Genomic DNA, 118,800 nt, shown 5'->3' with positions numbered 1-118,800 from the left:
TGACATTACTTGAGACTTGACTTGAGACTTGAGGATAAAGACTTGAGACTTACTTGAGACTTGCAAAACAATGACTTGGTCCCACCTCTGGGCTGTAATACTCAAAGAAATGTCTGTGAAACAGGCTCACTAAACATAGACCACATGCTGCACTGAAGCCAGTGCACATGTGCCCTAAATCTGTATTTTTTCTGACTGCCAGCAGGGGGCGACTCCTGTTCCTTAAAAAAATATGCATTGTATAGAAATCTATGAGGAAATGACCTTCTCGCTCCCTTAATTTATGACCTTATTAAACGCTTTCCTGTTGAATCGATGATCTCAATCTTTAGCTTTTTACAAGTCTGCATTGGGATTTCCTCAGTTTCATAGATCCACCGCTAAAAACAAAAAATCCAAGATGCTCCAGCATAAAGCTTCAAATCTGACTGGAGACATCACGGTGGCTACGTTCATCTTTTTCTGTAGCCTACAATTTAAGTTGCTAGAGTAAGTGTTTGAAAAGAAAATCAATACCACTCTCGCTGATTTAAGTAAATATGAAGCAGCAGAAAAGCTGAAAGCAAGGGAAACAGCCAAACTCGCGATATCATGTTACAGGCTGTGGTTTTACCCTTATAACACTTATAACAAAAGGATACAAACAAAAGGATAAATGTACTTAAAAGGAGAGCGCTGTGCTTTACTAAGACAAGCCAGACATTTCCATTAGAAATGCAAAGATTTGGCCAATCGTTGTGTGGGACATGAGCAAATACATGAATTTCCAAAAAGTATTATGTATAATTTTAATTTTAAAAACCAATCAAAGCACGCACAGTGGAAAAATGGGTGTTTTATTGGCGCACTGAGAGCAAGATTTACACATTAAGTGTTTTACATCCTCAGTGCTCTACGAGACAGCTGCTGCTGTAAACTCCAGGGGAGAAGTTCAGCACCACGGAGAGCAGCCAGTCTTCTCTTGAGTGATGACACCAGGTGGACAATCGCATTTAGAGCCATTGTTTAAAACCTAACTTTGTAAATAATTCAGGAAGCAGGCAGTTATGTTTTTAACAGAGATTTTCACACGGCCCTAATGCATCTTTAGATGAATGGATGATAATCAATAGATAACGGATATGGCCCATTAGGTCTGCCAGAGTCCATCTTTCATGCTCGTAGATGATACAGCTGCTGTCTACACTTTCATCAAGATAATGGCAACCTCATATATGGAGTCTATGAGGAATGGCCTTGGTTTCATTTCTCTTATAGAGTCATTATCAATATAATCTTCAGGGAGCCAGTGAGTTAGAGAGGATGAGCCTTTTTTGTTGTCTACTTGTGTAATGTATTGACTACTAAGCTAAATGCCTGTCAGTGAGATCCTTTATACGCTGGCTGCTCTCGCTGCCGTGTGCGTACCTCCTCCACTTCTTTGTATCTGTGAGGTGCGTGAGTGCGTGTGCGTCTACATGAATGTACCTCAATTTGCTCCTCTTTACCCCCATAGTGCAGCTGTGCCTCAGAGAACTCTTGTAGAGTAATTGAATGAGCTGGGGCAGGGGTGGGGAGGGGACCTGTGGCAGTGAATGTGGTGCCCGCTGGCCTTATTATCTGTAATACGGCAGTCGCTCTGCCTGGGCTTTCTCATCCACTCATGAATACTGAAATGAATGTGATGGACGTCAGAGGTGAATGCAGAGGGGAGAAACGGGCTAGAGCCTGTTTTAATCAGCTCCCAGATAGAACAATCACTTTATCCACCTCCACCGCTCAGAGGTGAATTAGTGTTTAACATTCCAGGGCATGCTTTCTGACAGGGGACTCCACCCCAAACAACCAATGGACTGCAGAGATTATTGAGAGACACTCTGATGTTTTTGATGAGTAAATTAGAGCTAAACATGCCCCTGGGACTCCAGCAACTGATGCCTGATATGCAGAAAGACCTCCTTTTAATAACAGCCTCTTTACAAGGGGGGAAAAATCTGGTGTTGTCCCTTTGAAGCCTTTGTTCACATGTCTGATCATACGATGTTTGATATAAACACTAAAAGCATTCGTGGCGTTCTCGTTTATTCGCCTTGGATGTCATCATAATCCCCCTCTAAAGATGCACTGCGGCTATATTCCAAAAAGACTGTTTTGCCAACTAGATCCACAGAACCTTTTTAGAAATGTCATTAAAGCCAGAAAACATCTGTCTGTGCTGTCATAAAGTCATCAGCATCACCGTCAAACGTACAGATGGCATCAGGGACATTCCCAGTCAGGTCCACCAGGTCCATTAGTCTTAAGCTCGGAGCTATACCACTTTATGGGCTTTTCACAGTAACCTGGTCTCATGGGCATCCATCCAAAGTACACTTTAAAGTCTAGACAGTGACCTCCGTGCTGCACTCCTTGCTAAGCAGCCAATTTCCCCATTGATCCTCTGGCTCTACTGTCTGACTTCTTTTCCACAAACCTTTTACTATTGTTGCTCTTTACAGGAGCAGTTTGACTCCTGCCTCGCAGGGACTTGTTGAATTCCCGCACATCGCCTACAGATGGTTTTCCAGGTCACACGGGACGCAAATTGTGAAAACAGCCACAATGATCTCTGGTCAGAGAGCAGGAAACTAAGGTGTTAGCTCGCATTAGAGATGTGACCTTCAAACAAAGTACTTCAAGCACTAAAATCCTTCAGTTTACAGTCAGTATCTGGAAACTGGAATACAAAAGGTGTTTTAGAACTGCAGTTATTTTTAAAAATACATTTATTTTCCCCACAGTGAGGGAAAACGCACGGACTAACTTAGAGCTGGAGACAACAAAAGCAATAACACGTTTCATCCGTTGGCTTGTTTCAAACACTCGAGGTCATCTTACACAACGCTAAACAACAAGAACACTATTAAAAGATAAAAATAACTGAGAAAGTAACACATAACAGGATGATTACAGCTGATATGCAAATGAAAACAGGCAGGTTTTGAGCTGAGATTTGAACTGTGACAAAGAGTCGAGCTGGCGAAGGTGTAGAGGTGATGAGTTGCAACACAGCTGAAAGCTCGGGCACCCGTGGTGTTAGGTTTGAAGTGAGGAGCAGTCAGAACAGCAGCTGAAACTGGGAAGAGGCGTAAGGGTGAAGGTCTGAAAAATATGAGAATGCCAAGTCGCTGAGAGCTTTGAAGGTATTGAATAAGTCGAGGAATATGGAGCCGGTGAAGCCAGATGACTGGACAAGAGGGAAGTAAAACACTGTTTCCCTTGATAAAAATTGTGTCTGTGTGTTTTGAACAAGGATATTAAAAAAAACAAAAAAAAACCCAATGGCTTCATTAGGCTCTTTTGTTCTGCTGCATCTCTGTTCTATTGCTGGTCTCTGCCTGCTCTCAGCGTTGGGGACAAAGGCTGTAGCCGAGGCTGTGCTGTGTCCACAGCCAGTCTGATTAAATCTGGATCCCTCGCTGGCTCTCTCCATGGTGCTGAAAAAGCCCTCTATCAGATTACAACCAGCCAGAATAGGAGCTCAGCTAATCCATTACAATAATTGATTGACAGTGCATTGAATGTGGCCCTGTAGTGAGCACCAATTACAGTCACGTCCTATTGCACTTTCAAATTGGCTTTGATTGGCACAGCACATGGAGGCAATCATTCATCAGGGATGTACAGGAGGTGTCTGTACAGCTACAGCGAGAATAAGTGTAATCCAATCTGTGTGACATGACCAAACGGCTCCAAAGCTCCGTCTGTAATCACGAGTAATGCTGAACACAAACTATGTGTTGATGCCTTTTAAAAGACCATAAGGTTCTGATGACTGGAGGTAAACTCTGCCTTTGTCACCGAGTTTAACCCTTCATCCTGTAGGTGGTGCAATGAAGTAAGAGCTGAGCTCTGAAGCCAGAATCTCAGAAATGGACCAGTATTCAAATCAGGCTTCTGGTGATGCAGTTAAGCCATAAACTAACAGGCCTACAAAGGTTTAGCAGTCATTGTAAGAGCTTATTTGCAAAAGGATGGACAAAAAACAAAACAAAGCGTGCCTTTAGCAAAGAAATGTGATTTAACCTCAATGAAAAAAAACATCTAAAATGTACTTATTGATATTTTACACGTTTACCGATATTATATTTCAACATAAACATCATAACCTGTAAGAAAGAGGCAAACTCGAGCAATATTTGGACTCCTATAGCATGCCATAAGGTTAAAAGGATGGTGTTGGGCCTGCGTTAAAGCAGCTGCAGCTGTATGCTAATTAGGCGCCTATGCTTCCCGTCCGCGCAGGGCAGCACGCGCCACTGAGCAAACACGCGCATGCGTCGGTACGGCCAAGGCCAACACACCGGCCCACGCGCCCCACAGAAATTATCTCGGGGGAAAGAGGAACTCGTTAAAATGCCATCAAAGCTTGTAGTCCCAACAAACCACGACTAATAGACGCGCAGACTGAAAGAACAACAGTTCAACAACAGAGCGGCGGAGGAGAGCGTGATGCAGCAGGGACAGAAATCAGGTTTTAGAGAGGTTTCTCATTTAGAGAAAATCTGTAATTACCTCTGGGCCAGTCGATGAAACCCGTGAAAATAAAACAACATACAAAAAACCCAACAAAAAACCCCAGCTACGATTAGATGAACGACACGTTTAAACGTGATTCTCAGAGAAACTTCAAAATCGTGGTCAAACTTTGTCACTTACTGAAATAATTTAAAGGTTTCCCGCAGTTTTAAGTCTGCCTCGTGGGCATTTCAGACTTTATTACATTATTATTCAGCTAATCTATCATTTAACCATTTCCAACAAACATAACGGTGTGTTTTCAGGCAGGTGAGGAGGCACCGGGGCACAGAGGCCTATTGAAAGCAAGGCACAGGCCTGCGGCTCGGCTCCGATTGTGCAATTATTTGACTTGGTCATACTGCAGCTTTATGCAAATGAGGGGAACAATGTCCGATGATGGAGATTAATTCCTCCCTGGTCTGCTGACTGAAAGGGAAAAAGAATGCACATTCTGCCAAGTGGCGCACTGCCGCATACATTTAGCCATTATGGCGAAAAAAAAGAAGACTTGCACACAAAATATGAGAGACTCACAGAGCGCTGACGGGGAAGAGAAATAGACAACAGTGCGGTCTGTCTTTGTTAGATGGAGACGTGCTGCGAAATGAGTCAGTTTAACGCAAGCTGAGTTTTGCTTTGAGACATTTGAAAGTAAATCAAACCGTTCAGTTTGTTCAAAACGTGGATTCGACACAATCCAAACTTAGATTAGCTTCTTCCAGCAGAATTGTACTCAACTTCTAACATCCCGAAAACACTTTTGGGCTATCCAGCAGCTACATCAGCCACATTTTAGCTCTGAATATCTGGGCAGCATTTCTCCCCAACACGAAATTCGGTTTCGGCCTTCTTTGTCTGGAGCACTGATTCCGCCCAGCACGCGTCTAGCTGTGGGCCAGATTGGCCGTGAGTCCCGTTTCACAGTTAAGAGGTCAATTTGCCTTTCAAACCGAAAAAAGAGAGACAGGATATCCAAGCACGGGCAGACGTAGCCATTGTGCACAAAGACCAGAGGGCCTTCTTATTACTTATGTATGCAGCGAGATGACTGATTTATATGTCGAGTTAAACTACCGAGACAGACACGTGCCCTAAAATAAAGAAACACTCCCTCTGTAGTGTTTATTCAAGACCAAAATAAAGGTCTTTAAAAAGTGTCTTTAGTTCACTGATGTGCCCGCGGAACGCGCGTAAAGGTCACGCGTAAACGAGTCAAGTGCGTGGATAGAAAAAATGTTTAGTCTTAAAACAAACTGGATGACTGTGCACTGCAAACACAGTTTTACAGCCGTGTGTGAGGCGAGCCGCCTCTCTGACCAACACCACAGCGGACACGTGAAGAAACACACCTTTGGGTTTCTGTTTAACCAAGCTTGTCTCACCCAGTTTTAATTCGAAATTGTGATAATTGTGGCGGTGACGGACATTTCCTTTTGGCAACTCCGGGACCCCCGGAGGAGAACCACAAAGCAGTGGCACGTGTGCATTTGTGTAGGGGCCCATCAGACCGTAAAAAGAGGAGGGTCCCGGCGTGTGCCTCTGTCGGGGAGGGGCAGAGCGCACACATTAATGTAATAAACCGCCAGTACATCTGCTAAGCTATCTGCACATCCTCCAACGAAATCCAGCAAACCCAGGATCTGAGCCCTCCCACAATAAAACCCACTGGGATCTTGGTTTCATCCGATTGGTCGGGGATGCTGCAACGGGGGGGCGAGAACAATAGCATCATTCCGGCATAAAAAGAGTGGAGCTATGCCTTGGAGACGAAAACATTTCAGCAACAGAGGGATCGATATACTGGGGAAATCAAGTCCCATAAGCCTCTAGTGTTGCCATATTTTTCAAACCTGGATACTCCAGATTTTACCCACCTCCCCGAAGTGCCTTTTCGCCGTTCCTCGCCAAGATGCCCAAAGGATTCCTGGTAAAAAGAAACAAGAAATCTGCACATGTTTCCTACAGGACTCGGTCAGACGATGATGACCTCCAGGAGCCACCCACCCCAGCTGCCTTGCCGAGTCACACGGACCCATCCCCGCCGATTTCAGTGGCGTCCAGTCCGGACCGCGCCTCCGTATCGCCGGATTTCACCGCAGCTGACGCGTCGGTGCCAAGAATGGAGAAGCCGGCACAGTTCGGCAACCCAGAAGCCGTGTGCCAAGCCCTCTACAGCCCCACCCGGCCCATCAGCAAGGAGCACGACAGGGGATATTTCGAGCGAAGTTTCAATCTGGGCTCGCCTATTTCTGCCGAGTCATTCCCAACACCCGCCTCCCTCTCCGGTCTGGATCACCTCCTGTACGCCCCGGTCGACCTGAAAATCGGCACCAGCAACAGCAGCCGCAGCGGCACCAGCACCACCAGCAGCAGCAGCCTCCCGGGACCAAGCAACCGGGTCGGCACCAAAAGACCCGCAACTGATGGAACGGAGCGCAAATCTAAAGCCGCATCCAAAAAACCCAAAGCCATTAGAAAACTCAACTTTGAAGATGAGGTGACGACTTCTCCGGTGCTTGGTCTCAAAATCAAAGAGGGTCCGGTGGAGATGAAGCCGCGGGCTCAGTCCTCCGCAGGAAACAAACCTCTGGGGGAGTTCGTGTGCCAGCTGTGCAAGGAGGCGTACGCGGATCCGTTCTCCCTGGCTCAGCACAAGTGCTCCCGCATAGTCAGGGTCGAGTACCGGTGTCCTGAGTGCGATAAGATGTTCAGCTGCCCGGCAAACCTCGCCTCTCACCGCCGCTGGCACAAACCTCGGACCACCGGCGCGCCCGCCATGCCACCCGCGCAGGGCATCAAACCTGAAATGGCCAAAATGCCACCACTAGGTGTCAAGTCAGTCTCCGACGAAGCCAAAGACATGAGTGACAGAGACACCCCGAGTCCAGGTCTGTCCGAATCGGGTTCTGAAGATGGCTGCTATGACTGCCAGTTCTGCGGGAAGAGGTTTAAGCGGCAGGCGTGCCTAAGGAAACACATCATGGGACACCAGGCCCTGCAAAAGAAAGTGCTGGAGGAGCGCGGGTTTCAAACCAGCGACCGCCCGGCAGAGCAGGCTCCGGAGTCAAACACCTCATCAGCGTCATCATCCTCATCCTCAGCGGAAGCCTCAAACCAAAGCCCCCTCAATCTGAGCCCGGTGGACTGCCTGCTGTGCCCGGTGTGCCGGGAGAGCTTCACCAGCAGGGCCGGCCAGGAGAGACACCTGCGCCTCATGCACTCCTCCCAGATTTACCCGTGCAAATACTGCCCCGCCACCCTCTACAGCTCGCCGGGGCTCACCAGGCACATAAACAAGTGCCACCCCTCGGAGAACAGGCAGGTGATCCTGCTCCAAATGCCGGTGCGCCCCGCCTGCTAAAGACAACACAGAACTCGTGCCTTTGATGGGGGGAAATTAAAAATAATAATTAAGAAGCGGATAGAAAAGTGGCTTAGGGGGTTAAAAAAGAAAAACGAAAACACAAAGGGTTTGTGCTCACTGCCATAACTTTAGGCCAATGAAAGGCAGGGCGGTTTAATGTTTAAGTGGTGTCTTTTCCATGCCAATCAGTGATTGTTGAATGCTTCTCTCTATATTTGAATTACATATAGGCCTATTTTGAGATGTTCTTTCTCAAATTAGTTTATCAAGATAAAAAAAAAAAAACAAACGAATACAAAGCGTTAGTTTGACTGTTAAAGGGTATTTTTCTAGGACAGCACATGTTCAACGATAGCTTCTAGACCTAAGAAATGTCTTAAATTTCTCACAAATCCTTTTCCCCATCAAAGCCTGTTGACTTCACCGGCCGTGATTGCTCTATCACTGTAGCTTTACGATAGTTTGTGAATGACAGAACTTACTTTGTGTTGATGGAGAAAAAAAAAGAAAAAAGGAGTGACTGAGGAATTCCCTGTTTAGTAGAACCACAAATGCCTTTAGTATACAAATAAGCCTAGTCCGAAATAGCCTACGTACACATCCAAATCCCGCTGTATAACTGCCTTAAAAAAGTCAACATAGATTGTTTTAATTTGAATGCTGGCACATATTTTATTATTATTCTTGAAAATTGTTGCAATATTTGTCATCATATGTTTATTTATTTATTTATTCTAATTATTTTATGTAACTTATTGTTGTGTTTGTCGTGATTTTTTCCTGTGAATCGTTCTGGCAGTTTACATGTCGTATAGCCAAATCTTTTGTGTTTTTTTGTTTTGTTTCTTTTTGTCAAATTTATGAGTTGTGATAAATGTCGTGGGTCGGGTTTTAATCTTCAATCTCCACAGCTCTTGTAAAAAAAATAAAAAATAAAAAAATAAAAAAAGAGGAAAAAACGTAAAGCTCTTACCTTAGATGCAATCTTTTTTAAGGACAAGTTATTTTTCTTAAATGTTGGCTTTTATAGCGCTTTGATTGTATGTGTATATCGTTGTTGTCTATCGAAATAAAATATTTTCCAAAGGACACGTGGTCTCAAGACGCTTTTCACACAGACAGGAAGCCGCACACGACACCATGAACTTTATGTCCAAACAAAACTCCTCGTGCTACAATAATTATTACTAAATCACAATGAGCTCGTGGCTCGTTCTGGTTTTGCTCCTTTTGGAAAAGCCGAGAAGAAATGCCAAATTGCCCACGTGCATCAATCGTTTTCTTAATTTCAACCCGCAAACTGCGCAGTGCGCACAGGAACACGCACCAAAATAAATCCCGCTCCGTTCCTCCACACATATTTTAAACTCTATTCGACTAAAATGTTCTACAGGAGGCATCGTGGGCACTTTTTGTCCCATTTTTTATGCCTGATCAGCTGATTTGAAGTTGATTCTGACAGCAGCCTTCTGAAGTACAGGAGCGAGATGACAAATTGTTAAACTTTGACAGAGTGAAATTAAACCAAGTCACCTTTCAAAACCTGTAAAGGTTCCTCTTCAACACCTCTCCCACACATGGTGACACTCCAAAACGATACCAATCTATTTAGTCGTCTTTAACAGGGAGAAAGTCCAACTCCCTTGGCTAAACCCCCCTGTGCCTTCGACATCAGACTTATTCTGCGTAAATCATCGCTGCGGTGGCTCCATAGACGCCGTTTCGCTGCCTCAGTGAAGCACTTAAGGCCTAATCATAAATTCACCCTCTTAATACCACGTCAGGACATGACAGCAGGACAAAGAGGTGGTGGATCAGAGCTCACCTCTGCAGTAGTAAAACATTTGTCTGCTTTGGAAAACTCACACAACTCGATTTCTTTTCCTGCTTCGGTTGTTTTCAAATGATTTAGGACACATCAGGGCACAACCGGCTTCAAAGCTGACCTCCAGAATCCATAAAGCATTAAGTTGGTGGTAATTTAGCAAAAGACACATATAGCTGACCTCACAGGCCGATCAGTGATGACAAAAAAGGTGGTCAACTGAAAGACTAATGTAGTGTAAAAAAAAAAAAAAAAAAAAAAATATACACCCACACACACATTTAAAAACATCACCTCTTCACTAACTTGAACTCCTCACAGTCTCTTCCTGCTTCTGCAGAGTTCTTGTGCTTATTAAAACTCCTGCAGCGGTGCAAGGCCAAAGAGAAGGCCAACTTTTCAGTGTTACCCCCTCGAGCTCCTCCAGGCAACACTGACAATACATTAAGAAAGAGTGAGATCTGAAGTGTGAAAATTGACTGCAGCTGACAGCGTAACACATGAAATAACACAATTTGGTAGTATTCACGGGGATATCAGCCTGTTCTGTCGTAACGTATCTCAGAGTCGGTGACAAACAAGCAAACAGTGCCGAGCCGGGTGAAAATGGGGCAACATTAGGTTTCTTTCTCACGGATGCACAATTTAAGGGCTCCAATTACAGTCAAGTACTTTTCTTGCGTCTTTATGTGGCCCAGGAGAGGCAGGGCACCTGTAGATGCTGCAACCAATTGCACCTGTACCTCCTGGTGGGGCTCCATTATGCTCCTCTAAGCAGGGTAGAGCAGCAGGGGAGACAGATGGGAGGAGGGTCAGATTACTCCTGCTGCTGCCAGCATGGCCAGGCCAGGGTCAGAAAGCCCATGGCAACAGCACCATCATAACCACACACACAAACCTTACAAATCCAGATAATCAGAAATACAGCAAACGACAGGTAGAATTTCAAATTGATTTAATGAAATGTTTCAGTTTTCACATTTCTAATAAAGATAGCAGGACTTCGGTCATTAAAAACAGTTTGATATGTTGACAAGTAATGATGAAAGTTTCAAGCTTTTCCCCCCTCTTATACAAAGATTATATTACAGGCATTAATATATTTATATCCTGAGGGCAATGAAGCCCTCAAATTTGACACAATGTACAAGGATTTCTAAAACGAGAAGGAGAAAATAACTAAAACTACGACTATCTCAATTTCTTCACGCGTATAAGACACACAATCTTGGTCCGAACTAACACCTCCAGTGACTAATCCTCCGAAAGGAAGGCGCGAGCCCTCCTTTAACAGACATATTCTATAAGCTACAATCTTTGGATCAACATCATGGTCAGTTCCTTCAAGTGGCTTTGGGGAAAATTAAAACCATAGATGTGATCCAGGCCTATATATCTATACATTCCTCAAAAATGACAACACATAAAATAAAGAGAGCACAGATCTGTCAGTCCTCCTCCTGCTGCGGGGATTCCTCACATCCTGCTCGGGGAACGGACCAACAGGAGGTGAGATGTGGAGAAACCGACAGAGGAACGCAGGGAAAGTAAGGCATAGTAGTGCAACAGATGGGGGATAGTGTTGCAGCTTAGGTGGAGCCCTCAGAGGGTGAGAGTCTATAGTGTGTTTATGTGAGTGAGTATGTTTGCGAGTGAGTGGGTGAGTGGGAGGGAGGGGAGGCGGGGGACACCTGGCTACCATGACAACTCGAGCTGGCAGGTTGGAGGAGTGCGAGAGGCGGGCTGGCTGTTGCTAGGAGGGCTGTTAAGAGTTCAGCTCTGGCATGCCACCTAAACCCAGCCCCCTCCTCCTCCCCACCGCCATCCCCTCCCGTGGCCTCAGGAGGCCATGACATGGGAAGAGGATCATGGGAAAGAGGACGAATGGATGCCACTGACACAAAGAAGGTGGCAGCACACCACCAATAAATAAAGAGCAAAAATCCATCTGTTGCTGTTTTCATGAGACGTGAACTTGAGAGACGCAGAGGGAGGAAGAGACTTTTTTTTTTTTTTGTTTTTTTACTCCTGAGGAGGAGACGGGACGCTGAGATTTGATTGTGGGGCGTGGAAATAATGTGGGACATCATCTTAGAAGACAGACATTACACAGGCACTGTGAGAAGCTCCCTCAGAAACACAATCTCTCTCTCTCTCTCTCTCACACTCACACACACACACACACACACACACACACACACACACACACACACACACACACACACACACCAGTGCATGGAGTTACCTGAGGCTCTGGCGGCATTTTTCCTTTAAACACCACACAAACACACAACACCGCAAAAGATAATTCAAACAGTCCATCCAACAGACTGACATCAACAAATAATATTTAAAGCAATTTACATCCAAGAACAAAGAAGCATTTGATGTTAACTGACAAGAGTGAGTGCAAAGACCGTGGTCTGCGTGTGTTGGGAATGTTGGAATGTCGATGTCTCGGCTTTACAGGACAGGGAAACTGATAGCAGAGGAAAGAGACAGGAGGAACTTATTTAATTACCGGACAGGAGCCTATGTTAACGACATCAGAAAACAATTACAAACGCAGTGTTTTCTCATTCCAGCGCAGTTGCATAAATCAAATAATGACGCGATCCATTGGAATTCATTTAAAAAGGAAAATTAGAGTAGTAAAAAAAACGAAACCCAAATGTCATTTCAGCTCAAGTTAGAAAGACGTCATCGATTGTCCACTCCGAGTTCAAAACAATTAAACAGCCTCTGGCTGCACATGCTGCAGGGACTCCCGTGTACTAGTGCAGCGAATGCGAAACATTCAGGGGAGGCTTTCCTCATCCATTGGTGCTTTTCCCTGCAGGAACATCATTCCCCAACGTGGATGGGACGGCATCACACTGCCGCTAACTGAAATGGTATCTTTGACACAGAGAGGCTGTGGCGGATGCAAACAGAGGTATAAAAGGCAGACTTATTTATAAATGGATACCAAACTCTTGTGCAGTTTTAGCGTGGTGTCATTTACAGCTGCGTCATCAGTGCTTTGTTACATGAAGTGCTGGGACAGAGGAACTACAGAAACAGGGTAAAACAGTCTCCCATTACCTTACTACAGTAAGAACTTTAAGTGTTTTTCTAGCGCACGCGAGCGCTCTAGAAAATGAGGATAAAATCATTGCAGGTGCCTCCTATGCTGAAACCAACGAACATAAATAGCTTACTTTCACGTACACACCTGTCTCAGTTAACACCACAACAAAGTGAAATGTACTGACAAAGAAATCAATGATCGCCACTTAAATTAAAAATTGCCGTATGCTCCAGTTAATGTTTATATGTCACAAAAACGGGAAAAAAAAACGAAACATCAAAGTAATTTCTTGCAGTCTCGGCTGAGTTTGTGAGGTTTTTCGAGAAAAGACTGAAGGCGGCACTCGGGTAGGGGGAAGAGGGGGATGGGTTGAAGAGCTCAGTTGGAGGATTTGCTTATAGCGCTGGCTGATCGGCGGAGTTTCCCGGAAACTCTGTTCTTTGTGGCACGGGGCATGGTGGGAGACACCTGGTCGACTGAATCTGTTGTCGTGGTGGTGATGCTTCCGGCTTCGGTGCTTCCGCTGCCGGTGAAAGACCCTGGGAGAGAGAAATGGAGGAAAAGTTTGTAGACAGAAACACGACAACGAGAGAGAGAGACAGGGAGAGGAGGATTTGATTGTTTTATATCCCAGCACGCTCCATCATGCACGCGGCTGCTCCCAAAACCAGGATCACCCAATTCCCTGGATTTCCACCAACATTCACACAAATACCAAGTTTAGAATAAAAGAGTGTCGGGATTCGAGTTTGCTGCAGAGCAGAATTCATTCGAATCAAGATGCCGCATCTCAGAAATCACATGCTTTTTTCACATGCTGCAGAGAAGCAAAGCTTGTTGAAAGAGAAGCCGCCTTTATCCCCAACAGTTTCCCTTTTATGATGTGAAAAATGAGGCAACCTTTGTAAAAAAAAAAAGTATTCAGTTCACAGTGTGACAGCAGAATGCTTTGAATGAAAATGAAATTACACATTACGCTCTTGTTGTGGACATGTGGAGCCTTCCTATTGTCAAACATTTTCCTTTTCCACAAAAACTTCACTTCAATGATTATGACAAACGGTAATAAGCCGGGAGGTGGGCATGAAATGCTGGCGAGGACAATCAATTATTGTGAACGCCGACTTCCTCGCTGTGCCCCTGACCAAACCCCAACTACGGGCGCGCCCCCACCCCGCCCCCACCCGCTTTGGCCCCGTGCCTCGAGTTTAAACAACTTTTCTGCTTTGTTGAGGTGGCATCTGGTTGCCTATTTTCTTTCCTATCCTTTTATTTCCTGCCATTTTTTCAGAGGCATCTCAAGTTGCAGCGGCTAAAAGGAATGGCAGATGGCTGGAGTAACAGACACTCAGCCGCACAGTGGACACCAGCAGCATCCAGAGCCACGGCTCACAGAGAGGAGGCTGGGCCGTGGATGAAACGCTGGGTGTGGGTATTGTGAAGGGCTAGAGGGGAGGTGAGGCGGGGGGGGGGTCTGAACATGCATTCTCAAATCTGCATATGAATATAAAAAAAAGAAAAGAAAAAGGAAAAAAAAAAAAAGAAAAAGGATCGGGCTTGGGTAAAAATGAGCAGGACGATTTCTGCATTCCCGTATTGTACTCATTCCTACAGTAAACTCTTGCAAAATGCATCTGCTGGAAAAACATACGACTATTAAAGGCAATCCAGTCAACACACCATTAAAGACGCGCTGCACTAAACAGTCATCACTACCACTGTGGCACTTAATGACTGCGGTTGCATCAGTTTCTAAATGATCTTCTTCACTGTATGGCCTTTTGTAAGAATTAATTTTCCAAGTAAGCTACTAAGTGGGGAAAAATAACACAGAGCCAGAAGAGGCTAATGTGTCATCATTATCGTGATTACAACCCAACACGTCCGCCCTATACTCGGTCAAAACGGCCGTACGCAGAGCTTCATTTCTGACGGAAAGAAGAGAGGAGAAGCAAAGGGAGAAAGAAAACAAAGAGACTCTTTAAATGGCCCCGCTATCCCATTGGTCCCCACTGCAGCAGTTCAAACAAGGCTTTAGATGACAAAGACGTCTTCCAGTGCGGCAGGTGTTAGTCTCAGAGTCTGCCCCAGGCAAACAGGCACACTCCAACAGGAGGAAATGACAGGGGTGGGGGCGGTGGGGGGGATTGAGGGAGGAAAAAAAAAAGGAAAGAAAGAAAAAAAGTGTTTGCTGGGGGAAGAGATAAAGGCGCGCCACATGCAGAAGCGAGGGCCAGAAGTGTAGCCGTATTGTTCATGCTGCTACTTAGTCAGGTGCTAATTGTCCCCACCGTGCATCACTCTCAATTACCAGCCTGGCCTAAACAGTAGGACATACCCCAAATAAACAGCCTGGTTTTTCTGTCCCTTTCCCTTTGTTAAAGCGCTCAGTAAATAAAGCTCGGTTAGTACTGAATGAAAAAGGAGAGGTTCGGGGAGGGGGAACAGCCAGGATGAGTGAACGAGGGAAGAGCAGGTAGGTAGGCAGGCTGCCGGAACCAAAACAAGCTTCCGGCCTCATTTGGGGGGCTTACCTTCACCACACACAGTATTTGGATCTTTAAGATATTTTTAATCTGAAAGGAGGGAAAAAAAAAAAAAAAAAAGTAAAGCATCATGAGAGAAAGGACACAACCTTAATCACACTGCAGGAGGACACAACAACGCTGCTGAAAAGAAAACTCTCAGGCACAGAGGGAGGGACCTTCAGCCAGCGCGTGCGGTGTCGTGGTTAGCCGTTGCTGAAAGGCTTAAAGGTCAGAAAAGGTTAACTGATTTGTGTGATGAGTTAATCAACAAATGCCATTTTTTTCCCTCTACCTGACAAACTGGTTACTTGGAGTTTTTAAAAACTGAGACCATTTTGAAAAAAAAATCCCAAGCACGAATGGTGTTCAGTTCACATGGAAACAAGAGGCTGGAAAACATTTACCACCGATGTTACGAGCTGAGAGGGTTAGCATGAGAGAGGGAAAAGATGCCGGGGCACCTCGGAGGGTCAGGGGAGCTTTTATGTACTTTTACCCAGAGAGAAAAATGGGTTTTCTTGTGTGCAGTTAATCATTTTAAAAAGTAAAGCGAATGATCACAAAATGACAAAAACACTCAAAATGCAGCAAAACGGTGCAAGTTGTAACACACGGAGGGCGGAGTGGTGAGGATGGAGTCTTCATCCGGGTGTGACAGACGGGCTAGCTCATGCAGGAAGCCGCGATGCTCGACTGAAGTTGTGGGGTGAGACGGGGGTTACATTCAGGAGCTGTGAGAATGAAGTTATGAAAGACAGACAAACCACCAAGGTGGAGGGCTCGGGTTGCATGCCTTACAGCAAACTGGCAAAACTGCAGGAGCGCTTCATTTAGCAATTAGTGTGCAGGGCTTAAAGTCAAACCCTGCTGCTAAATCAAGCGCAACCCTTAGTTATCTGACGATGGTGGGGTTCAGGGTGACCTAAACGAAGTGATAGATGTTAGCAAGCCGATGCCGGGCGTCATGCCTAGTATGGAGGAAGCAGGCAGAGTCTTACAGTCCAGTTTGGCCCAGGGGTACTCCATGTCCCAAACCATCCCCGGCCAACGCCTGCACGCTGTCATGGAGCATGAGTGACATGTTAGTGGCAGCAATGAGAGGCAGAGCAGGATGGGTGAACAGACAGATGGATAGACAAACTTGTGTATAAACAGACACACACACACACACACACACACACAATCCTGCACAAAGGAAAAGCATAGGAGAGTGAGAGTGGTAGCACGTTTGAAAAGAATGAGGAGCAACATCAGCCAGCCATCACAGACACATTCAAGCTCTAAGCCTGGTGAGATGCATTAGACCTGAAGCGTCACACGTATCGTACTTTTTGAAATACAGCAAATGCAGTTGACAAATGAAACACATGAAATTGTGAGAGTTGTTGCTAATGACAAAAAGAGTGTGTACTGGTTGTAGCATCTACAATGTCATTAATTCCTGGATTTCACTGACAGTGACCGAAGAAATAATCTAACTTTAGAAAGCCTATTTAAAATGGATTTTATTTTAATCTCAACTTTAGTTTTGATAGGCTGGTTTATTCCTAGTGGAAGCCTGTAAATGACTCTTATTCTGAGTGTATTCCACGTGCAATATCCAAAACCTCATACAGTGCTACGCAAAAGTCTTCATTTACCTCTCATTGCTTAATGTTTCGCCAGACGTAGCAAATACAATACGAACTATAAGTCACATAGTGACCTACGAATCACTGTGTAAACACAGTGTTGTGTTTACACATAACAAGAAACTTAGTAATAACCAACTTTAAATCATGCCTTTAGAATTTTAAATTGGTTGCCTGTCACAAAACAATCTGGTAAAATAACAGTTTTACGGTGCAGTAAAAGCATACCCGGAGAGAAAAATCAAACAAAAACCACACCATCAGTCATGGACTGGCCTCCCCAGAGCCGCACCTCAGCATTACTGAGGCAGTGTGGGATCATCATGACAGAGAACAAAAAAAAAAAATGCAGAAACATCCAAAGAAGAGCTTTGAATGTCCATCAGGAGGCCTGGAGAACATTTTCTGTGGACTACTTAAAGAAATTACAAGAAAGTGCCCAACAGAGTTCAGGCTGTGTTCAATAATAAAAGCAGTCATACCAATTATTAGAATTATTTTAGCTTAGGCATACAAAATCTAAAGACTTCTGCACAGTTCTGTAAGAAATTATTGTAGTATTTTTTTAGTATTTGTAGTATTATTGTAGTATTGTAGTATTTTTATGCAAGTTTAAACAACACCTTTGTGCATATCCTTGTATTATTCTGTTGGCCTGTTTGCACAGTTTCTGGAGAAATGGGATATCGCTGCTCAGTGGGAGGCTGACACAATGACCTTGCAGACTTCATTATACTTCTGAGCTTCATGCATTGGCTGCAGCACACGTCTCATGCTGTGAAACATTATTCTCAGTTCTAGCTAACCTTTCTCAGACCGGCTCCAAAGCAATCTGGGAACCCTTTAACTCTGTTCGCTGGGTCAACAGTCATTTGGGGCTCTTCCAAAATAATCTGCAACAATAATCTTCCTCCACCGTTTATGATTTCCCATAGCTAAATTCTAATACATAGTTAAATCATGATCCTAAGATTGGAAGCAGACTCGACACGGAAACAGAGTTTCGGGTACCGAACGTTTTTCACCTGAAGGTGGTCAAAACAACCCGCGACTGAAATACTCGTCAGCATCAGCTGCTTTGAGCAATTAAAAATAATTCTCTCTGATTTTCACTCCTGTTTTTCTATATGCCCCTGCACGCTTGTTCAGCACCGAGGATGGAGGAGGTAAATTTTACACCCCTACACAGCAGTATGGTAATGTGTCTCACCACCTCCCGCCTGCCTGAATATCACACCTGAACATCTGAAGTCCGACACAGACATAAGACAGGCCAATTCCAACAAAAAAAAGAAGAAAGAAAAAGTAGACAGTTAATTTTCACATGCCCACATATGGCACAAAAATACAGCTTACACGGTAAACCTCGTTCAAAACATAAGCTCTGACAGATTCGATAATGACACGACGTCTGCGGAGTGGTGCTGTGGAGTGCTTTTCTTGTCAAAACAGAACGTGTGTCGAGATCCAATAGAGTGTAAAAGTGCAATCCTGTATTGATTTCAGTGCTGGCGCAGATCGATCGGTGCTGGTACAAGTAGGAAGAACAAGATAAGACACGTTTTCCATTCTATTCATCACAGGCTGATAAGAGTGCTGTGCTGACATCCGAGAGCTGCTGTTTGTTGGTCGGATCTCTTAAGTGTTGGTGAATGAGCTCATGAAGACATACACAAAGACACACACCCTGCAACTGCCATTTAAAAGGCTGCTTATATTCATAGGAAAGTAACTGCATGGAAGGATGCGGTTTGAAAAAAAAAAGAAAAAGAGGAGATGCGTGAGTGGGGCAGGAGGAAGTGGAAAAGTGTTTGAAGAAGAGCCTGGGCCCGTCGTTTGATATTCATCGGTGAGCGTGGGCTTGGAGTGGAGAGAGAGGGGGGGTGGGAGAGGAAAAAGGTTTGGACAGGTGTGTTTTGAAGGAAGAAGAGAGACTGAAACGCGGGGGGAAGAGATGATGAGGAAAAAGGGAAGAAGGCATGGGAGGAAAATACCCAAAGGTAATGAAGCAGGAGTGAGATGGAGAGACAGAAAGAGGTGGAGTGGAAAGAATGAGGAAGAGGACAGAATTGCAGTGTGGTTCATTTCTCACCTGTCCCACTCATTGGATATCCAGGGGAGGGGGAGAAAACCTGTGAGGCAAAGTCTTCAAAGGTCATGACCTCTCTATGGTTCTGAACAATGGCCTCCAAGTAGAGTGCCCGCTCCTCATAGCTGGTAAGGTCTTGTTAAGGGAAAGCACATAATGATAAACAGGAGAAAAAGCCTTTGATTCTCATAAGAGTTACATTAAAATATAAATTAATTTCTTGCAGATTTCAACAAACAAAAAATAAAGACAAATAACAGCCACATTTTTCTGGATGCGCCGCACACAAACAGTGCTGTGGGAGTGAGTGGCAGCTTTAGCGGGCAGGGCAGCTCCACCATCAGCAAAACCCAGCCAGAAGCAAAGATGGAACAATCAGCCATGCCACACCAACCCCAAAATGAGAATGCAGTCTCCACAATAATCATAAAGAAAGAAAGAAAGAATACATCACTACTGGCGTGATGCTCGAAAACTCTCCTCTCCTGTCCTCTCCCGCCTCTCATCCCTCTCTTCGCTCTAATAGAACCCCTGCTGCAGGCAGCATGTCTAGGACCACCCTCCCTGATGTGCTGCCTGCCACTTCTCCGTGCCATCAGGGGGAAAATTGGAGCCATTTGAAATTCAGAGTGACAAGCAGTGACTGGGGCCTGGGCAGCCAGCATGCAGGATGGATGGCTGGGTTTGAAATGAGAAAGCTCCAATAAATAAATAAATATATAAACAAATAAGCCCGCAAAAAGGCTGCTGGGTAGGGTGGAAAACATTCTGATGGCCATTATCATATCATTATCACAGATATATCATGTTGTGGAATGGCGGCAAGTGCTGGATGAAATATGGTGTAGTGAACTATTGGAGTAAAAAGGTCTATCTGGAGCCATAATGATCCTAAGTGCTGTGAGATACGTGTGTGTGTGTGTGTGTGTGTGTGTGTGTGTGTAGTCTGATTATTCTCAGCTGTCTGTTGTAGTCATGTTTCCTTCACAGACGACACCTGACAAATTGCTTGACAAATGCATACGCTCTCGCACTGAAACACACACGCGGAGCTCTCGCTGCTGAACGCCGACACCCTCCTCCCCCTCGTCTCATTATGATTGCCAGGGTGGAGTGACACCGGGCCGCTGCTGACGCCAAAGCTGTACCAGGCTGAGCTGAGATAGGCTGGACTGGGCTGAGAGGCTCTAGTCTGGGTTAGATAGATAGGACGAGACAGCTAGTGGGCAGGAGGCCTGCTGTGGGCACATGCCGCCACAGCAGGGGCCAACGCAGCCATGACCAATGGCTTTGAAGGGAACCGTAGCAAAGCGGGGATGACGGGCACCTGAGCCGGGACACACCAGAGGGTACGATGGCCAAGCTGCTGCGAGTCAGAAACGGACAGAGGGCAGAATAAGAGACAAGATAACAGGAAGTAAGTTCACTGACAAGCCACGACTTAATGTTTTTTCCCCCCAACATGCAGGAGATCATTAATAAATAAAATATACATGTTGCTCAAACACAAGAGAAGTTTACTTTGCTAAAAAAAATGAAGCAGAAGCTTTACATAACCTCATTTGGACACTTGTCAGGACACAACACTAAGACATCCATTAAATTAAAAGCTCACAAAAATAAAGAAACGGGAAGATTAAAAATAAATATATTAAGTGTACGACCTGCCGACTATATGCTGCACCTAATTGCTTATTCTTTGCCAACACCTCCATTTAGGAAATGCAGAGCAGCATGACTTCAAGCACGTAAAAGCACTTCGCCGTGAGCTTTGCATCTGTCTTCCTGTCATAGCCAGACATGCAACGTCACTGTTTTCTGTCACTTGTTTGAAACCGTGCTGGACAAAGAGTGGGTATCCCAGGCTCTGCTGCCATGGTAACTTGGGTCACAGCTCTGTGTGGTGGGTCATATCCAGGGTTTAGTGGATGACCGAGAGAAAGGATGTTTGTTAAAAAAAAAAAAAAAAAAAAGAGCAAAATGTGTCCACATTTGAGGTGGCAAGTGGAGGGCAAAATATAGGAAAAAGACTGATTGAATGAGAAGAAACGAGAGAACTTAAAAGGACGCCGAGAAATGAAAAACAAGGAAGGATGGGGAGAGAGAACCTCAGCACAGCGTGGGTCAACAGAGCCATATGGCTGTCCATTATCAGAGATGCAGATGACTGCAGGCCTGTTATTGAGATTCCTAAAGCAAATATTGACTCCAGCTGGAGCAGACGCTCTCTCTGACTCTGACACACGCCTCTCCTCCACTACTTCCTTCCGCTGCCCTCTATCCAAGTTAGACAAATGGATTATACTGGGTGAGAGACAGAGAGAGAGAAAAAAAACAAAACTTCACAGAATAAAATGAAGGTAGATAGTACAGAATTATCAAGAGACGAGAGAAAATATGACAGAAGGAGGGGGAGAAAAACAGGTGGTGAGGGAGGGAGACTAATAAAAGGTATTCTGGGGATGAGTAAAAGCGAGAGCCATAATCAGCTCACTTAAGTAAATGTGAGATGCTATCTGCGGGTAAAAACAAAAAATTGTTGCACAGAAATCAGACCTGATGAACAGTGAGGGGCAATCTTGCCTTCACTCTCAGTTTTATGCTGGTCTCTAATTACTTAGGCATGGGCACAGCTTGTTCCCCTGCATATGCACAGACGCTGTTACCTCTATGCAGTATAGTAATCAGGGGACACATCCAGAACAATGATGCAAACGCCGTGTCCATGTTATGGACACCAAACCCGCAGACACTGACCTACTTTTAGTGGAAAAATAAGCTCCAGCTACAGTTGGTGAGTTCTTGGTAAATATTCATGTTTGTGAGACCGGGAAAGAGGACGGCAGCTTAGAAACCTTCATACTTCCTGAAAATGTTACCCGTTATGAAAGCCTTCCTGATGAACTGTATCACAGAAGGCTAAACCCCATATCCTGTGCCATAAAAAAAAAAATCTCATAAAGCGAGGGATGAAATATAAAAAGGAAAATGCAGACAGGTCTACATTTCCACAGATGGAACGCAACTCAAGTCACCCGTGACATAACTGTCATTTACAGCTGAACAGGGAGGTCAAGAAAGACGAGCACGGGTGGGAGGAGAGTTTGCAGAACCACTTTGGGAATTTCCAAGGAACCCCTACGTTCCAAGCGGCTGCATTCTTATTAGGGAGAAGAAAGGAAAACCAATGTAATGTTTATGGAGCGTGGCAAACACTGGGATAGTAATGAGGAAAAAAAACCTCCCAGGTTGGAGTTAATGTAAAACAACTTTAGTTAGGAGATGATATCTGGAGACATGGATGTGGTCGTTTTGGAGTTATGAGGGTGGGGTGGAAGTGGATGCTATAGAGAGAAAAGCCTATTAACTCCAACACTTTACACATTTGAGAAATGCTCCTTTTTCATCCTGTCCCCTGGCTGCCCTCTGCTTCTCTGTCATTACAGGTGACGAAGACCTGAACTTATAGCTAGCATGCAGCGAATCAGCGCAGGTGTGAAGCCAGAAACCTGCTACTCATACCTGTGTGAACATATGTGCATGCATATATGGAGCAACATACGTGTGTATGCATATGCATCTATGGGTGTGTGCACATATGTATACATATGCATGCATGCTGTCCAGATGGTGGGGGTAGCTCTGGGGAAATGGTAGGGGTCAAGCATCTTTGTGGATCAAAGCCAAGGTCAGGGCAGCTGCAGCGCCCCATGTTCAAGGTGAATGGAGGCCTCAGATGGCTCTTCATTAGCAGGCTGCTCCATCCCCGCTGGACCCCATCGGCCAACCGTCACCAGCCCTCATCATCATCATCTCTCCTCTTTTCTCTCTCCATCCATAGGGACCGGTCCTGAACACGCCTGTCCACTGGGATCCATTTTATACTGTGCGTAACCCCACCCAGCACATTCAGCCACATACACACGCTCACACACAGAGGTGTTTGTGCATAAGCAGGCACAACGCTCACGGTAGCACCCACCACCCATGCACTTTGTTCCCCAGAAGAGCTTGAGCTCTAAGCTGACCTCTGAACCTGTGCGTCTCTAGAGAGGAGCATCCTGACCATCCCAATCCGAATCTTTGTGTTCCTATGGCAAAAGTGGTCACACCACACCACCGGCCTCCAACACACACTAAGCATCTTTCAAATACACAAAACCTTTGAACACTCAAGCACACGGCCTTCAAGGATCATTATGCATCATGGCTTCAGGAAGTAGTCCTTTAGTAAAAAGGTATCACTGAGGCAAAATAAACAAGCAAATGTTCTGGATTCTAAACGCGTCTTTCACCTGCATCATTAACAGTAATCAGACAGTAAGGGTCAGAAGACCACAGAGAACCTGTTTGACCACTGGAGGCTGCTAATGTTAGGTCTGCAATTCTGAGAGCATTACAGTACAAGACAAAAAGATAAACTCTGCTTTTGCCTGATGAAGACCAAATAACGGTAGACACCTTGGGGTTAGATGACATAAAAGATAGGAGCAGCTTAAGGATTTGAAAATGTGAGGCCAATGCTTATGTATTAAATCTGGATTCCTTTTAAAGGCCAGCAGGGTTGCAAAAAGAAGTCTAGAAGAAGACTTTGAGCACTTGGACTACATACGCTCCCGATCTTATCAAATGACACCGATTCTGAACATGTTGGTCTCTGAATACTGTTAAACAGACAATATTGCCACTGTGTCAGTGAGCTATAACCTCAGTTTCTCCTCCTCGTCCGGTTTCCAAACAAAAAACAAGAATGAAACTTCCAAAGTGCTCAGCTTGAGGTTTCAAACAGCACTACATACACTGACGTAAGTCATCATGGCTATGTCCATCTTTTATATACAGTCCAAATAATCATTAGCTGTACTAACCATGTATGGGGATTTCAGCAGCATGACCGGTTCAGACCTGGTGTGACTGAATGCTCCTGCTGAAAGCTTATTTTATTTCTATTAAACCATAAACATCTTTGTAAAAAGGAAACAACATCTGTGTTGTAAATACACTAATCAATAACAGGGACATCTTTAAGGATCTCCTTCAGTGTAGTTAGCTCTGGGGGGTATGGTTGATATCCAGTGTAAACACGTTCGTCAATTTCTGATTTCTCCCATGTGATCCTGCTCTTAATTTGTGTCACGACATTAAATATCCCTCATTTTTCATTACAGGATTTTGTTACAATGCTTCATTATATTTCATAGAGTTCAGACACAATACTGAACTCTGCAGTACACATTTAGCTTGTGTTTCTTCACCATCCCTTTTTTAACGAGTTGATGACCAGCTTTGCATTTGTAGAGAGCTACACGGGTTCTTCTCTGTGTCCAGATGACAATTGGTTGTTTTATTCTTTTTTTTGTCTTCTATTTCCTATTTGAACATTTTATTGTTCTGCTCTCTTTTAAACTGAACTGATTGAGACAGGCACACACAGCTAATCTGCTGATAAGGCAGGGTAGGGGGTCGAGGCCCAGATTAGGCAAAGCAGCATTATAAGGGTCTTAAGACACCCCATACTGACATTTCACTGCTTAAGCTCCATTTCTATCCACTTCTAAGTGACGGAAGTTGGATGATATGAGCAGGGCGGGCGACTTCCTCCTCTCCTTTTGTCAAAGGTGCATTAATCGGGTTTCAAACAGCGCTCCTCCGGAAGCTTGAATTGTCGTCATCTAATAAGGAAGTTTTCGCAACAGAAAGAGAGACAAAAAAAGACGAGTGCGCCAAGAAATAGTGGATAAACTTAAATTATTCCAGACATCAGAACTTTGAGATTTAGTCTCTCTGTGCTAATGAAAAACAACAACTCTCCAACCATGACATGATCCTGACATATGACACTTCACTGATTTTATGAATCCAGGGTTTCACCTAAAAAACACAAAAACAAAAAGGGGAAATAATCAAATACCTATTCAAAAATATTTTTGCCATGCGTGCGGACAAACCTACTGCTTAAGTCTCCACAGCAGCAGCCAAGGTTAATCCTGTTTGTAAAAGCACTGGTGGCAAAAAGGGGCTCTTGTAGTGAAGAGGGACAGTTTAGAGATGAGGTGAAGGGTGCCTCTAGGTGCTTGACCCCCCTCCTCTCTTAGCCCCACATCTGCCCATTAACCTGGACCAATCAGCTTGACCTTGGTGAGGAGAGGAGCTGAGGAGTAGCTCACAGTGCCATTGACTCCCAGCAGTCACATAATTGGGCTGTTAAGAGGAAAAGGATGTTTGGGGGGGGGGGGGGGGGGGGGTCTGGGTACAAACAGTATAAAAAAAGCAGATGTGGCCGCCATGCTTTTCATTCAAAGACACAGTAAACCACCTCCTCGTATCAAATGCACATTCACAGCAACATCACTGGATAGCACGCGGATAGGGTCCAATCCTGTGGATTAATTAGAAGGTTTAGTCCCTGCTTTGGTGGCGAGCTAAGAGGAAATGATGACTGCTATCAAAAGCGGACAATAAGACTCACTTTGATACAAGCTGTTGACACCAAATGCAGTAATGAATACAAGCCGGAGCAACATGAACAGGTTCAAATCATGAAGGAATTACAGTGCCATCTCCAGGAGGCATTGATATAGACAAACTGATTACTGCATATGGACAACCTGTCACTTGATACAGAAGAGGACACAAGAGGCAGAAAGGCAGGGGCACAGGGCAAACTACTGGTTGAACATCACAAATAAGGGCTATGACTATGGAGAAAGAAGAAGGTGGCAAGGAGGGAAAAAGGGAGGAGGAAAGATGGTAAAGAGGAAGGCAAGAAAGAGAGATAAAGGCGAGCAGGTGTTGATTGGAGAGAGGCCCGGCGTTGAGTGCCAGCGGTACCTGTTGTCACAGCGAGGGCTGAGGTGTGAAGCTCGTCTCAGCAGAGGCCCTCAGAGGTGTGAGGTGATTATGGGAAAACGGGGAGGAAGACAGACATTTAGATGGAAAGACACAGGGAGAAAAGGGGACAGAGAGAGTGAATGTGCCACTAAGGCTGGCTGCAGGAATAATGGCAGCATGGGAAGGAACAACAGATTAAGGTGGATAAAGTGAAAATGTGTATGGTATAGCGTATATGTGTGTCCATCTCCCACTTTATATATCAGCTACTCAGACCCTGGTGTCTCATTAAACAGCTGTGGCTGCAGAAAACGTCTGAATGTGTCACAGATGCGTTATTATGCTGTTTGTGGGTCCACTTTCTGGGTGAGTGTGGACTTGCAAAACATAAGAAGCTCAAGAGGAATAGCTGGTTTCAGAGAGTTTTAACAAGTAGCCCAATTAGTGGGTCCAAGAAATTGGAACTCTGAGGCCCCAGAGGAGTCAGGTCAAACAGTAAGCCAAGGTTAATGACACCTCCTGAGGGGCACGTTTCCCACAGCGAGAGCTTTCTAAGCTCCAACCTCCACACCTCTCTACCGTCCATCTGGCATTCGGACAGCAGGGTGGGGAGTTATGGCTGTGACATCACTCCTAACCTGTGACATCATCACTGCCCGTCAGTGATTTCACACGGGTTCGCCAAAGCTGCAGACAAAATCAGATGTCTGCTAGCTGGCATGACTGGGTTATTTACAAGCTGACTGGAGGAAGCAGACACCCATTTTCTCAAGTCTCCGGCAACCCACCGTTCCTCTGGGGGCCACTAAAAATCGATTTCCGCTGCAAAACAAATCATAAGAGCAGCACCTACACTAAGGTCAATGTTGACCCCTAAACTATGTTCGAACTGACTGATTGCCAGGGTTTCACAGAATATAAATGGCAGTGCAACAAGTCATCCTCACACACCAGAGACGTGGGTTAGCTCCAAGATACCTGGTGACATCATAATTTGTTGGCACATGGTTTGTTTAACATGACTGCCATCAAAGCCTGCTAGCCTTGTGTATTCAGATGAGCCGAGTCTGTAACCAATCTCTTTTTCAAAGGACTCTGGCCTGCATTGATGAGTCCTAACACAGCAGCCTTAGATGTGAAGCACAAAGGATCGACATGATTAATCAAACACAGACCCATTATAGCCAGACAGTCACACAGGCCTCCACTGTGTATTAACAGAAAGTCATAATAAGATGAGCTACAAAAGGCTGATAGGGATGAAGATTAACAGATACAGCTCTGAGTGGCTGGGTGAGAGTTTTCTTGGAAGGTCTCCTTTGTTAGCAACGATGGCCAGAGTGTCACGAATGTCTGCACCCTCTGGAAATGTTATTAGGTCAGGACAAAGGTGGGCATCCTGTGAGCTATCTGAGGTAAATATCTGTCATATTTTCCCCTCAGTTCCTGAAATTGTTCAAGAGAGAGGAAGCAAAAAGCATCTATCTGATCTCAATTTGAACTTTTAATAAAAAGTCAAAGATTAAACAGGGAAGGGCATGCTGAAATCCATATGAGGGCTTTAGCCTCTTCTCTCTTCCAACTTTCATGATGAAATTTGTAGCACGATGATTATCACGCTCACACGGTTTCTGCCCACCTGTACACACACCTCAAAGCACAGCAGTAATCAAAGTACCCTGATGTTCTATAATCTATTTGACACATCTGCAAAACCAACCTGACACTTAAATTGTCAGAGAAATGTGCCAACGCCGGGTCATGCCAAATGACTCTGATTTTCACCCTGCGATCACACAGCTCAGACAAGCACTGATGAAATATTAAATAAAATGAACAGAGGCTTCTGCAATTTTAATGATGCTTGCGGTATGTGCGTCAGAAGACGCGTGATGCGTTAATGCCAAGCATCCCTTTCTGCCTCCCGGCCGAGGCATCCTACACATAAAGTCTCTTGCTCCTCCATTGCCCCCTCTGTGAAAGGTTCATTGGACCAATTAGGCTGCCTGGCCTCATGCAAAATGCCTGGCATTTAGGGAGAATGCTAATGATTAGCACTAGGTTACATATGATCACATCTGCGGTAAAAGCACTGGCAGAACAGGTTCATTACTGTGACTGGGGGCATAGTTTAATCAATGCCACCGCTGCTAGAATGAGTTATGAGATCTGGACTGTCGGGCCAATTATTAAAGAAAGAAAATACTAAACTGTCAAGTACATGATGCACATACTTTTTGATGCATGATAACTAAAGTCTGTCAAGTTTGTGCCAGTTAATCTCATGGACATGAAACATTTTTCTATCCCATCACAATCTGAAAAGCAACTTTGTAGTTGTGCACATTTACAGTAAATATCCAGATTCTGTAATGTGCAAGGACAAAACCTGGAATGGTGGATAACCTCAGGAGGAGGACAGCGAAGGAAGAATTATAGATGTACGCACTTAAAAAGAAAGTCGCACACAAAACCTTAGGAAAAAAGAAAATAGACTTCTACGATGGCAACAGCTTTTTCCTAATCCTCGCCCCTGGGCTATATTGTGCAGTCAAGCAGGCTATTACATGGCAACAATTAGGGGGGCTGGAGCCCAACACCTGGTCGTCTCCTATTCTGGTCCTTCAGTGGCAGCTGACTGTACAGTCTCACAGCCAGGTGGCTCTCCTTCAATGACATTAGCTAGTCACTCCAGGGTTAATCAGGAGCCTGCCATCATCCAGTGGGCATGCACAGAGCTCCATTCACAGTGGAAGCTTTTATAGGGAAAAGGGACGATGGAGACAATGTTGGTATAAAAACTTGTTCAACTGAAGATCTCTGGCAGAGACCGCACATAATCAAAACGAACTCGGGGGTGGCGTTCGTGCCCCTTGGATTCACGGCGCGAGTTCAGAGCTGCGTCTTGATTGGCTGAAGTGGAGTTTGCAGTACGTCCACTGTGCATCCTGCAGATTATAATGGACCTTTTCATGGGTGGACAAAAACAGATGGAGGAGCGGGAAGTGCTATACATCCACACAGACGGGTGATGATGTGGGGGGATGGAAACTGGATTTTGTCAGAGTCGGCAGATACAAAAACAAGTGGGTGTAGCTAGAGCAGTGCGGGCTATATCTGCCTGCACAAAGCCCCCTGGCTTGGAGATCTGAGGGTAAATAACACTCATTAGAATATGAAAAGCTATAGATTTGTACCCAAATCAGCTAGAGTCTCATCAATAGTAATTAGAAGATATACATAACTAATGAAGATGTGTACGCTACATTAAACAAAAAGGTACCAAGCGCTGCTGTGTATTTAAACACAGAATTAGGTAAGTGGATGTTTGAACACAAAACAAGAGCAAACAGGAAAATGATGAAAAAAAGCAATGCTAACCATGCACAGTAGGAATGGTGCTTTAAAGTTATACGGTATTTTTAAAGGAGATCCCACCACCCAAAATGTGTTCCGCGTGCTTTTACAACCAACAAAACCTTCTTTCTGTTCGACATCAAACTCTATTACAGCCTGTTGCAGTGGAGACGCAAAGGAAGATTTGACCAATATTTCTCACCGCTTCCCTTTCAGCCACAGCCACCACTTGACAATGAAATACAGACTATCAGTATTAACACATCAAAGGCTGCTCCTCTAAGAAGAAGCAGACGATGCACAGTGATGCACAGTTAAATGTTTTGTTTTTGTTATTGCTTTGTTTCCCTTGCCTGTCTGTCAATGCAGAACATTCCATTTAGTGCAAAAATGCAAATGCTGCAAGGCACAAGGACATCCTCTGAAAGAGAATAATGGCCACAGGCCAGCGGAAGAGCACACACTGCCTTTGAACCATTTAAAGAGGCATTAATGTGCAACTTATAAATAATCAAGCAATTCCTTCCTAAAACAGCCAATTAAGTCTGCAACATTAAAAGCAATGCAGCCTTATGGAAAAAAAAAAAAAAAAGAGCAATACTGGTGTCTGAACAAAAAAAGGGAACTGAAAAATTAATGGCCATTTAGGGACAAAGGCCGCCAATAATGTCACAAGGTATCTTCACAAGAGTCTCCAAAACCCCCGTGCCAGATCAGAGAACGAGAGATTCCAGTGGAGAATGATGAGTGACATTTTGCTGACATTTCCCAGCAGCGCTCGATGCGTGGCTGTCTCAAGACGGTGTCAGAAATATCTATGGCTATGCTCAATGTGACACAGACGTTAAGGGATGCAGGTTCTTTCAGGGGACGGCCTCAGCTCTGGGGCCGGTGATGAGGAGCCTGGACCCAGGGAGATTGAATGGTAATCACTGGAGCACAGATAATAGATGATTGAAGGCTCTTTCTACGCCGCTGTTGGATTTCAATATCAGAGAGGCCCTAGAATTGGGATTCTTATCAGGGGCGGTGTGTCAAACAAAGGAGAGCTGAGCGTGAAAGATGGGGTCCAACTCAGGCACACGACCATGCCGATTAGCACAAGGATAAAAAAGGCCGCACAAACAAAAGAGGGCAGCTTTAGCTGGACAAAAGGCTGTTCACGAGACATGGAAGGAAGAAGGGACGTAAATGAAAAAAGAGAGGACTACTTGGTGGTAAAAGGAGGACAGGACAAGAGTTTTGCTGAGATGGTTGGAAGATGAATAGTGACAGAGCCAACTGTTAAAGAGTGTTCCAGATTCCCGGCTTCTGAAGACGAATGATGGACCAGCAGGGATGAAATGCAACGCACCCCGCCGCAACCCATTCATACACACCCAAACAAACACACACTCACACAGACTGACACGGTGGCACGAGGCTTCACATCTCTGCCAAGTCCATCACAAAAAACAAAACAAAAAACAACAAAATTATTCCCATTTATCCCCAGATTCCAAGCACTAAAGCTTGCCAGGAAAGCTCATTAACCCTCCCTTCAAGAACCCTGAAACAAAAGAGGGGGGGGGGGGAACAAAACATAACTAATCAATGAGAACGCACCCATTGAGAGTGGGTGGGTGGGTTGAGTGGGGGTGGGTTGAGGGGAGGGGGAGCAAGAACACGCATCCATTTGGATAACCTGAGAGGACTAACAGCTTTTGCTTTAGTGTTGCACTGCCTGGCTGTGGGGTGGAAAAAGAAAGTTCATTAATTAAACAGGGCTAGGGGTAACAGATGGAGTGGCTAGCTGGATGCTAATCACATAAAGCAGACACAGGTTTTTACACCCAAGCTAGCAGCGGCACACATCAATCACAATGAACATGTCTCAGTGTAGCTCGTAATAGGTCCAATCATGCGACCGGGGTCACAGCATCCTGACTACGCATCCTGTGCGTTATTAGTGAGACGGTGATTGCATCAATGTTTCTATGCGTGATATTTTGTGAGAATATTTGCGCTTCTTTTTGGCTCGGAGGGCCATTCCCTTACATATAGTAGCCTATTTGAGATGAGGACTTTAGTCCTACATGATCAAGCATATGCAAACTATAATAAGAGGGAGGAGGACCATGTTGTCCTCTTTGATGGTTCAATCTGTGGGAATTTCTGCTATTAAGCACATTAGGAGAACTGGGAGGCTTTTCTCTAGAAGCACACAGTAGTAGAAAGATATTTTAAAATGACAAAGACAAAGAAATAGACTTCAAATCATTTTCCAGTTATCTAATAGTCAAATCATTTCAAATACAGAGTTTTTCTTCCATTTTTACCATCTGACATTCAGAATGTGGCACTTTTTATACACCACACAAGGAAAAATCCCTTGTACTGGAATTCAAATATATTGACCAGAAAATAATACTAATTTAGTCCAAAGAGCTGCCAAAAAGTACACAGAATCCTTCACACAACTGTAATGGTCTTTTTGGCATTCCTAACCCATTCCACAACGCCGAGATGGAGAAGAGACAGGGAAGGTGATCCCGCATAAAACCGGCTCTCACTTTGCCGCTAACAAACAGACAGATGTCAGACACGAACGCATAACAGACGGACGGGGGAGGAGGGCATGAGGGTGGGGGTTCAAGTTTAAAAATACACAGAGCGTGACATTCTTTGGGTTACACTAGGCTACGCAGTTTTCCACCACTGATACCTGAAAACACCACGGCTTTTTATTTGATAAACACTGCGCAAAAAAGTAAATAAATGAAAGCAACTGAAAAAATCCTGATAAGAAATAGACTTTTATACATGGTAATTAAATATCAATCAAAATGTGGAAAAATATCAGTGAGACCAGCAAGACGTCACAAAGGTTGCAGGGAGAGACAAAGATGAACAAATGCAGGACACCAAGCGTGATGATTTTAAAGCCCCGAAGCACAAGAGTGCAAAGCTAGCTGTATATACAAACACAAACTGATATACACCAACAGGCAGTTCTGACACCAGCAGTGTGTGTACGCTCTGACAGGCGGGGCTCTGGGGCCCTGCTGTTGGCTGTCTGGTTCCATGCCTGCTCTACCTGTGTTTAAAAGGGGGCGGCCCCCATGAAGCTCAGACCCCAGAGTGTAGGCTGTGCTAGGCCCCCAGGGCTTTCAGGGTGTGGGTGCCGCACAGTGTACGCCTTTTGTTACAGGCTGGGTGGCAAGAGGAGGAGGAACTAATGTGTGTTGGGGGGGCAGGAAAAAAATGAGTAATGCTATGAGTCATTCTGCATTAGCAGCAGGGAGAGGGAGATGGGGAGGGGGAGTAGATGAGAGGGGGTGAAGAGAGAGAATACTTTTGCATGTTGTATGAAGCTAGACGCCATATGCCATCCGAGCTGGGCTGCCTCCTGAGTCAGGGCTCTCTGTTTGACAGGCCTGTGCTTGCCCCCTCCAAACCCCCAAAGCTACACCCCTTCTTCCCCAACCAACACCCTCCTCCTCTAGGCCTTCTCGGCTCCAGCAATGGGCTTGGCAATTGCTTTGGTCGTGCATGGACTGCGCTCTGTTCATGTGTGTGTGTTTATTAGGAGGGGGGTACTCAGTGATCTGAACACATCGGACATTGTCGTGAGTCCCGGCAGGAACAGCTGGTCAGCTGGAGAGAGGAGTGGGAGGGAGCAGGGATAAGAAGGGGGAAGAGATGGGAGGCAGTGCGCTACACTGATAATGGGATTAGGTTAAAACATTCAGTTGGGGAGAGCCCCCTCCTCTCTTTGCAGCCCCCTGAAATAATGTGTAAACTCTCAACCACCCTATCAAAGCCAATGCCAGCCTCCGCCCAAACTTAGCCCTGCCAACTCCAAGCAGGGACACTTTAAGTCCAAACTAGCCCCTCACCCAACTCCAGCTACCTACTCATCCAACAGCAGCCAACCGCCTCCGACTAAACGGTTCGCATCCAGTAATAACAATATGCTGACAATCACTTGTCATAAATCATGCAACAAGTCAAGCTGTCCAACTCCCGCTGCAAAAGTTACTGCAGATTACAAATTACTTTTAGTTGGTCAGCCCCGCTTCCAGTGAACAGGAAGTTGGCTATACTCACATCAGCTCAGACCATTACATGAATCCAGCTTATAATGACTAGCTTGGCGTCTCACTGTGCCCAGTCAAGCACTGTGCTCCATAGTGATATAGACTGCTGAGTATTATCCATGAGTCTGCCAACAGTTATGGCACAACAGCTGGCAAATTAGACCTATCAACGATGCTAAATAATTCATGAGAGACAACACTAACATGGCAGATCCTATTCATGACACCCTATCATGCATACAGGCGCACTTTCATCTCCGCTAGGTGAAGAATCTTACAGTATACAAAAGAACATGCTGTCGTGAGACAAAGACGCGATGAGACCGGGACAATAACTTGCTCAGAAGGGGTGTGAGAATGTGTCACGGTCAATGCGGCGACTGTACTAATTATGACGGCGTGTGGGGATGCAGAAACGGCACACAAAAGCAGTGCATGCAGAATATCATATCCATTGTGTTTTCAGCATACAGCCGTTGCAAAGATGTACATCTTGTTTCCAGCAGTGGAGCTGGGGGACTGCAGATATGCTCACATGAGCCTGTGAGGGAACATGACAGAGTTAAGCAGCTTTTTGGGTTCCACTGAAAGGATCAAGCCTTCCTCTCCTCTTCCTGCTGCTGCGCACACACACACACACGCACGCACACACACGCTACCTAAAAGCCTGGCTCGCATGACTGGCGATGGGCAGAAACAGATTATGGTTATTGATCGCTGCCTGGAGATGGATCTGTGTGTGTGTTTACTTGTGTGTCAGAGCAAAGGATGGGGACTAAGGGCAGTGTGCAAAAGCTATTGATTCTGTCCAATAGGAAGGCTATGCCTCTGAATCAAGGTCAGTTTTGCATTGTCTCACCTATTAGTAACTTGCCATCACCCCACACACAGACACACACACACTTCACCTTTAACAATACCCCATCACAAAGAGTGATGGATGGCACATCAAACTCAAGTGCTTGTTGAAGAGTGAAATGAATCCCACCTTCTGGATGACGACATTATTCTATACTGACAGTATGAAGGATCTTTCTCATACAGTAAATGGCAGCAGGCAGTGCAGTGGCAGGTTTGGTCCACGTGTCACTAACAAACTAATTGCTGTTTTTGGTTTTAAGCTTCTTACATTTGCAAGGGAGGGCCCGATTAACATCCATGTTTCACAGAAGTCTGTAAAAACAAATGTGGTTACATTTAATTCAAAGTTGTTTTTGATTGAACATTTTGTGGTCTCAAGTATTCAAAATGCAGCCGCGAATGGCCAACAATACACTTAGAACACAAAGCCAGAGCAGCTGCATTTCCTATCAGCCATATAAATAATAAATGATACATTATGAGTTGTCTGTGAGAGTCTTGTGATATGTTGCCTATGAGGCCAAGGTTGTGTCCTGGCAGAGGAAAATGACACAAATCGCAAATGACACCGATGGCTGTACGTGACACGACAAGGCATATGCAACTGCACAGATTTGACAAAATCATGTGGGCAGAAAAAGGACGAGAGAGCAAAGCCATATGAGAAAGACAGAAAGCTGCCAAGAGGTAGTATCCTTTTGAAAAACACTCCTGTAGCCCATCTGTGTGTATTTTCAGAAAATGTTGCTGGTGGTCATTTTTCAATATCAAATCCTATTAGCTCGAGAGATTCTGTGAGCGTTGCAGCAGACTGCTGGAGTCCTCTAGATCCCTGTGACGGCGCGAGAGAGGGGGCTGCAGAGCCATACTGGCCTTTTATCTGGACACACAGGGGTTATATAGCTTCTCTTTGAAGAAATATTCAACTAATTACCTTGGAGAGTGGCCTCACAGGCAGAGAGCAGGCTGTGAATTGTAAAGGCATTGTGAAGGGGTAAACTAAGGATGAGGATTTTCATCAAAAAAAAAAAAAAAAAAAAAAAAAAGAGTTTCAGGTCATTGTTCCAACCTGTGAAAGATAAAGGGCTGCAATATCCTGAGAAGATGGAAGAACTGAAACGACCGGAGAGGGAAAAATGCAAAAGGCTGGAGTGGCGTAACAGTAAAAGCAATGTTGAAATCAAAGCATCTGAAAGAGCAACTCCACCTGGCTACCAACGCACTGTTTCTTTTACGATCAAAACCACTGCGGGACGTTGCACCAGTGCGCTCTGACGTTCTCTTAAAATATCAAATCTCAAGTTGTCACTTTTCATACAGCACCAAACATTCATTAGCTTAAAGTTTTGCCTCTGTGCTCACGAGCTCTCTGGCTAGGCAGACATGCAGATACTCATTTTGGCCGTGTGCTCCGCCTGGCACTTTCATTCATCTCCTCTGGTGGAGTGTGCGAGGCCTGGCAGCCGATCGGTGCCAGAACTCCAGAGGCAGCGCTTATCTCCTCTCATAGATCATGCCTTTGTGCTGAACTGATTCTGTGCTAAGGAATGCCAGGTGAGGCTTTAGTGTCCCAGTACGGCCCTCTTACTGCAGCAGCACCACCCCCCTTTTAAAAAAAACACAAAAAACAAAAATCCCTTCGGCTTCCCCAGTCCCTCAGGCTTCCAGAGCCAGGCAGGCCTGTGGACGGCCCCCCTCTGGCACTGAGAATCACACTGGGCTAATTCACTTGGCGTCGGGTAACAGACATCTGTCACTCAGGATACCCCCGGGGACTTTCAGACAAGGCCCGATATTGGGGTGGGGGGGCCAAGCTATGTGATGCACTGTGAAATGCATACAGACACACACATACTTGCACACACCCTACACTGTGAGCGGTGCAGCACGATGACAGACCAAAAGCCCTTTGTGAGTAATAGTCATCCACACAGAGTCTGAAAACAAGTTTAGAAATTATGCATACATCCTCAATCCAAATAAAACCTCCTTGGGAGAGGTTTCTATAGCAACTGCCAGAGGGGCAGTGTGGTTCTGGTGAGGCGGTGGCGCACACGCTGTCCGAGTAGGAGCGGGACGTTAAGGGAGATCAGGTTTCCCCCTCCAGGGGCCATCCCAACTCTGCCCCCCCAATCTCACCCTCCCACCCCTCCCTCGACTCTGTGCTGCTGGTATTCACATGCTAATTCATCTCCACTGGTAATTACACTCTCTTTAAACCAACTGACAACTACAGCTGGAGTCAGGCTCTTAACGGCACACAGTTGGATGGATGGGTGTAGGGATGAGAGCAGTGTGTGAGTGTATGCACTTGTATACATTTGTTGATGGGGCTTTTATTTTGGTTCTTCTCGTCCGCCATAAAACGGTAGTGATAGATGATGACACATTATCTGTTCTCTTACCCAAAACAGCCCCGCAACCTCCCGTGTTGCTCCAGGCTGTGAAACAGCCTAGGCCTAATAGTTGTATGTAAATCAGGTAGCTCATAAAGATCAGTGTCTGCACTCAGCTGTGTACTTTGGCTAACATGGAAAGCACACCACATGTTCCAGTGAATCCACTCCAATGTGGTGGCTTGTCATGTTGGAAATTTAATCTCAGTGATGTTTTATTTACATCTAATTGAAATATTTCAAAATCGTTGCTAATAAACTTAGCAGTCTGAGCTCTCTGAGTAACCACTGCCTCATCTTTTAAAAGTGTCACACTCATCTGAGGAGCTGTACCTGTGTGAGAGAGGAAGTAAAGCAGAAGCCTTGAGGAAAAAAGGATACAAGCTCTGGTAGAGAGTCAGCCGGGACTTGACAGCTCTGCTGGCATTGATACAGGTAGCCCGTACTAAACTTGGCAGCAGCATTCCAGTGACGATAGCGCCATTAAACAGAGGGCCAAAGAAGGGAACCTGAGGAAGTCAAGAAAGAAACAAAGAAATTAGACAAGTCGATAATAAAACTCAAATTTTAGTGCGGATCCTGTTTTTGCATGTGCAAGTACTTAAGAGACACATTTTTTGTTTAAAAACAAAACAAAAAACCCTCCATCTGTTTAGGGGAAGGGTTCAAGTTGAAATTGGATTTTGCCTAACTCTGCATGACAACCACACATATCTTATGCGAATCAATGTTAGGTAAATGAAATTAAAATGACAATCAATACTATACAATGCCCTCATATTGAGCTATTTAATACAAAGGGGCAGAATGAATTTCAAGAATAGCATGTGTGTGTGTGTACGCGTCTGTTCATGCATATTGGAAGGGGGCCCTTAATCACTGAAGCTCAATAGTCACTGACCTGGAAGTTGACGTGAACGTCAAAGTCTTTCCAAAGGCCCTGCTGTCCTCAACTTGGCACTCGACCAGCCAAATTAAACAACAAAATAATGTATAACACCAGTGATACAGAATAATTAGCTAAATCGTGTGATGGAAACCTGAAGTTATACTATAAATACTCCAGTATCAGACATCTGAGTAGATGGTTTTACATGTTTTTTAATTTAGAGGAACTCTCCGATAAAAATGTTTATTTTTTCACGATTGGCCTCGGCACTGCAGCGGCAGCTCTTCTTCTGACCTTCACCCAATGAAAAAGGCTTCCTGTGGCAGAAACTCTTTTTTTAAATTATGATCTTTAACAACTGTAGTTTTTCAGCTTCATTCCAATTCCTCTTTGTGCAGCTCCCCGACAGAAAAACTGAAATAAAAGCTTCCTGCACAAAGGGTTAGTGTTTTCAGAGGTTATCTGGAATAGGCCCTCCATGAACATGAGTGGGCCTGGAGTAGCACTGAGGAAAACATATGGATGGAAGTCGACTAGTGTATGACTCATGAATGATAAAAGCAGTTTTGTGGGTTTTCTTAACAGCAATTGAGAGTTCCAGGAAAACGATTTAAATTTCTTTTTGATAACTAATGTGCTCTCAGCAGTGAATAAAGTTTTGCATCTAGTGAACTGCTGTGTTGAATTTTGACATTTAACAAAGTCAAAACGTGGAGCTTTCAGTGACGAGGATGGCCTCGCTAGTTTTCTGTTTACACAGACAAAACCAGAACTCCATTAGAGCAATGACTATGATGCAAACAGAGACTGCAATAAATTGGCACTATGATCATTCACACTAAAAAACAATGAAAGAAACAAATACAGTCTGAATGAATTTCCCCTCCTCCTATGACTGTTATAAAAAACAATGGAAGAATAAGAACATAACGTGTTTCTTCAAGTTAGGCTTAAACTACAACATCATTTTACATGATCCATTTCCCGATTATCTCTCTCAAGATAACTTACTGGAAAGAAAAGAAAAATACTGCTTTACAAATTTTGCACTATGCACTTTTATAATGTGTGGATATATCTGAACATCTGAATCCAGTCATCCTGGACAAAGTAATTTCACGGTCCTCCAGGAGGCCACACATCGAGTGCAGCACTATGGAGTAACCAAGATGAAAGCAAGCCAACAAAGGCCAGTAACCATCTCTGAAAGCACATACCCACAGTGTGGGTAATAATGCATCGCTGGAGGAAAGACCTGAGAGCCTTCAGACAGAAACCACAACAAGGGAAAGAAGGTATGAAATTCAGAGCAAAGTCTGAACACAACAGAAGGACGAGGGTCTGCATTATCTAATGAACACAGACAGGAAATTAATGCAGTGCCATGCTGTATGCTGACTTGTTACAGCAGGTAACAGGTAGAATTAACCTGCTACCACTTTGTTTAGGTGCCCTTAAGACATGACAGTAAACCTGCATGCTTAAAAAGTAAAACCTCCCGTAAATGATCATTACACCTAAAGAGCTAAAACATCTGCAGTGGTCTATAACCTAAATATTCCACTCGGCACTGCCATTTACCTGTGGTTTCTTCATGATCTGGATGAAATACATGTGTTTCTTCATTGGGTAGATGACTATCAGCACATCTCCAAAGTCAGTTGGGATGATGCCGCGCCGGTAGTCCCTGGTGTGCTCGGACCACACTATGTGCACCTCATCGTTTCCCAGGTGACGCAGCTGCCAAACAAACAAAATTAGTCTAATCAACAGCTTAGTGAGCGAATATAATTTTCACTGCTTTGGGGAACTAGACAGGAACACAAATTTGGATGGATTAGGGCTTCTAACTGGGTTTTATCCGCTCTGCACTTAAAACCCACACTGCCTCCAGGAGATCGAGGAGCGGACTGAGGTTAAAAATCTTTTTAGAAGAGGATGACTGACAATATTATTTTCTAGTGCATCTTGGGAGCAACTGTTTCTGGAGCAGGTGATCGCAAAATTTGTTTGAAAACAATGGTCTAAATCGTAGCCTGGCTCTGGTTTAGTCTCCTATTATAGCTTTTTCATTACAAATTCAAATAGCAAACATAAAATGGACAAAATTGAGCATTTTAAAACCAAATAATTCAAATCCAATTAACCTACCCCATCAGAGGTTAAATTGCTTCCCATTTCCACTCTGTTCACAACCACAAATGAAACTGGGCAGGACAAGAAGATTTGCTTAAATGACAGGAAATTGACTGATGCTAGTTTAAAAAAGAAAAGAAGAAAAAAGGTAAACAGCTTTCCCCTTTTCAAAGTAAAATAGATGGGAGTAGCAACATTACATTCTCTGATGACAAGTGTAGATCATTTATTAGCTGGTGGTCCAGTGATGTCGAATCAAGCAGTCCTTCCATTTTCCAGAGTATCATAGACACTGAAAAGTGAGTCTCTACTCAGAAGAAAACATCTGCCAATGTACTGTTGGCCTAATGAGCCATTAAGAAACATGCCCTCGCCACCAAAAATGCAATTAGCACATTCTATTATAAGCCCTTAATTATGGTAATACGCTAATCTTAAACAAATCCACGGCATGCTGATTACTGGAGCTCGCCAGTTCAGTCTGTCTGTCCAAGGATCAGCAGGTACCAGCCAGGTCAGTCACTGGGACAATTTCAGAGAAAATGTTGAATATGCATTTGCTGCAGACAATCAGCAGTGGGATGTTAATTTGGGTTAAGATAGTAGCATTTGGATTAGCTGAATGACAAGTTTAATGAGGATGCTTATGCTCTAGTCAATCATCTTCTGCACCAACCCATTTATCCCCTTGTTAATCACATCCAAATGTTTGAGACTTCTTTAATAAAATGTGATTCAAGTCAAAGGCTCTTGTCCAATTAGCCCACCTTGACCTTCCACCCAACCAGTGGGGTTCACATACATGGAAACTGCCACCCAAAGGATCCAGAAGACAAGAGCATCCTAATGAAAACAACCTGCAGCAACCTAGTTAAGACGTAGCGCCCGAGGGTAACTGGGACGGCTAAGGCACCCGTCCATCTCCCTCACTTTCACACACATCCACATCGTCTACATGGCCTGACCCCAACCCTGCAGGTCATTTCTATAAATGCATTACTGAAGCCAGCTGCTGCTGCTGCTGCTGCTACAGCCTGCAGTGCCTTAAAACCCACAATTGGATTGAGGAATTCATGGTTTTCCGTCTTTTCTTTTAGGTTTAGCTTTCCCCCCCCCCTTCCATCAGCTTCAAACAGGCAATCTACTCAGCGAGAGCTACCCCATCCGTCTCTCCCCTACAGTATGCCTCTATGGTTACAGCAAGTAAAGTGGGTGACTGCTGGACTAAAAGTGTTATTTTTAAATTGACAGAGTAACATCGTACTTAGACACAGACAAAGCCTGTTTCTCATTCCAATTTTTTCATACCACTTTCTCTTCTCTTTACCTTCCCATCGTTTTCTGAAACATCGGCGCAAGCGGCCCAGCCTGCAAATTTCTCTTGGACCTGTAGCTGGTGTGGAGATCTGTGCGAGGTGAGCACGAGCAATTACAGAAGTTCCCGGCGAAACTGAATGAGAGCGGAGTGGCAGCACACTCTGCTTTGGGCACGGGCACCCCTCCAGCGCCACACTCTGGACAAACCGAGACAAAATCTTTCCTCAGACTAATTTCCGTGGCCACTAAACACAGTTCCAGGATGGGTTTGGAATGAGTAGGCGATTATTTGTGAAATGGAGAGGGGGATGTCTGTTGAGGGCTGGAGTGTGGCTGGATATGAGGAGAGCCTGACGAATTTCCCTCCTCAGCAGGGTACTGTATGAGAAGATTGGCAGCACGGGCAGGGGCCTTGCGGCTCATTTCTTTCTGCTAACTGCTACTGCTGCACTACAGCTCAGAATCCCACTGCAGAACCAAATCGATCGCTCCTGTGGCGGCAGCAGGAATTGGATAAAAGGATCCTGCCGGCATCCGGCCGGCGCCTGCCCTAGCAGGGAGAGCTAATGGCTGAATCCAGGCCCTGGTCACAGCACACAGGGAGGGGGGCAGGGGCTAGCAGAATCATAGTCATTACCACAGCAGCACATGCCCTCTCTTCACTCACGCGCCTGCGATTCTCTACTCCTCAGGCCTTCCTGGCCAGGGTCACTAATCAATGCCCACACTCTGGAGTCACACCTCCTGATCACAGCTTAACACAGAGCTGAAGGCTGCAACAACATACTGCTCTGGGCAGGCATGGCTGTGTAGCCATTTCACTGCAGTACATTCTTCTTTTTCTAATGCACTTAGAACTTAAGGTGTGCAAGTAATTCAATACAGACAATCCAGATGTGCGAATAGTCAATACGAGCTTTTTTTTAACCTTTTTGGTGAGGCAGTCATCAGAATCAGATGGCATACGCGTTGAGACGTGGAAAATAACTTCCACAGTGGAGGTAGCATAATAAGGAGCCGTTAGACCTGTGCTGCCATTCCTCTGGAGCCCGCCCATAAAGCCACAGTGCGTGGCTAGGTCCACCTGAAATGTACAAGCAAAAGTTACTCTTTTCTGAGTGAGGCTGTACAACTTTGTGCAAATATGAATGCAAAGATTTGATTTAAAGTCGTGGTTTGCACCTCCCATCCCAGTCCAGATACAAAGTCTTCATAGTCCTGGCTTCCTGTGCTGTTAGACAAAATGGAGCACTTGTCTTCTTGGCCTTCTCCAATGTAGAACACAGCAATCTTGTGCGTCTCTCGGCTACAGAACAACAACAAAAAATAAAAAGCAGCCAGCATTAAAAGAACAACAGCTACACTAACCAGTTTAACAGTTGTAACACAACTTGAAAAGCCTTTAACTACTTGAGCTACTCTGGATGAAATGCTTGGATTACACCTCGCTTATCAAGGTAAATTGTGTAATTGAACTGCTGAATAAAAATCTCAAGCACAGAGGGGGAAAAAAATGTTTATCTCCAAAAACCCGTCTGCTATCTATCCATCAGCTTTAACATCATGTTAAAAAAAAAAAAGAAGAAGAAGAAGAATGGCAGCAAAGCCCCCCCATCCTACTTTCCCTGTTGCCATGGCAGTACATTGTGCTGGAGTGCATTTAGGAGACTTTGCATGATTGCGCACAGGTTGTTATTGTCCAACCAGGTCTACCGTCTGGGAGAAAACGGTCCACTTCTGAGGGCATTATTTTATAACCTCCTGTCATTAGCAATGTGTAGAGCACTAATTGATCGGACTACGAGAGTCCAGTAAGAACGATGAGAACAGGACGGAGAGAGTGATGGAGGGAGACTTCCAGGGTTGTGCTCAGCAGGAGTTGGCACAGATTAGCAAATTCATGGAGGAGTAAGGGAGCACTGCAGTCTTGAAAAACTGGAGGGCTCGCAGGACATGCAAAGAGTTAATTCCACTCATTCAGAAACATGTTTATGGGCGATCAGGAAAACACAATACATTACAGACAACACTGCTTATCATGACGTGCTAAATCATCACAAGATGATACAAAACTCCCAAGTGAACTTTACCACTGCCTGGAGTCCAAGTTCTTCAGTTCCCGTAAGAGTTTAGAGTTTTTCTTCAGCAAATGGAAGCTTTTCCTGTTGAACAACAACAAGTCTTGATTAGATTAGACATGAGGATTTTAATCTGAAACTAAAACTGCCATCAGCGGCTTAAATCATCACAAAGAAAATAAGTGTTAAACCAAAGTTGTGTTTTGCAGATCTGATGACCAAGGACCAAAAAAAACAGGCACAGGTGCAAGCCACAACCTCCTCTTGTAGTGTGCATGTTACACCATCACCATTAAGAGGTGTAAGCTTTTAATTTACGGGGCAGAACAGCAAAGATGAGGCTCTGCAAGCTAGACCTTAGTGAAAACAGCTGGGCACTCTTATCCTGTGGAGAGGAGATTAAGACACTGCGGACTCCAATGTGCCTTTAAATTCATCCTCTCTCTCTTTGAGTAACAAGCCAACAGCTGAGTTACTTTGAAGATGAAGAAAGTGACTTTGTGTCAGACTTAACAAGAGGATGTGTCTTGTTCTTTCTCTCTGATTGCCTGCATTTAATGTGTGTTTGTTTTTAGACTAGTGACCAATAAGTAACAGACCCCTGTCTGACTTCTCTTAAAACCCCACTTTCCTCTATTTGTTTCTTTCAGTAAAGAGCAGGCTATTTGCAGTCTGTCTGTAATACCTGCGATCCCAAGAGTTCATCCCAAGATCATTAAGCAGCAGCCGGCAGAAGTAAAAAGGAGCTTTTGGTTCCTGGTGGGACGGTTCGCTCTGGCAGTCAGCCCGAAAGCTTACATCAGCCTCCCACCTCCTCACTTGCTCCTCCTCCTGCTGAGTCTGACGATGAATGGCTTCCAGGATGGCGTTCTCTTGCTCTAGGTTCATTCCGTGTGGTGATGCGGCCGGCTGGTTAAGCTTAAGTCGTGGCTGGGGAAGACATTCTGGGCTGCTGTGTCCGAGGTCCTCCAAAAGCTTATCGAGAACATCAAACTCATCCTCCTCGCAAGAGTTTGAGAGGCAATCGGAGCCTGAGCAATGACGCTTGTGCGGTCCTGCTACTGGGGAGGGGGGCGGGTTGCTGCTGTGGCTGACTGCAGTGGCTGCAGAAAGGGAAGGGTCAACTGGTTTAAAGGCTCCCACATCAAAGTCTTCATGTGCGGTGCAGTAGAGGATGGCACCATCCCACGAGTACTTGCCCGAGATGTCCCGGACAATGACGCGTACTTGGGAGGAAGTGTGCAGGGACTCTCCAACGGTGGGAGTCTCGGCAGGGATTTGCAGGTAGGACACCAGCGTGCTGTCGTTGAAGACAAAAAGCTGCAGGTTGGGGCTTTTGAAAACCTCGGAGGACAGCTCGGACGACTCCACGTATGGGTTGTCATGATTTTCGCTCACGAGGCTGTGGAGGAGAGCGGGGCCGCCGCTCAGGGGATGATGGCCCAAATGGTTCACAAGGTGTGTCATGACCATCCGTGCCGTCAGCGGGATCAGCTCCATGTTTCGGCGACGCTTTTCTGGTGGGAGAAAAAGGATGGGAGGATGAAAAAAAAAAAAATACAAGCAAGCAAGTGTAACACATGATCAATAGTAAAAATGACCAATGGGTTTAGAATACAGCTGCACTCAGGGCTGTCTTTTATAATATGTTCAATGTAGACTTTAACAATATTTAAAAAGCTCCACATTTGTGTGTCGACATGTTACACTCTTTATTAGCTCCTTTTACACAAACCCAAATCTGATTCATGATTACTAATAGGGCTACTTTATTCATTTCTCACAATAGCTTAGCTAGCACACCTCTAAGTAGGTAGCATCTAATCATAAGAGACAACTTTGAAAAGCCCATTGAGTCTTCTTACAATGGACAACCATTGAGACTGGCCAAGTGCTAATGAGAACCACCATCTTTGCAGACTTCTGAATAGAATTGTACTTTGCAGATTGCATTTATGTAAATGTACAGGTTTTTACTCCCAAGTGAAAGGCATGCCGTGCTTTATTCTGCAGGGATGTGGGAAAAACAAGAAGATGCACTCTTGCATTGTGACAGTGCTATCAATACCATCATCCCCCATCAAAGTGGAGAAAGCTCTTTAGAAAGCAGGCCAAGCTGCATTAGAGATGCACTGGCCCTTTGATGTGACTTGATCAATATGAGGTGAGGGCATGAATATAACTAGGCCGGCACTCTTTGGTTTGCCCTTTTGATAGTGTTTTGTTATTTCAACCAAGACTCTGTGCAGCTGTGCAGCTGTGCACCAGAAAAAAAAAAAAAAAAGAATTGAACAAAAGCAGAGGTGTGATGAAATTTTCAAGACAAAAGCTTCTGTTTGAATTTCTTACATTGTTTCAGGAGACATTCACATTGTGTATTTGGACTTTGAGGACTTTTTAGAAGTTGAGGACGCGAGAGAGAAAGAGAAATATGTTGCCTAATGGAATCACAAGGTCACAAAAAAGTTTTTTTTTTTAAATCTAAACCCCATAATGGGTCTTCTCTTAGGGCTGAGTACTAATGTGAACATTCCATTCCCTGTGATGGTTGATTTCCTTTTTATACTTTTAATAAGATATTGACATTTAATGGAGAGGCTCTAAATGGATGGCCTACTTAGAGTTTGCTTTTACCTGTAACCTGTTTTGGATGATTTTTTTGTGGGGGTGGGAGGGTGGGGGCAGACAGGGTAGAGAGTTTGGCTCCATATTCTGGGAGCTATAATGTAGGAACTATAAAATATAGAGCTGGCAGCAGTATCCAAAACATTACGATGCAGCAGCTGGCATCAAGTACTAACTGGCTTTTAACCCTCCTATGTAAACCTATGTACATACTAACACATACTATATAACAATTAACACTTAACCTTTTTATGCAGTGCGATCTTTCTCAAAACAGATTCAGATTTAGGAAATGACATTTTCCTGCCCTTACCCTCAGCCACAGTGAGTAGGTTGCCTAAGTCCATGGTGGGTGTCTGTGACGGGGTTGGCTCGCAACGCTTAACCTGACCCAGCATGAGGTCATAGTCACTGGACAAGTCAGACAGGGTGAGCAGATAGTGGCTCTGCTGGGTGTGCAGGTTGGACCCAGCCACACAGCAGTGCAGCACCTGAGGAATGAGAGCGGAAGAGCAAAAATGTAGTGATTATTTGGCATGCATGGGTTGTTTTGCTACAGTACTTAGTAGAGACACCCCAAACACCCCGCAATACCATAATATTACTACATTTAACTCACAACATTACTGGAATCACCTTTTTCAAACTGCAAATTATGTCCTCAAAGTCAAACTTCAGTCATACCTCTTTAATCAGATAAGATAAGAGACTGCAGTCGGCAACTACATGCCAACAGTTTTATATTTCTTAGAATTCAGCAATTAACTGCAACAGATTGCTGAAAATCACATTTATTGCCATCTACGTAGACAGAAGTTCTCATTTAACATAAATTGATATTTAACTATTACATTTGTGCTCAGCAACCTTCCTGCTCCAGTGTGATGGCTGCACTTACAGCCACACAGTGGTAATACCCACCATGTTAGTGCAGAGGCTTATAAGTAACATTGCATTCACATTTCTTTCTTTAAATATAGGAATTTATTTACAGGACAATAAATAACTGGTTTTGGTTTAGAATTCATTCACATATCCACATAACACTGCATTCTAAAATAAGTGCGCACATTTTAGTTTACACTGTTATGTATGATTAAATTTTTGTTTTCTGAGTTACCTTAGTTGCAGCTGTTCCAGTCCCTTGATTAAGGAGCCAAGAGGTGGAAAAGGGGCGGAGCGAGCTTTAAAGGAAGACTACAAATTGGTTCATGCCATAACTCGGGACCATGGGGGGGAATTGGAGTTCATTATGTTTGGTTTAGTTAGGTTTTGTGTGTTTTACCCCTTCTCCTGTTTTTGTGGGCTGATCAGCCACTATTTAAGTTTCCCCTTTGTCTCATTAAGTTAGGTCAGTTTGAGTTATCAGTTGTGTTGTCAACTTTGAGTAGAGTTTTGTTATTTTGACCTCTTTTATGGGCCCAAGATTTTGATTCTTTTTGCATGAGTTAACCAATTATGTTTTTTGGGTTAAATAAAAAATCTTTTTTTTGGACTTTAACCTGTGCCTAAGTTTCCTTCACTGCTCGGTCCATCACATCCAGTATAACCAGATTACAGGCAGCTGGCAGTTAGTTGAGTCAAGACTCCTTAAGTTTTGCTCATTGACTCATTCATACTGATGGCAACATGTCAGCAATCTGTCTACATAAACAGTGTAGTGATTTATGGTAGTGATTGGGGTCAGTCTAAATCAGACTGCAACTGTTTGCAACAAGGTTTCCTCCTATCAGATGACTTGCGAGTGTGAGCAACACCAACCTCACTCCAGGCAACCATTTAGTCACCAAAACTTGCAATTGGTTGCTGAAAAAGGAGGTCGCTGTCCTACTTTCACTCGTGTGACTGAGCCATTAGCGTGCTTTGAATTTGGAGACAACTTGGTCAAGATAAAGCATAATTTATGGTCCTGCTAATGTGTCCATCTACACATTTGAGTTTGAAGAGGGAAATGCAACATGTGCTCCTGTGCAGTCCTCAAAGATCCTGACTGAGCACAGCTGACAAAAGTGTCTTTTTAATGTTGACAAGTGGGCTGGAATAGAGGAGAATGACAGCAGAGTTCCCGGGAATGGGAGCACAGACAGTGGCTGCAGTAGAGACTCTTGTTTTTAACACTTGGATTTACTTCAGCTCTTTGCATGTTTTAACTTTGCTCTCCTCTGCAGCTGCCTAGTGGACCATCAGCAGTACAAGTAAGAGTGGCCCACAGACCGGCTGTACCCTAAACTTTGTAAACCGCCTCCATTTGACATCAGAGCTCTCTGCAGGCAGTCCCCAGACTGGAACGGACAGCGAACACTTTCCTCTGCTGGACCATAAATCCCGCTGAAGTGTGTCTAGTGTTGGACGTTTTTCAGTTGAATCAATTTAATTAAAAGTTTGCTTAGCTAAGGTTATCTGAGGATGCTGGTGAATAAGACGAGCCACCTTGTTTACAGTATTCCCAGATTTTAATTCATTTTATTAAATATTGATATTCGATGTATGTTTACCCTCCCCCCCACTCACTCATAGTACTAGAAGGTTGAAGTCTGGTAAGAAAATATGCAGCAGTGTCTGTCGTGACTGTGCACGACGCAGGAGAACGTGAATGGGGAATATATGGTCTATTTACATCATAAGGCAAAAAGGGGGAGAGAGGGAGAAAAGGGAAGAAAAGAGGGTCTTTATAGCCACTAATCCATTTCTTCTGTGATGTGTGAGTGTATCGATCTACATAACAGATGGCAGAGCATCCGTTGGCAGTGCTAGATAAGGCGCACTGGGGCAGTTGATTACAGCCACTGAACAGGTTTACACTGTTTGATTTAATTAAGACTTTATCCTTGTGCTCAGCTCCCACCACAAACACGCATGCTTAGCCACATATACATATCCGAGTACACAGACAAACACACCTGTATAGTGTATAATCTGAGCAAAGGTAAGGGGGTAGAACATATGCCTAATGTATGTAGAGGAGGGCGCCTCTTATTCAGAGTGGAGCAACTTGGGTAAAGCCATGCAAAGGCTAATCCCATTCAGCGCACACACACTTGGCTGTGAGACGCTGGCCCTGCCATGTGAAACAGTATTGTGTGGGGCAATGTAGACAGTATGTGGATGATTCCATCAAGCAGACCTCTGGGTGCGTAGGGGGAGGGATTTGAGGCTTGATGCTGAAAAGATGTGAACCAAACAGCTGCTACACCAAAGCCCCAAAGAACTTCCTCTGTGGAGATGTAGAAGGGGGGGGGGGGGGGGGCAAACCCACGACTGTGCTTGACAACAAATTGACTGCAATTTGCATAGCAACAGTTCCTGGAAGGTAACACAGTAGTTAGAAGGGCACATGGTGCATGGAGATGTGAGCACACTATGTACACAAATAAATCAAATAATAAAACACGGATGTACCTATCTTTGCTGTCTCTCTTGCACGCACACACACACGCGGTGCAGCTGGCTGCTGAGGCAGGCACAGGGAGCAGATGGAGAAGCCTGAGCAGATCTCCAGTGAACCGACATGGTCTAGTGCAATGTTGCTTTTTACAGCTATGTGCTCGCCGTTAGTCAACCGTACCAACTTTTTTCACTTTTGTCTGCATCCCAGGAAGCATGGAAGCCATTCATTAGCTGTAAACATGGTCTCTGCTTGCATTTGATTGGTCGGCAAAGGACACATTGTTAAGTGCCCAAGTGGAGTCATTTATGACTCAAGTCGTATTTTTAAATGTGTAGCTGTGATGCTTTCAGTCATAAGAAATTTTTCTATAAACTTTTAGCAGTTTTTGCTCTGCTGTTGTGACAAAGACAGTGGAAATATGTCTTTTTTTGTACATTTATATTAATTTTCCACTTCTAATCACTACATTGCAAGACTTTCCAGCGAATCTCTGCTAACCGATGTCTGAATAAAAACGATATAATTAAATTGATTAGAATATTTTAGAAAATCTAAACAGAAAATGGAGCCAGGATGGGGGAAAAATTGTGGTCACTAAAATAGCTTGGGCGCTTGAGCGTTAAATATAAATTTGTAATTAAAGGAAAATGAGGCATGAAACAACCTGTCAGGGAACGTGGGTAGTGATGGAATAAAGGGAAGATGTTTTCTATTCTCTGCCTGGTATACAGAATAATTAGCAGCCAATGTGACAGTGGAAACATATAGATTTCAGCGTTGATATCACATTAATATCATCACACCTTGAATGAAAGCCAGAGGGACTGTGCTTTTTGTGCACTGATAGACAACCAATCATGCTTAATTGTCTTTGCTTTCATAGCAGCTGCAGTCTCTCTCATATTAAGACATATTCCATTCAAATCTCCAGGACAAGCATTTATAGCCTGAGCTTATCAAGTGGACAAAGGGTCCCGTTTGAATAATTGGACCATTTCTTATCAGGGGTGACATCCTTACAAAGATCTGCTGTTGACCGCATCTGCCCAGACAGGAGGGAATGAATAATACCTCATTCATTTGGGCCCGAAGCTTGGCCCTCATCCTCAGGGTCAGACCATAAAATAAAGAGTTTGAGGGACAAAAACAGAGGAGCAGATCCAATACGGAATATTTTGCATGCTTGAAACAAACACTCCTGAAGTTTCCTAACAGTTGTCAGGGTTTCGTACATATGCTAAATGCCAGTCACGAGTGTAAGCTGCTGTGGACACTTCTACGCCTTTGTGCTACAATAATGTTAAATGATGCATAGTCAAAAGGTCATGGTAGAGGTGAGTCTAATTAAAGTGGCAAGCCCATGTGGCGGGGTGGGGGTGGAGATGTCAAAGCTTAAGTTGCTGTGTCTGTTTGCAAAAGCTGCGTGTGGTTCAGAAGACTATGAATATGAATCGGTAAAAGGTGGCTCTATTCCAGGCTGCCACTGATGACACCCACCCTGTAGATGTAGTCCAGCAGCGGGGCCTTGTGGGCTGTGTGGTCCTCCAGTGACGGCATGGTGATAGGCTCAAGCAGCAGACTCAAGGGAACAGCCATGCACCAGTCCAACAGGCAAAGCAGAAGCGATACCATCAACTACAGTGTGAGAAATGAGAGAGAAGTTCCTAATTTATTTCAGTCACACACTAACAAATAAAAGATATATTATTAACAAAGCAAAAAAAAAGAAAAAAAAAGAGTGGCAGCGGATAACAGGTGAGAGCATCAAAGACGCAGTGGAGAACGAGGTCGAAGAGAAAACAAATCACTTCAGTAGAAACATTCCTCTGCAAATGCACCATTCCAACATGATAGATCAAGAGCCTTTAGATCTCAGCCATTTCATGTCCCATCCTTTCCAACATGTACCTTTTTGTCCGCTTCCACCGTTGAGTGCTCTGCGCTCGGCAACAAAAAGGCTATTGTGGCCACAAAGATCTGTATTGGGACAAAACAAGGAGAAAGATAATTGGATGACACACTCCCATTCATCATCTGAGTCAGGGCTGATTGCTAAAACGGAGACGAAACCACAGGATGAGGACTGTGCACATGAGCGAGCGACAATTTGTGTAACGTTTGCATTTAAATGCTAAAAGTTATTTCAAAGGAATTTCTCTTATTGGATGTGAAACACATTTACATGGGTTACATCAATGTGTGTGTGTGTGTGTGTGTGTGTGTGTGTGTGTGTGTGTGTGTGTGTGTGTGTGTGTGTGTGTGTGTGTGTGTGTGTGTGTGTGTGTGTGTGTGTTCATATCTTAGTGGGGACCAAAAATTTGAAGTTTACTAAACTTCTGGGGACCAAAATCATGGTCCCCATACGTTTGAAGGCATTTTTACATTACCATTGGGTTATGGTTGGGTTTAGGCATTCATTTCTGATGGTTAGGGTAAGCAGCTAGAGAAAGCATTATGTCAATGGGATGTTCCCACGAGGATAGCAAACCAGACGTTTGTGTCTGTTTTACCTCAATAATTTTCTTTGGGAATGTGGGCTCCAACCTCTGGAGATGCTCCCAGTGAGAGATGAGCAGCTGAAAGACGTCACAGGCTACCTGCGCCACTGCTTTGTTCCCAAACTTTAAAAACAAAAAACAAACAAACAAGAATTGAAAAGTGAAGAGGAACTGTACCGTCAGTTAAAAAAAAAACAACAACATAACACACTAGCTAGCCACTAAATCAGATACATCTTTTCAATTGCTAAGCAAAAGCTAAAAGCAGTTTATCTCTATATATCTCTATATATCTCTATAGATAGATAGATCTATCTATCTTATATATATATATATATATATATATATCTCTATATATCTCTATAGATAGATAGATCTATCTATCTTATATATATCTCTATATATCTCTATAGATAGATAGATCTATCTATCTTATATATATCTCTATATATCTCTATAGATAGATCTATCTATCTTATATATATCTCTATATATCTCTATAGATAGATCTATCTATCTTATATATATCTCTATATATCTCTATAGATAGATCTATCTATCTTATATATATCTCTATATATATATCTCTATATATATATCTCTATATATATATATATATATATATATATATATATATATATATACACACACACACACACACATCTAATCATCCAATCACATGTACATTGGTCCCTCGTTTATCGCGGGAGTTGCGTTCCAAAAATAACCCGCGATAGGTGAAATTGGCGAAGTAGCCAACTTTATTTTTTTAACAATTGGATGTGTTAAAGCTGTAAACCCCCCCCACTACACACTTTGTACACTTTTCCCAGACAGGCATGAACATTTTCACTTTTCTCTCTTGTTTAAACACTCAAAGTTCAAACATTCGTAGAAAAATAAGTCCAGTATTATAGAATGAAACCAAAGACACCCGCAGGTGGCATGATTCTCGTCGGCATTGTTGTGTTTGTGGGTGAGAAAACTTACAAACATACAGTGCAGCACTTCAAAGTTGCATTGCTAGCGATCAAAGATTTGACAAGCTGAACACATTCTGTATTGTACAGGAGACATGGCACGGGGTTGATTGACAATGGTCTACAGCCAATCAGGAGTCAGAACACAATGCGCTGTAAGAAAAAAAACAAAAAAGAAAAACCTGCAAAATTGCACCAAAAAAAAATCCCAGAAACCGCGAGGCCGCGAAAGGTGAACCGCGTTATAGCGAGGGACCACTGTAACTTGATGCATTTAGGACATGTGTGTGGACATGATCAAGAAAACCTGCTGAAGTTCAAACTGAGCATTAGAAAGGAGGAGAAAGGTGATTTAAGTAACTTTGAACGTGGGGTGGTTGTTGGTGTCAGACGGGCTGGTCAGAGTGTTTCAGAAACTGTTGATCTGCTGAGATTTTCCCACAAACCATCTCTAAAGTTTACAGTGAACAGAGAAAATATAGTGAGCAGTAGTTCTCAAAGAAAATGCCTCGTCTTCCTGCCAGAAGTCAGAGTACAACGGCTGAGCTGATGGGAGTAACTGTAACTAACGTAACCACTCATTCAAACCAAGATATGCAGAAGAGCTGAATGCAGCACAACATGTTGAGCCTTGAAGCAGACGGGCTACAGCAGCAGACCACGCCAGGTGTCAGCTGAGAACATGAAACTCGGACTACAATTTGAACAGACTCAGCAAAATTGTACAATAAAAGATTGTAAAAATATTGCCCGGTCTGATGAATATCCGTTTCTTCTGCCACATTTGCATAGCTGGCTAACAATTAGAGTGGGCAACATGAAAGATCCATTATGCCTTGTATCAATAGTTCATGCTGCTGCTGGTAGTGCACAGGTGTTGGGCGATACTTTATTAGCACACTTTGGACCCCTCAGTACCAACTGACTATTGTTGTTAGCCACGCACACCCCTTTGATTTGAAATTTGGGACACAGTGTGTTGCACAAACAGTTTCTGAACACGACGATGAGTTCACTCAAATGGCCTCCATAGTCACCAGATCTCAGCACACTTGAGCACCTTTGGGATGTGGTGGAGCAGGAGATTCACATCTGCAGCAGCTGTGCGATGCTATCATGTTGATATGGACCAAAATCTCTGAGGAATGCTCCCTGCACCTTGAATCTGTGCCTTGCAGAATTAAAACAGTTCTCAAGGTTAAAGAGGGCCCAACCTGGTATTAGAAAGAGTTAACTAATACAATGCCAGATGTGTGTATTCACACATGTACAAGTGTATATAAAAACGTAATTTTCCAATAGAAGCGTATAGTGGGACCCTGGTACAATGTTGAATATCTGCCATGTTTTCATGTCATACTGAAGATAATCAGTAAGTTTAGGGATATAAAATTTATATACAATGGAGGAAGACATTTAAGATGTTTTGTTTTAATCAAGGTGGAGCTGTAGGAGCATTAAGGTGGAGCTGTAGGAGCTTTGTGGCACTGACCATTTTAAGAGGTGGATTTGATCAATTCACAAGAGGCTTATTCAACAAAATCTTACTTAAAGTGCCTCAAGTTTCCAGCAGAGTTAAATAACATGATGTGATCGAGGTATCAGAAGTAAGACAAGATTCAGTGTCAAAGGGTGTAAAATACACTGAAGACTTGTAAGAGGACAGTACCCACAGTAAGACCTCTGACACACTTTAAGAAAAAGGGATCAGGTAGGCAGACCTGAAGGGAAAAAAAAGCCTGCTGAATAAAGAATTTAACACTTTAAAAAAAAAAAAAAAAAAAAAGCAAAGTTAGTGGTCAGTAAACTGCTTTTCAGGAGGGGAAACAAGGCCAAATGCTTGGGCTGGGCTAAGACATACCAGCATTTCACACTTGATTACAGATGAATCCATCTCTGAAATCTACGGCAGTAACAGAAGGATACGAGAGGGAGAAAAAAAGAGTGATGGGAATATCAACTCCTCTCGAGTTGGACACCCCTCGATTCTGCAGAGACAAGCTCCACCCGCTGATTTGCATTTCTGCAGACAAGGATTCACACTCCTGTCCAAACACATCTCAGAGCTGTGCAGGAACTACTTGAAGACCAAAGAAGACTGAGAAGTGCAGACTGTCGTAGACTTTCTTCCACCCTCAATGACCTCGACTCAGCTGAACTTGTGTTTGAAGAGCGAGAAAGTCAAGCTCTCCTGTCATCACAAGAAGCTTTTTGGAACATGGTCAAATCATTCTGGTATGACATCGGCTATCAGATTTGACAAAAACATGAGCAGTCATGCTTAAAAAAAACCCCAAAAACAACCATTTTTTAATGTTTATCTTCATTGGAACTTTTAATCTAACCAATAGTTCATTTTCAATCTAAACACTGTAGGAAAAGAAGGGAAAGAATGTGTTTTATCATGATACTCTTTAAATTTTGCAGATACATAAACCTCAGTGGAGCACTTAAACTTACACTTAAAAAAAAATGGGCCAGTTTTTTTTAAAGACACTAGAACTACAGAAGTACTTTGAATGTAATGTGTGATCTTAAGGCAGAACATTAATTATCTGCAGAATCCCTGATTTTAAGGCTTTTAAATGTCTCTTTCAGAGCTTCCAGAGAGTAACGCAGGAACAAAATCTCTTGCTGCATTTGTGTCACGTAATTTGTAAAACAGCACCGGGACAATGCTGATTAAAGACAGTGAAAAAAAAAAGTTTGAGGACACACTGACTGTGCCAAAATTTGGAGTAATTTTCCTTAAATTTAGTTTTGCACTTACTGTGCAGATAATCAGCATAATTTCATTTCACTTCACACCATGGTTCATTTTCCCCAGACTCATTGAAGGAAAGAATTGAGTTGTTGACAATTTTCTTTCAAATGTGGATTTCTTCAGTGATTTGAAATTCTTTGTGGAGAAATAGAATTTCCTATTTCTTCCAGCTGAATGCCTCTCAACATGTAACAAGGGCAGACAATGTGGGGAGTGCAGAAATGGCCAAACACAAAAAGGGGCCCTGAGAGTTCAGCACCTGCTTTTAGAAAAGAGACTCTCAGTGCCACTCTTCCCCCTAGATCCCCCACCCAGCCTATACCCTCTATTTTGGGGCTGGCTGAGTCTGTGTGTCAAGTTGTACAGGGGAGTGATTACTGCTCCATTAGAGAAGGGGGCGAGGGGATGGGTGGGGGCTTTGCTCGAGCAGGAAGCTGGGAGATGTAGCTGCTTAAATTGGCCCACATCTACTGAGAGTGAGCAGCCTGGAAATTACGCCACCGCCCCAAACCCTTTTCCCATGGAAGAAAAAAAAAAACTAAACCAAAAAAGCCCACAAACCCACAGCTTCTCTGCATCTCTTCACTTAGGGAGAAAAAAGGCCTGTTCCAGAATATACCCACGAGTCACATTTTATTCTCACACTTTTTGCCTGTGTTGAAAATTTTTCTGCAGTCCTTTTATGTAATCAACTGTCATTTTAGTTTGAGATAAACAATGTAAGGTTTGCACAAAAAAACAGCTTCCAACACCCATTCATTTCAGGACAGCGGGCTTATCTGTGTTCTCAGCACATGACGCAAGAATTTAAAAAAAGCGCACCTGTAGTTTCTTGTAAATGAAACTGGAAATGCACAAGTGCAGCGTCCTCGGGTAAGAGGTTCACTCACCTTTAGTGTCACTCCCAAAACATTGATGGCATCTTTAACCTGGGGGTGGATGTTCTTTTGCATTAGCTCCTCACACACCCACAGACCCAGGCTGCACACAGCAATGCACCTGAATGGCAGCAGCAGAGAACAAAATGTGCAGATTTAAGTAGAGCAGGATCTGAATGGGATCAGATGTTTTGAGAAATAAACTACTATATAATTAAAACCATGAACATTTGGACTTTTTTTTTTGCAAACAGGCTTTAGAAGCATTGCATCAAATTTTAATGACGGGTAGCCACTGCTTCACCACCATTAGCCTCTTCAAATTCCTTATGTATACAGAAATGTACAGCTGCAAAGAGAAACTAAATGTTGGAATGAATACATGTCTGCACTGATTGGTTGTACTTTGTTTGTCTACAAAACTAAACCGCTCCAGTTTATGTCTTTATTGAACACTAATCATTCACAGTGCAGCCTGGAAAAATGAAGTGAACCTCGATGCTAATGAGTTCTCCACAAGCTACTTGAGTGAGTTTTGAGATTGGAAGTGTTGGCTGTAGAGGTGCTTCTCCAAAAGAGGAGGCTGGTAAAGTGTGGTTAGTTAGTCTGCCCCTCTTAAAAATGATTGGCTGGTGTCAACAATGCCTCAATGACAATTTAGTGGAAGAACAAAGCAGGAAAAGGCTGCGGAAGCATTTCAAAACATGTCATGATGACAATAACAACAATATGATAGAGCAGGAGGAGGAGGAGAGGCAGGTGTAATCCAAAGCTTACAAGAGCACGACAATCGTAACACAGGTGGACAAGATTGTTAAAAAATATGTATTCTGTATTTATCGAGGAGTGATCAACATAGAAACAGTATTAGAAAACAGTGACGAGCAGGTTCCCAAACCTTTTCTTGGAACGTGTGTAAAACGCGATCATATCAGACAGTGCAACAAAAGAATTACTAATCATACCTCGCCCCTTCATAGTGCTCCTTCGTTGCTGTCTCCAGCAGGATGTTGACCAAGTAATTCTGAACAGAAACGACAACACCAGTTAACAGTTCTCAGTGACAATCCAAGCCATTCCTTCCTTCATCTTTATAACAATAAGACGCCATTAACTGTAACACACAGCCTTGTAGTCATGTTAAATCAGTGTGATGTTCACACTGCTGTATCTAATAACGTTTAGGATAAGTTTGTCATGATTTACACAGCAGACGACTGATTGATCCTAATTAAAACAACATCTGCTTTTATATGAAGTGTCCGTATTCCCGTCACTGCACATCATGAGCGTTTACCTTGATGTCCTCATTGCTCACACTGATGTCATCAGAGCCAGGCACACGGTGCAGTATAGGAATCTGGAGGTAGAGGTTTGGGAAACACACGAGGGAGCCCAGGATCGTCTGAGCTTCCACCCTCGGAGCCTGGAGGAAATTTTAAAAAAAGAAAACCAAACCCACGGCATCATTAATACCAGAGACAAACACATAAACAACCCGCTTCAAGCGAAAGGCGCAGAACGCATACGATGGATGAGGATTTGAGGGAGCTTGCAGATTTAATTTCATCTTTATTCATGATTCTGCTGACGGAAAAACATCGCACATGTTAGGCGCTGGACAACAAAATGATTGATTAAATGCATGATGGGTGCAGCTCTGTAGCAGGTTGTGCTGCCGCACCTGATGAGCTGCTGTTAAACTGAGGAGCGAGAACAAATCTATGCTGGGAGGTACGTGTAATGGCAAAAACAGGAAGAAGCAACACATACACACCTGATAAATGACAGTTAACATCAACTGAACCATATTCGGGTTTAAAGCTGTGCAAGTAACAGATAGCGGCCATAATATTGATCTGCTCCAGATCAGCTCTCTCTCTATCTAAAGTCCATATGCTCACTTGTACAGATGGTCTACAACATTAACTGAACATGACCAACAGTCATATTAAGACTTTTCATTTAATACTTGTGTGGATTTAATGAAAAAAAGGATATTTACGTATTTCATTTAGTCCTCAAACATGAAGTCATCTATCATGATGAATAATCATAGTAAGACAAAATATCTATAATTCTAATTTCAGCCACAGTTGCTCAGTCCTACATGTAAGTGCAGTTTGTATTTTGTTTTTTTAACATTTCTGCTATTTGGTGCCTCAAATAAATTTTTTATTGCTAAAAGCATAAAAATGTCACAAAACAATATCAGCTTTTCAATGTCAAACAGCTGCAAAATATGAGAAGGATGATTTATGATGTTTTGTGAAGAATTTTATCATCTTTGTTGCAGATTTACAGTGCTACTGATTTGTGGGAAAAAAGAAAAAAAATCTGAAACCTTTTTCTAGTTCTTGACTCGTAAATTCCTGTATGACTGAAATATCAAATAAAAGTTGAAAGTGTGTTTGTACCTCTGAGGAGCCAGAGGTGAGGACGCAGGCAGCAGCAGCGATGAAATCTCCAATCAGCATTGTGAAGCCCGGCAGGCCGAGGAAGAAGAATCGAGGAGAGCAGGAGCGGATGATGGTGTTCAAAACATCCTGATGATAAGCATGGACACAGATAAACTGTCATCATGTCTGCAGCAATCTCCGTTATTATATCTCTGCAGACTTTATTTAGGAACAGCCTGAATAACAGAACAAAAACAGATTTTTTTCCTTCTTTTAATTCTCCAAAATTTTTTACGATTACAGCCCGGGATTTTTGCATTTGGGGGGAGCCTCGTGTGTTGTTAGTGTGGGTGGAGTGAAGCAGTATCAGAAATATTTTGTAAATGGGCCACAGTGTGAGAGACGTGGCACCGAGAAAGCTTTTCACTTCAACAGGTAGGCTAAGCATTTTAAGCGTGCTGAGGAGAGTAAAGCACTCAACAGTGCATGTCACTAAAGGACAAAAAAAGGGGGAAAAAACAGAGTGGGAAAGACAGACAGAAGAGAGAGACAGCAGATGGATTGTTCACAGTGGATAAGAGGGAGAACAAAAGACCTCAACTTTCAAGAGTCACATGTATGTACACACACAAGCAAACCTGTAATTAAAGCCAGAGACAAGGTATTGTTTGGTTGAGGTGCAGGCGGCTCAGTGGCAGATGGGTGCTCTTTCAACACAGGCATATGCTGTATTGCAGAGGGTTCTGCACAAACTGCTCAAGTATGTACAGTATAATACTGCACTAGTGAAGGGCGTAAAAGGATGCTTGAGAATTTCCAGACTATATTTAGCTGGTAATCTTACAGCAAAGACGCTCATTTCTTCACCATTGACGGACACAGGAAATACTCTTGGGAAAAAAATATATATAATTAGTTTAAGAATAAAAGAATGCAGCATCTAAATAAGACGGAAAGATTGCTGTCTCTCTTATCCGAGTCATGCATGCGCATATTTGCGTATGAAGGCAAGGTCCAGGCTCCAAACACCTGCCTTCTTGGCCATAAACTTGTGTAAATCGGACAGTTCAAACATCAGCCCGTTTCTAGCTGAACCGAAGGGCACCTTAACAAACAATTTCTCTCTCTCTCTCTCTCTCTCTCTCTCTCTCAATCACACACACACACACACACACACACACACACACACACACACACACACACACACACACACACACAGTACCACTATCTATGCGCGACATTAATCACCCAGAGCTTTGGTAAACAGGGAATCCAGGTGAACAACAGAATAGAATAAACACAGAGAAGACTAGTAGGAAGTCAAACCAACACCAGCAACACATGTGGAAAATTGGTGGGAAGAGCTTCGGGATTGAGGGCCCATTTTACCCTCGTTTTGTTGGTAATTGACCTCTGAAGCATAATGTGTAGTGCAGTCAGAGGTAATTAGCAGGCAACAAACTGTTTCTTGATTGCCTGAAATGAGCATTTTAGAGGAAGCCACAAATGTAGAATGCAAAGTGCTTTCAATTGTACGTGCAAGTAGAGGGAACCTGATTTGAAGTGTGTATAGAAATCAGAACAGAGAAATGTGGAAAGGGAATAACCGCATGCGGCGCTGTGTTGGCAGTAGGAATAGCCCCTGCATCAACAAAAGGTGCATTAACGTAACTCTGAATAGAGCCACCTCAGGCCTTTTTATGTGGCCTCATTTTCACGAAAGCAAACGCTTTCCACCTGCTGGCCCCTGGGGTGACGGGGTTCATTCTGGCATTACATCACTCTGCACAGAATCCCAAAATTTACCAATTTAAATGTACAGTTTCGCATGGGGACATATTTCCTATTGTAATTCATTCACAAGTTGTAAGAAAGGGATAATAACCTACCTGCAGGCTGTTGTAGCCACGAGCAGTTTAATCAACAGCCGTGTCGGTGGCCTACGGGTCAACCTTCACATTTTAATCTGACACTATATAAATTATGCAGCAGCCTCCTTTTAGGGAATGACAAGATGAACTGAGTTAAAAGGAGAAGCCAGCTCTGCACAGGTGCTGAAATCTGTGTGTTTGTGCAAATGTGTTAGTGCTTTCGAGCCCTTTCTTTAACCTAAAGAATAAAAGGTGAATAGATGCATTAAAGCTTTGTGTGCACTTATTATGTTTAGCAAAATATGCTGTTGACTATTGCACTCCAGATTGCAGACCTATTAGATAGATTACTGCCATTGTGCGGTGGTCATGCTTTTGTGAGACCAGTGACCAGAGACTGACAGACTATCAGGACAATAGCCCTGACCTTGGCACTCTGTCAGTTGGAAGGAGAATACCTCCAAGGGAAATGTCATTTTCCTCCAAGCTTAGTTGATTTTATTGGTGAGGATTTACACTGGGATTCCCCCTGCTGTCTATAAAGCATGGCTGTTTAAGGCAGACTGTGTTACTCCATTGACAGGCAGACTATACATTCAGCATTCATTTCTAAAGATATGAGAGATGCTGTTGAACAAAAAGACCAAACATCTTCAGATGTCTAATATTAAACGCACAAAGAAAAAAACATTAAAAAAAATAAGTCCTATAATTGGAGCCTCCAGAAAAAGCTTATAAATAAAGAAGCTTAATGTTTTAGGTGCATTGGGGGGGTGGGGTGAAGGCAGAGAGGAAGGAGGAGGAGAGTAAGAGCCACTTTCTTATGTTAAGCAGGCGTGCGGCTGTCCTCTATTGTGTGGCATGAGGACTCTTTTCTCTGGCCAATTTGAGCATGCTTCAGTGGCCAGCCTGGCTCTGGCCCCCCAACGCATTATACAGAGCCACAACAAAAGCTTGAGAATGCTGCCTGCTCTCTCAGAGTGCCCCCCTCATTGCTCTACTCTGCACTACGTTCCCCAGGCTCCCCTCCCACTCCTTCACACACACTCGCATACACAGAGGCAAGCGGGCCAGTCTACTCCGGGCCCCCGGCCGACGTGTCAGTCTAACGGAGCGCGACAGACGTCAGTCCTTAATTAATCACGTATACGCGGCAGGGGCTCAAAACATTATTTAACGACATGGAAAACATTCTAATAAGCTTGTCACACAGCCAAAGCGCAACAGAAACCCGGCGAGGAGGGCATATATAAATCTACAGTCCTTTATATATACACACACACACACACACACACACACACACACACACACAGTAGCATGCAAAACATCTCTTACACACATTTTCATCTTCATGTTTTTATTTAGAGGAACTCCATTCATAACCACTCAGCTTTGTGCAGAAGCAATGGAGCAATGCCAGACCTGAATACTAGGAAGGGTGTGGCTGAAGGAGGTGGAAGATGCCAAAACACAGTAATGTTCCTCCTCACCTTCTTTTTTTAAATAAAACAAGGGTCACAATCATAAACCTATATAAACTGTGTCCTCACTCCTGCCAAGAAACCCTTGAACCTAACTCATCACTCCAAACACATGACTAGTACTGACACGAGTACAAAGATTGCAGCAAATACAACCAGTTGAATACGACAAAAATCACACATTAAAAAAAAGTAAATGGCAAACTGACAAAAACAAACAGCCTTAATTGCTTTTCAGTTTTTAATCAGGGCTGATGCACATTGATTTGACCAATGCGCCATCTACTGGAGGAAAAAGGAACAACCGGCAGCTTTTGTGCAGGAGCCTTACCGGGTCATCGCTCATGAAGCCCTTGTGCATGATGTGGTAAAGGTGCACCAGGAAATCACTGTTGGGGAGCACATCCTGGTGCCTGGTCATCATCTCACAGATCAGCTTGAAGGCCTGCAGTTTGCCAGCCTTGTACTCTGCAGGCAGCATGGTGCCCTAAAGAGGGGAGGAGTGCCATTATCAGGAGCTGGAGACACTTCTATTCTATTAAGCTGCAGCAGAGGCTTGAGAAGCTGATGTCCCCCACCCATTTAAAAAAAAAAAAAATCCAACACCAACCACTAAATTTTCCCTCATACAGACATAACACATATTGAGGCAACATTCTTCCTTTTATTGGTTTGCATAAACAGTTTGATTAGATAATACTAATATGTTTGTTGCCGCCAAGGCTAACCATTCAGCTGCATTGATTACTTTTTGCTGCTCCTGGAAATGTAATGATATTGCCTTCTGAGCATTATAAGATCCTCCCAGATTCCCCCCCCCCCCCCCCCCCAAATAGCACCAATTGAGAAATTCACTCTAAATGTTTTAATATTTACTTTTAATGACATGACAGTGGATCCGGCAATCAGATCTATAAATCATTTTTAGGTTTTAGTATTTCATCCATAGCTTGTGTGCACACTAACATATAAAAAGCGTTTTGAACATCTGCTGTGTCTTTGCATTGTTCATACCCTGAAAAGCCAGGACGCAAGCATTCGAAGAGGTGGGATGAAGGCAGGTTGAGGCGGAGAAGACTGGTTGTCCACACTAATCCCAAGATTGTCCCGAATCTGTAAGCAAACATTTCACTTCATTGAATAACACATCATATCTAATGCTTGGTTCAAACTCTCTGCTTTAGGAAGTACAGAATACAATGTCTGATTTAAAATGTCATATTTTTTTATAGAAATTTTATCTGTCTTTGACATAAAGAGGATTTAAAAGCATCACTTTGATGTAGGCTTTTTTTTTTTATGCTCGTGTACAAATAACATATGGAATTACTGGTTTATCATCAGCTGATTATGTCTTTATTGTACCTTGGCCAGCTTGTGCCACAGCTCATAGAGATAGGAGAAGACCTTGGCATGGATTTTGGGGCAGCGGATATTGTTGACATCTCCCAAGATACCCAAAATTCTCCTCCACAGGACGAAGGCTGAATCAGCATGCCAGCCAGTCAGAGTCCCACCAGCAATGATGCTGACATCATCAGCCAGAAACTCACTGCTATCTGCATGGTCACATAGAAAGAGTAATGGGTGATGTGGGTTACAGAAATTATTATTTGGCAACACTTTGCCAGTACCAAGAAAGACTTCATTTTATTTAGCTGAATGGATTCAGTCAACAAATGCAGATCAACTTTATACAGTTATAATAAAATGAATTGATTTGACTCTCAATGCTAATGCGTCGTTAGAGCAGCTGTTGACCAAATCCTTAAGTTATCTGGTGCATATTCCCCAAACGCATTATGCAAGTGAATAAAACACTCAAATACTTTTGGGAAACAGGCAGAAACCACATGCATCATCCAAGTGAATTGTGGCAGGAAAGTGCCACCTAGTGGGCAGCAGGAGAGCAATGAGAACCTGAGGGAGTAAAGGCTTGGAAAGACAGATGATAGTGTAGCTGATGTGAGGTGATTCAAATGACTTCTGAAAGTTTTTTCTGTTTCACTGTTTTTAAATTTAGTTGCAGGGAAAAAAAGATAAAAGATTGCTCATTTGTTTACAAGAAGAAACAAAAGAACAATTATTTTGTATTATGTGTGCAGAATAATGACAAAGCAACTACTTTAAGTAAGAGTAGCATCAAACCAAACAAAGAAAAAGAAAATAGAAAAATCTACAGGGGGAATTTAAGACAAAGAAGTGAAATGCAGATGAAGACTGTGGTCTACATGATGAGTAGCAGCTAGGGAGCAGTACCCAAGTGGTGTGGCATGTGTAAGACAGACTGATGCATGGTGTCGTCCAGGGGGCAATCCCGTGGGCACTCTGTGTGCACCAGCAGGGCTGGTGAAGCGGGGGGATTCTGGGGGTAGTGGTAGTGGTTTTGGTGGTTGTGGTGGTAGGACGGGGATGCGGAGTGGGTAGGGAGAGCACACTCAGGACCTAAAAACAACAAGTGGACATGGATCAAACTGGGTTTGAGGAACAGAGCAGAGGGGCAGTGATCACAATGTGGGAAACACAGAAGTTCACGTACAAGGGTGGGAAGGGCAGACAGGGGGACGACAATATCTGCATACACGAGGGGGGAGGGAGTAAATAAATAAAAAGCCTCAAAGCTGAAGGGATGTTGTGGTAACCCCCCCTCACAGAAATTGACAGGTGACAAATTAAAGGAAAAACAAACCAGCTAATTCAAGCCCCTCCTCCATTTTTCCTGGTTAATGAAACATCTCTATCCTGATGGGAGTAGTCTCCTCCAACATGACAATGCTCTCACTGAATGAAAATTATGTGAACCACATGCTATCCACAGTCACCACTTCACTTCCTATCTGATTACACATGAGACAGTACCTATGAGTTTTTGCACAGCATCAGAAAACCAAATGAGGGAATATTTCCTGGAAAAAATGTGTTCTATCCCTCCAAGGGGCAAAAAGTAAAATGATGCTGTGGTGGTTCTTCTCCATACTACAACAGCGCATCTTTTTTTCCACCCTTAAATTTGTCAAACATCTGTAGATACCTTAAACAAACCAGAGACCACAGGTTACTTTTCCTTTCATAACATTTCCACTTTTCAAACACCACAAACTCTGAGCAGATTTAAAATCTTAAATTGCTTGGGAGAAGTCATCTAGACAATATTAGGTTTTTCACCCTTCCTAAGATTGATCAATCTATCAATCAAGAGCAACGTTACAAAACCCAGTTTAAACTGCACAACTGCTGAAGTGTCCCAAATAATTTAATCACTGTGATGAATGGTCACAAAGGGCTTCCTTTATAATAATGAGGATATTAGCTCTGTTGCTAACTATTATATGTATCAAACCAGCTGCAGGCTGCAGACAGACATAAATCAATTACTCTGACTGGATTTGTTAGCTCAAACAAACTGTAACAAGCACAGCTAAACAGAGACATTTAATAGAGACACTTGCATCAAGATTTAGGGGCATGCTGTGAGTTTCTACCTGCTAAAGCTTCATTATGGCTGAGCAGCAGACTCCCCTGGCTCTGAGGATCAACTGTTACGTCCATGTGTGCCGACTGCGTGGACTGATTATCGGCTTCCTCATCAAACGCCTGCCAGGTAACTTCAGCTTCATTGAGGTAGCCATTGGACGTCTCGCTACTAACACTCTCACCTAGGTAAGGTGAAAAGATTAAATTCATGAAAGAAAAAAAAGCAAAAGAAGCTTCAAATGGAGCCTACTAGCTCTGTAAGGAAAACTGTAATATCCAATGCAACAATTACATATTTATATGCTATAGTCTCAGAGTATGCTGATGAAAATTCACATTTTTAAAAAGCAATTTATGTTTAACATTAAAACTAAACAGTGATTATAACTTCTAACTTTTCTCTCTGAGCTTGGGCCTCGTGTAGTTTGCGTGTCCCTCAGTATTGCACTCTGTCTCAGCTGAGCTGCTGGTCCGTCGGATGAGGATCTACAACAAAGACAAACATTTAAACAGATGAACCAAGCGTTGATCAATCTTATTTTAAGCTAACACGATGGTTGAGGATGAATGTTCTCACCACAGGTGGTTCACTGCTCTCAGTCCTGCCCTCAGACATCCTGCTATCAGAACCACAGGAAGTAGGCGAGTACTCTCTCTGCTGGACTGAAAGGCAACAAACAGTTCTGATTTGGTCTCTACCAAAAACTGGAACATGTTCAGTTAATCTCTGTAGCCCTGATCTTAATTATAAAAAAATAAATAAATGAATATGTTTAAAGCAGGTCGTCTGACCAATCAGAGCAATCAGAGCACACAGGCTCAGGAAGGTGACCAAGAACCCGATTATCACTCTGATCGAGCGCCAGAGCGTCCAGTTACACTGGAGAGAGGAGAACCTTCTAAAAGAACCATTTCTGCAGCACTTCAGGCCTGAATGGTAGAGTAGCCAGATGGAAGATGCTTCTCAGGTAAAAAGCACATGACAGCCCACCTGGAGTTTGCCAAAAGGTCTCTCATCTGATTAGAGCACTTTGCTCTCACACAGGCCTACTTGTTGTTCCTACAGTATTTAAAAGTAGAATGGGAAGCAGAGCCTTCAGTTTTCAGGCCCCTCTTCTGTGGAACCAGCTTCCAGTTTGGATTCAGGAGACCGAGAATTCTGTACTTAAGATTAGGCTTCAAACTTTCCTTTTTGACAAAGCACATAATTAGGGCTGGATCAGGGGACCCTGAATCCTCCCTTAGTTATGCTGCAATAGGTGTAGGCTGCTGGGGGATTCCCACGATGCAGTGAGCATTTCTTCCTCAGTCACTTTTTTCACTCACTATGTGTTTGTACACCTCTCTGCACTTATTTGTTAGTACTAATCTCTGGCTCTCTTCCACAGCATGTCCTCTGTCTTCCCCACTGTCGCCAACACGCTTGCTCATAGAGGACATGTGATTTTTTTCCCCCCTCGTTATTATTGTAGGGTCTTTACCTTAAAATATAAAGCACCTTACAGTAACCATTGTTGCTGGGACACCGTCCCTACAGTAAAGCATGGTGGTAGCATCAAGTTGTTGGGATGCATCAAGTTGTTGGGATGCATTTCAGCATAAATGCAGTAATCTACAGAGACATGCTTGATGATAACTTGCTCCTGAGTGCTCTGAACCTCAGACTGGGCTGAAGGTTCATCTTCCAACAGGACAAGAAACGTAAGCACACAGCCATGATAACAAAGGAGTGGCTTTGAGACTCTCTGAATGCCCCGAATGCCTCAGCCAGAGTCCAGACTTGAAACTGACTGAACAACTATGGAGAGACCTGAAAATGGCTGTGCACCAAAGCTCCTGATTCAGACCAAGCTTGACAGTTTCTGCAAAGGATGTGAGAAACTGCCCCCCCAACAAAAAAATAGGTGCGCCAACCTTGAAGCATCATACTCAAAAAGACTTGAGGCTGCAATTGCTGCCAAGTTATTAAGCAAGAGCTGTGAATACTTTAATTTTTTTAATAAATTTGCCAGAATTTCAAGCAACTTTTTCACTTCACTATTGTGTGCAGAATTTTATTGTGATAAATGAATTGAATCTATTTGGAATAGGGCGTTAACGCGGCAGCTTTATTCCAGCCGGAGAATGCTGTGAATACTCTGGATGTACTGCATCTCTGAAATAATTAGCAGACACCTGTTTCTGTGCAATGCAGCTTCTAAACCAAGCTGACTAGCACTGGCTCATAAATCCACCGTCTCATCACTTAAACAATAATAACACCAAAGATCTCTGACATACAGTTTAAGGTCTGTTTAACTATTCATGCTTAAAAATCAAACATATCAGGCTTAGCTGCTAAAATGAAAAATTCCAGTTGACTGTAATGTAAATAATAAAAAGTGTTCACACTATACAAGTCCACTCTCACATCATCTTGTTGAAAAGAAGAATAATGAATTTTACCTTTCTTTAATTTGCTTACAGAGCTGTTTTTTCTAAATGGTTGTTTTTGTACATGTATGTGCAAATATATGATGTTCAAACTCATTTGCAAACTCGAGCTGCATGATTATATCAGCCGTTTCTGCTCCAAGCTTATAAAGTGTAAAGAAGTCAGTAACTTCCTGTTTATGAAAATCTGACTAAACAGAAAAATTCAATTTGGTGTTTGGCCTGTTTTTCATATCCTTTTTATCACGAGGTTAAATTTTTAACTGTGAAAAACAAGCTGTTATTTGCTTTTTTTGTATTGCTTTGAAAAACCGAATAAGATTAATACCGTAATATTGCACTGGATAGTGGTGTAATAAAGACAACTGAAGTGACAGATTACTTCTCTTTTATAAAGAAACTGCAGGGTTAATTTGTATCACAGCTGAACACACAAACTGAATAAAAGAGGAGTAATTCCACTGAAAATAGTTGAATAGGCCTATAAAAGGAAATTGTCCAGTGAGCAATAGTTCTCAGTAAGTGCCAAACTGCTTTAAGTGGATAGGAAGGCAACAATAACTCAAATAACCTCTAATTACAACCAGGGTGTGCAGAAGAGCATCTCTGAATGCCAATAACTGAAACTTTGAAGGAGATGAGCTACAGCGGCAGGAAACTGAGGCTACACCTTGAACAGTCTCAGCAAAATTGGACAGCAGATGATTGGAAAAACATCTGGTACTTGTAGGGTGTACCTAATACAGTATTCAGTGAGTGTATACAGAAGATTAAAAAGTGCTTTGCGCTTGTATATACCTGGTAAGGTCTCAGACAGCTGTTGGGTGATGTCTGAGGTGCTGCTGCTACGCGGCAGAGGACTGTCTCTGCCTCCCAGCTCCTCCTCTCCCCCACACTCTGACAGCTGACACTCCTCCACATCTGACAGTCGGGAAGACAAAGACATGGTCAGGCAGAGGTGCAATACGGATCAAATATCATGGAAACACACTGGAATATGACTTGCAGACACTGTACAGACAAAGATTTCACACATATGAAACATGGTGAGGAAAAACAGGGCATGCAAACATGCAACGGTGATACATACACTTGTTAAGGACAGCACAAGGCACCGGGGCAATCTTGAGAAATGCATTAGTCAGATCATCCAACAACATGGATTAAATAAAAAGTTCAGGGTGCTATACGAGAGACTGTGACTGAATATGAATGGGAAAGGCTGGGCGAAGGTCACGCAACATGCAAACACATGCAGCTCTCACAATACTTTACCTGAGAGTCTGTGAGAGCAAGCAGAGTTACCAGAAGAGATACCAGGCAAGAAAGAGCTCACAGTGTGGAGCAGCATAGGAACACTTTTAGTAGTGGGCAAAGCCTCGTATAGATGAACACAGTTGCTGATGGACTGGCTTCGCTTAGCTTCCATCAGGGAAGGAGAAAGAAGAGGAAAAAGAAGAGAGACAGTGGGAAGAGAAAAAAGGTAAAGGAAAGAAGCAAATATTCAATGATAGTAAAGTACAAAATGCTGCAAAGAAGCTTCTGCTAATAAATTCAATTCTGATCGTGAAAATGGAGCAATTGAAGACCAGCAGCACCAGAGTTTGATCCAAATATAGTCGCATGTGAGTCACAGGTTAAAATAAAACGGCTTTAAGAGAGAAAATATTTTAAAACCAGTCAAAAAAATAAATAAATAAAAATGAAGGGACACTGTCACAAAAGTGAGATTTAAAGATTTTATACAGAAAAAATATAGAAAATCATAACACAAATCAGCACAGCAATACCACAAAATCTACCAAATATAAATCACGAGGGAAAGAAATCAAAACGCCTGGAAGACAATAAAATAAAAAACTGGTAATACACATTTCTCAGATAATGAAGAAACACTGATTCTGCACTATGTCAATTTTAGATTTTATTTTACTGTGAAAATCTCTGGTTTTAAATGTGCAACAGAAGTAAAGAAACTATATAGAAAATGAGCACGAATGCTAAAGTTTTCCTCCAAAAAGCAAAAACAAAGATCAGCGATGTCTTGGTTCTGAATTTAGTGAACTGATTATTATTATGATTATTTAACAGCCGCGTGACCCTTTTAAGATGATCATGAGGAGGCTTTTTAATTTATTCCTAAATAATAATGACATACAGCTGACATTCATTTTAAATTAAAAGATACATTTTCTGACATGTAGTAACATATTTGCAAATGGCAATACGTGACTTCCAGTGTGGAGTATCTGTAGTATTTTCAAACTGATTTTTTGCTCCTTATCAGCTGAAACGCATATCAGTCTATAGACTAGTACTCTCCCCTAAATCCATGCAGATTCAAATGATGATGATAAAAATTTGTGTAGTTAAAATTTTCATTGAGACACACACACACACACACACACACTCTCTCTCTCTCTCTCTTTCAAGGGCAACCTAAGAAAGAGAGCAACAGAACTTATCCATCACACATATACAAGGCAGGATGGCTGCTGTGTATCCAGGTGTTACAGGGTGAGAGTCTGAGTACACCCTGGGCAGGTCGCCAGTATATTGCAGGGCTACACACACTATGCAGTAAAAAATGAAAAATTAATAAAAATAATTACCCGTGTACACGCCAAGCAGAAAACATTTGATCTCACTCTCTGCATTATTCTATAAGACCTGATAACCATCTCATCTCTGGCAGACTGAGAGCCGGTTCAACTGGGTCCTTGAAGCTGTAGAAGCTTAATGAGTACTGTAATGAATTTTTGAGCCCCTTCCTTCGTTATCAAGACATGATCTCAGAACAATATTAGTTTGCATTTGCATGCTTAAGTGCAACCAAGTTTTGACAGTTGTCAATGCTGAGGCATTGCCATTGTGCCTGAATAGCACTTCAGGTTTAATCTCAAAGGGAGCAGAGAAAGAGGACAGTTCTATTCTCTGCTTTCAGCACACTTTAATTATGCCTTTCAGTGAGAGAGATACATCGTCTCCTCCAGCCCGCCACTGCATCCCATTTATGCATATTAATGAGCATTAATTACACTCTTAATGAAACTATCAAAAACTGCCATGCAATTGATGTGTGGGCCTTCTCTTGAGGAGTAGGGAGGAGGGCTGCTCGGCCTTTGAAGATCAATGTGGGAGAAATCCAATTAGGCCAAAGAAAGGGAAGGGAATTTCAAGCAGTAGTGTTTCATGTCCATCTTTGCTTGTACGCAGATACAAATAAACAGACCAGCATAATAGGTGGATAAACATGTGCATGGGACGCATAATAGATCGAGAACACGCGCGCATGCACACGCACGCACACACACACACCACAACCTTAAAAGTGACCTTACTTGAACCTTTAAATGTGTGCGATTTATATTACAGGCTCTTGCTTTTCGCCTCCATAGGGAAGACACGTCTCCATAATGAGACTGTGTAGACAAACAAATTTAGGCCCCCACAACACGAGTAATACCTACACCACACACACACGCCCCTTCTAAGATGTCATCCAGGCACAATTACGTCTGCTCCTCGCTCAATGAGCTCGTCATTTCAGAACATTGGCGGTAATTGGTGAGGCGGAAGGCCAGGGAACAAAAAGGGATCATCTCTGTGTTTTATCCCCCACATTAAGATTCTGTCTAGACAAAATTAAGAGGAGCAAGCCAGACACTGTAGCTTCTTACTACTCCACTGCTCAACTTATAATTAGCCTGCCACTTTCTCATCAGATAAGGGGTGTTTGCAGAGTCCAAAGCTGGCCTCTGACATGCTGTCAGGGGGACTGTGCTGTATGCCTACAATCCAGTTGACATGGAAACATGTTGACACTGGGTAGTGACATGTGAGGGAAACAATAGGTGCCATCTGCTGGCCTCTTTGTCTTTGGTGTCAGGGCTTTCAGAGACACCTGGGCCAGTGTACACACGGACCTGTCTGAAGACTTTCACACACAATAATACTGTCTGATAAACCCTGCGGTCTAAAGTTGTGCTTCAAAGGGTTATCAGTATGGTGTTAGAGACTCACACAAAAGCTGAAGATAATACTCTGTGCGTATGGAACAATGCTTTAAAAAAAACAATAACAACACATTTAAAACAGCTTTGTTTCCTGCTTCTAACGCATCAGCCAAAATGCATCTTAAAAAATGCAATCATAACAAGATAATCTGAGTCATTCTCTTCACCTGTCAGTGCCTTTAATGCTAATGTTTTATATAAAGCCAAGTATTAAATTCATTTTACGTCTGCTTTAAATGTATATGGCTCATACGAGCCACAGCTTACTTACCAGAGGCCTTCTGTCGGACATTGTTCCGGGCCTTCTCCACACCCGGTGCTCCTGAAGTAGTGGCTGAGCGAGTCCTCATGGGCTCCTGTACTGGTGGCCCGCCCTGTTCCCCATGATTCCTCCAGCTCAGGGAGAATGAGCGTGCAACTGCTGCTGCCTTCTGAGAGTCCTGGATCACTCCTGACATACGAGGAACAAAACTTAGTGAGTGCTGAAGTGTTCAAGGGCATTTTGTAATGAACAAAACTAAACATTTAGTTTATTTTAGAGCTGAAAAAACAAGAATGAAAATTAATGGGCCAACCCTTTTTATTTGACTTTAAACAACACAGAGTAGCTGGCAGAATTATCGTTTTAACCTTACATAGGTCACTTTTAAGCATGGCACCTTTAAAACAGGTCAAACAAGTGTACTGAATCGTACTGGTCAGAGTTAGTCAAGCACACAAAGAAAAACAAAAGACAAAAAATAAACCGTGTCATCCTTCCAATCAAATTAAAGCCACTCTAATCTCCTCATCTTTTCCCATTTTGTCCTCTCACCACGTCCTCTCTGCTTCTTCTCCTTCTGTTCACTGAGTTTGTCCAGAGGCAGGTTGGCCATGTCCAGGCCATAAACGGAGCGTGCCAGCACAGCCGTAAGCGAGTCCATGATGCTGGCCCATTCTGTCACCAGCTCCTCCCAGCAGGTAAGAGAGGACAGCACTGCCAGCAGCTCATCCCAAAGCTCCCGGGAGATAAATACGCACAGGTTGGCTCGTACCCACGCCACAATGATGGTCTGGATGCAGGAGGAGAAAAGACATGATGAATTAGCACCCAGTTACACATACAGTGAGACACAAACACGCTGAATATAGAGCAGGCTTGATAGCACGTGTACAAATAAAGACAAATCGCACTGTATTCAGAGCCAAAGAACAGAGGTGATGACAGATCCATCTCTATGACTGCCTGTTTATCAGAGTGTGTAACAAACTAAATGCAACCATACCCTAAAAAGCAAAGATGCTAAACTTTCAGCAAAGCTGTCTTTTCTTTGGTTGTCCTGTGGCCTCTTCATCACAGCCTCTGTGATTCTCAGTAGTACCTGCAACATCTGCTCCCTGCAGAACATGGACAGTAAATAAATTACAATAATGTCAATTGAATTCGATTAAAAAAAAAAAAAAAAAAAAAGGGATAAAAATCACAATTTTTTTTTTTTTTCTAAATAAATAAATTTGCACATCTAAACATACTACTAACCACGTCTGTGTATTCATGGAGTGCTCCATGATCATATGCCGATAGATGCTAAGAACACCCTTGCACACCTCAACCTGATTTTCCAGGAGTTTTGGTACATCCTGGCATGGCTCCAACAGAAACACGTTGGATGAACTGGTCAGAAACACCTGCACGAACGTAAATGTGTGCAAACATAAAGTAATTAAGACAACAACAATACTGGAAAAACACTAATTCCAACCATCAGAGGTTATGAACACAGATATACCTGTAGTGTTGGCTGGATGCCGGCTTTGATGTTCCTGTTCTCCTCCTCGGTGATGAAGCCCTGATTGATGGCACTGCTGAACGAGTAGGTCCTACCCCAGCTGGACGACCGCTTGTGACTGTGACTCTCCATCATCTGGTAGAAGACAAGGCCGGCCAGTCAAATTCACAGTAGACGTAAACTAATTTATTAAGACCGGTTTTTCTATGTATTTGTATACACAAACTGCATGACTAAGGCCAGTTAATCAACGTAAGCTGGTTTTATGCACATAAATGCATCGTATCATTTGCATGTTACACGTTCGTTTTAATGGTCAAAAGGGTTTTAGTGTTTATTTCTCAGTCTGGTGCACCTTTATCATTCTACACCATTAACTGGGGCTCACAATAGGCTGCAGAGACAGGACACTATTTCTGGACGTTTGCATGATCGATACAGGCTGCAGGTAGTTTCTGTGAATAAAAAATAAAGCTGCTAATTGCTTTGAAGTAAAAATATGCACTTTAAATGTTGTGGTAATTAAGTTATTGAGGCATATGATTTATAGGTAGATCAATGTTTACAAATAACAGAAAAGATATGTCTAACAATGAAAGTGAATAACTAATAATATTCTTATTGCATTTCTGATTATTCCAAAATTGTTAGTAATTAAATGTTTTTTTCTGTAAGATTCTCAACTCAAATTGTACCAAGTCTGATACAGGCCTGCAAAAACTACCTGTAAGACGGGTTTTTGAAAGCATGGGGAAAAAAACAAGGGCATAACTGATTTTTATACAACTAAGTCATTATATATGTGACAGGTTATTGCAAACTTATTCATCTTTCTGCATTACTTACTTGCATGTGCATGTTATTTGTCTCGGTGCTGATAATCTGTTCGGAGCATTCGTCCACTTCATCTTCCCGAGCGGTTCTGTCGGGCTCTGCCATGAAAGAGGGTTTCTCCTGCAGGAGCCACTTCCTGTACACTTTGATGACCTTCCTGGTTGCAGAAGCCTCACAGGATGGCAACAAGAAAGCCTTTGCAAAACAAATTAACAAGAAAGAAAGAAAGAAACCATGGCTCATTAGGATTAAAGTTAGTTTTAAATGTGAATCTGTAATTTAATGAAAAGGCCAGCAGAGGGCGACACAGTCCGTGTTACTGCAGTGCATCTTTGTTAGAGGCATCTTCCAACAGAACAAAATAGAAAATACTGGCAAAGGTTGCAACAGACGACAGAAATACTCCACCTGGTGGAAGATCTCGTTGACGAAGTTCACATTGTCCCGGGTGGAGAGCAGAATGGACTGCACCATGTCATAAACATGGCGGTGCTCCTCCTCAACGCTACACAAACTGGAATCGCTGGCTCGTCGATCTGACAGGGTGCTACTGTTGGAGTGGCTCTTCTCAGGCTCCCCCGCTGGTCCGTTTGCGTCCCCATCTGATGTCTTATCCTTCTCCTGGCTGCTACTGCCTGCAGTGACAGTCTGGAAAACACAGCCAGGAACGAGAGTCCTTCAGTATGCAGTAGGGGGTACCTCCTCACACGGACCACTACAGTCTCCTTCAGCACAGATTACTTGGCTGTTAGTTGTATTTTATAGCATTTTTAAAGGGAAATGAACCACTGTAGTATGTATGCAGCATTTGTCTCTGGATAAATCACATAAAAATCCATTTATTTTCTCCATGACTGATTTAACTCGAAAGTGACAGAACTGTTGCAGTCTGAAATAAAACCTCCATGACTCCTGATCGCCGTCATCACGATTTTATTTCAGCTATAATCTTAGGTTGAATGCTGTATTGCTTGTGAAGCTGTTGATCAACTATGTTTTATATAGAGGTAAAATAACATTTAGGAATGAATAAATGCATGAATATTGTTCAGAAACATAAACCCCAGATGTCTTTATACTACTGCTAAAGATGGTGTGCTACAAAAACATCTGAAGGATAAAGAAGATCTTGGAATAACAGAATGGAGAAAGAAGAAACCAACACAGGGTACTGTGTGTTCACCTGGATGAGTTTGGGAATGACCTCGGTGCCGTTCTTTGCGCTCTGCGCTGAAGCAGCAGTGCTGATGTACTTCTTCTCCAGGAAGAAAGTGACAAGCCAGGTGATGAAGGCCACACGAGGTGCTAGGTACTGATCCCTTGTGCAGAAGGTGCTCTCATTGTTCCGTGTCACTGGCACATACAAGGGTTTTGGTCTGTGGTGGGGGAGGTCTGATGGAGTAACACAGTGGATGAAGAGTTGAGGGCAGAGGGGCGGTTAAAAATGGAAAACAGTGGGAGAAAAAGACAAAGATAATAAAGATTAAATGAGTGGCTGTGGTGAAGTCAGAGTTTTTCCCACTAAATCAAATTGTTCATTTAAATGATTATGGAATCTTGAAACAGGATATGATTTCATCATTTCCTGTATTTCATGAAACTGCTGCTCACGAGTAAAGCCGTCACTGTTTTTATTAAGGAAACTATTTTCTGCACACTTATCTTATTTTCTGTGTTACGGGAAAGTAATAAGTAAAGAAAGAGTAGCTGATGTACACTGTGTGCAACTTGAGAGAATACTCCTTTTGTAAATAAACATACTAAAACATACAAACCGGATTCCAAAAAAGTTAGGACACTAAACAAATTGTGAATAAAAACTGAATGCAACGATGTGGGGATGGCAAATGTCAATATTTTATTCAGAATAGAACATAAATCACGGAACAAAAGTTGAAACTGAGAAGACTGATAATTTTAAGGGAAAAATATGGTGATTCAAAATGTCATGGTGTCAACAAATCCCCAAAAAGTTGGGACAAGGCCATTTTCACCACTGTGTGGCATCTCCCCTTCTTCTTACAACACTCAGACGTCTGGGGACCGAGGAGACCAGTTTCTCAAGTTTAGAAATAGGAATGCTCTCCCATTCTTGTCTAATACAGGCCTCTAACTGTATTATCGTCTTGGGCCTTCTTTGTCGCACCTTCCTCTTTATGATGCGCCAAATGTTCTCTATAGGTGAAAGATCTGGACTGCAGACTGGCCATTTCAGTACCCGGATCCTTCTCCTACGCAGCCATGATGTTGTGATTGATGCAGAATGTGGTCTGGCATTATCTTGTTGAAAAATTAAGGGTCTTCCCTGAAAGAGATGACGTCTGGATGGGAGCATATGTTGTTCTAGAACCTGAATGTATTTTTCTGCATTGATGGTGCCTTTCCAGACATGCAAGCTGCCCATGCCACACGCACCCATGCAACCCCATACCATCAGAGATGCAGGCTTCTGAACTGAGCGTTGATAACAACTTGGGTTGTCCTTGTCCTCTTTGGTCCTGATGACATGGCGTCCCACATTTCCAAAAACAACTTCCAATCGTGACTCGTCTGACCACAGAACAGTCTTCCATTTTGCCACACTCCATTTTAAATGATCCCTGGCCCAGTGAAAACGCCTGAGCTTGTGGATCTTGCTTAGAAATGGCTTCTTCTTTGCACTGTAGAGTTTCAGCTGGCAACAGTGGATGGCACAGTGGATTGTGTTCACTGACAATGGTTTCTGGAAGTATTCCTGAGCCCATTCTGTGATTTCCTTTCCTGTTTGTGGTGCAGTGTCGTTTAAGGGCCCGGAGATCACGGGCATCCAGTAAGGGTTTACGCCCTTGACCCTTACGCACAGAGATTGTCCCAGATTCTCTGGATCTTCGGATGATGTTATGCACAGTTGATGATGATAACTACAAAGTCTTTGCAATTTTTCGCTGGGTAACACCTTTCTGATATTGCTCCACTATCTTTCTGCGCAACATTGTGGGAATTGATGATCCTCTACCCATCTTGGCTTCTGAGAGACACAATCGTGTTGCCAATTAACGTAATTAGTGTTAATTGGTCTTGCAGCTCTTCGTTATGCTCAAATTTACTTTTTCCAGCCTCTTATTGCTACTTGTCCCAACTTTTTTGGGATTTGTTGACACCGTGAAATTTTGAATCAATATCTTTTTCCTTTCAAATAATACATTTTCTCGGATTGAACTTTTGATCTGTCATCTACGTTCTATTCTGAATAAAATATTGACATTTGCCATCTCCACATCATTGCATTCAGTTTTTATTCACAATTTGTTTGGTGTCCCAACTTTTTTGGAATCCGGTTTGTAATATATACAGTGCATAGTTTGGGTTTGTGGGCTTACCTAATAAAGGCTTGTAGAGGTTTGTGAGCTTGGTGAAGGAGGGAAATAAGTGTGGAAGGTAGTACTTCTTGAACAGGGTGAAGAGAAACCTGAAGCCTGTGTCCTGGTTCTCTTTGTTCTTCCATTCTAAACTGGATGCCTGGCAGACAGACAGCACAATAAGGCAGACAAGGTCAGGCTACAGAGAGAGGAGATGCTTCCAACATCACAGCGACAGTATATTGTTTGCAACACAATAGCATGAAGGTTCCTCTAAGATTAAAAAAAAAAAAAAAAAAAGTACATAGACATAAACTGTTAGATCTGAGGCCAAATATGATGAAAAACTATAGACTTAACAACTGAATTTACTTTTTATCTTACAGTGGCACAATACATGGAGGAGACCCAATCATGAAAACAAATGAAAGATGAAGCCAGAACAGAGTATGTTCACATTTGTTGAGCACTTCCATCACACGGCTGTCTATTAAAGACAGAAAAAGCATTTGCACATAAAAGGCATTTAATTTAAGTATGCAAGTGCATTTGCGCAAATTTTATAACACAACTTAATCTAGTCACTGAAAATGTTTGTGTCTGAGGAACTAACTGTACAGAACATGAGGAATTAATAGTTTAGCTGCTGACTTCATAAAACGTGCTGGGTTAAAGCTGATATTTTCATGATGAAAGAAATACTCAACTAAAATACTTTATCTAACAGTATTAGAAGGAACCCCAACAACAAGTGGGGTAAAGCAGCCATCAAGCACATCCAAGAATATCCTGCAGGCAGGGTTAGTTATGATAACATTACTATTCTTGCTGCTGTCAGACAAAGTGAGTTATTACCTGGATGACCATGTACTTAAGCAGTATTTCTAGGATATAACAGGTCAGGTCATCTGCAGCTTTTTCACCTGCCACAGCTGGAACCAGTGGGGTGATCTCCTCAGGCACCACCTTGGCTGCTCAAATCAACAGAAAGAAAGGACCCGAGTTAATGACAGAAAATAAACCTACCCAGTATTATAACTGGGTACTTTACATAATTTCAGTGGCAATCCTAAGCATGTACAAATGTAATAAAATCTATGGTCATTTAAATGTGAATACATAATGTGTAATGTGCTACTCTTTTCTCACCATCTGGGGGGTTGGAGAAAGGGTTGTAAATGATGGTGTCGAGGGTGCACGGCCCTCTGGAGGAGGGCACAGCGGGGAATCCTGGCACCAGACAGGCAAAGATGAGGAACTGCTCCTCTGCACAGTGGTCCCTTAGGGCCTGCAGCCACAGCAGGAAGAGACGGATCCCCTCACAGCGAATCTAGAAAGCGGGAGAAAAGGTCATTTTTATGCATATTCAAAAGGAGGCTAATTTTAACAATGCATTCAACTAAAAAAATATGTTCAGTCCATCTTTGTGTGCCAAGATTTTAAAAGCTCAAATTGGGCACTTACTTTGAATGAATTTCCAGTGTGCAGAAGCTTTTTGAGAATAGAACCTGGAGGATAGAAAACGTGACAACGGTCAAAAACCGCTATTCAAATTTTCTTCTGCACAACAAGGAAAGAGACAAACCGCACAAAGCTGTCATCTCGACTCAGAAGAATTGACCTTGATGGGTGGTCTTGACAAACTAGTGGGTAGAGTGGCAAGGCTTCATATTTTCCTGATGAAAATTAACACGAGTTGGCAGCGACACACATTTATGAAGCCAATCTGGTTCCACTGTAATCAAATGAGACATCGGTCTGATTGCTAAATATCTCGGGAGGAAGAGCTCTGCATGTCTGTGCGTGCGTGATTTAGGACATGCTCTTGACAGGCAGTAGTCTCTTTTGAGGACGTTGTGGGCTGGAAAACACTTTGACTGGTCCTAATATTGATTTTAAGGTGATGATTAAGATTAAGAATCGGGTTTTGTTAGTGTAAAAGCCAAACCGCTGAACAGGTGTCTTAAAGTCCTGATCAACAGGCCCTTACTGAGGGAGCTTTTGTCTGGTCTTCTCATCAGAATACTGAACACGAAAGCACAGAGCAATCCTTTCATGGGTTGTGGGCTGGGGACAGAAGGATAACAAAAAGCTGTGCACATTTCCTTCAGCATCTTAAAGGTACGAGTGAAGTACCTGTGACCCTGCATCTCCAAACTAAAAGGCCAAAACCACCAAGTCATTAATGTAATTCTTGAGCTACTCTACCCACCACAAAGAATATGTCGCAAGGTGCTGTATTTCCATTAGTAACGGTTCTGGATACAGCACACTAAAAATTATGTGAAAGAAAAAGTTAACCAGGCTGAAGTACACATATAACAGCACTGGATCTTGACCAGTGACACCTGAACTGATGTGTGGAAAAAAAAAAATTCTATGCGAGTGCAAGAAAGGCTAAGAGGAAGCTTTAAACCTGCGCGGATTTGTGATCCAGATGGACAAAAATGGTAAATATGTCTGGGACATCCACCCAAAGATAAGTGTTGATATTTAAAATTACAAGCCTGGGGAGGGGGAAGGCAAATCTGCAACAGTGATCTCAACCTGGACTGTTTAGCTGCCAACGGCTGACGAAAAACAGTTATAATTGGGGTTATCGCTTCTTGCAAGGGTTTTCCTTTTTTGTGCAGGACTGAAATCATGCATAATTCAATTACTTATTTGCATTTCAAATGAAGTGTTAATTTGCATTTCCCATTTACATCCCCTTCTCAGACTAATTATTTCCTCCTCATTATTAAAGGTTAAGGCTTGGTCCTGGTGACATTTTTTTGTCCTTAAGTGTAAAGAAATACAAAGCGTACACCTACCTGTCAGTTGTTACAAAGAAAACGGTTACAATTCAAGCAAGTGCAAAATGTTTGATAAAGTGGAAAAACGTTACGTGCATACCTATACTGTGAAACTGCCATCTGTTGTAGAGCTTCTCAGGCAGATTCTGCAGGATTTTCTGATGAAAAACAGGACATGTCATGATTAGCTTTAGAGGAGTGATTAGAGTGGTAGAGAACAGTACCTGCGTCAGCTGTGACAAACAATTCTGGTAGCTAGCTGATGAATGACAAATTGGGGAAAACACCCATTTATTCCAGTTATGTTTTCTGGATTTCTAAAACAAATAATTCTTTGCTGAATTTACAAGTCAAACCATTTTTGACCAAAACACACATATACATACATTTATACACAACAATGCAACAATACTTGTATCGATATTGAACCGCTCGATACAGTGCTTTCAGTTCGGTATGCATATGTATCGAACAATACAAAATGTTTTATTTATTTTATCAGCTTTTCTTCTGACGATGCTGTCTGTGTTGAGCGCTCAGTGGATCTGCGTTCGACTACTCCGCCTAGGCTGCACTGTCGAGTGCAGATCCACTGAGCGCAGCGCAAGCTAGCAAGACAGAAGCTAAGATCGTTGCAACATGGCAACTGCCTCAACGCTACCCGAAATTGAACCTCCCCCACCCTCATTCAGATCTGGCCTTTGGACCTATCTTGGTTTTCATGTGACGTATGACCCTGATGGTAAGCGCGTCATGGACAAAAGTAAAATAGTATGTCGGATGTGCCACGCAATGCTCAATCGGTGGGAACTAGTGCGTTAGCGCAGTTAGCTTGTTAACGTGTTGACGCCATCCAGCCCCACGCACGGGGCGATCCGCGGTTACTCGTTAACAGAGGTTTGCCGTGTTGTGGCGTTAACGTCATTTTAACGAGATTACCGTTGACAGCACTAGTGGGAACACAACGAATATGACTGCACATATACGCCGACAGCATCCTAGTGGAAGCAGACAAAAACAACAAGCACGCATGCTACAAACTTTACCAGAGTCATTTAGACAGCCGTTAGCACATGATTCTCCTTATGGGGACCTGATATGTTTAATATGCTGCTGAGAGTATAGCCCAGAAGAAGCGTATAGTATAGCTTTTGTTTTGGAAAGAGACATTTCTCTGTAACAAACTCTTTTCCAAAGATGAGTGATTTCTCGATCAGAGATTTATTATTTTATCCCTTTGTTGTTTCAGCAACATTACATTTAAAAACTGTACGTTTGTGTTAAAATATATATTTATAATTTTAATAAATGACAAATTAAAAAGGCATGAACCTTTTTTTTTTTTAATCGAAAAAAATATCGAACTGTGACACCAAAGTATCGTACCGAACCGTGAATTTTGTGTATTGTTGCACCCCTAATATATACACACATATTTATTTAAGCAATGCCCTCTCTCTCCACTTTGCCTAGCCTGTCAGTGAAACCCCGTGACCCGACACAGCACTCATCACCTCACCAACAACAGTTTTACAACTCAATTAGCGAGCTCTAACCTTTGAGCAGACTATCATTATTCCTCAATGCAGCGACCCGTTAACTGGGTCCCTCTGGAAAGATGAAAAAAATGCCCCGAGTCTGCAGATGTGTGCGGCTGTGCACATGCGGCTAGTTAACAGTCAGTTCATTGCGAGCAACTAATGCTCCAATGACTCACTTCTCATCAAATCCTAATGACTGACCCAGAAAGACTTCATGATTGCAATGCAGAGGTCAAGCCTGTCCTTTACTGCTTTACGTATGCAGCTCTGACCCACTCAACCAGACAACCGATGGTGGTCAGCATGATAAAAAGCTCATCTGGTCTTGAGTGCACGAAACAGAGGCGAGAGAAGGAAAGTGAGCATGCCAGGAAAGAAATGGCAAATATTAGTCTCCTATAGTAACAGATATGAACAGTGGAAAAGAAACTTGGCACTGAAACAGAAACTGGCAGGATAAAAAAAACTCACTGAAGTGATATACTAACAGAACTCTGTGCTTTATTAGCCATGGACATAACACTGGTCTGACAAATGGTATGAGCTTTATCTTTACCCTGTGCTTTGCCGCATTATGCTGAGAGCTGTGGTGGCCCACAAGTCATCTCAGGCTTTGAGTGTCTCCGTTTGTCAACAACTTCCTTCTTCCCTTATCTTTAACTTTCCCTTCTTGTCCTCTGAGACTAAATCCCCGTCATTATCAGTGACAGCAGAGAAACTGAAAGGCATACATCACTTTAAGGGGGCGCTGGATGACTATCTGTGCCATTCAACTTCTTTCTGATCCCCAGACTCGATAATATGCGTGTACAGGCGTGTGGCTGCACCTTGGTATTGATCCCAAGTGGGATTATTACATCTCCGCAAAGGCTGTGCTGGCCACCTTCATTTTGTCTCCTTATGCCAGTAGAGACATTATGCTAGTCGGTAGCACAGCAGGGTAGCCAGCTTAAGCCTTGTGTGTGTGCGTGCACACAGTAACACTGTCTCTTCACAGAGCATTAGGAAGGGAGAGTGGGAATGAGGTGGAGAAGCTAGCTCAGAAAAACTCCCTGTGGAGCTGGAATGGCGGCCGCAACAATGAAGAATTTACCGGCTGATACAAGGCGAATACAAAATCTGCAGGACTGGATGTTGTTGGAGTTACACTAATCTGCAGCCATACTCCAGCATAAATATAAGGGCATTATTGTGGTCCAACAGCAGCCTTAACACATTTACATGATCCGTACTTAGATTTCCAGCAGTAGAGCCTGAACATGACACAGAATATGCTGCTTACAGATGTGGTCTACAAGGGCTTCTAGCACCAATCACAATGCAATGCTTTTAGATGAAATGTTGTACTTTGCATATTGTTTGGGATTTCTGGCAATCATAGAGATGAATATAGCATATATGGAGGAAGGACCAAACACACTAGAGACATAACGAACTAATCTACCTTAAACTGCAGTCAAGGACGTGCAATAATGAGAAAACCAGACAAAACAGGCAAAACTCAAATTATAACACAGAGTAAGCAGTGTAGGAAATAAAGTGCAATGTATAGTGCTTGCATTCAATCAACCAAAAGCGGGCCCTGGGATTACAAACACTTATAGATGAAAAGCACAGAGAGAAGACGTCAGTTACACACACCTGCTTTGCTTATGCCACAACAGTGTGAGCCACGTAAGACTGAACAGAAATTTGACTAACATGCAAATTAAACCAAGTAAAATATACAAAACTCCAATTAAATGGTGCTTTAAGCCCAAAACACTTGTTTTTATTCTTTGTTTTTAAGAAGAACACCAAAAATATGGGAACAGTGTTACAAAACTGTTTTAATTCCCCTCTGTGGCCAGTAGATGGCAGCAACAGCACATGAGACTCCTTCAGCGCCTTAACACCAGCTTCTCATCCATCTGCTACACCTTCCTCTTTGGTTGGCAAAGCCAAGCTACAGCATTCTAGGGTCCGTTTTAAAAACTCTTCTTAATCAGGTTACGTACTAGTGACAAAAATGTTCCTATCTGTAATATTCTGGACCAACGCACAGATCATCAAGATTCATCTGCTGCTCCCCTGTGCAACCCCAAGCTACACTTTGTACATTTGCATTATGCATAACCAGTGAGGGTCCAATGGGTAAACTGCCAGTCAAGAAGAATTAGACTGTAAAACAAATCATGTAACTAAATGGCCCTGAGCACATTTTTTTTATTAGAAGCGTTAGCCGAGGTTTAGAGGAACAAAGAATATGAAGCAATTACACAAGGCCGAACAGAACTATAGATGGCTGCTCATGATAGAGACTTAAACTATGTAATTAATTACTAATTACACACCTGGTCATTTAAAAACATGCAGGTCAAAATAAATCATATGCTACGGCTGACATGAATAAATCTCAGTTTAACCTCAGAGATCTCTCTTCTCTCAGAGTCTTTTTTTTCTGCTTGATACTTGTTTTAGTGTGTTGCCATTTTGGCTGATACTATTCCTATAAAAAAAAAGATTTCTCTCAGTCTGTGATCTCCAAAAACAAAAAACTATACAAAAATAGATTTATTTTGTTTATTAAAAAGTCAGTAAGTTAAGTCTCAGATCTAGATGGGGCAGCTTGACAGAGAGGATAACAAGGGGAATTCAGCCTGCTGACTCAGGTCCAGATGGCACTTGACATGTCAGGGTGAGGTCACGGAGTTTCAGGGGTCCCAAAGCTGTCCCTTAACCTGTTCCATAACCACAGCGGCACCAGTGTTCAATGCCACTGTTGTCAGTGAGAAGTCATCTCCAGTAATACAGGCGCATAAACAAACTCTTCCCCTGAGGCCTGAGAAGCTGGTTCTGGTCTTGTGACAGCAGAAAACAGAAAGAGGTCTCACGCTGGCTGTAAAACTCATTCTTTATAGTATCCTTCTACTGTGCAGCAGCAAGAAAGAGAAATGAATTACATGTAGAAAAATATTTTCTCAAACACCAACTCTTGGCTCTAATTAGCTGATATCTGATTAGCAAATAAACAATTTACGACTGCAGCTTGCAAACCAAGAATGAAAACTAAAGACATGAACACATGTCATTACAAAACAAAAAACAAAAATCACAAAAACACGAATAAAACGACTACATGACAATAAAAAAGAAGCCCTCCTTCCTTAACTTTCTGCACTCAAATCAGAAAGTAATGAACTAAACAAGCACACTTAACTTCACTGATCAACCTCACAACCTCTGTCACATGTGTCAAATTTGGCTCTTTGTTGATCGCTAAAGGTTGTTAATAACTCTTGGCCAATCAGCAACAATGTGCGTCTCACGCACAGGTCACCTGACGAGACAGGTGGTTCTCCACAGCAGCTGGGTGCCAACAGGTTAAGACAGAGATTGAAAACCATGAATCTTTACCGAATGTAAAGAGAAGCCTGTTTATCCTTTTGGCACAAGTTTTTATTTTATAAAAAAAAGAGGAAAAGAAATTTTGTCCTTCATGTCTGAATCCATGTACAACACAGATATGGAGACACATCCATGCATCTACAGCAGATTGTGTGTCTTTGAAAGGCACAGGGATGCTCACAGGGATGGAGCTATAAGGGAGTTTTATATTAAATTTTACATCTGTGTGCAGCCACTAGCCTACCAGCAGAACTGTAATTAGAATGTATTGTTTTGCTTGACCTTATTTATAAAGGCTAATAAGATTTTTTGTGGACATGTTCGCATGCAAAAGGCCACTCCAAACAAATTAATTTATTTGATTTAATTAATTGAAGTACAACAATAAACTATATGCCTGGCCCTGACGCAACACTCATTTTCCCCAGTGAATTTTTGGGAAACGGCTCCTCAATTCAGATTTCCCGACTCGGAGCAGACAAACCCCGAGTTAGCAATCCAAGATGGCGGCAGTGAATGTAAACAGTTGTGAAACTGTAAACCTTTGAATCTGTACTGCCACTGTTGTGTATTTGTGACTTAGTAAAGAAGCCATACACAGAGCACTGACCAGGCTCTATCCACGAATGTCTTTTTTAAACACAAAAGTAGTATTACTGCTGCACTGCGTGTGATGCGTGAATGACTCCAGCATGCCAAGAACAGAAACAAATCCTGTTTTTCCTCGCTTTTTCTGGAACGTGCCAACTCATGTGTGATGTCATGAATTCTGATATCAAAGTTCCAACATACCTGGAACGTGGCCTCTTTGTTGGTCAGTCTGTAGGAAGAACCAGTACCAACCCCTGCTGGCCTCAGGGATTGGTATTGGTTGGTGTGCATGCTGCCGGCTGTAACCCATAATTTCCTTCAGAATTAATAAAGTATTTCTGATTCTGATTAAACTACCCAAATGAACTGCAATTTAAAAAAAAAAAAAAAAAAAAAAAAAAAAAAAAAAAGCATGATTACTAAATCTATAGTAGTTTACCCTCTTTCATTGATTGTGATACTGGTGAGGTTTTAGGTTTAGGTTGTGCACAAACTGCCTCAGATTTCTGCAGCTGAACAGCCCATAGGTTTCATGATTCCCACCTGCCCATTTCCAATTTCACTCTCACACAGAGGATAGTTTCTTCTGTGTGAATTTACAGCTGTTCAATGTTCTGTCCATGTTCTATGACAACCATCACATTGACTTCATCACATTTGTTTCTGTGTATTTGTTGCTAATGTGCCTGATTTGTATGGGAGTTACTGCCTAGGAATCAACTAACCATCAATCACCTTGGAAGTCTCCACTGAATTTGTCATTTGCAGGAACAGATAATGATTAAAGTGCAGCAGATGTTAATGGCTAGGCAGTGGAGTATTTTCACATTTCGATCAATAAATTCAGAACTTCTAATCAAACTAAGTGTTCGCTCTCTCAAGCTGTGAATGACTAGAAAAACTGCTAACGTTACTTCAAGCCTCCGCCTACACGGTCAAAGGAGCCAAACACAGTTTTTTCTGCGGATGTTATACACTGAAAACTTTTCGTTTGAATTATTTTTAACAGCATGTATCATAGCAACATGTATTCAAAAACATAAAACATGTTTTAACATAAAACACAAACAGTTGCCAAGAGAGTTCAAAGCCTTGTGGTCATACTAAGGCAATCCTTTGATTCAACATTGACTAACTATTAAAGTTAAACAAAATAAATAAATGTTATGTCGCTTTTTATGGGGTAAAATCTTTAATCAATATCAAAATAAAAGATGCTGAGAACACGACTGCATCCTCAGAAATGTGGTTGCATTCCCATAAAGACTGCCATGGTATGATGCCTCTGTGGAAGCAGACAAAGAAATCCTGGAAGGGAGTGATGGCTGCTGGTGGGATGGGGGGGTGGAGTGGACCAGCACAGTTTAGGCAGAGGAACAAAAGATTACCCCCTCTAGACAGCCATTACTCAAACGGGCCCAGCATGGGAGATCATGCTCCCCCACAGCAACTCATGAAAAAGGGGTTGCATACCTCATCATGACAGCAAAGTAATCCCCACATAGCCAGCTCGAAGGAAACAAACTGGGGACGTGGACTGTATATATCAGGCAGATGTGAGGGACAGGTGAGAGCGTGAGGGACTACGTTTCACATTCCTGAAGAGAGGAGTGTAAACGGGGTTCTCCAGGGAAACTCATACAAAGAACATGAGAAGTGATGTTGAGATGTCCTGTTCTTCTTACCCTGTCATACAGCATTAAAGTGTGACTCTAAGCACTGTGCTGCAAACTTGCTTTTGTCCCAGCCATTATCCACTCGTAGGCCACGCTACAAAATCCTCTGACACTTGCTGGACAAAAGCTGCCATGTTTTGGCCGGGCGATTCCCATCACTTATGTTAACAATGGCCGTTTACACAAAGTATTATCCTGCACTGAGAGAAGGTGTATGACACACGTGGCATAAATGTAAAATTCCCATAAGAAATATATTACATTACTGTGCTTGTTGTAGAAATAATTTATGAGGGAGCAAAATGCCATTGCCTCGAAACACTGTTTTAATTAATTTTCTGCTGCACTGCCACATCTTTCGTTGCATAATATTACACATTTTCTTCAAGTATGCATGTTCGAAGTACATGCACTGATATCACATTGACGAAAAAATTCTTAATGTAATGTGGTGTGACGAGAATGTCCACACAGTGCAGCACAGCTCAGGATCAAGGCAACCCTGTATCTGTCCTGCCCACATTAGTCAAAGCAAGCTTATCTTCTCAGTGCATGGGTAAAAGCACACAGCGTCACAGGCAGGGGCTAAAAGGGGAAAAATGAGGGTTAAGCTGCTTTCAATATTAGTTCTCTCTGAAAAGATGACTCCATAAATATGTAGAAGCCATGAATCCAGGCTTTATTTACAGGTCAAATGACTGGATGTGTGCAGACAGACACTGTGGGTTTCTAGGTAAAGAATAGAGAGAACTGAATGGAAATGTTGAACTGAATGATAACATTTTTCTGTTTTGATCAGAAAATAATTTCTGGTATGATCTGCAGGAGAGGGGCATCGGCACAAGTGTTAATTCTAAAGAAGATTGACAGACTGAAAGAACACCAGCAGGAAAAACGATGAGCAGCCAGACACATAGGGAAGCATTTCAGAGCATGCATGAAGTACACGATGCATCACCCAGACAGCACCGAAAACGTAATGTGATTACACGAAAACACTGAGCCCAATTTGCATTTGATATGCCCGACTAAAAAAACCCCAAAAAAAAAAACAAACCCAAAAAACCCCAACAACATAGTAATCCATCGCTCAAGACAGACTATAGCAGTTAAGGATCCTTGGCAGCGCTTCCCTAGCTGTGACTTGGTGTAATTTAAGGAACCCCCTGATACTGCTCCCAGGTGATGACAAAATTTAGGGCAAGGCATACTGTACCAAAAGAGACAAACAGACTGCCCCACAATTTGATCTGCTGCCATCCTAACAGCCCTGCCCTGAGCAAATGTAACCGGAGAGCTCACTGTTTGTATTGGAAACTCGAGCTGCCTTTGCAGTCAGGTGGGAAAACAAGGTAGGGGACTTTAACCTGCATGTGCAACATAAAAGTGCTCAGCAAAAACAGAGGGAGGGGCTAGAGAGCCAACAGCATGCTGTGCATGCAGAGATGAAACACACCTCTGATTTGCATGCACGCCTGGATTTTAAAAACAAGTGGACTGAATGGCAGCGTAACAATGAGGCCTTAGAACAACCTGCTATTGATCTACAGACTCTATGAAGTGAATTCAGGACGTAGCAGGTGATTCTACTCCCCGAGTTTACCTGGAAATACCAGCTGGAGATATCAACATAAAAAACAACAGAGCACTTACTTCAAAAATAAAGAGGATAGAGTCCAGCTCCTCCCTTTGAGATTTGTTCCCTGAAGCACAAAGAATACACGTTTAGTACAAAGTTTTTAAAACATTTTACCTGAAGCTATGCTGCATAGAGCTTCATCAATAATGCAAAAATAATATGGGCCATTGCATAAACATTCATTTAAATGAACGTGTATGACCATGAGACCGCAGTCCCAGTGGGAATGAATGAAGGCAAGCTCAATCCACTCAGTTACACTAAACATAATCAGATTGATTCTCTAAGTACCGCTGCTCTGGAAATGTGGGGCAAACGGAAAATAACCTTTGCTGTAGCACAGAGGGCAAAGAGAGGGTTAATTATTGAACCGACACTGACAGCAGCAGCTAAATAGTTCATGTGCAGTTTATTACAAAAAAAGCTTTTACTCACCTTTTTGTTTTAAGTTGCTTTCCAGTGTAATGAAATTTTCATAGAAGATAAAATAAATCTGAGAACTGTTGCTCTCAAAGAATGTCTTCAACTCACTCTTGTCAATGATATCTGGGGGAAAAGAAAAAGAAACTCAATCAACTTTAGTCAGTGAGAATATAAAATAATAATTAAATAAAAAAGAAACAACAATCACTTTTATTCAACAGTGTATTCAACGTTCAAGGTTTGTTAATGTAGAGATTTTCCCCTGTAGTCTGTTTTGAGAAACCTGGATGCTTTAATGTTGTCTGTGTGACACTAATCACAGGAGTGACAGTGAGTTCCCATTAGTTCCCCATTTAAACAGAAAACTACATACATTTTAAAACAAAGCAAATTGCTTCACTTCCTTAAGCAGTGTAACTTCTCCCACTCCTCACCTGTAGCCACGGGAGAGAACTGTTTTTTTTGGGGACGTTGAGAAACTTTTTACCCCGATCTACAATTTCACAATTTGAAAAGTGAAAGATTTCTAAATGATGCTTTTACTGTGAAATGTGCATTTTATCCAACAAAGACACAATTTTTGTATTGTTGCCTCTGTGGTGGCGCACAGAGGCACATCCGTGCATTGGTACATAAATTATAATAAGTAACTAATAAGTAATACATGTTAAGCTGGCACTACAATGAATAGACCGATTCCGGTGCCACCATGTTGCACCTCAACCGACTACAGTGGTCCTTCTGCTCTGGAGCCTCAGCCTGGTACAAGGTTCTGGTTAGCTTGCAATCAATCTCCTAAACAGAAGGCAAACAAGCTGCAGTCCATCACAGTGAAATGGATGCCGTCTAATAAATTCATCCACCCATCCAACCGCTTATTTAACTCAATCCATCTCAGCAGTTATGGTGCAAAAGGCGCAGTGAACCACGCACCGGTCCACTGAGATCTGGCAGAGGGACAGAGAACCTTACCTTCTCCCATATACATGCACCTATGGCTAATTAACCTAAAATGCCTTTGGGAGAGAACCAGAGTACTCAGAAGGTCCCACAGGCACAGGGAGAACACAGAAACTCTACACATAAAGGGCCCAGTCGACTAGGAGGTGCAAACCCAGAACCTTATTGTGAGGAATCACTTTAAGGTTCTGCTTAAGCTAAACGAGTCGCAAAATATACTTTTTGTAGCTCCCAAAGGCAAAGTCCATGTGAGGAATACAACGCAAAGCTAAGAGCACTTAATCTAAAGAATGGTAGTCACAGTTTAACATGGAGACAAAACATACTTGCAAACCAAATAAATGTTAAAGAAAATATCAGTTTGTGATTTTTTCCCCTTTTGTTTCCTTCTGTTTTTTCAAGATTGCAAAACTCTCAGACAATATGAGGCCATTGTTTCAGTTACTGCTGTGATGAAAGTCTCCTCCATGTTTCAGCCAGTAATACTTTGAGTTCATCTACACTGGAGGATGAATAAATGAGATGACTTTTTTCCTCCATGCCATCCAATAGGGCTCTTTGGGATTTAGGTCAGCACTCAGGAAGTGCTATTGTAAGACAGATTTTCTCCTGGGCAAAAATACACTTTAACAGGCAGCTGGGATGCTGGAAGAGACACCTCTGCTTGATATTTAACTAATACACATGTTTAAGCTTCCTCAAGCATTAATCTATCTATATTTATTTACAGCTGTGGTAAATGTGTTTTTCAATGCATTAAATAGCAGTTTAGTCACACACACACACACACACACACACACACACACACACAGTTGAAAACTATAATTTCCCCATATACATTTCCCAAAAATGATTCCTGGCAAAACAGAGCAATTAAGCTTCACCTTCTGTTCCAATTCTCCCTCTACTAAATGGCAAATTGGAAAACTCCCAGAAGCTGTCCAACTCCCGGGGACTGCTGGAATGATGAATTACGTGACAAAGACAAAGCTTTGCCCTGAGATCAAAGCAGGGATAATGAAGATGCATGATGAGAAAACTGAGTCAAAGTAATGAGTGTTTTACATTTTTAGCCTCGATTTAGGAAAAAATAAATAATCATGTCATCATGGGTGAATCCCTAGTGACGCTGCTCTTTGACAGTTAGATGTATAATGTAACGACTAATTGGTGACACACAGTGAGATGACACCGACTTTCTACCCGACCCAGTTTTACTACCATCAATGCTTTACAGTTACCTTAGCTTGCCCATAATTACTGTAGACTAACAAAACTACCTGATGATATCCGCAGATAGGCAACCTCCCTGCCAGCCAGCAGCTAGCAATTTAAACCAGTGTAATGCAGCTATTATCAGCCCATTGCTGTAGAAACAGATGCTTGTTTTCAACTGAGAAAGCACAAGAAGATGTACATGAAAAAAAGAAAAGCTACATTAATCCCATGAGGCTAAGATTCATTAATCATGAAACAAAACAGTGAAGCATAACCAAGAATAGCTCCATCAGGAAATTCAAATGTCTGTATTATTTAAACTACCGGTAACAGACTTTTGATTTCGTTAAAAAACACAGGGATAAAAGGGGGAGATTTTTTTTAGGTTTTTATTTCAGCTAATTTTTAACCACTAAAAACAGTTGTAAAGAGATGCTGGAAAATGTAGGATAACAAAAAAATAATACTAATTAAAAAAAAGATTATTATTCCAATTTTCCCATTTCCAATCCAAATCTAAACTGATTTTAGGTTATAGATTAGATTTAGACTATCAGACTGTTTTAGATGAGCCAATCTTAATCACAAAACACATTGAACTGAAGGAATTAGCTCCGGTCAACTGCACTGTTATAAAAATAACATCCAACACTAAAATGATTTAAAGAAATCTAATGAACCTTAGTCTCCAGTCACACATGCCTATAGCCAGCCACCAGTTGCTATGGAAAAAAAAAAATTCCTTGAGTGGTTGCAAGTGGCTGCAGGCAGTTGCTGCAAAATCAACTACTAAAGCCCCAGTCGCATGATTTAGCAGTAAAGACAACTATTACTTTAAAGTAGAATGTTCTCCATAAGGTAACAAGTGCTTGCAGACAAATGCATCTTGCATGAACACTATGGGCCAACCCAGGAATCTGCGAGACCAAAGAAATCACAAGGTCAATCAAAACATACTCTGTGACCGATTTAACCCAGAGACAGCCACCAACCTCCAGAAAACACTCGCTAACCACTGAGGCAAAACAGAGTGAGACTGCAGATGAAGAAGGCTGAAATAAGCCTTCAATGGAAGAGTGCCTGGGCTCTCCCTTAGAGCTACAGTGAGAAGCTTGGTCACTTGGGAGCGGCTCAGAGTAAAGTAGCCCCAGATGCACAGGGGGAAATATTCTAGTTATCCAGAATCAGAAATGTTGCACAGAATAATACACCAAACCTTTTTAAAGGCTCATGTTGCTCAGTTTGGCGTTTCTCTGCTACTAGGGCTGGTCGATATAACAATATATATCGGATGACGATATAAAAACATCTATCGTTTCATTTTACGCTATTGTTTGTTTCGTGGTGTCGCAAAATAAACTGTTTACGGCAATATTTTTTTCATCGTTTTGATGGCCACTGTAGTGGCTATATTCATTTCTTAAAGTTCTCTCTTTCTCTTATATTTAATATAACCACACTACGGATGGACAAGCGCCTGTTTTTATGGGTTGTCGTTAGCAACAGCGACGGTAACAGCATCGCATGTCCGCTTGTTTATTTTCCACATTAACCTTTCACAATAAAGCTCAAGATCCTGTTGAGAATTTTCTAAATAAACGGAATCACATGAAAAAGTATGCAGAGTATTGACGGATGAGAAGCAAAAAAAAAAAAAAAAAAAAAAAAAAAAAATAGTTGTCAGGTGCTAAAAAATAAACCTTACACTCAGAACAGGCTTTTCCCCGCAGCACGCCGTGTAATAAATACTCACAAAGAAAATGGCGGCCTTTACAATTTATGTCTAAAAATGTGTAGTTTCATGCATTGGTTAGAACACTCGACTCCAGGTACACGACGCCCAGCTGGAAACACTTCACCTACCCGAGATTCACAGAATTTACAGAAAATATTTAATTTTTTGTGATTTATATTGTTATTGGAACGATAGATGTTTTATATCGGGATATGAGATTTTGGTCATATCGCACAGCCCTATCTGCTACCCTATCTAGTTAGTGTGAACCATAAAGAATGATTATAATACTGTTTAATGTGACTTTAGTGTATCTGGCGGACGAAAGCCAAACCAGTTCCACACCACTGAAGTTGAAGCATTTTTAAAAACCAGTTCTGGTTCATCCGTTTCATTCAACGATACGCTTTCTCCCTTCTCATTCTCCATCGCCGCCATGCTTTTTCCATCATGTGCGTATGAAAACAAAGGCACTGCACATGCACGTTTTACCCATATTCTATCGCAATATTTAATTCTCTCATCGTTGCCCAACATTATACCAGTATTACTGTGAACAGTATGGTATGGCCCAGCCCTACTATACACGTTACTATTTTAAAAATCAAAGTTGTTATGCACATTTGTATAACATCATTCCCCTAATTCCAATCTTTCAATGACTTCCCCCCAAACAAAAAAAAAAAAAAAAAAAAAAAAAAAAAAAAAGGGTTTATTATCTGGCTCAATGAGTGTCTGTGTCTGGTAAACCGTGAGCCCATGGGCTGTAGTAACGTCACAAGCTTTTAAAAAGTGAGCTTTTAGGACATGCTGCATATGAATGCTGCTAATGAAAAGCTGAGAATGACCTCTAATATAAACAAGCCCCTAACAATAATCAAACAAAACATGCAAAGTCATAGTGGAAGCAGGGCTGACACGTTATCATTTAGAACAGAACAGCCGCTTTAATGACAAGAACATACACAAGTCAGTGCACATCAGAAAACTAAAGGTATACTTTTCCCCCCCTATTGTAGGATCTGTACACCTAAGAATATAAGACAAACTTGTCCCTATACATTATTATTAGTTAGTAAAACTGTACAGAATATATTTGAAATAAGATTAAATGGACAGGCATTGGGGAAAACCATTTAAAAAAATGGCTAAATCAGCAAAATGCAGAGGATGGTAGCTGCCCACTTGACAACCCTAGCTCTACTATGTGTTATCCTTTGAAGCTAGTGCAAGAACCCACAGTCACCTCTGAGCACAGGAAGAATGAAGGATTATTCACTGCTTTCCCAGTAGCTTTGAAAACATGGAAGAAGTGCAGATGCACAATCTTTAACTTGGATTCAGCACATTGGCCTTAACATGTCCTGTGTATAATAAACAGTAAGAACTTGACCTTACAATATAAAAGTGCCCTGAGATGAAACTATGTGTACTTAAGAGCTCTGTGGATAAAATACAATTAAAAAAAAAGTCTTCATATCAAACAGATTAGATTAGAAAATCATGTACCTGTAATGTAAGACGGAGAAAGAAAAGAATTGTGTAACAATTCATCACTAAATGCCTCTAAATTAAATATTATTGGCTGCTTCATATGTTTATGGTGCTGGGTGAATTTCATACATCAAGCTGTTGTGATACTAGTCTGCGCTCTTCAGCAGTGGGTAAGCCAACATCCTTAAGCCCTTAAGGATGTTGGAAAAAGCTGACAGTCATCTGCCTACAAGTACTAAAGTTCAGATAAAGAGCCTAGATGTGATTGGGAGTGTATACAATCCCTCCTAACAGACCTACTGTCCAGGCTACATGGAGAGGGTTAATGCATTAAAATTCAGTAATGAGAATACTCTAATATCTGATCACACTGCCAGCTACTAATGGTCTGCTAAGCCATTAATGATTTACAGAAAGAGAGGAACTTTATTTCTTATGCTTGCTACATCAGGACTTGCTTTTTATGAAAGAAATGTGTTAAATGAAAGAATGAAATTGTTCAATAGCATCCAGCAATGTGAGAAGATATCCAACATCATCAGGTAACAGGATGTGGACAGAAAGCGACAGAACCTGCTCTCCAGACCCAGGAATGCTGGGGATAACTCTGTATCCTCCGATTCCAACAAAATAACTCAGTCCTTTGAATGACACGCCTCCATCTGTCATTCTCCATCTGCTCGCGTCAAAAACAGGAAATGAAATGATAATGAAATGCAATCAGCCAAATAATGAGATAGGAAGGCAATGCATGGTAGCATGGAGATACAACACAGGAATTAGTGTTGAATTAATCAAGAATCATACTGGGTAAAAACGCTCTAACTTTGGCAGTGGCAACATGACTGGTGATAGACATGCTTATACAATTTATGAAACTGCTGTTAGAAATGTCTCTCACACACGCCTTTAGGGTTTATTGAAGAAGTTCAAAAACACAATAAAAATGGGTGAATGAAACAATTTTATTGGTGAAAAGAGTAAACGGGGTGTGGCCAAACTGGTTCGAGCTGAGTTTCACAAACGTTCAAAGTGCACAACAAACTCTGAGACAGAGTCAAGAAACAACAAGATCACATCTGGCTGGGTATCTGCAGGCCGAGGGCAGAAATCTAAGGCTGACACACACGCACATGCACACGCACACGCGCGCACGCACACACACACACACACACGGTCTGATAAATCTCAATATCTGCTGAGACGCACAATTTAGTGCCGACTGCATAAATCTAGAGAGCTAAACTGCCTTCAAACGTCAAATGCCGAGTTCATGCCACAGGTGCTATTTTGTTCCTTCCAGTTACTGTTTATTTTCTGATAAAGTGCCCAATAAGGCTTCATACTCACATAAAGCCTTTTTTGGTTGCATAAAATGCAGTAAAAATGACTTGTGGGGATCACCAAGTCAGCCCTATTAAACAAACAATTGCATGAACACTCTTCTAAATGGTGCTGACAGTGATAAGTTAATGATTCGGAGATCTGCAATTTTCTACAATGGAATTAATAAATACATGCCAAACACATCAGCCATGCCAGGTTTGGCTCGGAGGACACAGTTCTCCATTGTGATGTTTCCTGTTAACTGTCAGGAAAGGGCAGATGTTCCACCCCTGTGTGAAACGACCAGCTGCAAAACAATAATATGCAGCCAGAGCTAAGAGCCATAATCTTATATACTGCACAGCCGTTAAACACAGTATCTTCTCAAAATGTTCAGTCTAATACTATCAGCTCATCCTCCTGTCTAAAAAAATTAATTTAAAAAATGACAGATTATACCTTTACTTTCTGATCTTTGGCAGCGCTGTTATCGGATAATTCATATCATCGTCATCATCATGACATGAATGAGGCTTCCTTACATCTTACTGTGACTTCTACAACAAAGAGACCGAGAGCTGCTATGGTGAGAGTGGTTGGAAATACCCCAAACAGTGTTCAAGTGTTATCTAACGCTTTTGCACATCCTTTGATGCATAACCATTTCAAATAAGGTGGAAAAATGAACAGCAGCCACCCGCTGGGTAAAGCAGAACAGTCTCAAGTTTTAGCTGAATAATTGGTGTGCTCTTCTGCTGTTTGCTCTTTGAAGGCGATGGGCCACGATGCGCCACTCTGCCTACTCCCCTGTTTAAAGTTAATCAGCAGACAACACATCCAATAAAAACTGACATTCAGTGTAACAGGTTTTGTTAAACCACATTTAAGTCTCTGAGTAAATTCCAGTGTACGCCACTTATTTCAATTAAAGCTGAATCATTAGTATGCCACGTCATACACAAAAAGCAGTCGAATAAAGCCTTTGATCAGACACACTCTCATTTGCATTAGTCCTGGGCTAGCTAGCACTGCAGGTGCACTATATTCTTGCCAGAAAGGAGATGAGAGAGAGAAGAGACTGATATGTGCCCTTGGCTGAATGCTCACATTAGACACAGAGGACTCTTTAAGGGCCCCGGCACGGATGCCTGGAGGCTGCCAACACGTAGGAGCACAGATATGGCATGCCAGCTAAAGGAGAAGGCGACAAATGCACTATGGATGCCATTATACTTCCCAAATTTAGAGAGACTGCAGGAGATTGATCATAATAAAGATACGCCTGTTCCTTGAGGATTTCTTGAGAATATTCAGTTCTTTAACCAGTTCAAACATTTTTCATTTATTTATAAGTATTTATTATTGAATAATAACTGCAAAAGTCAGCAGCAATACCCTTAGCTATTCTACTCAAGTACCTTAGCTATAAAATATTCCAATTAACAAAATGCATTTAAGTAAGAATATTATTACCGTCATCCTTCCAGAAATAATGGAAATTCTATATGAATATGAAGCCAATTATGGACACTACTTAAAATCTGTTTTTTTCTGCTCCCCATCCTGCTCCGTGGCTGTTTGCATGTTGAGCTACGATCCTCCACTAACAGACAGCATGATTCACAGAGCCGCCCAAATGCTATTTGATCATTCTTAGTCAAGTTAACTTAGTGAAAGCGGTGACAGTGTGTCTCAAACAGTTATCATGGCTGCTACCAGTGGTCACAGTAATTAGTTACAGTAATTACATATGTCAGGCAGGAAATCCAAAGTGTGGAATCATTTTGAGAGAGTGGAAGAAAACCCTAAGAGGGTGACATACTAAGTCTGCACGCAAACAGTCCTCTTATTTGTTGACAGACATCAAACATGACATTTGAAACATGTAAGTGGACCAACATGAGCCCAGTCTTTCTATTCAACATGTTTTAATGTTGAATAAAAAAAAAACTAAAAAAAAACAAAAACTTGTCAGTTATTGCACTGCATTCAGAAAAAAAAATGCTGCTGATAAAACAATACTGGTAACATTTTGAAAGGCTTTGTGTCGAGGGGACATTTTTCTTATAATGTGGTACGGCCTTTACAATATTATTTAACAATGTCTGTCTTAGCACTGGAAGTGAAACCATTTGTGCTCCACCCAAAATAAATACTGACATAATAAAATTATTTTTGTCAACAAATGCTGCCAATCAAAGGGAAGCCAGGGGCAGCATTAATGCAGTGCTGATGGAAACTTACTATTAAGACATGCAACAATACTTGAATACCTTTGGAACAAACTAAAGATATAAAGTCAGTGTGCAGAGTTTGAATGTTTTATACTTAGTTAAAAACAATCTAAAGGCAGACAACAAAGGACAGACCTGCTGCCGTCAGCTGGTTTCATTTAAGTGTAAGGTTAACAGATTTCAACCATTTCTAAAGTATCTCAGTAACTGCTAATAAGCTCAAGAGTATGCCAAGTTACTCTAACTTTTTTTGTGGCTGTCTGTGCTTAAAAAAAAAAAAAAAAAAAAAAAGGAAGCAGAGTTAATATATAACTTCTTCTAAAACTATTTAATATATCTACAGTATCCACACTATTAAAATGGGACATAACAAACACGTAGAGTCAATTATCAGTCCTAAAATTCCACGTTCATGAATGTAAATGAAGAAGAAGACAAAACAGGAAAACATATCTCCTGTAGGAAGTTCTTTGCAACCCACAGAAGGTTGATATTTGACCAAAGTGAAACAAAGTTAATCATAAATCTGCTGCAACCAGCAGAGAAGGACACATCTGTCACATGATGCAATAAGGTGCAGTCAGTGTGAGGCACATTTGAGGCCTTGATAGCACACAGTGAACATTTGTGTTACTAAATGCGCTCCAGGCTTTGCCAATCTACAGATGTCAATCATAATTCGATGCTCGCTGGGACAGAATGATTTTCCTTATCAGGGGGTCTATTAGAGCCATTTGTTTTATTACTGACAAGACTCGTCTTCTATGGATTGCTTCGGCCATTAAAGCTTTTATTTTGCAGCACTGGGCAAATGTACAAGTGGTTGGCTGATTGTGAGCTTAGCTTAAGAAAATAAATAAAATATTTCCAAACTTTATGTTTATGGTTGAAACAGACATTTACTCATCATAATCTTTCAAACTTATAAAACTGTATTTTAGATACAAGATCCACAAAACTGACATGATCTAACAGACATGTCCAATATCAGAATATCCTGTCATTTGTCAGAGGCACTCACACCTTGCTGACTTACTTGTATATTAGCCAATGCTTCACTGATCAATTGGTGGACCCATAACTAACATGGTGCTAGGGTAAAGCAACACTGCAAAGGCTGCCACACTCTCAAAGCATCAGCTATACTCATGGAAGACCATAAATTAAATCTCATCAGGCTTGTCATAACATGATGTAACATGATGGTGTGGATAAAAACTAGAGTCCTATTTAGACGTATTATTTATGGTTGAGGGTGTAGAGCTTCATTAAATCAATCACAAGAATGAAACTGTGATGAAAAAGGACTTTCCTCCAATCCCATCACTTTTGGTCCATGTCATTTCATTATGGTGCCACCATGCCAAACACTGCATGAATGCCTCTTGACTTGCAGTTAGTGTCTAGCTGTGTAACAGATTGGGGCCTATGAGTCTACAGAGAGCACAGTGTGAAGTGGTCATGCTACAACTGGCAAAGCCTGACCTTATCCCAGTCTGAGCCCACACATTAGAAAACAGCTTATCGCAGAACTGAGCTGCTAAACTGGCAACACTCACTCTTCCTCTCCACGCACCATCTTTACTTTTATTGAGAGCTGTGAAAACGAAAGACCAAACTGAAACAAGCAGACAGGTAAAGACGCAACAGCTGACCACAAGGCAAGGTCACATGAACACCTGCAAGTGTGTAACCCCAAACAGAGGTTCTATTTTCATTGAATATCAATTTGTCACTGACTATTTTTGAAACAAACACCAGCCTCGATTGTGCTTTACTCAAACTACTAATCTGATGGACTGTAAGCCAAACCTGAGTGTTTGTTTTTACTTGGCTTTAAAACTGCTTAAGATTAGCGGGAGCTTGTGCATTCAAAAAGGCAACATGAAATGTAAATCCACCCTGAGATCAGATCTCAATAACATGCTGCCACAGTAAAACACGGGGGCTAGGTTTAAGTTTGGCCATTATAAAAACAGGAAAGGTCAACAGTGAAACCTGTCAAACTGGTTTTGCAGTGGGTGAAACACAGATCACCCACAGCACAACACAGGGTTTTGGTGTTTTTCTCTCCATTTCATCAGCTGGCCTGTAGCTAAAAGGGGAGGAAAGGAATTCATTCAAAAGCATGTGATTTAAACATATCTTTATATCTGAAATGTGGGCTCTGATAAACAGCAGTGATGGCAAAAAGAAAATAAAGCCAAGAACATTTCCAAAAGACTCAAAGAAATGGCCCCAGAGTTTATTCTGATGGTGTATGAGAAACACCTGAAAACACAGACACGGGACACCCTAAAACTGTCACTACTACGGTATGGACGTACTTCAACATCAACTTAACACTAATAAGAGCCCTCCACTCCTACTGAGGTGTGCCGATCCAGCATTTATAATGCGCGATAGCTAGTTTCTGTTTTATGGTGCCATGATTTGCAATTCTAATCACCCAGGGACTGCGGGATAGGACTTCTTTGTACTGCCAAATGCTTATCTTGACTCTGCCACCAGTTTAGAAGCCACCAACATTAACAGCAGAAACAAGGGTGGAAACAAACTGTTCCTCTTATTACATCTACTTTTTAATCTTGTTCTTAAAGCCTGAAGCTCTTTGCCTACAGAGTTATTAATCTCTGATCTGTTCCAATGTAGCTAATGAATAAATAAATCATCATTCATTTACCAGAGTGACTCTGACAACTACTGGTCAAAACACTCGTTTTTCACCTTCCACCTGCTTCCTGTGTGTGGCCAGATAACTCAGTCTTTATGTAGAACTGAAGCTTTTTCCCCAGCTTACCTTAGTTCCTCTATAACTTCTTTTAAAAAAGCTCTTCCACTGATTTATCTAAAACAAATACGTGGATGAGGTTTTACATTCGTCTGCCCAGCAGCTATCTGTTAGATCATCAGCCATTTTTCACACTGTAATAGGCTCACATGAGCCTTTTTGCAGATGTGGACAAAAACAAACCTGTTTTGCTGCTTTTACATTTTTGAGATCATGACAGTTATAATCCAGTCTCTTCTTTTAAGGATCGATTTTTAAGAAGTCTAGTTGTCTCTAGGGAGGGGGGCGATGCTGCTTCTGATAAATAGCCCCGAGAGACTGAAGCTGACACTTTCATTACGATCAACTGCACCATGATATACACATATTTGGGTTTTATTACTGACTCAAAGGGTACTTAAATCAGTGAAGCAGCACAGTAAGTAACAATAACATCTAGAAGTGACTATTTGATAACCTGCATGGCTAAGTTCTGTTTTGCTGCAGAAGCGTCGTCTACCTGTTGATGCCAGTAGCTGCTCCCATTCTTGATTGACAAGACAGTAAAAATTATAGACTTTATGAAAGGAAATAGATCTTCCCCTCCAGCCTAAATAAACCATGTGGTTAACATGACCACCTTGTTAGATATCACTGCAACACAATAAATAATTGATATCCATGACAGAGTCATAGTCCTGCCGACCCTATCAACTAATATAAAGCAGTTAAAAACATTCACCTTTATGAGCAAATATATATTAAATATAAATTTAACTGATAAAGTCTACAACAATTTATAATGTACAGTCAAATCAGGCAGCTTTACACTATTCCATGATTATACAGTGTTAGATATTCCTCATTTCTATTCTGAAGCATCTCTGTGCTTCTCTTAATAAGGCATTTAGCACGTGTTAAGTACGTGCTAAGATGCTAAATGCCTAGACCATTATGAGAGGAGGTGCTGCTGTAATAGGCAACACTACAGAGCTGTTAAAGCTGCCATCTAATCTAAGCAGCACACAATGCTTCTAACATCATTATATTAACAGTTTATCTGACAGGGAACTAACAATGATTTCTTTCTGCATACTTCTTCATTTATCTGGAAACCAGGTAAATGTTTTGGTTTAAAAGTGGTCAGATTTATTTTACTTGTAACATTAAAGAGTCCACTTATGCCAATTAGTGTCAAAAAGCTTTAATCATCCATGATGACTCGGATACAAGTTTAGTTGGTGATAGCATGAAAATAAGAAACAAAACTCAAGACTGTGAAAGGTTAATAAAATCCTGAAAGGACAGTTTAATATGACACTTGCATTGAACTGCACTACACTTTTTAAGTGTTGATATCCTGCCTACGCAGTGTGGGATAAAAGATGGTAAGAGGCTGGACTTGTTCACAAGTCTAACCTGAGTGTTGTACAAATGGGGCAGAATCAGAAGTCAAGTGATCTCAGCCTTTACTTCAGCCACACAGAGGACCTTCTTGAGAGCACTTCCAGTGTTGTGCTCATTGTTCCCCCCTGGTGCTTCAACTTGTGATTTCCTCCTCTAACAGCAGCACTTTCAGTTGACCCCGACCCACACAACAGCACACGAAGAAAGGCAGAGTGTAATGACACCATTTTCATTTTTTGTGAACGATGAGTACAGAGCTTCATTTTTTCCCCAGGTTTACCTTTGGTTGCAAACTTAAAAATACCAAGACCTACAACAAACACACCTGAGTGTTATCACTGGCAACACTTGTTCCAGTGCAGTTCACAAGCAGATTCCAGCTGAGCCTGTTTACACCAGCTGAAAAGTAAAGAAACAACAGCTAATTTACTCCTTCAACCAAGGCACCCGGTCTCAAGTCCTCACAAACGAAAAGCTTTGAGTTAAACATTTACGAGCTTCAAATGCAGCAGCGTGACTCGTTTATAGCTGACTTGGCACTAAAAAAGAAATACTGCCCCGGGGATACAATGGGTATTCCTCCAGACAAACACTGTTGTTTACATTCATGTCAATGAAGGATTTCCTACACTTTCATCATCATACTCCAGGTCACTATGAACAACCTGGAGCACTGGGATGCACAGCGAGCTCAGCAGGTGGGGGCCGAGGATGAGAAAGACTTCGCACAGAGAGAAGTCAAAGGAAAAGCGGTTGGTGCCACAAGTGTGTGAAGCAGTGAGTGATCAGGTGGTTTTGCTGGGCTCCTGTAATTAACAACCTCAGCCAAATGCAGCCAGGCATGACCAGCAAATTAACATGCAGCAGCTTTCACACTCTATCCCACAGATCGGCTCAGTGAGCAGAAAACCAATAGAGGGCCACTCTGAAAATAGCCCAGACCACAGATTGTCCTTTCAAGTACAATACTGCTGATAGTACCACTGATTTAACAAGCCTGTTTACCAAATTTCTGGTGTTGGTGTGGCAATGACATAAAGAGGTCAAATTTTGGATAACTTAATAGACAATGACCTTGAGAGAAGACGAGCAGGTTGAAAACTTCTGTGCAGAAATTAAAGGATTACTGAAAACATAAGAGTCATTAAAAAACAAACTGTGCCTTAATGGTATCTTCTCCTTGGAACATAGTAAATAAGTGTGGTAAACCCCAGCTGTGGATGCTTGACATACAGGTTGTAAAGTTTAACAAGAAGCTACATATTAAATTTCCTCCCACCAGAAGCTGTTCCAGCCTGCCGCCTCTGGGAATGTCTTCTCTTGCTAGTGTTATGAATAATAACATTTAAATATTTCAAAAAGATAAAACAGCGTGATTGGTGAAAGAAGGTCAGCTCTATCCAAGTCCCTGTCCTGCCCTGTCCTCCACCTCACCCCCATCTCTCATCAAGCTTCCTGCCACACAGGAACCAGCAGAACCAGGAGGAAATCCTTCCTGAACTGCAAGCTCGGTGTAATCTGGGAATTTGGGGGAGATTGCAACGTCGGCCCAACTATCAGCTGCTGGACAAACAGACCAGCCTTATCTTTAGCTGCACATGAGGGAAAGAAAAACACAGATGGCAGGCAGAGCACTGTGCTGACCTCCACCTTGGCTGTACTAGTCTTGACATTGAAAGTTTGCTATGATAGCAAAAAAACTTCAACCATATCAACTTCCCACAGCTTTGCTCAAGCTACAACTGTTAGGCTGACAGTGGCTATTACAATCCTGCTGCAGTACTGAGGATCAATAAATTGGATAACAAGTCACTATATGAAAAGGTTACAAGCAGGCACGTGTCAATGAACCGATGGTTTAAACTCTAAACATGGCAAACGTGCTCGGACTTTCCTCTGAATTTCACTGCCACCACAGACATACCAAACTTTAGAAGCTCTAAAAGTGCTCTAACTAAAAGCAATTAGTGTTTACTGTAACTAAAACTTACCCAAATCAGTCATCATGTGTATTTTGGGACAATATGTAAAAAGGTTTCCAATATTTTTCAAAGCTTTATGTAAAAAAATAAATAAAATAAAATCTAAATGAAAACAAGAGAAGAAACTGTGTTTACTGCATCTGTTTTCCAGCTACTCTGGGGATATAACCATTAATCATCAAATAAAAACAAGAGAAAATTAACTGCCTAGATGTTCACCTCTGTGTGGTCCACGTCAAGAAATACACATACATGACCTACTTTGAATGATATTTCTGAAAGACATGATTTATTGCACTCAGAGTGAGCAGATTGCAGTTTTTCTCCAGATCTCTTTGTTCCTCTCCACACTGACCTCGATTACTGACAAAGCACGGAGAATAACAGAAGAGCACAAGATATAGTACAGCATTCATGATGTTGTCAACAGAGTTCTGATGGGAGGCGACTGTAACATTTGACCTCCTGGCCTCTAATACAACGTTTGAGTTCCAAATACGAGAAACCAATAATACACCAGTGACATATCACCAGATATTAGCCTATCACATATATTTTTCAGCCAATGGATGCGCTCTTCATTTATAAAAAGGATGATGGTGCCTTCAAATTCCAGCACTGCATTTATTTTGTCTTTGATATGATTCGGCATGATAAAATGTACAACTTGCACGTCATCGGTTCTGCTTAAATCAGTGTAGATTCAGCATTCACTTGTCATTATTACAGTTTATCAATGGAATAAGCCGTGCAAACTCAGACCGTTTAACAGCTCGTATGGACAACACAAGTCAGGTGACTGCAGAACATAGTCGTGTCTCTTTTTTATTAACGCAGCGCAAGAAGACAACAGTTTTATGAGCCTCATAAATTCTGCACTTCCTTGTCCAGTGGATTAAAATAAATGACTGCTCTTGTGTAACACGTTTATGTCAATATCATGTCAAATTTCTCAAAAAAAGGTAGAGGCAAGTTGACTGAAACTCGGGAAGGTAACCTGCAGTAAGAAAGCCCTGTCTTCTCTCCAAAAGTCCAAACAGAGACTTCAACCTGTGCGAATCGATGCTGAATGACGAAGCTTCAGTTACGTGTTTAACACTATAATGATGGCACAGGACCGAAGAGCAGCAAAGCCTGTTCTCGGCATCTGTTTCCCTGCATCAGTTAGCATTATTGGCTGGCTAGGTAGCCGCAGGGGAGCTAGCTTGTATTAGCTAGCATCCATGCCTCATCACAGTGCGATTTGTCTCATATTTTAAATGAACAAAGACTTCAAACAGCAGAGGGTACCGGCATAATGCAGATGCATGTTACAGGTCAGCCGGCTGGACTCGCACTAAGCAGCCAGCTGACCTGACGCCTTGTTTGACGTTAGCAGTCGGCTGGTGCCAGCTAGCTAGCTCCACTTAGCTAAGCCTCGACGATGCAGCATCCAGCTCCCCGGTGACATTTCACTCACCTAACAGAGTCCGGAGGTGTTTGAACCGGGTAAACACATCCTTCTTTGGGTCCAGAACTTTCTGTGTAGATTTCTTGACGTCTCCATGCCCCCTTCGAGTGAACATTACGCTTTAAAATGCGACCGTGGAAGCTGAAATCACCTGTCTTTCACCATACACCGAGCCTCCCGTGTGGCTGTCACTTTCCTCACTGCTACTCTGCTTGCTCGGTAAACAGCCGCCCGACGGCCGCTGGAGTCTACTATTTTTGTGGGTGTGTAAACACGGAAGCGCAGTCTAACGGAGGCGTGGTTAGACCTCATGAATACGCCTCCGTGTTTATGTCTTTTACACCTTGCACCTTCAGCTTTACTCTCCGTCCCTGCTAGAAGTAAGGTTACTCATTTCAGTTTTCTAGGTTAAGAACAGACTTTTCAAAGCACCACGGAGGAGTTTGTCTACTTTAATTTCAGAAACTGATAGTAGTGGGCTTGAGTGCACTGTCCTGTCTAAAAGTTTGAGTATTGGCAGCAAGCTTTAGTTTAAAAATGGGACTGTGAGACTGTATACCTCTTTATTTTGATAAAAGGGGGTTGATATAGCTCCCAAGCGCCCTCTGGTGTCTAAGGTAAAACACTACAGTAGAGGAGCAGTGGATGGATATTCATGATACTATATACACTGATAAGAAAAAGTGATTTCCATATTTTCCCCAAAATGATTGTCTGTATTTAAACTGTTGTAAATGACTTGTTGGCCTATGTTCAACGTGTCTTTCATGAATGATATTAAGACATTTTTAAACAGAAAGAACAGAAAGAAAGTTTATTCTTTATTTTAATGTCATTCAAATTAAAAATGTGTTTTACAAGAGATCGAACCAAGAGGAAATTGTAACAAGGATAATGTCACAGTTCTGATTTTTTTTTGTAGGTACAATAACTCAGACTCATAAAGATACTTGTAAAAGAGGTAATTTCTTTATTTTTTATATATGACCCCAGTCATAAATCCTGTTTCATAAATCACCTTTTGGCATAACAACAACAACAACAAACAGAAATGTGCTTGCAAATTAGAATTTGTTTCATGAAAATTAAAGATAAAGTAGTGATTGCCCATTTTGTCCAACACAAGGTCATCAGGTGAGTGAAGTATAATTAGTGAATTGAAGTATAAAAGTATAATTGGGTTGAAAAACAAACCCAAACAAACAAAAACAAACTAAAATAATGTGCTCTTGAAACACTAACTAAAATAAGATTTGAAAGAATGTACAGAATGCTTTCCCTTTTAGTCTCTAACACTAAAGCTAGAGAGGGACACGGTGCGTATGTTCACACATATTAATAAAATAAATGAAAGTAATATCAAAACTAAGGGTAACTGACAAATGAAATCACCACTTTTTGAAGGACATAAACAAATCACAATTATGACACAACTGCTCCCTTTAGGGATCATCACAGGGAATCACCTGGCTCCATCCTTCTCTGTCACACCAGCCCTCTGCATGTCCTCCTTCACTACGTCCATAAATCTTCTCTGAGGTCTTCCTCTTTTCCTCCCGCCGACCAGCTCCATCTTCAGCATCCTTTGTCCACTGTGTCCAGTATATGCTCTATCCCACCTCTGCACATGTCCTAATCATCTCACCTCGCCTCTCCAACTTTGTTCCCAAAGTGCTCAACCTGAACCACTCCTCTGACGTAGCCATTTCTAATCTTCTCCATCCTGGTCACACTCAATAAAAACCTTAACACTCGTCTTTTTGTCAGCTCCACCATCTTCAAATCAAACATCTTAGCAGGTCTCAGTAGCATCATTTCAACCTTCACTCTTATTGCTTTTCTTCTTTGTCTAACAGCCAAACATGCCTCAAATAAATTAAATGGAATTATTTTAATTAACGCTATATTTTTTCCAGATAAAGTAGAAATGGAAACACTCGATGTTGAGGGGAAAATGATGGCGTAATCTACAAAAACACCAAAATTAATAATTTATTGCATCTCCTGTGGCTTTCATAACGACCTGATTTTTCTGAGGCATGGATGGATTTCACTAATGAAAAGCAATATTCTGTATCAACCTGCTCTCTCAACCAGCCTTCCCAAATAGCGGCTGGCAGATCAGCTTTCCAGCATGGATGCTCACTATGGAAATTTACTTTTTCAATTTCCACCATAAATTTTCAATCAGACTTGGATCCAGACTGTTTGCTGCCCATGGCACGAAGTTGATATTAGCTGCCTTTTTGAGCACTCTTTGCTCTGCAGCAAGATGCATTATGATCCTGAAAAATGGCTTCATTATCACCAAACCTACTTTCTGTCAGATGAGAAAAATGCCCAACATGCAAGTGTGATCCTGTGTGAATAGTGCTGAGTTAATGATGGTCATGCCGCCCGGTACTTTACCTGATATGCAACCCCATTAGCCAGAAAATTTGTTCAGGTAGTCGTCTTTAAATGTTTCACACTGCAGATTTGTCATTCGGCACTGAACATCACTTTCATCCATGCTGCTCCTTGGCCCGCTATATATTGGTTTCTTCTTTTTAGGTCTTAATCTTGCTTTTTCTTTGGCTTCTCTGCACGTAGATCCCAGTTCACTCAGTCGTTCATTTTTTACAGCTTCTCATTTTGTCTGGTAGTTTCACTTTTTGGAAGGAGACAGAATATCAACCAAAAGTCCGGAAAAAAACACATTAAATTAAATTCGGTTTAACACATTACACCAAGTGAAATAAATATTTGATCCTCAAGGAAGTCATCATTTAGTGCGCGGTGGAGAAACCCTTGGTGAGACCTTTGCTGTAGTTGGTCACCAGGTTCGCACACATCTCAGGAGGAACTTTAAGTCATTTAGGTTTCTTGGCTGCCTCTTGGTAAATGATCATTAATATTAATTATTTCCTCTGCTGTATATGTATAAAAGCAGACACAAGCCTGCACTTTATCTCACTGTAGTTGGAAGCCTGGGAACACGTCAGAGGGTGTATTCAAAATATTTCATGTCTTCCTGCAAACTCTCAGAGCCGAATGCACTAATTTTTAGAGTGAAGTTAAAAATGAACCGTGGAACCCAACTTTCAGATTAAAAGGACTTGCATTTTTTGATATTCACACCCTGCTATGGTGACACTTAAAAAGAGAATGAAAGTATAACAGCTTCACTGCTCATTCCAGCTGCTGCCACTTGACACTTTAAACTGGAGGTTTTGATGAATTAATATAAGAATACAAGGTAGTTTCAAAACAGCAAAGCTTTTCTGTAGTTTTAAGTACTCTCACGGTTATGATACCTTAAAAAGAGTTCACTGTACTCATGACACTACTAGGTTTTATGTTTTTCAGAACATCGTTCTGAGATAAATATTAAGTTTGAAGAACATGGATAGATTTATTAATCAACCCACTAAAGTGACATTCAGTGCAGTTTCACACTTTTACTTGTCTGAACCAATCTGTCTCATTTTGTAAGCAATTCTGACCTAAAATGATTTTACTTACACTTCTTAGTAACTGATTAAAAACACAGATCCGACTGCAGGCTTAAAATCTTTTTAGCCTTATGTGAAAAAATAAAGGTTTATACAACTACCGTGCCACCGCTACATATGAAAAATCATGGGGCACTTCCCACCTTAGGATCTGCAAATATTCTAGAACAATGTGTAGTGTATTTAATGAAGCCATGTAAAATTTGTGCTATGAATATTTACCAACTTGTGGACTTTCATAAAGATTTGGTTGTACAAGCTTTGCTCAAACTTTCTGTAGAAAAAGGTGAATGAGGTGGACTGAGAGGCTGTAACTCAGGAAATGCTCATAGTATGCGTTTAAAATTCAAATGGCTTAATTTTATGTGATTCTGAGGGGTCAGGTGGAAACTTTTTTAAATATGGAAAGATCCTTTATGACGTTATGTAATACTATTTTTTTGTTTTCTAATTATTGTCCTCACAACCATCCATCCTAGGTTCTTGGAGTTGACCTATTTTACCAGAAGATGGCGCCTAAACCACTGAAGCAAACAAACCTGCTGAGCTGCAAAGGCTGCAGATCTGGATTTCTTTCTTTTCCCAAGGAGTAAATATGCTTCATAGCCATAGGTCTGCAGATGCAGGTGCATCGGTGCAGATAAGACTGACAGAATCCATTTAAATGGCAATAACAGAATAATCTGTAGGAAAAATCTCACAAGTTCTCATGTTTTGTCTGAATACCAAAAAACAAAATTGTGAATGTAAAATAAAGACATTAACAAGAAATTTAGTCAACGGTGAAGCATCGCTTTCATTAAAGAAAACAAGACTGCACTCTGTTCTTCTGTCACCCCCACATATCCACCACTGACAATGCTGTGAAAGCATTTGTCTCTCGTTTTCAAGGTTCCCAATAATGGATGTCTTGAATGATAGAGAGGAAAACAGAGGGTAGTGAGAGCAGAGGCCAAAGAGGAGGAGTAAAAAGAGGAGTAAAATCAGCCTTCGCCCTGCAGTTTGGTATGACACTCATTATCTGAAGTGGGCCATTCTGAGAAAGGAGGAGGGTGCCTGTCACAACAGATGTTGATTACACAAAACAGGGTAGTTTGGAAGAATGAGTGAATAAAACAAGCTCACACATGCTCACACACACACTGGGTTATTATTGGTGCTTTGTCATCAGTCTTAATTGACTGTAATCACCATTCCTTCTTGGCAAACCTCCCCTGTTCTTGAAGAGCAGGTTATTGCTCGTTATCTAAGATGGCACGGACCTACGATAATCTATCAACACTAACAATGGGACTGGATCTTTTCCTCTCTAATTTGGCACCTGGAAGGAGTTCGGGTCCAGCTCATGTTTGAAATCATATACCCGACGCTGAGGCAGAGTTTGAAGCCCTCCGCAGAGCCACTGTTTCCTGAAAACTGGTTCAGTGCAGAGTTAAAACTCTTACTGTGGCAACTGTAAGATTGTTGTTTAATTATTTCTTCTTTTTTTTAAACAGGACTTTTGATGCATAACCAAACATAATTTGTTATTTTAAGATTGGCAAGTGACGCTCCCCAACACGACCAAATGGTGGCACTGTAGGCTTACAAATGCGCACCACCGCTCTCATGGCCAGACTGTCGGACTGATTCCAATCCAAGGTTTGAAAAGCACTTGTCTGCTCTAAATTGTTCTTATAAAGAGCTTGGAAATACTTGACTTTTCTCCTTATGTGGTTATGGATTTCCTTTTTGTACAATTAAGTGCCATTAAAAGCTAATGTATCCTGTTAAACCACATTAAGGTGTGAGGGTGGACAGTGGTGCATCCGCATATTTTGAACAGGAGCCCACTTTTGGAGTAATGTTTGAAATCTATATCAGACCATTCAGAAACTTCAGGATGAAAAGGATCAAAAGGGAAACGTCCACAGCGACCCACATTTTCAGGCTGAGCGACCACCCACAGCTGCCTGACAGAGACGCGCCACGGAGCAATAAAATGATAAAACAAAAGCAATCTTTGTTTGGTTCAATGCAGCACCTCAGAAAGGGACTATCCATATTTTACCTTCCTTTTTCTTTTTTTAACGCTTTGTTGTAATTATTACATGCAGAACAGCAGAGATAATTCTGAAATATTTATTTCAATTAAATACATTTTCAGGCTCACTGTTAGACGTGCTGTATAGAAAACTCACATACTATATGTTGACTTTTTTCTCTCTCTCTCCCTCTCTTTTTAATAAGGCAAAAATGCAGGCTTTTAATCTGAAATTACACCTCCCACCAGGGGTCGTCATGGTGCCCTTAGCCACCAAGGTTATCTCACAGCTGGAAGTTCAAAGCACAGATTTCCTAATGCTTCTGTTTTTTTCTTTTACTTTGAAATTGAAAAAAAAAGTTCTTTTTTTAAGAACTGGAAACAGTCGTATCATTTCTGGTAATATAAATATTAATACAAGTATCTGTATGTGGATATAAGCAATTTCGGAGTGCAGTGTGTGTAATTCAGCCAGCAGTTTGGAGCACATCTCCACAGAGGTTAATGAGGGGGCACTCTGAAGTAATTAAAACAAGAGCATTATAAGGCAGCAGTTTCACATAAGGTACTCTTAGCAACATACCCCATACTTAATTAAAACTCTTTGCTGACAGCATTTTGTATCTTCTCAGGTAATCTGCTGTGAAATTAATAACGAGGGAGAATTAAATGACTAATGTTAGCAAAGAAGGGCTATTTTTTTCCTGCAGTATGCATGACAGGGGTCTCTATCAGCAATGCGTGATCCTTATTGCGCTGAAAAACACTTCTTCAGATTCTTTCCGTAATCTGATTCCAATTTCACTTATGCTGTGACACTGTAGCGACAAGCCGGGGGGAGGTTTAATTGAAATGTCCATGCTTTTAATTGGATTCTGTTAAGATGTGAAATTACCTTCTGAATTACAGCCTTGTACCTTTAAATGCTGATACAGAATTGTTTCCAGCGGTGATCAGTTAAGGAGCTGAAATAATGCTTCAATTCAGCGGTGTGCATCTCTGTGCCAAGGCAAAAGAACATTCTTCAATTTAAAGGCAAACGTCCTTGCATTTCAAAGATGGGCGTTTATCTAGTGAATTGAATTGGTTTTTTTTGTTTTTTTAACAGGGTTTAGTGCTTCAGAGACAATGCAGTACTCGAGCATCTGCAGTACAAGACGTGCGACGCAAGGCAATGCCCATTAATTCTGGCAAGATTTATTTATCAAACTCTCACACTCATGGTATACGCTGCTCTTTATCGTGATACAGAGTTTACACCCACAAATGCCCAGTGCCAATAATATAGTGGCTGCCAGATATCCATTGCGAAGCAAGTGAACCTGGCATTCATGATATCATCGTTGGGCTGAAGGTGTTGGCACAGGACTCTGACATGTTCAGGTAATGTGTGGGTGGTAGGCAGCCAAGCTTCCCTCACCTCCTCAAGGGTTGCGCTCTTCTAACCTCCTACACTGAGATTTGAGAATTTTCCCATTCTGCGGCCGGTGTCACCCTGCTGTGGCTGTGCAAAACATCCCTTCTCTCCTACTGCTGCCTCCTCCACCTACATCCATGACCCCTTCTGATAAGCTTGGAGGTCATCCTTTTCACTGATTAGTTTGCTGGCAGATTGAATGCCCATGTCTACAGCCCCGCGGCACCCGGGCTGGCTCTACCTGTGTGTGGTTGGATCAGCAGGTGGCTGGCACACTGTCCAGTGTGATACTGAAACCATTATTTACAGTATACATGGCAGTGCTCTGTGTGCTCAGCTGAGCCGTGTCTCAGAGAGAATGTGAGGGATAGGCAGCATCCTTGGTTATTTTGCTATTCTAGAAAAATAGCTCTTTTTTAATGCTAGAGCTGTGCTGTATTCCAGGATATTCTCCATGAGTGAGAAGCCTGAAAATGTGAGGTCATTAGTAAGTTCTCTGCCGAAATCCCGTCTCTTTAGAATACTGTGGTGTGTGTTTGCAAGAACGCATGTGTTTGTTTGTTTACTGTGTCACTGCTGGCCCAAGTTGAAGCCACAGGAGTGTGAAATAACAAGCACAAGAGGGATTTCACGCCTTTGCAGAGCTGAAAAGATATGTTTTTGTCAGACAACTCAGTCCATTTCCATCCCCAACAAACTTTGTTTACTTCCAGCTACTCGCAGCCTACCCATTTCCCATACAAAGCCGTACAATTAAACCGCATCATTATATATAAATATATATATATGTGGGTTCCCACGGGTATAGTGTGTCCAGGTTTGCTTATGCTACACCCCTGACCCGTTTTATCGCTGTTATCAATTGTGCACGGTGCATCGTTTGAAAAGACAAACAGCCCCTGTTTCTTTTTCGGGGGCAGACATGCTGACAGAAAATCAATGCCCGGGTTCCCATGAGCACCTAATTAGCTGGACACTTGTGCACTGTTGAAACACTGGACCACATCTCTTTGTCTGCTTAGTCGATCAGGTGAAATGCATGAGAGACACCATCAGAGCTGATAAAGTGTCAGAGAGGTGAGGAGTAAACACATAAGTGACACTTATGGTCTAGCACGTCTCACACCCACTATATGCTTTGGCAGACTTGATCTGAACTTTATCGTCACAGAAGCATTTTATCTGCTCATCAAATAGGCTTAGTCATTCCACAAATTTCTCCAATGAAATTTGCCAGATATATATATATATATATATATATATATATATATATATATATATATATCATATTGCATAACATGGAGATATTATAATCCAAGAAAACGGTTTAAAAACTATTTCGAGGGCGTATTTTTTCCAGCTCGCTGTAAAACCGGGTCAGAAAACAAGTGCCGGAGGTGGATTTCTGACTGGAGTGCCATGCAGAAGTCATTTTTCTAAAACGGCTTGGACTCAATTGGTCTCTCACAGAAAATTCTAAACACTGAATAAAAAAGGGAAGAGGTGGAAAAAAAATCTTAAATGTCCAATCTTATTCTATAACCTGTTAGAGTGACACTTGCAAATTTCCATTATGGACATGGTGGCAGTACAAACGCAGATAGACGAAGGGGAATAAAAGGGCCTTCTCATGACAAACTTTCTGGAAATGTCAGCCTTTCATGCTGTTGAGAAGACCTATTTCATATCTATTACAGCAGGCATTCTGTGTCCGATATTTCAGATTTCTGTCCTCCCCGCACTGCAAATCCTCTGCCAATCTTCCACCCTTAAGAATCTCTGCCAGCCCCGATGCATTATTCCCCCTACCTCCTCTCTCCCCCTTTTGATGTGACAGAACAAACCGCGACCTATTAGGATTAAGGCTTTGAAAAGATCTTTGAAGCCGCTCAAGGTTCCTTTAAACTGGGGAATGACAATATGAGCTGTGTGGCAGCAGATGCTGAATGGAGTGATTGCTAGTCCTTAGCGAGGTCTGCTGTCACATTCAAACGCTCACACATCTTCGCGAGCACACACACACTGCCGACTTGCAGCATCCACCCTTTGCCCGAAGCACAGCGGTTGTCATTTACAGTACATGTTTTGCGCTCACAAATGCAGATTTGGTTCATTGTGTTTCTTTTTTGCAGCGAGGGCCAAGTCTGGCTCCGAGCCTTTGCTGTATCTGAACTGCTGCCCAGGATGAAAACAAACAAACATGACAATGCCTCGCGTTTTCTCCTTTAATGATCCGATTCTGTTTAGGACGCAGTCGTGTCGGATGTCACGGTGCTGAAAACGTGAAGGACGGGGGTCGACGCCGAAGGATGTGGGCTGCTGGAAACCGACATGAAAGAGACGAATCGTAACCCACTTGTGTGTGCTAATGATGTCAGTATGAGTGCACGCGAATGAGAGTTTTGTGTCTCTTTAAAGCATAATGGCATGCTGTGGGAGCTGTTTATCTAGCTGAAAATTAAAGGAGTTCAAGGTGTTTCAGTTTTTATTGCAAAGATTCTCAATAGCACAGAAGAATTTTCATTTTTATCTTTTCTATGATGCCTCACTACTCACAGCTCATCTGATGGTGCTGGAATGATGGAATGCCACAATGATGCAAAGGAGAGCAAATTAAGTAAAAATGACATCCTGAATGCTACCTATACACTTTACTTCAGTCACACAGACACGGCAGAGTGCAAATACCATAGCTATGCATCTCCCACAATCGAAAAAGAATTTAGCTTTCTTTTATCTAATCGCTCCTCTGAATATCCCTTATCGTTCCTGCCTCGCCCCCTGAGCTAGCCAAGGATAGATGCCATATCAAATATTCAAACTGGATGATTCCTGGAGAGATTTATCATGGCAAATTTCACAGGCGATCCTATTTAGATATTCACCGTCTGTTTTGCGTGGTGTCACGGGTTAAACATGCCCCGGTGTGAGATGTCACTGAGAGACAGTTACTGCAGATAGCTGGTCTGTGGAGAAATGAAGCCATGGGGCACACAGGGTAAAGTCTTCTTAGTACACAGGAAGAGAGACAAGTTCTCAGGGAGCTGCCACCATAGAGCACATATTGATCTGCCATTGCATCTTATCTTTGTGACTCTAGATTAAAATGCTCAACATTGGCTCTCCCCCTCACTCTCTGCCAGGCTGAAGGCCTTTCTGTGTCCCTGAGTGGAGGAGCTCTAATCTCCCCACCAAGTAGTGGGAGCCTATCACTGGCGGAAAAACACATTTCTTACTGTGAAAAGCAGAAAAGGGCGAGCATGGAAATTAGCTGTCTCGAAACGCTTTGCATCTAAAGAATAACGTGACCGATAATCGGGTTAGTTCATTCGGCATCTTTCGATACAGGCAGTTGTTTTTTTCTTAACACCATGTTTTCATCTGTGAGATCCCCCCCAGACCCGCCTTTTCTGCTCTTTCTTTATCTCGAGCTACTGTTATCATAATCCAAACAATTGGCTGTTGTAACTGTATGTATTCCTCTTGTGGGAAATGGCTGGGAATCAGATCCTCTTGGGTCTTGTTTAATGTCCTGTCCAAATGAGCGGGGAAGAGTTGAAGCTCTGACAAAAACTGGCAGGAATAAAGGGGAGAAAGCCTGGGCAGACAGACGGATGAGCCCCAGGCTCCAGGGCTTTGACTTTGGCCAAACAAACGTTTGTTTTTCAAAGTGTTTTTATAGTAGCATGGATTAAGGAGGATGTGGACCAAAGCCCCCCGCCACCCCCTGCCCATCCGCAGCCTTGTCAAATGGTGCATTGAGAGGATGGGTCGCACCTGTTAGGGCAGCCCAGAGGAGCAGGACCAGGATGATATTGAGCAGGGCTTTGTGGCTATCAGAGTCAAAACAAAGCTGTCAGCCAGGGCTCATTCATCTTTGATGTTCATTGATGAGGAAACTGGTGGGCCTCAACAGGGCATTGTTTCCTCTAAGTGGTGCCCATTGATAGCCAGAAAGCCACGTTTGTTTTTAGTCTCTGACGGGTGGAGCTCATTTTAAAAGGCTTAATGGTGCATTTAACCAGTCCAAAACACTGTGCTTTGGAGCCCTCCTTGCAACGTTGGCTCGGGGCTGTCTTCCTGCTTCCTAAATGGCCCATAAACAATAATAAAATGCTAATCGCGTCTGAATGGCCAACACCGGTGGGCATGCATGTACTGTCGATTCCTGGGCTCTTCTGAATGCCTGCTGCGACAAATCAAGATCCAGGAACGAGGGCATTTGACTGCCATCGTGTCTGCTTCCTGGCCCATTCTCCACCTCTCCACCCTCTGTCATAAAAACCTGGATAGCCTTCATAAAGTGCATTTCTCATGCTATTGTTCAGCTAATCATATCCTCTCCAACAATTTCAGGATGTGACAAGATAAGACAGGGAATATTAATGCCATATCGCCTCATCTCAAATTATGAAAATGTGTGGATGGGGGAGGGCATCTAGGAAGGAAATAGAAATCAATTTGTAGCGCTTCCATTTTGTATATTGCCTTGAAAAGAAAACAGTAATTTTCCATGTTATCTACCTCAGATCCTATTAGAATCAGGTTAATTTAGTGGCAATGATTTCAAAACGTTATCACGCCATCCTATCAGCTCATGTCTTTGAGTGCTCTCTGTTTGTAAGGTGTAAATGTTCAAATTTAATATCATGTCAGATACCACATCTGACTGATGCATGATCTTGGATATCGCTTGCAGAATGGTGAATGCGGGAAGACGGCATTAATTAAATTCTTAGCTGTACTAAGCTTCCTGTGCAGTTCACCATTGAATAAGGTGAATGTAGCCACACAGGGAAGGAAAAGTCTTCAACTGATACGACTGCACAACAACAAGGAGGGTTTTTTTTTTTCATCTTTGTTGGCGTTTGCTTCTCTCCATCCTACGTTAAGAGCACTACTCTTAATCAAACTTAATTATTGAGAAATCCCACCCTGTCCATGGTGCACACTTCAAAAAAGTGAAATACATATACTTTGGTAACTAGCATGAATACTCCACATGATTATAGTATTCAAATGGTTTCTATCATTCCACCTCTCGCGGTAGCGGCATGCTTATAATTTATCACTATAGATGCTTAATTCATGAATATGAATGTGTCTTTCTCAAGAGCTGGCCCCCATTGTTGTGAAAAATCAAGGACTCTTGCCTTGTTTCAGTGCAGAGGTGTATCAAGGATGCACAGCTAATCTTACCTTAAATAAGGGTCTCTGTTTACACCTTCAAAGCACAGGAACAAGAAGCCTTTTCCCCTCTCTGCTGATTGTTTGCAAGCTTGATTTGCTTGGATTCCTAAATGATAGGCTCATATAGAAGCCCCAGACTTTGTTTACGTGGCCGTGTATTGGTTGGCTGCCTCCTTAAGCGCGAGGAGATATGCAAGAGCAATCAAATATTTCTATGACTTGTATAAATGATGGTGGATGGCAGAGGAAGTTTGAATTTTTCACTCCTCATTTGTGGTTCAATTGCCAGAGTGTGTATTGCCTGTTTTTC

At 42.3% G+C, this 118,800-nt stretch overlaps 2 protein-coding genes across 8 annotated transcripts; one reads left to right on the top strand and one right to left on the bottom strand.

Moving 5' to 3' along the window:
- The first annotated feature begins 6,247 nt into the window (after positions 1 to 6,247).
- Positions 6,248 to 8,192, top strand: insm1b (insulinoma-associated 1b). Its single transcript, XM_085392330.1, has one exon. It carries the CDS (start codon positions 6,449 to 6,451, stop codon positions 7,898 to 7,900), a length of 1,452 nt encoding a protein of 483 aa, XP_085248456.1. The 5' UTR covers positions 6,248 to 6,448; the 3' UTR covers positions 7,901 to 8,192.
- A 3,173-nt stretch (positions 8,193 to 11,365) lies between these two features.
- On the bottom strand, positions 11,366 to 106,655 carry ralgapa2 (Ral GTPase activating protein catalytic subunit alpha 2). Of its 7 annotated transcripts, none has more exons than XM_085392400.1 (42): positions 106,376 to 106,655; positions 89,803 to 89,913; positions 89,382 to 89,431; positions 80,634 to 80,691; positions 79,203 to 79,246; positions 78,888 to 79,068; positions 78,594 to 78,709; positions 77,760 to 77,898; positions 75,584 to 75,792; positions 74,809 to 75,048; positions 74,413 to 74,595; positions 73,567 to 73,701; positions 73,317 to 73,465; positions 73,063 to 73,174; positions 72,612 to 72,849; positions 72,069 to 72,248; positions 69,057 to 69,203; positions 68,580 to 68,702; positions 65,926 to 66,011; positions 65,744 to 65,834; positions 65,357 to 65,530; positions 64,134 to 64,319; positions 63,240 to 63,433; positions 62,889 to 62,987; positions 62,206 to 62,361; positions 58,541 to 58,669; positions 57,421 to 57,549; positions 57,089 to 57,147; positions 56,136 to 56,244; positions 51,514 to 51,624; positions 50,912 to 50,980; positions 50,501 to 50,638; positions 45,929 to 46,106; positions 43,676 to 44,507; positions 43,003 to 43,074; positions 42,095 to 42,218; positions 41,841 to 41,996; positions 39,041 to 39,199; positions 36,952 to 37,079; positions 19,050 to 19,171; positions 16,325 to 16,384; positions 11,366 to 13,337 (listed from the first exon to the last, which is right to left on the bottom strand). In XM_085392400.1, the coding sequence occupies exons 1-42, from the start codon at positions 106,479 to 106,481 to the stop codon at positions 13,177 to 13,179; spliced, it is 6,243 nt and encodes a 2,080-aa protein (XP_085248526.1). In that variant the 5' UTR covers positions 106,482 to 106,655; the 3' UTR covers positions 11,366 to 13,176. The 7 variants fall into 7 exon arrangements, with proteins under 7 accessions (XP_085248526.1, XP_085248528.1, XP_085248521.1 ...); XM_085392397.1 differs by lacking the exon at positions 69,057 to 69,203 and adding an exon at positions 15,333 to 15,374 and having other exon boundaries at positions 13,201 to 13,337; positions 106,376 to 106,650; XM_085392402.1 differs by lacking the exon at positions 16,325 to 16,384 and having other exon boundaries at positions 106,376 to 106,654.
- Positions 106,656 to 118,800: the final 12,145 nt, after the last annotated feature.

The sequence above is a fragment of the Rhamphochromis longiceps genome, linkage group LG19, assembly GCF_057381845.1.
Source record: "Rhamphochromis longiceps isolate RC_006_pf linkage group LG19, R_longiceps_female_GT1.1, whole genome shotgun sequence".
Classification (NCBI taxonomy): Eukaryota; Metazoa; Chordata; class Actinopteri; order Cichliformes; family Cichlidae; genus Rhamphochromis; species Rhamphochromis longiceps.
Note: the sequence above shows the minus strand (reverse complement) of the source record. Positions and strands in the feature narration are given on the sequence as shown.

What these genes read in the sequence shown, in the direction of transcription:
- insm1b (XM_085392330.1), top strand. Translation starts at nt 6,449, where the DNA reads ATGCCCAAAGGATTCCTGGTAAAAAGAAACAAGAAATCTGCACATGTT.
- ralgapa2 (XM_085392400.1), bottom strand. Translation starts at nt 106,481, where the DNA reads ATGTTCACTCGAAGGGGGCATGGAGACGTCAAGAAATCTACACAGAAA. An exon ending in AAGCAACTTAAAACAAAAAG is followed by an intron (nt 89,432 to 89,802) that starts GTGAGTAAAAGC and finishes TTTGTGCTTCAG; the next exon opens with GGAACAAATCTCAAAGGGAG. An exon ending in ACACTGGAAATTCATTCAAA is followed by an intron (nt 79,069 to 79,202) that starts GTAAGTGCCCAA and finishes CCCGCTTTCTAG; the next exon opens with ATTCGCTGTGAGGGGATCCG.